General features: G+C 40.3%; 1 protein-coding gene across 7 annotated transcripts; it reads left to right on the forward strand.

Moving 5' to 3' along the window:
• The first annotated feature begins 55955 nt into the window (after positions 1–55955).
• chl1b (cell adhesion molecule L1-like b) lies at positions 55956–119383 on the forward strand. 7 transcript variants are annotated; one of them, XM_051947948.1, is made up of 29 exons: positions 55956–56363; positions 86560–86751; positions 89160–89177; positions 90109–90217; positions 90427–90617; positions 91231–91353; positions 92470–92640; positions 92939–92962; positions 93082–93193; positions 93387–93568; positions 94912–95043; positions 96904–97044; positions 97977–98088; positions 98371–98537; positions 98619–98784; positions 98915–99039; positions 99408–99509; positions 99823–100020; positions 100243–100313; positions 101101–101323; positions 102905–103020; positions 103276–103480; positions 103613–103735; positions 107302–107481; positions 108716–108745; positions 109597–109668; positions 112832–112963; positions 113857–113929; positions 114071–115013. In XM_051947948.1, the coding sequence occupies exons 2-29, from the start codon at positions 86652–86654 to the stop codon at positions 114129–114131; spliced, it is 3459 nt and encodes a 1152-aa protein (XP_051803908.1). In that variant the 5' UTR covers positions 55956–56363; positions 86560–86651; the 3' UTR covers positions 114132–115013. The 7 variants fall into 7 exon arrangements, with proteins under 7 accessions (XP_051803908.1, XP_022077987.1, XP_022078117.1 ...); XM_022222295.2 differs by lacking the exon at positions 114071–115013 and adding an exon at positions 117251–119383 and having other exon boundaries at positions 55960–56363; XM_022222356.2 differs by lacking the exons at positions 55956–56363; positions 114071–115013 and adding exons at positions 79320–79704; positions 117251–119383.
• The last annotated feature ends 2513 nt before the right edge of the window (positions 119384–121896 follow it).

Raw genomic sequence — 121896 nt, forward strand, 5'->3', positions numbered from 1 at the left:
AACAGGAAATTAACTTAAGATATGCTCCTTTTTCACACTGGTGCAACTCCGAAAATAAGTGATGTTCTGAACAGATTTGAATGACACTTTTGTTGCCTCTGTTATATCATTATCCCCCCCAGCTCAGTCTCATAGGCTACAGAGTGATATTCTTTTACCAACTGCTTGTAGAACAATGTGTTGAATCCTCCAGACTGCAGTTACAGAGCACAGGGGGAGACTGGGAGGCTTTATTTTTATACCAAAAAGTCAGGACAGTGAACTATCGCATGGCAACTACAGGAAGGTAAAAAGCTGCTATAAATAGTTATTTTATATGAACAGTGAATCAAATGTGGATGTGAAAAAGTCTCTCTTACAGTGAAGAATCAACATCTACTATAGGAATAATCACCTGACTCTAGTTCTTCTTCTGATTTAGGCCTTTTTAACCAGTTCTTTTGGTTTTATGACTCAAATCTTCAATGCTGCCTCTAATGCACTTAGCTCTATCATAAATATTAAATATTTATTCATCAGCTATCCAGTATACTAAGTGTATTATGTATTTCTGGAGGTATGCATAGCTGTTTACCAACACAGTCACCATTTCAATGTAAAAGTTGGGGGGTTTTTTTTCGGTGTTTTACTGCACCAGTGGTCATAAAATCAAAAGCAGCTTTAACATATCCCAGCATTCTTTGTGTTAGCTGGCTCAACAAATCCTAAAACCCCAATTGTTAACTTTCCTTGTTAACCCGAGTTTTCTTCACAGGTTTTGTGAATATTTCCATTAAAAGGGCGTTTAATGTGTCTTGTCACTATTCTTCTGAATAAAATGGATGTTTCTTACTTTAGTCAAGGGGAGAAAGTTGTTATAGAATAAACTAGAATAGAAAAGAATGTATTTATTGTTGCCGCAATTTGCAGTTAAGTTGATACATAAATAAATACAAAGTGTACAGATCATTAAAAGGTAATTAGAGAACTATGAAGGATATGCAAATTAATATTTATAATAAGTGCTGTTATTGCAAATGGTGCAAAAGAGGAATACTTGTAGAAACATACTGTTGTGTAAGTAAAGATATATATCAGTGCACTCAGCTGCACATTAAAGCTGCTGAACTTCAAGCTTTATACATTTAAACATAATGATCTATAAATGCATTCAGGTCTGACACTGTCCTGAAATAAAGGCAAGATAGAAATGAAAGAACAGTGAAAGTTTGAAGTACAATCAAAGCAAATACAAAAAATGTGTTTCCACTTTCAATTAAAGAACTGAATATGTGTGGTGGCACTGAAGGCTCCCACTGATTTTCAGTAATGCCTCATAGAATTCTCCATTTTGAATTCTTATGTATACACAGCTGTAGAAATGTCCTAAAGGAGCAGTAATGTATGATAATGTTAACTACCTTAATAATAATATTGCTTGAGGGTTGATTTGTTGATCTGAACAAGGTGTTTTAGTGGCTCATTGAGCAAATGTCAGGATGTTGCCGGTTTGACATTTTGAAAGGGAAGAGCATTTTTGTCTTTAAGCAGGAAGTGCGTTTTTAAGACCTGACTCCTCAGCACCTGTCAAACGAATCATTTATTCACCAGGATAGATGAACAGTCCGGCAGAGTGAGCTCTGAAACAAATACTGGTCAGTTTGCGCAGCGACGCAGCGGAAACGTATTATTGCAGCTTCGAGGCGAAAACATCAAATTGTTTTAAATGAACGCTTTAACTGTCAACTCGAACACAAACGTAATTTCAGTTTGGAGCATCACTACAAAAAACACCACAACAACTGCTGCTTTTTGTGTGTGTGTGTGTGTGTGTGTGTGTGTGTGTATTTGAAGACACTGCACATCTTTGTAATTATGGTAAGTAGGCCACAGTTTGCCAAGACATGGATGAAGAAAAGCTAATTAACAAAATCAAAAAATGCCCAGAGGCGCCAGAGTGTGGCTCAGTGGTTTGAACTGTTCCCCTCCAGCATGAAGGGCCTGGGCTCAACTCCCAGCACCCAGCCTCACCCACTGCATGCTGGGAGAGACCTCAGCCTCAGAGAACCCTGCAGACGAAGTAACTGGCAATATCTCTCTTCAATATAGAGAAAAAAGGAGCTGGCAGTATCTGTCTCCAGTGTACTGCATGTGGGTAGTGCACTAAAAAGCAAATCTTAGATATGGGGAAATAGTCAAATTGCTCTACTGGCTTGACTTTAAACCTAACAATCAACCTGCTGAGGACATTACTGACACGAAAATATGAAACAGTTACACAACTCATTGTAAAAGCCCAGGAGTCCGCTGCTGCTCATCATAGCAAAAGCGTCGAGTGGCACATCAATAACTTCACCGGTGCATTCATATAAAAGATCAAATACACTCCCCTGTCTGAGATTTTAATGGATATATGGGTTCTGTTTTGCAAAACATCATTTATTTTAGAGTTCATGTGGAAATGTGCTTGCAAGTTTGTGCTGAATTTGTTCCTATTCTTTTGACAGAAGAAACCCTCTCCCATTCAGCCCTATGGCGCACTGTCAGGTGAAGACAACCACAGTATCAATCAATATCATATTTCACTTTGAGACATAAAGTGTTTTGTTGTACACTGCCATGCATTGCTTCTGTGGAGCCCCTTTGTATAATACATCAACCTTTCGCTGACAGCAGAAACCGAGAGCAAAACCAGCAAAATAAATATTTTACCTGCTATATGACAGTGTGCAATGCATCAAATTCTCCTGTGTGCCTAAAGGATAATAAGTCAAGGGAGAATTATTAGCGAGTGGCCACACCGTGCTGGAAGTGGGAGGGGCTTGGGAATGCTGGGTTATGATCATCTGGCGTCGCAGTCAGCGGCCACATGGGCCACTGGCCAGATCTGCAAGCACAAACTTGGGCTTGTCTGGGACATTAGGCTCTCTGCATGTGCAAACTTAATTGATGAGCATAATGGGCTTTTCTCGCTGCACACATTTTTGTCTTGTCATAGGAAAAGCTCAGGTGCAGTTAATAAGATAAAAGATTGCCCGGTTCCTTCAAGTGTCCCAGTTAGCCACCGTGAGCCAGCGTGTACGACATCAGGTCTGAAATCGCTCCCTGGTTCATTCGCTCACAGCTTATGGACACTGAATAGTTTTATCAGTAGCAAGCAGTAAATATGGCCACTTCTTCACAATTTTGCATCGTCACTGGCTCATTGCATTGTGGGATTTGCTGGGTTTCTCAGTTCCATTGTGAAATTTTAGAGGTTTATAGTGCATAAACGTTCACTGTCTTTCAGTACTGTGATTTGAGACACAGCTCAGGAAATTAGTTTTTTTTTTTTTTTGACAGATTAAGTGATTGTAGCGTCTTTTTGCCATTCTTGCCACATGGGTTCATCATCAGTCATCGCTTGACATCTTTCATAACTCACGTGATATCATTGGGGTGAGGGGCCAGGGGCAAACTAGCAGAAAAAACGTGAACAAACAATGGCATCCAAACTGGCGCGTATCATGCTGGTTGATTTAGAAAAGCAGAAAAGAAGAAGCTTTTCACTTTGCCATATTGTGAGTGGGAAAGTTCCTTTTTTCTTCCTTTGGGTCAGTGTCAGGGACGCATATGAAGGGGGAGAATTCAAAAGAAATTAGATGAGATAGTCTTTCAGGATGCGGGTTTTCATGTTGACAACACTACACAGGATTCACTTCAGTTGTCAATTATTGTCATATTTGGTTTAGCGGTTTTATGTCGACATCATGCAGTCTGAACCCTGCGTTAGTTACAGTAACTGTCAAGCTCTGTGTTTTCACATGACTACAGGCGCAAATTTACCATCCAAATTTGTAATTTTTGAAACAGTGCATTTCTTGATTTCTTATTTTTGTCTCATTTTTACCATCTGAACTGTCATTTAGCAGATTTTCCCAGCTGTAGATAGCTAGTTAAGCAAGCTTCATGACAATACTGTCTCCTGCTGACTTTTCATTCTGAAACCATTTGAAAACAAGACTCCTCTAATAGGGTCTAATAGGCTCTTGATGACAACATAAGCTGCATTTCCACAGCAAAATGTCTGAGCTAAGTAATCCTTGCATTAAAAGTACAATACCAAATCTGTAAGAACTGTATTTAATTTTAATAATATGCAGTTTTGGCTGCATAGTCTTGAACTGCTCACAACAGAAAAAACTCCATGCTGTGGGTTGTATTAGAAATGAATCTAACCTCCAGAAACTAGTTCGTAATAATGTACTTCTCAGCTGGCATTATTAGTTGTCAGTCAGAAAGTGGTGGATGAGTCATAACCAAAGCAATCCTTTCAGAATAACTAATTTCATCAGGAATCAGTTTTTTGAAAAGAACAAAAAAAAGCAAAATATCAGCTTCAATAACTGACCATGACAGTGAATGGCCAATCTTTAGCTTACATTAGAGCAGTTGCTTACATCTTTATTAGGACATACATTTCAGAGAGCTGCTGTAATTCCCACAAAATCTCCAGCAACGTGGGCAGAAGTCTAAGTAGCCGCAGTAACAGAAAACACCCGCGTGGGTGTTCAAGGCCTTTAATTAATGATAAACCCTGTCAAATCTTTCTTAAGCGGCATTTTTGTTGCACTGGAACTGACGATAACCTTATAATTAAGAGGTGTGTGGCAACTCCTACAGATCTTCCTTTAAAAATGTGAAAATATTGATGCTTCTTCTCTTAGTTTTTTTTTTTTTTTGAAATTCACGCTGGTCAACATTATATTTCAAAGGTCGTGTGATGTTTGATTTCTATAAACTGCTTCATCTAGCTCACTCTGGGGTTGTGGGTGGTCTTTAATTGAGGCGAAATCTGCGTGCTGCGGTACATTTTTTGTGATGACCTGCTGCTCATTGTCACATCGTGTTTTAAATCAGGCTTTCACAAATCTTGATTTAGTTGCATATCACAGGCATAGTTCCACATGACAGCACAATGCACGTCGCCGTAAGAGCTGTGAGATTGCGGCACAAAAACTCACACCCTCCTACTTTGTAAAAGTTGTGAAGCACACGCATGTTAAATTCTTTTTCCCCCACCAGTTCTGCGGCGAATGTGGAAACATATTCGCACCCAGGTGCACAGATGGTTTGCTGCAGAGTCCAATTCCATTGTGTTTGTGGGGTGTTTTGCTCCACTAACACCTTTAATCACTGGTTAAAGATGTTCTCAGAGGAGTAGGGAATGAAATGTGGCATGTTGAGAATATTACACTTCAGCTTCTGTAAAACTTGTTTTAGGATGCCACATTCATAGCACATAGTTCAGCCATAACATTAAAACCACCTGCCTAGGGTGGTGTTGATTCAGCTCAGCGCGCCAACGTGGAAATGTGAGGCTATCATGCCCTTTTGGCATGGCTCAGTGGGTAGAATGGCCGTCTTGTAACTGGAAGGTTGCCGGTTCAATCCTCAGCCCATCGAGCTCATGTCGAGGTGTCCCTGAGCAAGACACCGAACCCCTAATTGCTCCTGGTGGGTCGTGGTTAGCGCCTTGCATGGCAGCTTCTGCCATCAGTGTGTGAATGTGTGAATGTGACGTATCACGTAAAGCGCTTTGGATAAAAGTGCTACATAAATACAACCATCTACCATTTACCATTTGTAGCCCAGGTCTGAGAATGACACCCTTCAAGTCCCCTTTAAAATAGTAGAATACACCAAATAAATCATTTTATTTCAAAGTAGATAAATAATCCTCTGAAGTTCATTTCTGTGCAGTAAAACTATTAAGTTATTTTAAGAAAGTGTTAAAATGATGAATATAGAAAGGATCGAAAGTGTGCTTAAGATGTGTATTGCCCAGCACGGAGTTATCATCTGACCAATCAGTGAGCTGCGTGAGCACCAGGTGGTCAGCTCTGCTATCTTATACCATCTTCTGGATTGTGCACATGAACATGGCTGCTGCCTCGTGTTTGTTCAGCATATAAAACTGCTGCAATTGCTGGGTAAGATACTAGAAAAAAACCAATTTAAATGAAGCTATGTTAATAACGGATAGTATTTCACTGTTGTTTGTTATGTTGTATCGTTCCAACCTAATAGAGCAGCGCGAGAGGTTGTCTTGACTTTTTCCGACCTGACGAGGTGAAACGTGTTCATCTTAGGCTTACGTCGACTCAGCGGTGAGTTAACTCAACTCTTAACGTGTTGTTTTTGTTTTAGGGCAGCTGATATTTATGTTCAACTGTTAGTGTTATAAATGCAGCTGGTATTCATCTTTATTGATGCACTAGTCACAGGAAATGTGCTAATGTTGCTAGTCATCGGAGCTGGTGCTTTGCGATGCTAAGTGCCTGTTGGCCTTGGCCTAGTCAGTTAGCTGGCGTTTATTTAATTATTGTAGTGACTGAACAGGGTAATTTTTAGTGCATTCTCTCACTGTAACCGGTGCAAGGGGAGATAATTAAGCACATTAAGCCTTAATACCTCAAAGCAGTATGATAATTTACTGCCTTTAATGTATTTTTTTTTACCAATTTAAATAGTATTTGATATGTATGTTACTTCTGAAAAACGTTTGCTGTTGTTTACTACCATGATTAGAAGAAGCACTTGTATTTATGGTTTCAAACACTGTAAATGGACACTTGATAGAGATATGTTTGTTGTATAACTGAATCTTTTGAGACATGATTTAACCAGTTAATGCAAGTTTGTAATATTAATTGGTAGTAATCTGTGAGAAAATGAACGTGATTTACACAGACATAGTGTGACTGTAACTTTTTGGATTTTATTTGACCTGCTTATAGGTCAGGGTTTTTTTTTTATGGGATGACATCATTCCCAAAAGAGGGTTCATTGGAGTCCATCACCAGTTGGAGAGCTTCCGCTGGGTTCGTGGGAGGCTTCCGAAGATTTTCCAGGAACCTGAAATCCAAAGATTCCCAGTTTTGAACTGGGTGGCGAGCTACCTCGAACTTAGAGAACTGATTTCCTGATTTCACCTTCCTGCTCGGCCTGTGGTAGGACAGACACTTACACTGACATACTGACACTATTTGGACAAAGTGGAAGAAAGGGCCCCAACGTTGCCTCTTGGTCAAAGTTTTATTTTGCCGGCTTATTTATTTTAGTTTGTTATTTTCCATTTATGTTTTTGCAACTGATTGTTGTAATTTCCTTGTATTACTAATACATACTAATAAGTGCACGACGCTCAAGTCAGAGTTCTCGAGTCTTTATGGTATTTCAAATCAAGATATAACCGGCACTTCCGAATTTAGTCTTCTGTTACTGGTCCAGATCCATACTCACCTGTGCTCTGTTATTACCACATAACAAAGGGTTACATTTTGGTTTTTGGCATTTGGAAGTGTTGAGTGTGTTTGGTTTTTTTGAGACAGAAGACAAGCAACTTCTCTCAGTTAAAGCTGTTTATTCTGCAATGCCAAGTAGCTTCAGGGACCATAACTGTTCAGAGGACTGTTGTTAAAAGATATGACTCTATAGCCATGTTCCCAGGAATGGATGAAGTTTACAGGATATAGAATCTTTTTATGGAATGTGCAACAGTCTCAATGGTCGAAAACTGTTGGAGAGAAGCTGTGTTTACCTCAGTCCTGCCTTTGTTGGTGCACAGGCATGTCCATAGCCTCTTGGCACATGATCCTCCAATCGGATGGTTCCCGATACTGTAAAATAATCTCTCCCTATTATGATCCATATGTTTCTTCGTGTATTGTCCCTTCACCATTAACTGCTGACTTCTGGCTCAGTCAAATGATATTATCACAGCTTCTAGCTGACACACCAACTCCAGTCATGACTATTTTATCAGTTCACAGCAGATTTTGTTCTCACAAGAAGTTTTAATGACATGGAGTGGCCTTCAGTACTGAGTGTGTGAGAATGTGCAGTGTGTGTGCATGTATGTATGTGTGTCAGCAATGAGTGTTGGCGTGTAGTGAATGTAAGCTGCTGCAGTTTGCTCTCTATTGAATTGGCTCTTGATGTCTTTGGTTTACCCCAATTCACTTAGTGTTGGAAAACGCCCGTGACCTTCTTTATCTTCATAGGTCAACACAGTTCTTTTTATTCGCTCTTAACCAATGCGTAAATCAGTATACTGCCAGCAACATATTTAATAAAAAGATAAATCCTAAAAGAAGTTTTGGTCTTGTTGGTTGGAGTCACAGTGGATCTGTTTTGTTCTGATGAATCCCATAGATGTTCAATGGGATTGGAATCTGGATGGTTTGGAAGCCTGGTCAATGCTTTGATCTTTGAGTTGAAATTTTGGAGGAATTCTTCTGGTGTGATGGGACACACTGCCCTGCTTGGAGAGGACCGGTTGACATTAAACATTGCATTGTAACAAGATAATCAATTTCATTCGTTTCATCTGTCAGTAGTTTTCATGTTTTGCCTGATTGGTGTATATCCAGTACAGTGGAAACATTTTAGGTGCTAAAATCAAACAAGGAGGCTTTCAGAACTAATTCAATTTATCCATTCAGTGTGCAGTAAACAGACAAAAACAAAAAATACTTTACAGTATTTTATAAAATTCCCTTTTTCAGTGAGCAAGGACGGGCTCTAGTCAATGCAATAGTCTGATATAATTACTCAAATCCTTCATTTTTTTTTGTTCCAGCGACCCTCGGAGATGAAAAATTAAAAAAACCCACTGCTGTTAGGTTTTATTTTGCAAGTACAACTCACTCCTTTGGATAAGCAGGTGTTCAGAGAAGTTAACTGATGTGGATATGATTAAACTTTTCTAACTTTGCTTTCAAGGTTTTAGCCCATACAATGCCTAACTCCAGTCTAAATGGTAGAAACAGACACAGGATCAAAATGAAATGATCAAAAGGGTTTAAAATAATGAGGCTGGTTTCAGTTTCGTCTCATCACAAACGTCTGCTTTCTCAGGAACCCTGAGAAATTTTCCCCACACTGGATAAATCCTCCTGTTGCAATTTTTCTGCTGCACATAAATACACATTTTATGCTTTAGCTGAAAAAACAACATAAATCAAAAGTCTATAATGATTGTTGAAAAATAATCAGAAGAGCTGAGCTAAACCAAACATCCCAGCAGGAATAAAAAGAGTTAAACAGTTCTGTTGTGTATATGTGACAGTTATTATTCTGACATGGATGATACTATTTATTCAGTTCAAAAGGTACCCATGCCGTCTTCTCTTTTAGACATTAGATATTGCTGCAAAAAAGCTAAAAATTCTAAAACATGGACCAGAGTTCTCCACCCAAGATTAGTGTCACCAATTCATTTCCTGATCAAATGTGAAATATGGTCACAATCTGTCCTTCTGTTCCCGAGTTATAATGTTAAATAATGGACAGCGAAGTGTTTTTTACAGAGCATCTTGTGCAGCTGAAGTTGACCTTTTGGTTATAAAATGTCAGCGCTTCATCATTTTATCTTGTTAGACATTTGTGTGAAACTTTGTCATAATTAGTCCATGAATCCTTGAGAAAACATGTTTTGTGAGGTTGCAGTGACCACAAATTTGTACTTACTTCATGCTGAGTACAAGAAAATGACCAAACACATGGACAGACAACGCGACAGCCTCATAACTCCTGACATGCATGTCGCATTCGTAGTGGCATGACAGAAATAGCTTCACAGCTTTTATTATTTTGAGCGTAAAAATGAAACGGCTGTTTGAGAATCAGATTTTTCCTGGTGTAAAAAGTGAATTATTGCAGGGGGGGGTTCATTTTTTCTGCTTAAAAGCAATCATATATACAGTAATGGAATTATTGCAAAAATGGAACTTATAAAATCCCTCCAATAGACAGCCTAATAATAAAAACTCTGCATGTTATTCTCAATCTATAAGCTACTGCAAATGCTGCCAAGAGCGATCAGGGAAAGGCTCGAGTGCAGATACAGCAGACGGATGGTGGTTTTAAAAAAAGTAAATAAAACTTAAACAAGAAAACTCACTGCATGGCAGGGGAGCCACAAGATGGCTGGAGATCGAGGGAATTCCAAACTAAAAGTCCAACTGACACAGAAATAAACCATTCCAGAGCAAACAGAAAACAAAAAAACAAAAGTTCACCAAAGTACAAAAATAAAAACCAGATTAGAACAGGGGAGACTTCAGGAAGGCACATGAGACTAGGTGAAACTAATGCAGGGAATCACAAAAGGAGGGAAAAAGGACAAAGGAAGGATGAAAAACAACTACAGATACAAGGACAGGGAACTTTTCAAAATAAAACAATGAACCAAACCAAAGACCGTGACAGATGCTTTAGTTAGGACTGTACACGTTTTGCTGTGTCGGTTTTTCCTGAATCATCGATTTAATGCAAACATTCATCAAGATATTTCAAACAAGCAAAAAATAATAATAAATGAAAAGTAGTAATGTGTCACTGTAGTGTATCTGCCGTGAATATTTGGGATATTATTATCTTTGGATCTTCACAGAGCTGCGCAGAGGTGTTTTTCCCCCTCAAATTCATTTCAAATGTTGAGTCCTTCAAATTACCAAAAGGCACATACAGTACATGAATAACGTATAACAGAGATGTGGCTCTTAGTGTCGCTATTTGGACAGACACATCAGACTGACATCAGTGAAATTTTTCCAGGACAATGGAGGTGAATGCAGTTTTGTTACTTTTGTAAAGCGTGCTTTTCTAAAAATTCAGCTGTACATCTGATTCAAGCAGCAGTTCCATTGTTAATGTGGACAATCAATGTCCATTTAACACAATATTTACAATTTCCACTGGAAATACTCGCAACAGAAGAAATAGTTTTTATTTGTACCAACCCCACCTCACTTCACAAAGCCTCTCAATCGTATTTCAAAAACATAAAGCAGTAACTTCGAGAACATTTTAACAGACCTCTTTTCTACCTTATCTGAGTAAATTACACAAGCATTGTTACTTTTACGTTAACTTTCGTAACATTCTACACGAGGACCATTTTTTCAGTACTTCCAACCACTCGTCTCAAATTGGGAAAGTTGATTTTGTGGAGTTTTTTTTTTGTTGTTGTTGTGGTTTGTTTTTGTAAAGTGATATTAAAGGGATATTGGCATTTTGATTATTAGGCTTCTTTGTTTTCTTGCCAAGAGGTTAATGAGAAGTCTGACATCTATACTGTAAATATGCAGCCACAGCTTATTTTCACATTAAACAAGGGAGAAACAGCCAGCCTCGCTCTATCCAGCAGTAACACAACCTGCCCACAAAACTTCCAATTAACATGTTACATCGTGTTTAATCTTTAATCAGTACGAACATTGCTTCTTGTTGTTGTTTTTTTTTTTTTTACACTATTTCTTGCCTGGGAGCAGTAACTTCCTACAGTAGCAAACATAATCCATGCACATTGCTCACATACTGGATACCTGCAGTCTGCACCTACGCTGACATTCACTCCACCGCCCTCCATCCAGATGTTACGCTGTGAGAGGTAATTTGCAACAACCTGAAGGTTTCAGACGCACTTTCTTTTCATTCAGACTTTCATCCTGCATTTGGTGAAATGATTGCCTCAGTGCTGTTTACAGCCAGAACAATGAAGACGTTGCTCCTTTGGTTTTAAATAAATGTGAGATATCATACATTATGCAGCAGGAATCTGGATCTCTACAGCTGTTCGACATCACCCTGGACACTGCGACCGCCACCAAATTAATATGAAATCTCCCCTCCATTATGAATGAAGGCCAGGTGTGCCTCATTAAATCTGAGCCCTCCATCGCCAAAAACACACTCACACACCCACATAGAGACACATAGCACGGCATGGTGTGAAGTGCGTGTTGCCCTTGACTGACTGGTGACAGGTACTGAGAGAGGCAGGCAGGCAGGCAGGGAGAGGACTCGATGGAATTCATAACATCAGGACTGTCACTGCACTCTCACTATTAAAATGTGAAGCGGAGGATTCATTTATGGGCATTAATTATGGCTGTTCTCTAACTGCACACTTTAAGAGGTCAGTTTGATCCTGGTGCGACTGCAGTAAGACATTTGAGGAAGCGCTGTCAAATAAATTATGCTGTTCGCGCTGACACCTTAGAGTAAAGTAATTACAGCGCATTAGATGCCAAGACTGTTAAAGGGGGCTCCACTCACTGTTCCGTATCTGCAGCCTTGAGCTTCGTTCATGGCCGGCACGGGTCTGTCAAACGGAGTGCACCGGGACATATTGTGCATTGTCTGTCTTTCCATCTGGAAGACCAAGTTTTGAATACACTAGTGGGACCCGCAGCGACAGGAGCCAGATGATTTCTGATGATTCAAAGCCCAGCTGGTTGTTTCCTCTGGAGCAGGCCGACCGAGCCGTGGGAGCACGTCTACAGCTCGCATAGTCCTCCATCTGCTGTCCTGGAGGGAGCACTTCAGAGAGCTGGCCGAGGCCCAGTACAAGCCGAGTGCCCTGCCCGGCCCGTCCCTCCCGCCCCGGGGCCTCATCTGAAGTTGTCAGGCCAACCCCTCCGTGGCGCGACGCCAGCCGCACTGCTGGGATCACAGCTGAAAATAGCCCACCAATTCATCACGACAGCTTGCCAGCAGCATTTTTTTGCAGCGTAGGCACTTCTCTTAATTTTGGGATCTGTTTCAGTGTGACCCAGAGAGACCATTGACAACCCCAGTAATACCATTATTTGAAGCCACGGCTGCATACCTCCATTAGGATGCTTAAAAGTTGCAGCATCAGTAGATGCCGGTGGTCTTAACTAACAGATCTATCACTATAGAGCTGTTTGCAGCCTGGCTGATGACTGCACCTGAGCTGGGTCAGATGTTTAGCTCAGGACTGCAGCAGCCCGAACCACAATAGCTTTATTCCGAACTCTCGGACGTCATCAGCTTGACCCCGGTCAGCAGTTGCTCCTTCTGCTCCTCTTAGCCGCTAGCCAGAGACTGCAGGCATCATCAGTGGCTCATCAGGGTTTTGTGGAACCCTGATTAGAGCTCTGCCTTGCCCAGACTTCTCCTCACCAAGCCCCAGTTTTAGCACAGAAGGTAATCAAGCAGCTCACATCGAAGGTACCAGATAAAAAACTGAGAAATATCAAAGACAAAGTGTTTCCTCGGGGCGTAGCCGAATGTGGCACCAAATGTGTCATTTTTAGATTTCATTACTGACTTTTTTTAGTATCCTTAATGACTGTATTTAAAAACTTGTTGCAATTAAATACTTGAGAAGCATGCTGGGCCACCAAACTCAATGTAGCCATATTTAGAGCATTTCAGTAATAATTCATTTTCACTGATTAGACACTGTAAAAATGCACACTTTCTTGTAGTATCAATTCAAACTTATTCCTGGATTAAAACTGATCAGGGACTCGTAGATATATAAATTACATCCACAGCAATGTAAATGTTCAGTATACATCCCATTGCCAGCTTTAGAGCCTTTTATTCGAGACAGGAAATGTGCTGTTAGCCTCCCTCCACCCTGCCAGTGGACAGGTTCCTGCCCCAGCACTTCACTCATCTTGATGAGCTGTCTGCCTTGAAACAGCAGCCAGCCTACTGAGGTTACCTGCGTCTGGAAGGAAGATGAAGGGGGAAGTAGATGGAGAACAGTTCCTTGCTCTCTGACTGGTGCTGTGTTCATGTCCTTGTGTTGATGCTGCCTTAAAAGCTGCAGTGCGCTACCACTGTTTGGGTACAGCCACAGTCAAATGACACACAGAAAAATGTTCCCACTGAAAAGCCAGAGACTGTCATGATGTACCGAATATCGTCATTATGAGCACTGCACTTCCATGCTACAGTATCTGACCTTTAGGGTCACCACTTTAAATTGGACCCTTGTATTAAATTACATCAAGGTGTGAGAGTAAAGAAACTGCATTAGATTAATCATATATGATGAAGATTGAGTTTGTACACACTGATTTAATCTTAACTTGAGCAGGCAAGCACAGTGAGGTCAATATATAATTGAGGGACTTTTGAAGTCCCTCAATTATATATTGACCATTATATATCAGTTATATAATGTATCTTGCATACATTTTCATTAAAAGAAAAAAAACTCATTTTTATGTTCTATATGATCGTGTCTTTACAAAATCCATAATTATTTATTGTGAAAACAATCACTTATCAATAAAAAATGACTGGATGCCACTAAAATGTCAACTAAATAACCATCCAAATTTAATAACAACCACCTTTTAAGTAGCTAAACAATAATACAATGGGCTTATTCAAAAATAATTTTTGATTGTGTTCTTTTTGTTAAGTTGAGATAATCATGACAGATATTTCTTTTTTGGCAATATATCAAATTTCTTATGGAAAATTACAAATTGTATCTGTGTCTATAAGTTACCCATTACAAAAACACCTCAAGGAAGTGTGTTAGTTCTAGATCACATGACCTGCTCCACATGATGTCATTTCCTGCTGAGGAAAAGACGGGAAAGACTCCAAGGCTTTCTTAGTTATTTCATATAAAGTAGTGTGTGATTCAAGTGTGGATTTATTGCATGTGAACAGGTTTACTACAATATATTTTATTCAATTGCACATATAATATTTAGAAGAATCTTTCTCTACAAATGCCATGTGGTGTTTAGTTGAAGGCGGCCATGTTGATTTTATTCCTGAAAACAGCAAAAATGTCAACTATGATACCTGTCAACTATCTTCCTAAAAGTCCCGCAATTATATATTGACCCAGTGATTATTCTTTAAAACAATAATAATTTGCAGAATATATCACTGCATTACTAAGTAGCTAACATTTTAGCAGGATACTGAGGTAAATGCAGTCAAATACATTACACAGGAATATATTATCAAAATAAAAGCTGCTGTGGTCACAAGAGACTTCGCACTACAATCACCATTAATAAATAAAAAACTGAATAAATTACATTTATGTGTTAGTGGTGGTTAGTGATATTAATCTAAAGATTCTCTTCAAGGGAAATCTGTTTTTTCTATATCTAATTTCACCATTAAAGTGAAATTCTAATTTATTGACGAACACAGGCCACAATTCTCCACATAGGTTCACTAATAATGAATGCTCCCAATTGAATATATACTTGAATTATTTTAAATCTGTTCTCTTTATTGTCTACGGGAGTACGGCAAAATGAAGGTAAAGGCGTGTTTCCTTTGTAAATCCCACCTGTGCCACGTTTACGCCTGCTTTTCCGAAGCAAAGTATTTTCCACAAATTGTATCACATGAGCAAAATCCACTGCAGCAAAATCAAATTCATGGCTCCTGTTAAATGCATATGGAATAAGGAATGAGATGGATTGTGCAAACTCTCGTGGAAATTACACACACGGTTCTGTTTGAGAAATACGCCTGCATACTGTGTGTCTGGAGAGAACATGTGAGATCTGCAGATAAGGTGCACGAGCCGGAGTAAATGTGGCTCTGAGTGTATTAATGATGCATGGAAGGGCCTAAAGCTGTGCGTTTGTAATGAATGTTGTATGATGTGTTAACTCACACTACATGTTTTAATCGGCCTTTTCTTTTTTCCTTTTTGTTACGGCTTTTATACTCACACTTCAGAAATCCGGTGATGGCTGCAACGTGGATCCTCACATTGAATAACAATAGGCAACTCCACGGAAGTTTATTCAAAGAAGAAAGCCAAAAAAGCAGCATTGCTTATATATAATATGGCCTGTCAAGTCCAGTTTTGTATTACAGCAGCCTCTAGTTTATCATTTTAGCCACAACATGCTACTCCAGTAATATTAAAACAAGCTCACCGCAGCTCATAATGTGTCTTCAGACAGCAGCCATGAGGGAAATCATGGAATCATGGAACTGCTCACACAAGCACGACATCCGCCCCAAAATTTCTGACCTGCCAGAAGTCCATCTGATCATCCGTGAGCCAGATTAATCCCGAAATAATCAGGCATGCGAGTCTGCGAGTCAAACGTCAGCTGATGTGGCAGGAATTTGGCCTGTTTCTAAAATTAGTCAGGGATGACCAATTAAGTCCGAAGATCAGGTCTAATCCTCACAGTGTCATCGCCATATGTCATGGAGTGTCTCTCTCTCTGTAGTCAGACAGACAACCTCAGATTTCCCCAGATAATTCAGAGGAGAAATAACTGAAAACAAAACTAAACATTTAAAGGACTGCTAAGTTATTTGTAAGTCTGGAAGAACCAGAGCAGTTCAATAATGGAAGATTATTATTATACTGTAGCGAAGGCTGCAGCAGACAAACAGGGAAAGAAATTAAGCTATAAACCTTGGAGAGCAACAACAGCACCAGTGAATGGTGTGAAAACCTTTACAGATGGAGAGCTTTGAAGAAAAAGCGACCAGGCATTGATGTAGAAGCTGCTTTGTCCCAGTATCACTATAAAAGTCTTTCACGTTTTGAAAAAGGAATTCGTGCGATTCTACTGTCATCATTGCCAAGGAAAAAATGTAGCATCTTTTTTGAATCACATGTTGCTGCATTGAATAGTTTTCATGCATGTTTTGCATAGTTTTTCAGTAAAATGTGTAGTTTTAAATCACATGTAGGTGAGCTAATGCACATTCCTATTTTTTTCTAATATCATCCCAGCTGCCTTTGAAGGGAGGGAGGGGGGGGGCAAAACACTGATACTATTGTTCAGAGCCCGAAGAAATTCTCATAAATCATTTTAAAAATGATGATCAGGCTTTTGTTATTGCCCGCCTCTGACAGACACAGACACACACACCATAATGCACACTGATTGCTTTTTAAAAGGTATGCTTCGATATTGTGCCGTGTGCTGCTTGATTGCGCTTGAAGCTTTCAACTTGATTTTGAGTGCAGGCAATCTTTTATGATGAGAGAAATAAAGGGTGGCAGTGATATATTTTGGCCTCCTGAATGCAGTCACTTATGTGTAAACAACAATTCAAGCACTATTATGAATTCAATAACGGGGGATTTCATCAAAGAAACTCCGATATTACTTCACATCGAGCTCAACCCGAGCCTATTGAAAACCACTGAGTTCGATCATGTGTTCATCTAACTCAAAGGTGCATCAAACGTCTGCATTAAAAGCGGACGTCTTGTTTATTTCTCTATATTACATGTCTTTGCTGCACAGTGTCGTAAAGTGAACTAAACTCATTGTGTATGTAGATTACCCCTAGCTGTAAAGATGCATGTGAAAGTAAACAAAAAAGCTACAGTGACCTTGACCTTTTCTTTTCCACAGCGTAAAGTTGGAGCGAAAAATCAATAAACAAAGATGAACCTGCTTAGCAAGCTGCACTCACAACGGGCTGAGCTGCAGTCAGCCAGGAATTCATGGCTTCGTAAGTAAGAAGTTTGATCCAGCAAGAGTTTACCCTTAGCCAGACAAAAACAAAACTTACCTCAAGGTGTTTCTTCAAGTTACAGATGGAGTCTTTGGCGTGCAGAGCAGCAGAGGATGCACTGCATAATATGACTGCAGTATCCTTTGCCCACTATGAATGTGAACGGACCCATGAATTTCCAGGACAGAAATGAATTCCTGCTCTGTTTGTGTATCGATCTCCATCCTTTTATGTCCTGCAGTGGACAGGTGGAGAACACTGCAGTGGTGACTATGGTGCAGATGCAGATGGTTTTGTTTTGACTCAGGGCCTTATAGAAAATTAGTGATGCCTTTTAAATTTCATAGCAAATATTGCAAACTTTGAAAAAAAAAATAATGTGACTGTTTTCTGATTGCCACCTGTTTATGTTGTGATTGTTGTGATGACCATCTGGACAGGTTTATCTATAGGAATCCACTAGATTTGAAGTCAACAAGGTACTTCCCCACTCTCACCCCAACCAGTCCAAGCAGATGGCCACCTTCCCTGAGCCTGGTTCTGTCTGAGTTTTTTTTCCTCCCGTTAAAGACAGATACATTTCTCTGTTCTCTGTTCTTTGTTCTATATTTAAAATATGTGGAATGCTCCTCAGCAGGTTTTGTTCAAGTTCAGAGATCAGCACATATAAAAGCACCTCCTACAGATCAATTAGCTCTGCTGGAAAATGTCATCAGCATTAGAAGATCCAGAGGAGCTTGTTGCATAGATAGTCAGAGGGAAAGATGTGAATTTTTCAAGTGATTTTCAAGCAAATTTCATTGTTCTGTTTGTCCTTGTAGAGTGATATAATCCTAAAAGAAGAAGCTGATCAGAAAACACTAAAGCCTCAAAGCCTGACTGTCGACCTTAGAAGGTTTACAATAAGCCTACTTGAATTATCTTGGTACATTCATTCTTTACTTGCTCCCAAAACCATTTAATGCCAACAAACAGCTTGGAGAATTAGACCAAAAGTGTCAAACAGCCATAAGAATGAGACTTAATGTGAGATTACTGACTTTATCCAACACATCACCATGGAAAGAATTAAATTTTTATTACTGGATTATTTCGTTTTTAAATAATATGTCTTTTTGTTTGCAGCATTAAAGGCCAGAATCTGTCATTTTGCTACACAATCTTGTTATGCATGGTGATAATTATATCAGATCTTGAATCTGGGAAAGGAAACTTACATCTGAGCAGCTTAACACAAAAGAACAGTGATACTGATGAGCATATTTATTCTGTTGTCACATAGTCTGCAGTTTTTCTTTTTTTTTACAGCTTTCTCCTCTGATTTAGCTACTGCAGCTGTGATATTTTTAGTTATGTGTTTAAAATGTTTTTATTTCTCTAATATTACTGTCTGATCTTTGTATGTAAAATTTGTTCCTCTGGTGCCTGTAGACCTGTCCATGTTTGTGATTGGTCATCTGCTAACTATCTACTGTGATGTCCAGATGCAGGAAGCTGAAACTGTCTTATCAAGTTGATAGCCAGCTTTCTAAGACCAGTTATTCCTGCTGCGGTTGTCAGGCTAAGTGACGGCAGATAGTAAAAAGATTCCCTGTGTATGTTCAACCTGCTTTGTAGTACAGGCCCCTGGTTTGCCTCTGCTGTACAAGCAGTTGACTATCAGCCAGTGTCGCTCTGTTCTTTGGCTTCCACCTTGTTTGATTGGGTTTTGTTCGTATATGAGTTGATTTACTTTGTAGTTCTGTGTGATAAACTTATTTTTAGTTGGGACTCATATGTACTCTCCCCTCGTTTATGCAGCCTTAACTTGGGTTGTGACAATTCAGGGCTTCTTCAGGATCAAATTATCCACTTTGGTAAGATGAAGTTCTGTCTCTGCAGTAATGTGGCCAGGTTTGTTTTGTGTTGCTCTGATATTGCTAATTGCTTCAAAGAACTCACTTGATGAGCTTGCTGCCCCAATTATAGTCATCTGCATAACATCTAAGTTTAACTTTTGAGTTTGAACTGGTACAATTCCCTTTTACATATAGGCAATGGAACATCTCATCTCAGTGATTTTCGGCCTATCTCTAATTTGTCACACCTTGTAAAACCCCCAGAATTTGTAAAAAAAAAAAAAAACAATCAGCTCGAATCATTTCTTTCAGTGCACTTTGTTTTAAGCAGACATCAGTCAGGTTTCAGAGAAAAGCTCAGCACTGTTACTGCTGCCGCACTTGTTTTCAATGATACTATCACAGCTCTGGATTGATGGAGATGCTGCGCAGCTCTTATTGATCATTCAGAGGCATTGGATTCAGTTGCTTATGACTTACATGAACAATGGTAAGGATGGATGTCATCAGCAGTCAGGGCTGGTTTCATTCATAGCTCGTCAGACATTTACTGCATGCTATTCCCCTGCTCCTACATTTTCTGTCAAATGCTACTACTCCCATTAAAGCAAAGTCAAAATGTCAACAAGGCCATCTTGAATATGATGAAAATTCTTAAAAATCACGTCAGGGTTGCATGATGCACAGATGACAGTGTGTGGCTACTGGAAATGTTAAATCAGAATTTTTGGAATCACAGAAGGTGTCCCTCAAGGCTCAATCCTTGGGCCTGTTCTGTTCACTGTTTATATAGATGATATTGTTTCTTCTATGCTGATGATACCATTTTGTACTGTAGTTTAGATTCTGTACATTCTGCTGTTTAACCACTTCAGTATGACTGTGCTGAGTTACAAATTGCATTAAATAACAATAAATGACTCCCCAATGCAGATAAAAATTAAATACATACCTTTCAACAGAGTCAAAATTTTGATTATGATCATCTTTCTGGAAAATATATACAAATACTGAAAGACTTGGGGAGTACAGGTATCCTAAATACCACATGACTAGAGTGGTGAGTGGTTGTCCATCAGTCTTTGGATTATAATAATATTCTGTACATGCATGCCTCAGCTACGACTGTCAAGCTCTGTTCATGACTGTGGTGAAAATTACAACCATCAGAATAATCACATCTACTAAACTTTGTAAGTCCAGTTTTATTCACTGTTTAATGACAACTTGGAAAAACATATCACAGTCTAAAGTATTTCAAAATGTTTCACTTCATATTTCAGGTGCCCTTGTTTTATTCTGTTCCTGTTATAGTAGATCTCATTTGATCTATTTATTCTAAATGATTTTAGCATTTTGCCAGTGTGCCATGGTAATATCTTCATTGCCAATTTTTGTTACAATATTAGGTATCTTATTTGAATGCCTACATCCTCTGTGTATTTATATCTCTAGCAGTCTATTTTGTATTATATGTAAATATGATCACTGCCTCAGTGTTATCCCAAGATTAAATCAATGTTTAGTGACTGATTAATAATTGCTTTAATGCTGAAGAAAACTGAGAAATTATTTTATAATCCACTGAATTCAGGCAAGTTCCAGAGTTTAGAAAAAAAAAGAGGAGTTTTCCTATGAATACTAAGCAGGTTTATTGGGTGGAAAACTGTCCAAACTGGCATCACTGGCTCCAGTGAGTATTACTGGCAGCAGGAAGGAAGGCGTGAGTGGGATTGAGTCAGCCTTCAGTGCCTGTGTTCACTGTAATGAATGAGCATATGACCAAGTAGCCAGCATTCTTCTATGTACATATTATATATTGTGCTTAATTACTCATTTGGCAGGGCTATCTTGTCCTCACACTTCAGATCAGGAGCGCAATCTGATCTATTATTAATCTATAACAGTGGCTAAAATTAGCATACCAGGGTTTCTAACTGCAAACCTAAATATACTGTCAGAAACTGAAACCCCTTTAAATATACAGATTAAACTGATATGTGGCTAGACAGCACGCCTCTGAGTTGTGCATGCATGTCAAAACAGGCTAATATATTTGCTCTGTTCCCTGGTTTTGCTGCCCAATCTGAGAAAAATAAAGGATCCCCATCACAATACAGACAGTGGACCAAAACACCGCGTGGTCAGCTGGGTAGCACCCAGATGATACATTCTGCACTGCAAGGGAAAGGTCATCTCGCCTTTATTAAGATGTCATCCAGACTTTATCAGGATGGAGAGCACTGAAGGCAGGTGCGCGCACACACACACACACACACACACACACACACACACACACACACACACACACAAAAAAAAAGACTGAGTTGGTTGGTGGGGAGGCCATCAGTAGGCGAGCTGAGTGAAAAATTGCACAATGGGCACATGTTGTGAAAAGGATGGTGATGGTCAAGGCTGCAGTAAGCACGCCTTCTCATTTGATGTTCTGTAATTAAAAAAAAGATTCAATAATCAAGGCTTGATTACAACATAACACTCATTTATGGGGCTTTTGTTGAAATTGACAGCCAATAGAATATTAACACAAAATTTAGTGTTGCTATTCCTGCTTTAGTAAATTTTTCTGGTCTCATCTGATCGAGGACAATCACCGTCCTGAGATTTAAAGCTGCTCTGCCAAGTTGGTTCAGCTAAAAAGATGGCAGCACTTATTCCTCTATGTAAACCTCAGACAGCACTAAAGGAAGCAGATGCCAGAGAATCTGTCATCTACAGCACGAAGCCACAATTTAAACAATGAGAGAAAGTGAGATCTGACTCCAAAACAAACCACACTGATAGAATTAACTCACATGGGCTTTGTCTAATGTAAATTCTATGGTCATATATATAATATATAACATTATATAATTACAGTAAGTCACCATGAAGGCTGAATTTTATTGTAGACCGGAGAGAGCTCTACAGCTGCGGCTTTTTCATGTTATAATGGCATGTTTTTTGCATGACTGAGACAGATGAAGTGTTTCATCATAAAAGAAGTGCTTCTTTATAAAATGACAAAAGCAGCTTTTGATGTTTTTTTCTTATTGGTAAAGATGTAAGGTAGCTGTCGTCCCTGTAAGGATGTTTTATATGTGGTTTTAACAAGAAAAAAACTGTTTAACATGGACATCAGAAAAGGTGGAAAAGAACTTATGCACAGATTATGATTTGCAATAACTTGTAATTTAATAGTTAAGACAAGCTTTTGTGAATGTAGAAAGCAAATATAGGCAAAAAAAAAAAAAACAATTAACAAAGCAGTTTTCCACCTCTCAGATATCGTTGTAGGAGAAATCTGATGCTAAAGTTCCAGATTTTTTGTTGTTTAAATTTTAAACATTACATTTTCGTTTTTAGGAAAGTGAGAACTGATGATGATTTCTGTATTTGTACCCAAAATGTCTGAACCATTAAACAGAACAACCAAGGGTTAATATGCAGGGTTGATTGCTTATGTAGCCACTTAACAGTATACATCTTGAATACTAATACTAATACATACTAATACATCACACTTTTTTTTTTTTTTATAATTTGTCACTTTTTTATTTAAAAAGTGAGGTCAGTTTATTTGTACTATATTGCGTTTTATGTGTGCAGCAATGTTCATTCACAATGAATATCCCAAAGACGGTTCTTCTCCTCTGAAAAACAGTCATTGTAGTGTGATTTTATTTTAGAACTGCTCGTTCAATTTGGATTTTGGACATTTTGCATACTGTATAGATGATAAAGAGAACGAGCGAGAGAGTTAAAGGTGTTGGCCTTCACATTTTCAAGGTCTCGATTCACTCCAATAAAAAATATAATTTTTTGAGCTGTTTTTCTTTCTTTTTTGTTTATGGAATGTTGGATATAAAAATGGGGGAAAAAAAATAAAAAAATGGGAGTGTTTTGATTTCTCTTGTTGTTCAGGGTTGCCAGAAGGGCAGACTCTAAGAATCCAACTCAACATGTGTTTGAATGGCTTGAAAGGAGGATGGCATGAATATGTAAAAACCATTAAACTGCACTGTGGACTGTAGATATTACTTGAATCATTCAGCATGCACTTGAACAATTTTTATTAATTCATTAATTATATTTTACGTATTTAGATTTTTTTGTGAAATTGCAAAATGTGACCCAAGATATTACTGTGAAGCAGCAATATTTATTTTTACTGCACACACGAGAAAGTCACTGCACTAACTTGTCTTTGTCTTTTCTTCTTTTCTTGGTAGGTTCACAGGTTGAAGTCTGAACTCTTCAAAATAAGCTTTCTCCTGAACAAATTAGACAGAGATCAATTTTATTTATTTCTTTTTATTGTGTTGGGCTGATGTGTCACTACAGTACAAACAGAACTTGATATTGTCAGTTCTGTCACAGTCTCTTCCATGTTCCTTTTTTCTTACCTTGTGTTTCACATGTTTTCTTGTTTCTGTTGTGTCTCTGCTACCTCCATATCTGTGGCAATATTTAAACATTTTCATTTCACTTTAATCTCATACTGCTGCTGCCTATATGCAGCATATATATTATTGTGGGGAGGATGTATAAAATATCCAGCACTACTTCATTATAATATTGTGCATTACGCTTTGAGCATCTTGCTCATACAGTCAATTAGTCCCTGTGTATTTATAGTACAGTGCCTCTTATCAATTGTCAGTTTGTCTCTGCTTATCCTATGTTCCTCATGGCATGCTTTCAGCTATCCTCATTCATGCCTTGTTCAGTTTTTCTTTTTTTTTGTTTGTTTGTTTGTATTTTGTGTCCTGCTTTAGTTTTTTTCTCTGTGCTTTTTGTTTCCAACCTGTTTTTCTTTTGCAAGTCTTCTCCCTGTGCTTTCCCACAAATGTGTCCTACAGGGCTCAATCCAACACGGTCTCACGGGGATTCGTGAAACTGTTACGTAAATTTTTTGTTTCTTTTTCGTGCGCACCAACACGATTTCGTCATGTTTTTCGTGCCGCTCACCACGAAATGTTTTTCGTGTTGCTCACAACGAAACCCGCTGTGGTAATCACAGCTGAAAGTGGTTTATACCAGCGGATTCATGACGATCTAAGCTGTCCATCGGCGTATACTGCTTGTGTGATCGCGTTTGCGGCCGCCGGCCGCCGGACATTCTTGAAATTCCTATGCAAATTGGTAAGTGTACCACCGGGTTATGGTTAGGTTATGGTTAGGTTATGGTTATGGTTATGGTTAGGGTTATGGTTAGGGACGATGTCATGCAAAATATAGCGTTGGATTCGCCATGGTTTTACATTAAAAATATAATACACACATTCGTTTGAAATACGTTCTGGGTGGCACGAAAAGTCCGCCGTTTAAAATACATTGGTGCGCATTTCGTGGTGAGCGGCACGAAAAACATGACGAAATCGTGTTGGTGCGCACGAAACCGAAACTAAAACTTACGTGACAGTTTCACGAATCCTCGTGAGATCGGGCTGCTCAATCATGGGGCCTGTTCTATTTGCTTTTTATGTAGATGATATTGTTTCTTATGTGTCTCAGTTAAAAGCACATATTTGTTTTTGCTAATTACATCATTTTTGTACATTTCTTACATACATTTTCCTGTTCAATCATTTCAGTAATGCTTTGCAGAGGTACAAGTTGCACTGCATAACCATACACTAGTCCTTATTACAGATAAAACTACATGCTAAATACATAACTTTCATTGACTTCTCTCTGTGTTTTCGTTTACCCGTTTGGACTTGAGTTATTTGGTGTCATCTTCAGTTTATAAAGCACCCTTGGTTTATTTTTTTTTAAAACCTGCCTCCTGTAATCCTGACACCACACGTTCACAGTGTGTGAATGTTGTAAGCAAGACTCCTTTATACAAAGGATCTGAGTCAACAGGATGTTAGCTAACACAACATAAAACACTTCCCAGTATCCATTGGTACAAAACCACATTGTTACCTACAGCTGTATACAGTGCAAGCCAACAAAAGTCAGAATTTTCAAGGTGAAATCTCTCCATGTAATCTTTACTTTTGATGTCCAGGAGACATCTTTGTCCACCTAATTAGCCACAACATGAAAACCACTGGCAGGTGAAGTGAAAAACACTGATTATCTCATTATAATGGCTTCTGTCAATGGGTGGGATATATTAGACAGTAAGTGAACAGTCAGTTCTTTAAGTTGACGCGTTGGAGGCAGGAAAAATGAGCCGGTGTAAAGATCTGAATGACTATGACTTCGGGTCAGAGCATCTCTAGAACAGTAGGCCATGTATGCAGTGTTTGATAGCTACTAGAAGTAGCCCAAGGCAGGACAACTAGTGAGCTGATGGGAGAGTCATGGGCATCAAAGGCTCATAGAAAGATGTCAGAATAGGCAGTGAAATGCAGTTTGCTATGTATGAGACGGTATAGCAGAAAGCCTGTGGCCGAAAGCACCTACAATAGACATGTGAGCGTCATCACTGGACCATGGAGCAGTAGGAGAAGATGACCTAGTCTGATGAATCACATTTTCTTTCACATCACGTGGACATCCAGGTGTCTGCGCGTTGTTTACCTTAGGAAGGTGCACTATAAGAAGAAGGCAAACCGGTGGAGGCGGTGTGATCCTCTGAACGCTGTTCTTCTGGGAAACCCTGGATCCTGGCATTGATATGGGTGTTATTTTTTGATACCCACATACATCAAATGGCTTGGTGAACACAGGAAGAGTTCAAGGTGTGGACCTGGCCTCCAAATTCCCCAGATCTCAATCTAATCTAATATATATAAAAGGATTTTTGAGTGTTTATTTTCTTCTTTTTTTAATTTATGGAATGTTGGATATATTGTATATATTGTAATTGCTGAATGAGTACATTCTCTCCATATATGTATTAGTATTGTAGTTGCTTTTGTTCTGTATTGTTTTTTCTTTGTTTGTGGACCCTCTCGAAAACGAGATGCTACATCTCAAGGGGCTTTCCACTAATAAACTAAACTAATATAACATTGGATTAAAAATAGAAGAAATGGGAGTGGTTTTAGTTTTACTGATGCCCACAGTTGCCAGAGAGGGCACGATTTAAGCACCCAAGTCAACATTATTGGATGGAAGCCTGTATTCAAGGATTAAATCCAGGCATGGCTGTGCAGTCAGTCTGTGAGCCATTTAATGCTTTTATGACAAAATAATAAAATTTTAGAAACTTCGATCAAATTTTTCCATCTTCTGATATGTATTTTATTTATTGAAAGCTGAACTGGTCACCCTTTTACAAAGCAAAAGGATAGCAAAAAGAAGACACTGTCTTCACAATTTTACCTTTGTGTTTTTACTGTACACATGTGACACAGCTTTCCATAAGGAGCCATTTTTGTTTGTTTTAAAACATTTTAGTGTTACTTAAATATAAGACTTCTTACATTGCAAAGACATTTTCAGTGATAATAGTAGATTAGAGGAGTGAAAGTATAGCAGTTACAGCATGACTATATGCTAACATGAACCCAAATACTGCACACTACTGATTTTCATTAAACACACCTCATACATTTGATGACCTATGGCACTAGAGATTTCACATTTGAAATTTGCAAGTTAGCACTCACACCTGAGAGGAGCACTGAGCAACAATTTCACCTTTTCAAAAACACACGACTCCACTACATATTTGTGAGTGACATGATGTCCCAAGCCTTAATTGTGCACATAAAGCACTTTATGATGTAATTTATATTGAATATACAAGCTTTCACCCCGAAGCAGCTGCAACTGGAACAATGAGGATGCATGAGCAATAATGTCTTTGGTAGCATTTACATGATTACAATATGCATCACCCATTAGCGCCTGTTAGCCCTCATAAACCACATGTTTCTGCAAATGCAAGCTTCATAAATGCCATTTACCGACTGTGTGCAGGCTGCTGTGGAGGCACCTTGTGTATTTGAGCTCCGTTAGGGAAGCACCAAGCTACCACGAAGTTTATGCCCAGGAACAAAGCACTGAAAGAGATGTGATCTGACCTCATGGCTCCAGATTGATCTGTGGTAAAAGGACTTTCATAGTGATCTCAAATTTGACTGAGTCAGACCTCGGCGCTGTCAGTATCATATTTTCAGAATGACATTGCTCTACCTCACGTTAATACATATTCTGTTGCCGTTTTATTTCATTATTTCAACATCGTATTGACTGGCTGATATTTAAGGCTTGTGAGTGGCTCAGCCATCGACATATGCCAAGAAAGGACTCAATCACAGATTTCAGAAGGGATATCAGGTTTGTCTTCTATCTCTTTCCTTCTCTACTGTCATCACTCCGTTTCAAGATGTCCCCTTCTCCTCAGTTACACTTGGATGCTCAGGTCACAAAAGGTGGATGGAGGTTTGACCGCTTCCTTGAATTTATTGAAATATTTTTCAAACCCCTTATGTCCAGTTTTAGAAAACCAAAAATAATAATCCATACGGGAAAATCCAGCCAGAAATCCAATGAGCCACCAAAGTAAGCATGTGAAATGATGATGCTTCTTTGCATCACACTCAGACAGGTCTGGGGAGTATTTTATAATCATGCCAGGAGACTGTGGCCCTACAATAAATGAAATGTGTTGCCCAGTAATTATTGTCTCTGCTCTCGGAGGGTTCGGGGGATTTCGCTCGTGAACTTTCTCTCATTGGGCTTTTGGAGCACCAGCCCCTTAGCTTGTGTGTTTTGAAAGACAAGTGAGCAGAAAACCGAATGTCAGTTTAATTGGTGTGTTTGCGGTTCCCGCTGCACGCTTCTCACCAGCTGCAAATTAGTTCCACGGTGCAACTCAAGGACAAAGGGCTTGACACATTGATATGTGCACACAACCATGATCAGTTACTGTGCGAGCAACGTCTGAAGAACGTTGAGTGCTGCTGTGAGAGACAACGGCTGCCTGATGATATTCTGTTCGGATAATACGCTTTTTATGATCCTGAGGTGCATGTTTTCACATTTCAGTGCGACTCTGCTGTACAATGTGTACACCAGCGTTCATTATAGGGATTCTTTTGGCCTGGGTTTTAGTAAGACTACATAGTAATAACGCTAATAATTCTTTTTGCATCAATAGTAAATCATGAGACCCTTGCTAAGGATCATGAGATGCTGCTATTGCGCCAGAGCAATATCCCTGTTGAGTGTAGCTTGTGCAGCAAGTCTCATACCTTAGTCTCTTTGTTCACTGCAGTGCAGTGCGATGATGTAGGTGCACTTTCAGGTACCAGGCTTTTCCTTGGACAGGCATAGCTGGAAACCCTGGTTCAAACTTCAATGTGCTGTATCAAGTCTCCAGGAGCCCCCTACTTCCTCCCATCTTTGTCTATTCTCTTTGTGTTCCTGGACGTGCGAAACACAGAGAGATGGAAGGTGCTGCCAGACAGGGACAGACTGAAGCCAAAAGCGCACATCCAATGGAAATGTCAGTGAAATTCTGATATACAGGATTTACTGTGACTTTTTACATTATTTTTTTTAACTTAACTCCAAATGCATGTAAGCAGCATGTCCTTTCATTTTCAGCAGGATGGGAGAGTACAGCAGGACTTCTACTGCTGCCGGCTTTCAAGGAAACGCAAGATTCTTTTTTGAGCACAGAGAGTACGTCAAAATCAAAGCTACATCATTATGCCAATGTACTGGGCTAATATTGACCATTATTGAACACGAGATGCAATGCCATCACTCGCCCTGTACAGTGTGTACGGTTTTTACATTTTAAAATATTGCTAGTGTTGGATAGGTTAAGGAAGATAAAAAAAAAAACCTAATAAAATCAATCGTAGTTGGCTATCCTGCCTTATTATATCCCACTCAGGAGTTTCTTTTATCATTAAACAACAGTGTTGTGTGATTCTGCCATGAAGGATCACCAATGGGTGCTCCACAGATGTCTCAGTGGTCATCTTTGGGAGTATTTGGCATGCCTTATGTATAGTATGTCTGTATTTCTTTCTCTTGGAGGCAGTTGACGTGGCATATTGTCCCTTTGTATAGCTACATGTTAATTTACCGCTGACTGCTTATTAATCATCCAGAAGACATTTTTGTCTACCTGATTGGCTGTCTTTTGGTTGGTCTTTACTCCCAAGGGTATAATCCAGCATTTTACCTGCTAAATTTTGCCCTGTTTTTACTGCATTGTGCAACATTCCTCAACAGGGAGAATTTTTATTTACATTTTTCAAACCAATCATAAACATCATGGATGGTGCTAAGCCCAAGATGCAGTGACGTGTCGATGCAAAATTTTAAAAAAAAAAAAACAACAACTGGGAATTGTCTTAGTAGAACATTTGCATGCAGAAAGGTGAGCGCTATCTCTTATATTGCTTCATGACATACCAAAACAAACATAAATTTTCAGCATGTTTGTTGCTGCAAGGAGGTTGTTTCCAGTTGCGAAGAAGGTTAATACGCAAATAGTAGAACGATAGGAGAAAGCTGCATGAAATGTGTGGAGAAAATGAAACAGGTGTGTAGACTGTCCAGTTGAAAATGTCTGAACTGTATAAATTCATTGAACTGACCAAATAAGGTAGTATCAATGCATGTACAGTACAGTACATTGTGCAAAGAATCAAACAATGCAATCCAAGATTAAAAAAAACCATAGCTGTGCAAAATTATGTCTGACAGGGATTACTCAAATTTTTGAAAACACACTGATGAGCTGTCTATAAACTACTAAGTGTCAATTACATGGGGATATTACAGCAAAATGATACATTAAAAATGGCTAAAAACTTAGTAGAGTGAGGAGGCCTGGAAATTTGTGTTACATTAAGTGATTTATTTCATGTTACGAAGCCATTTCAGCCAGTGAAAAGCAATGATTTGTGCAGCTTTAAAGATATCTAGATGTTTGTACAAATTTAGGGCTGCACAGCAGTCTTTCTGCATGGAGTTTGCATGTTCTCCCTGTGCATGCGTGGGTTTTGTCCGGGCACTTCGGCTTCCTCCCACAGTCCAAAAATATGGTGAGGTTAATTGATTATGCTAAATTGCCGGTGAGTGTGATTGTTTGTCTGTATATGTAGCCCTGCGACAGACTGGTGACCTGTCCAGGGTGTCCCCTGCCTTCGCCCGAGTCAGCTGGGATGGGCTCCAGCACCCCCCCCCCCCCCCCCCCTCCCCCTGCGCGACCCTAATGACAATAAAGCGGTGTATAGATAATTGATGGATGGATGTACAAATGTTGTTGTCCCCACCTTTAGCAAAATAATACAAGAACTCATAAGTGAAACTCAATTACAGGAACCCTGTAACAGAAAATGTGCCATACCTTACTGCTTTATATTTACAACTCCATGCATGTAGAACTCGATAAATACAAATACATATTTTCACTGTTTTTTTAAATTTATATATGTTATACTGTATATTTCAAGCATTTCTCACATGCTTTTATAGACGACACAATGGAGTCATTCAGCAAGTACGTTTTAGTGTCTGGACAAGGTTTATAGTCATGCTTGTGCTAAAACATACTTCATATTATGATCCCGACTGGAGTTCATTGTTTTTACTCACCTCTACATCACTGTTCGTGCAGCAGTGAGGAGGCTGTGGAGAGCAGTTTGCAGTAACTGCCACGCTGCCTCTGCATGTTGCCCTGCTCCGATAATTGCGCCTTGCATTGCAATCACTTTGGCCCCAGATCCCATCGGCGAGTGACACAGGTTGTTTTTCAGGCTGCTTCTTGGGACAGAGCAGGGCTGTAAATAGTGCAATGTTTCTCTCTCCAGGGAGTGTTGAAGCATTGTTGTATTCACTTTTGCAATCTGGGAGCATCACAACACTATTTTTCACTTGGGGGGGGAAAAGAATAAAAAATCACAAAACAAAACAAATGTCTCGCTCTTGTCGCTTTATACTACTTTCATCCTGCAACAGGTTATTCACCGGTGATGCGTCTTCTCTCAGGTAAAACAGCATTCATTTGTTCTGCTGCAGTTAAACTGAGGATATCAGGTAGGCATGGCTGATTCCAACCCATTTTATTGGAGCCTGCTGTAAATAAGTACCCAGGTGCCACTTTCACCGCCCCGTCTGCTTCTCTGGATATACCCCACTCCCATCGCAGCCGTTTAGGGAGGGTAGAGCTGTTATTGCTCTGTCAGTTTTATCTGACATTACTTGAGCTGCAGGATGTCACCGGTGCTGCAGAGTCTCGCCACAGTTCAGGGACAGTGGAGCCTGGCCGGAGTTGTTCAGTACAGCTGCTAACAGCTTCTTTGTTCGGACGCATTCATTTTTCTTAAACCATTGTCTCCATCTGCATTGCCCACTAGCAGGATCCGCATTTTCCTGATGACAACTCTGCCGCATTATATGGTGTAAACACTTTCTGACATATGATGAACACAACTCTACAAGCCAAAGACAAGGGAGGATTTCCTATATGGACACAAACATAGCGCCTATGCAGGAATCGTGCCAAAGAACATTTTCAGAGTCACATCAGAAATTAGACACTACTACAGAGCAAGTTCTCAATAGCTGGCCATGAGCTCCAGCCTGCAGGCTGTGGGGGGATAATTAATGTCAAAACAGTGCAGTGGTACAAACAGACTTTGGCTCTGCTCTCGGTTTGACATGGCTACAACGCACCAGCAGGCTTCAGAGCCCTTCCAGTGTTTCGGTGGAAGCACATTCCAGCAGACTGCACTGCAACAAGCCACCTCTGACTATGTCCTCTAATGAGGTTGGGGACTGTCAACAGCCTTCCCCAGTGCTTCTTCAGCCGGCCGGGGATCGTGCTCCCTACCCGCTGTCCTGCTCCCTCTGGGCCTGCCACACACTTTACACTGGCTGCACCGATTAATCAAATAAGGCCTTCTGCTGCTTGCATTTTATTTTTCAAAAAAGATTGTAGCCCTTGAGAAGTGGGCTTGACACTGTAATAATTGGGAACTCTGCTGGCCTTGTTAGCAAGGCTAAACTAGGGTGGCGATTGTGTTTCCATGCTGTAATTAAATATTTGCAGGAGCAGCAGCAGCAGCAGTGCTCCTGCACATTATGGGAACATGTTATTGCATCAACATGCCAGATACTTTTTACAAGGTGGACTGAGCCGTCTTTTATGATGTCCAAATCCCGCAACCGACAGTTTCATATGTGCTACTCCAGACGGCTTTATGCGCCTTTTATTATTCTTACATAGTCGTCTTTTGATTAAGAGTGAGCCATTCTGGCAATAAATCACATTTAGTGCAATTTTTTGTAAGAATGCAGTTAATCTTACCCAAGTCTAAGAGCAGCATTTCGCTCATCTCTTCCCTAAAGTGTCAGCTGAGTAACAACCTGTGCAATTTTTCAAATAATTTCAAGAATGGGATTACAGCACAACACGCATTTTAGCTGCCAGTCACCACAGATTTTACACGTAACCTTCCAGCCAAACAAGCTGTTGTCAATTAGTCCAAACAAGCAGATGCTCCAATTCTCACACGGCCCGCAAGCAAGAGAAGTCAGTCTACTAAAGCTAGAGTATAATACAATTTTTTTTTGTTCAAAGTCAACAACTGATTCACCACAAATGAGATTCAGTCCAGTTTATGAAAAGTTTTCTATTTGCTTTTTTTATACCTTGTAGCTTTCAAGGGAAGGGTCAGGTCGAACCATAAAATTATATTTTTCTGTTTTTTACAGCTGCGACGGTGGTTTATTTGTAAAAGGCACCAAGGACAAAGACATTAGAGTGTTTACAGTTGATGCGCAAACATTGATTCACACTTGATTCCAAATGAATAAGTGCTTCACAACTTTTTGCAAGCACATTCACACCAAAAAAATCAGCCGAAAAGGTGATGATATGATGTCAGTGTTGTTCAAAATTATAAATCTACATAATCAGCTGGGCTCAGCATAATGAATAGTTTTAGAAATCCCTATGTAGCATTAGGAGTCTGTGGCTGTGGCTATAAGGGTTGCCAGTGAATAACTGGTCAATTTTGTTTACACTGTACGTATATTACTAATGCATTTATTGTTCATTAAACTCCATTAACTGGAAAGGCCCCCCTATGTACTAGTGTATTGTGAAAGAGTAAACAGAGTAAAACACATATACAAGGCGTCTGATGCGTTATTTGTCCAAGGAAACTATTAGGTGTTTTGTTGAAAACCTACAATTAAGATAAACGTTTGACAGAATTAGTCAAAATGTAACAAAAATATCACATTTTATTCAGTGTTTCAACATGCCAAGGCAGTGGTTAAAGTTCCATCAGGCATCTGTCTGGTTGCTAATGGATAATGCAAACCTATCTTACAGCTCTCAACTCCTCCCTTGCTTTTGCATTCGGTAATAATACGGTTATCCGGCGACAATCATCCTCTCTGCAAGTGCAAATTAATCCTTTCTAAAGGGTTGTGAACGCAAAAGAATACCCTAATGATTTCTTTGAAGATTTTACTGCACCACATCAATTTAAGTTAGATATTTAATGTAGAGGTAGCAAAGGCCAGTGTTGTGCTTTCAGAGTTTCTGAAATTTCTCCATCTGCCCATGTCCACTTGAGTCTTTCACACATATCTGTGCGCGGGCCACAAGTTGTGTCGACGCAGACCGTTAGTGAGCGATAGTGCATGTGCTCGGCACTTGTGTGCATGTGCTGAATATGTAGATACAACCTACGATGCCTCATCTTCCAATCGGACTTCCATGTGCTAGTAAAATTGTGCAACAATTCAAGCAGTAAATATTTCACTGCTTGTGTGCGAGGGTCAAGGGCATGAGGTGAATTTTGTCATCTCCCCAGCTCCATGAGAGCCCACAACAGTCCACACACACTCATGTGCAGCCCAGAATTTCTGTCCGTCCACTACAGCAGCAATAGCGAGGATGCTCAGCATATTAAAAACCCACTGCACATGTATGCAATAGAGTCTTCCATGCAGACTCTCGTGGGCTTGTCAAGTAGTAAAAAACAGTAGGTATGCATCACTGGGTGTCCATGTGGTGTTATACCTTCCTCATCTGTAGGAGCACACACGATGTACATTTTTGTCATCTTTCCATGTCTGCAGATGCTTCCACGGATGTCTGCTTGCAGTCCAAAATTTGTGTCCACACAGCAACAAGAGCAATACTGTGCATGTTTGTCAGCTTTTTGCATTCAAAGAATACATAGATGCCATGTTCTGTGCATGTATGCAACAGATTCTTCCAAGTGGACTCCCACAGAAAATTGTTTGTGAGATAATAACCACAGATGTGTGTCCACGTATGCATCTGCCAGGGGAGTTAGTCAAGGCTAAAGTCTGTAGCTAGCTACCTTACTGCTATTGTCTGGCACATTGTATAGGATGTTACACAGCTCTGGAATAGCTTACATACAAAAAACAGCTGCAGTCTTCATAGATTAGTAACACAATTTTAATGATATTTATTCATGCATTTGTTATAACTGAAAAAAAAAAGTTGCTGCCACTGCAAACTGGGTTTGAGCTACGCTAACTTAGAGACTATAGCGCAATCGAAAACAGGGCAAATGCTTAAGTAGCAAGATCACAAGAATGGAACAATGTCAGCCACTGCAACGCGTTTTGAATGACACTTCATTTTCCTAATGGTCAACCTATGTAACTGAATTTCTAAAGAAAAAAAGCCAGTTGACTTGATCAATGAGGGCTTGTTATCAGCCATAAGTATTAAGTCCTTCACTGGAAAACCACTTCAGAATGTTTTTCTCCTTAATGATGAACCTTGTAGGCCATTTCATCTTGTTTTTTATTTATTCATCATAAAAAAAAAATGCACTTATATGCTTTGACATGTGGAACATCATTAATTTTTGTTCACTAAAAGGACACCCATTACTGCATTTACTTTTACATTTGGTCCACAAATATGCTTTCACTTTAAAACTGCTGCAGTTACGCTGCATCCACACTACTCTGGCATTTCAAGACAAAAAGTAGACTCTGAAACAATGCTTCAGTCTAAACACGTGAAATTGCACATAAGTCTGGATGGGCAGTCTTTGGTAAATGATGTGTCATTACATGCCCTTCCTTGATTTTCCTGGAAAAGACATTAGCCTTAACTACCATTGGTTGATTCACCATGGATAACCAATTACAGGCGTTGCTGACCTTGCTGTCTATGATAGCAGCTGTAGTACAGTTAATTCCTGAATTTGATCATGCTAATGCTGCCTAAATGCCTATTATTTGTACGATTTGCAACAGTTCACATTTTCAGTATTGTTGTTAGCTCTTCATGTCACTCAACTTAATTAGTTCAATCTGCATATTGTTAAGAACAGATTGTTTCTGAAACGGTGATAGAACACTGGTATGGACAAACGTTTTCATTTTAAAACACGGTTTTAAAAAGAAAAGTTATTTATGGGAATGTAGCCTGAGCAGCACCCTAAATGCCACTTTTTCCATTATACATACTGCTGTCGTTTAGCAGGTAGAGGGTAGAATTGGCTATTTATACAAAATATCAGCAAGACAAAATATAAGCTTTGTCGCGAAAAGCGCAGCACCATGGATGGTTCATAAACACAGTGTGGGAGTGAGGACAGCACTGTCTGTTGGTCTGTTCAAAGCACTTTGGCAACAAGGGGTGTAAAGAGCAGCACAGTCTTTGGAGCTGATACTGCAGTCACTGTGTTTCTTCATTTTGAGGAGGCACTACAACAAATAGACAGAAAAGAGCAACTTAATCTGCAAAAGCTGCTGAACAAAGGCACTATAGCCGCCTTCCTACGTAGTCAGAATGAACACATGTAAGGCCATACAGGCAAATTATCACCTGATTCAGGTTCACATTATGGGATGGGAGAGCCGCCTTTGTCTTGGTTGAGAACCTCCATGCTCCGGCCAGCATCTATAAAAGTGGTCAATATGTGCAGAGGCGTGAATTGCATGTTCGGTCTCCCCCTGCAGAGAGACGAATGCCAAATTGGGGGGCTGGCGGCAGATGGTGTGGGGTGTGAGATTAGACTAGGCATTGACACATGGCAGGAGGCTGTGCTGGTGTGAAGCTGCTGTGGGTGAGAGTGGAGTTCAGAGATCTCCTCCATGGGAATTGGCACTGGCGTTGAGGAGGAGTAGATTTACATACATGTCTGCATCGCAAGCTTCGGCTTCAGACGCTGTTTCTCCGGCACCTCAGGAAAAGAATGCTAAATGCAACATTTTTTTTTTCCTCTTAAAATAACCCAAACAGTCAGTAGAGAGTATTGTATGCTTTTTATGCTCCATTCCTCCCTCTGGACCAAAGTGTGTGCCAGAAGTTTATATATAACAGGATGAATTACTAAGTAATCACTGACCAGCCCTACTTTGCATACGGCTGCGCTAGGAAAAATAGACTTCTTTATGTTATTGCTGCCATAAAGCAGGATGATGCTGCTGCTGGAGTTCATTAATAACAATCTAAGCCTGTAACTCTTTAAGAAATATGATGTGTTTTATACATGCAGGAACAACTGTATTTTTACCAGTGCAATTAAGGACAAGAACCTTGCTCAAGGGCATAAATATGAGTGACTCTTTGGATTCATCTCCCTGGTGTTAAATCACTAGGCTATTGACCCTGTGTAATACCCCCTGCTGACACAGTAGAAAAAGGACTTTAATTATATATTCAATAGAAAATGATGGGGGAAATAATGGGATACCCCAGTGGCAAGGGGAGCTCAAAGTCAAGAGAAGCTTGAAAAGAATACTGAATTAAAAAACACCCACTTTTTTTTGCGTTTTTTTGATGGTTAAAGTCCCCTTGTTCCCTCAGCAGGTAGGTGTTAATAAATTATCATGCTTGATCATTTTCAGGCATTTGACCACGTTGACATAAGGAGATATGATTTCGCTCCAGGAGATCTGGATGTTATGAAAGAAATTGTACAAACAGCCATGTCGACACTAGTATGGATGAATTTAAATGTGCAAAGGATGTTGTGTTTGGAAGAGGACTGGATTCAAATGTGTAGAAATATATACAACCAGAGGAGGGTGATAGAGACAACAAAACATAAAAGGAAACGTTTATGTGCATAGAATTTGTAATTCTGAGATTTACCAACAGAGGGTGGCAGAGGACAGTTTTTACAAGCAGGTTTCTGGACGGTGGGAAATGATTCTGCACTTTGAAGTCTGTGACAGTTTCAGTGGACCTCAGTCCATGAATCAATTTGTGTCACTGACCAAATGAGAAGACGTCTGAGGTTATCTCGCCAAGACAATTCACCTTGAAATTCCCATTATCTTTAAGGATTAAGATGATGATTGACGCTAAACAATAATCTCTCATCACATCACTGATCTTACCGCTGCAAGGTCACTTTGTGTCGCAAATTATTAGCATAGGGCAAATGCAAATCTGCTTTTCAAAGCTGCTTGTTAGAGAATCAACCAATCAGCTCTTCAGCACAAAATGTCAAAGTAGATGACCACTATAACGCACCGCCATGGTAGCGTAACAGTGAAAGGAGAAATATATTAAGAAACTCTAAAAATTAAATGGATGGTGTTTTCAATGATTGAGTTTCTATCTTTGTTTTAGTGGTTTTTTTCCCAAAAAATGTATATATTATTTTATGTCACATTTTGTTTTGTTTCAGTTTTTCAACAGCGATGTCATTATAATTATCTTTGATGAAATTTAGCCAGCTAGCTCCTCTTAGCAGCAATGCTAAAATAAACAAGCTGTAAATAATACTGCATTCAGTATACTTTATAAAGGGGAACTCAGAATCTTTGGTATCTGCTTTCAAGATTAGACTTCAAACTTCCCTCTTTGATAAAAAATACCGTTATGGTTTCTCAGGTGACCCTGAACCACCCCTAGTTATACTGCTGTAGGTTCAGGCTGCTTTTAGCAACCCCACGATGCACTAAGCACATCTCCACTACTCTCTTTCACTCTAGATGCATTTATATGGCACTATTGCATGTTACTAACCTTGTATCTTCTATAGTTTATGCTTTTTCTGCCCTGTCCTTTCTCTCTCTGTACTATTCTGCGGGAATCTTTGCCTCCGAGGCTGTATGTTTTTCTGATCTGCAGTTTTTGGCCTCGCCAACCTGCCAAGTGATGATTGTTGTTTGTTGTTTCTCACTGCTCATCGTTTTTCTCTCCTCTCTCCTCTCACCCCAACTGGTCGAGGCAGATGGCCACTCACCCTGAGCCTGAATCTGCTGGAGGTTTTCTTCCTGTCAAAAGGGAGTTTTTTTCCTGCCCAGTGTTGCCAAGGGCTACTCCAGGGAGAAATTGTCGGGTTTCTCTTGCTATCAGTGTGAGGTCTTGACTATATCACTGTGTGTACAGTGTTCTGAGAGGATACATACTGTAATTTCCAATTATAAACCAATTTAAATTAAACTATGAATAAAACTGAATCAAATTTAAATGGTACAATTTTCACAAAAAAACAGCCAACGAACAAGTCGACAGATATGTAGTTCCAAAGGTGCGTATGTAATGTGATGCATTTTAAAGTAAAGCTAATGGACCATCATACAGTTCACCTCATTTCAAAAAGAGAAGCTTATGCACTCTGTTCATGTTAGTCTGACTCACCAGATGTAGACTTTTGGTGTAAACCTGCCTTCTTCTCTGTACATTTTATACAGCTTTCTTCTTCCCTTCTGCAATCTGCCAATTATAATTTTCAAAATCCACTTCACTTTGGAAAGAACAACTAAAGGCAGCCTCATTTGTCTTTTTTGGGATGAGTTAGTCATTTTGTGACTGTTCTCATCTCCTCTCACGCAAATAGTTCCACTAAAACAATTCTTCAGTCACTATTTTGCAAGGGGAACCCTTACTGCACCCTGGGCTTAGCTCCACCCAACATGACTGTTTTTGGATTAAAGACATGCAAACAAGCCAGAGCAGAAATTCTGAGTTTTTAGTTGCCTTCGAATGCAACATAAGCACAGCATATCGATTAATAACCTGCCCTGAAGTCTAGTTTTCCAGGCAATATCATCAGGGAGATGCACAAGGCCAGAAAATGAACCATAATGCCTGAGAGCTTTTTTGTTTTCACTAAGCAACACAAATTGCAAAAGTAATGAGTGGAAATGTTCATTATCCCGAGAAGGATACCTGCCTTTTAGCTCACAGTGAATAATTGGCTGTTAGCTCCTGTGATCAGACCATAGTCAGAGCCTGAATGAACGTTATGAAAGACTGTGGATGGCGTTGCGTCAAAGAAATAAACACAACTTTTAAACGTCAGGTTGCTCTTGTTGGCATTGAGTGGCTGTTTAATGAATGCCAGACAGGTTCTGTGTTTAACATGTGCTTGGAGTTCTCATGTAGGATTCAGTCACATCTGATAGAGAAGCAGACTGATTGATCTGTATTGAAAATGCAGCAAATCACAAATTCAAATTGTACTTTTTATTTATTAGTAAATTAAATTAACATCCTCGTAATTAATTATTCAAAATGCCTTGACAGGAAAACTCGTCCAGCTAACTGACAAGTTGTGTGATAAATATTCATTAAGTGTATTGAAGAGAGAAATAAGAAGACACAAACATGGTTGGGGGGGTGGTATTCTGTACGGAGCAGGGGGAAGAGGTTTTGGTGGAGGGGTGACTTCATCAGAGCTTCATCTGAACACAAAGAGGCGAGACAGAAACTCGATTACTGGGAAATGAAAGTCTGCTGTCGTGTGACTGTGACAGTGCGGGGGGCCATGACTCCGAGATGATACCATCAAAGTCCTCCGTTATTTTGCCTGATGAGGAAGAGATGCCGCCTCCCTGGAGCTGCCCGAGGCCATGCTGATGTCATCTGCCTGTCAGACACAATGAGAGGAAGCCTGGCTGCTGGCGGGAGCCGCACGTAAACGAATGAATGAATGAATGGCCTCTGCTGGTGGATTCATCAGGCCTTACAATGAAACTGGTCAAGGCAGCGATAATAGACAGAGAGCGCATTAGCATTTTTCCAGCTACTTGTGACCCGATATACACTATGATATATCCTGTGCCCATGATAAGCCGTGCGCTGCCTTTGATGAATTCATTTTGCTTTTCATTAATGCTGGAGTGATGCTGCTTGGAATTCACTGCAATATCAGGAAGCTGCTCTTCGGTGCGTCTGGGGGTTGCTTTGGTGGTGGTGTTGCTCGCTGCTTATGCTCCACCCTTGATCCTCAGAGACACAATAGAGCTGCAAGACAGAAAAGCAAGCAACTTCTTCGGAGTATTTTTAGAGGCTCATGCAAATCATTGCAGGCTACGTGTGTGTGTGTGAGGACTTTGTTGCACAGACAGATTTATCAGCAGGGCCCTTTGTGACCGTCCCTGGCTTCCAGCACCTTTGGCTCCAGCGTAGGGAGCGTAGACAAACACATGTGGCCTATCCAGATTATACCTCATTTGAGATCTACAATAGCCGCATTAGAGCATTTAAATGGAGCCGTGAGTCTTCAACCTTCACAGCGGTGATGGGACACAGATGCACGGATTGTTAACTGACCGCCGCCTGTTGATTGAAGGAAGCGGCGGGGTAAGTCACCCATGAATGCTTTATAAGAGCAATTCTCCCTGATATAAAATAAATCCCAACCCTCAACTACTCACCACTGCCAGACAACATTTAATGAGATGCAGCCAGATTGCTAATTGACTTCCTGAATTCCACGTAGCCTATATCTCCATGGCAACTAAACCAGCCATTTTCGTAGGACAAGGGGGAAAGTTTCCTTAAGGCCTCCATGCACTCCCGTCTGTCTTCTCCCTCTCTTTCTTTCCTGAATAATACATTGATGATTAGATTCAAACTCATTCCAAACTGTTAACCGCTAATGTCGTTAAAGGAATAATGAGGCTTAATCAATGCACCACGCGATTACACAGATTATATCTTTTTAGGAGCTTTGAAGGGTGAATGAGTCAGATGTACAAGGCAGAGTTAGAAAAGGAAGGCAATGTGAGGTGAGGCCGCTGAAACAGACAGTGTAATGGAGGGGGAAGGAGGAGGAGCAGGGCTTGTCTGAGTGTCTGGCTCCCCGCTGACACCAACATGGCCCTCTCTGTTCTCTGTCAAAGTGACATAAACCAGCCCTGAATCCCTGTTGCCGGTCCCCTGACGGCAAATCTGCGAATCCCTCTCCCTCTCTGACATGCTGACCCCCCATAGATCAGATCATGTGTCCACATCAGACGGGTAACAAGATCCAGGATGTCCTATCGTGCCAGAGGGACGCACAGGCAACAATCTGCACAGGAACATGCTGTAAATTGAGCAAGAACACACAACAGACACCAGGTCCTTTAAACAAACTCTCGGTTTGGTTTTGGTTTTGCTAAGCTGGGCTGTTTATACCGTGCTTCTCATTTCCTCTGCTCATGTTAGATTTCAACATCGCTGTAGCACAGACTGTGAACTTATGTGTCTCATCCTGGTTGTCTAGACTCAAATTAAGGTCAACAGCTGAGGTTGTGGGTGATTTTAAAGACTCATATATTCATAGTTTTTATAATAAAAGGACCTTCTGTGATTTAGTACTGTACTTTGATCCTGCTGAAACAGATTAAATGGGGAATAATAAAAACAGGGAGAACATAAATTAAGATATTGTGATTTTTAGGCCTTAATCTGAGCCAGCCTATATAAATTTCCTTTTGCTCAACTAATAGTATTTTTTTAAATGCTGTTGCCTTTTTCTTTCAAATTCTGCTCCATAAATTGATTTGGGTCTTTTTTTTCTACTCTGTATTAGCAGCATTAAAAGATAAATTATATAAAGCAATATTAAACACAGATTAAAAATATATACAACAGAGCAAATATGGACAGGAGATATAAACATTCTATACAACCATAAACATTGCAAATAATATTGCACTTGACCACAAATATTGCACTTGTAGGCATGTGACTTTCATCATTTGGGGAGAGTGAGAAGACATTTGACAGCATGTGGATAGAAGCAGGGTTTTTTTTGAGTCTGTTGGTTTAAGTGTGCTGTAATGTGTACCTGAAGGGAGGGGGCAGAAGAAAGAGTGGTCCTGGGTGTTAGGGCTCTCTGGTGATTCCCCTGGTTTTCCTCTGGAGTCCACCAGTGTAAATGTCTCTGAGGGAGGGTAGTGTGGTCCCAATCACCCGCTCTGCTGCTCTCACCACCTATTGCAGGTCCTTCCTGTCTTCTGCAGTGCAACAGCTGAACCCCACTGTACAGCAGTAGTTCAGTAGGCTCTCAGTGGTGGAGCAGTAAAGGTTTGTCAGAAGTTTTTGGGGGAGATGAGACTGACGCAGCTTCCTGAGGAAGTACAGTCTCTGTTAGGACCACGCCACCTGGTGTGAGATATGGGCGGACCATGTGAAGTCCACAGAGATGTGGACCCTGAGGAACCTGAAGCTGTCCACCGTCTCTACCTCCTCTCCATCAGTGTAGAGGGCTGAGTGCTCCGTTCACTTCCACGTTCATCTCCTTGGTTTTTCCAGTGCTAAGGTTCAGGATGTTGTTTTAGTGACACCATCACCGCAGATGCTGGACCCTCCCTGTAGGCTCATTCATCGTTGTCTCTAATTATTTGATGATGGTGTTGCAGAAGTGAACAAGAGAACAGTCACATGCAAACAGAGAGTAGAGCAGGGGGCGTGGAGGCGATGTAATCTCTAATCCTGACACTTTGGGGTCTGTTGCTCAGGAAGCCCAATATAGGAGCACAGTGAACTGCAGAGCCCAAGGTTTTAATGATGCATAATATTAGTAACATAAATATGAAAGATGCTAAAGTGAATAAATTACTGTTTTTATCTGCAGATCAACAATATGCTCTGATTGGCCAAAGATGTTCTGCAACCCATAACATTGTTAGCGGCCATGTTAAAAGCTGAGAAAGACCAAGTGCATCCACAGTTCCTCTGAAAAACAAAGAAGTCTGCCAAAGCGAAAGCACAAATTTATATTTTAAAAAAACTTTACTTATTCTATCAAAGCATATATATGTGTGAAAAAAGTTCAATTGTGGACTGTTAGCTTGTCATTTATTATCCATTTTATGTACATTGTTCAAAAGTTTGGGGTCACCTAGAAATGTCCTTATTTTTGAAAGAAAAGCATTTTTTTTCAGTGAAGATAACATTAAATTAATCAGAAGTGCAGTCTAGACATTGTTAATGTGGTAAATGACTATTCTAGCTGGAAACGGCTGATTTTTAATGGAATATCTACATAAGTGTACAGAGGTTCATTTACAGCAGCATCACTCCTGTGTTCTAATGCTACATTGTGTTAGCTAATGGTGTTGAAAGGCTAGTTGATGATAAGAAATTAATTTGGCAATAATGTTAGCACATGAATAAAAGTGTGAGTTTTCACGGAAAACATGATATTGCCTGGGTGATCCCAAACTTTTGAACGGTAGTATACATGTACCTTGTTGATGAAGAACTATTTACTTCTTCTGTGAGTGTACCTGCCATTGTTGTATGTGTGGATATTTCTGGAACCGAAAAACTCTGAGTAAGAATGATCAGAAAGAGGATACATGAGCTGTCTGGTGTATGAGATGTATGACCAAATGAAATCACCAAGGAGATGTATCCTACAGTGTTGACAATTTCAAGCTAGCAAACTAAGGCTACATATTACAGCACAACATCATTAGCTTAATATTAGGTGGATGGACCTAGGACAAAAGTTGTAACTTTACTCTGACTTTATTATCATTGACATTAAAATTCTTGACATAAAAAATATCACCAAATCAAATCACCAGGGAAACTACAGTGGTGGAGAATTCAAACTAGCTACCCAGGGCTACAGCAAGCTAATACAGCATAACGTTTTGAGCTTAATTTTAGGTAAACTAGTTAGCCTGACAAATATGCATGCATTTATTATTGCTAGCACTATTGTGTTATTCTAATTTGTTGAGGCATCTAAGCATTAGCAACTGCAGTTTTAAAAAACAAACATAAATAATTCACTGTGTGCAACACCTCGTCTTTCTCACAAACCAAACATTAAACGGGTTTATCACGTATCACCGTGAAATGTATGACCTTTTACATGTGCAGGGCTAAAGGTTAAGAAGATTTAAGGATTCTGGGTTACACAAGCCCTGAAGCAGTGTCTTTTATCTGCTACATTATCATTAGCCAGCTGTATTGTGTCATTAGCTGAAAATATCACTTGTCACACTATAAAATGTCACTGCAACAAAGTAATCATTGCATCATGTCATGTGCAATATATGGCATGAATGTCTTGAGTGTCATGTGCCATATGTTGCTCCAGATTACAAACGTCAAATATCAATATCAAATATCAAGTGCATCAATGTGTGTTTATACCAAGATGTTCTGTTTTTTTCTTTTTTTAATTATTGTAAGTGCTTGTGTGAATTTTCATTCTGGCGAATGTTTCACATATTAAAGACAAAGTGTGAAGACAATGAAGCAAATGTTAAAGATTATTTATATTGATTTCCATTGTTCTTTTTAAATTAGCCCCAGGGTTTGAGACGTGATTAGATGGGGGTTGTAGATCTAAAGTTATCGATTTGTTGGCAGACTCCTCTAAAGCCACTCTGCTGGTTATTACCTGTCCCTCCAGCTCCCCTGTGGGCAGCGTTTGCCCTGCTACCATACATGCGGTCGCCTCCCTCAGATGACTCCCCAAGACATTTAATTGAAACAGACAAAATAACACCCCTGTTATCCCGTGGGCCCAATTCTATTAGCTTCTTATGCACCTCCCCTGAGAGGGGTGTTGAGCCGCACACCGAGCGTAACACCGGTGCATCGTTCACACCTTCAAATCTCATCTCGCAGTGATCCCACTGCCTGCAGGGTCCGGTCAGGGGCTGCAGACATGTTTTCCTGTAATAATAAAGCCGCTGAATGACGTCTTCCTTATCAGAGAGCCACTGATGTTTATCCAGAGCATCTATTCACACGATAATGAATTAATATACAAACATTGCTGTGTGTAAATGTGTGTTCCCGCCTGTGTTCCTGGAGATCTGATATTGCCATGCCCGTCAACCTATCTGCCCGAGTACAAGCGGAAAGGCAATTATTTGCATGATCACACTGTCATTGTGTTGCATCCAAGCACAGAGAAATTTAATTATCTAATGGTAAATTCTTTCACAGGAGAAGAGCAGGGCCCATCTTTTCTTGCTGCAGTGGTTCACGTCACACATTCATCGCCCAGCACAGTCTGTTGCATTTTCAAGTCTTGTGTTTAAAGGTAATCTGCATTACACTCACCTCTTTATTTGCTCTGGTAATATGTGTTAAGTGCTCATCTTCTCCTTTGCTGATTTGTCTGCAAAGATAATAGATTTGATAATGGATTTGGAGTATGGATCTTGCACTGCGGTTGAATCAATTGTCTCAGTTCAGTGGTCACTAAAATGCGAAGCTGCAACAGACAGCCATGCTCATGCATACTCGTAAGAAGCACACATGCTCCCATCTGATGATAACACTCCATCTTTATCAAGTGGCCCGGCAGTTATATTACTGCAGGAAGGGAGAAGAAGCTTATTCCCCATTTCCTCCTTTGTTAAATGATTGACGGCCGTTTGGCACCAGTCTCCCATCTCAACTCAGATTTTGTTGCTGCAATATTTGGATTGCTATGGTAACAGCTTTTATACTCTGAGCACCCCCCCCCCACACACACCCTCCCACCCTTCCTGCTGCCTTCATCCAGACACCACGGTATCTCCCAGCCTTTATTGGGTGAGAGGATGCTCCTTGTCGCTCTCATAAAGAGCAAATGGTTCCGCGGAGGCATATGATGAAGCTCTACCAGCGGAGCAGTGCGTGGTCTCTGGGGAGAGCGCCTACGCACAGAGCAATCTGCCACAGGAAAACGCCCTCTCCCAACCTGATGCTGATTTTAATTACGAATCGAGAGGCTTTGGCTGTGCCTCCAGCGCTTCCTGTGTGAGGCTAGGAGGGGCTACGAGGAACCACAGGGAAGCTACAGATGTTGTTCGCACATTCTCATAGAGGAAAAAGGGAGAGGCTCTTTCCTTTATTCTCATCTCTTTGCTGCAGGTGGACTGGTACAGTAAGAACTCTGAGCACAAAGCCTTCATACAATAAATCACAGCAGCCCTCAATGATAATAAAGCATGTACTCCCATGATGTATCCCTGCAATATAGCCTTCAGCATACAGTAAATAAAAAAAATTTGCCCAGAACCCTCATTGGTGGTACAGCTGATTCTTGTAGGAGGAACGTTGTGTATGAATAGTACTATTTCATTCAAAAACCAATTGCATACAATGTTAAAAATGATAAAGCACTACTGTGTATCTGCAATGCTAACCTCACTAAAGCCCTGTACTCCCTTTTGTACTTGGACGTGGACCAACCTGGTTTTCACAAAGTGACATTTTTATACAAGTAAACTGCATTTACATACAAAAGTGTATTCATATCTGTGCTGTAGGAGGAAAGGCTTCCAGTTTGAAAGAGCCTCAAAATCAGCATAATGCTGGGGTCAGCGAGTGGATCTTTAACCTAAAAACCTTGGGTTCATTTCCACTTTTCTTTACTTTCGGCTGCTACTTTTGGTTTAGGTACCAAAGATACATGGTTAGGTTTTGGAAAATGTCACGCTTTAGTTGACACTTTCACAGCAGTAAATACTTTTTTAAAGCTTGGTTTAGTTTCAACACTAAATCTGCAGGGCTAGGTTCAGGAAAATATAATAATTTAAGTAAAAATATGACTTTTTCTTGATACATCTGCAGATTCTCCTTCTTTCGTGGGGTTATCTCACCCCAGCTAAATATTTGTCAAATACAATTTATGATAAGTATTTAGGAGTCATCACAAACAGTTTGGTTGTATAATATTGTTTGTTTTGGGAGACTGGGTTGCACAGACAGCTGTGGAGAACTGTGACACATAGCTGATCTCATTCTACTACTTTCTTGAGGTTCTGCGCAGTGGAAACATTTTCGACATGCACAGTAGGGGGACATCTATATATTCTGTGCATATGCACTATGAATAAAATCAAGTCAGACTGGTTGGTATGAGCACTTGGGTTGAGTACTCAGCTGTCCATATAGAATCCTGTCTATACCCTCTGATGACAAAATTTACATTCTTATTTCTACAACCTTGCAAAATATTGAATGCAGAACATAACACCAGCCTAGAAGGTATTGCTGTGTGATTTTTTTTTATGTTTAATAGAGCCAGGCAAGCAATAGCTTAACAATAGCTCATTTCAGTTCAAGTGCCCTAATAAGCCATGACATTGTGACAGTGTGCCAGCATGCACAATACCTGGACCCTGAAACTGGAGCAACTAAATATTATTCAGGCATCGTTATTTTTATTATTCATACCTGTACTTTTCCTGCAGTGACATGTCAAAATGCCTTTTATGAAAAATATTGTACAGTATAGCGGTGCTTAGCATGGCCAAAAGACATGTTTTGAAATTTTAAAAAAGTGCTGTTTCCATGGTGGTTATTGCTGCTTAAACTCTGACCAGAAATAGTCGAGACATGAACGATAATTTGCTAAATTTGACATTAAAAATAAATTAATAAACGACAACCCATTTTGATTCAGGAGGAGCAAAACCAGCCCATAATGAATCTCTGTCGAACCTTGCGAAGGCAGAGGAAAATCACATCATCTAATTAACCTTTAGAAAACCCTTATTCTTGTGTAATTTGTCTGTGGGTCCATTTGTGACTGAACAGCTACATTTTCTGCATGTTCTCATCAGGGATATATTTGTGGACCTGCGGCTGAGGGGTGAACCACTTGCGGCACGTCTGATAAAGCACTCTTTCAGAAGGAGATTTTCTCTCCGGTGGCTCCGGAGCTGACATTCTAATCCACCCTGACAACACGTTGTCTGTTTACATCTGCAGCGTGTGAGTTTTTCCCTGTGCAGCGCTGTTCATTTTTATGGAAAAAGCATTTAGCATTTATGTTGTGTTTGGAGTCTGCAGTCTTTTCATAACCCTCTGACTTGATGATATTCATGAATATTTCAAGTGGAGGGCCTGGAGTTACATTTTCTGTATATTTTTCCTTTTGCGATGCCTCCTTGAGAGAAACTGCTGACTTAAGTGATGACTTAAAAAGTGCCTGTGTGGCCTGTATTGCTTATAATGAAGCCACCAACAGAGCCACAAGAGACTGGGGGAGGAGCAACTAAAGCAGTTGGTGGGCCCCCAAAGAGGGTTCAAGGATATAAAACACATGTTAGCTGTTAGTTTGTGTAAGCATGATATGACGGTGCAAATATAATTCGTCATACTAGATCATCAGCTTGATATTCATTTAAAATAAATATCAGCAACGAGGATGAAGCGTAAAAACACAATTCTCCAAATTGGATCGAAGGAACATGTTAAATCATTTGAAATGGCCTCCGCTTTAGATAAATAAAACACTGCGCGGCATTGTTATGGACTTTTGGCAACACGATCCATCTTAATTTTTGATGAAAGCCTATGGGCTGTCTGGTATAGAGCGGCAAAGCAGCACACAGCCGGCATATTTACTTCCAGCTCATTTATTCTCATTATGCAGCCCTGCAGACGTCAATGAGGGGATTTCTGCCCCACGGTGATGTTCTGTGATACACAAGGAGAACGCAGGAGAGAGAGAGAGAGTGAGAGATGTGTGTGTGTGGGGGGGACACATGAGGAAAAACAAGACGGAAGCGAGGCGATGGGGGGTGCGTTCATTCTTGCTCTGCCCGTGAACTTTGACACCTTTGACAGAGGTACCCTCTGTTTTCAGACCCTACGTTGACGGCACCAGCTCATTCTTTTCCCCTTCGCTCAGTCTCCGTTGGAAATTTCACATTCACTGTCACGTAATGAGGCCCTGCCCTGTCTAGCTGGGGAGGGGCCATGATTTCATATCTTGGTTCTACCTCCCTGCAGTAATTATGGTTTATTATGCCAACAATATCCCACCTGAGAGATGGTGTACTCGGAACATTATTTCTACAGGAAAGGCTGTGTCTTTACTGGGTATTTCATGCTACATATTTTAAAACTAGCCAACAATGTGTGCATAGAAACTAATTTATGATGCTGATGGTGATCATGTCTTTCTTGGTAAAGGAAATTATGTTGCTTTTTTCAAAGTACAGACTACAGATTTCATCAGAAACGCATCAGAATCATGACTGGCACGTCTGTTTTCAGGGCAAAGGAACTCACATCGTGTTAATGAAAAAAATCTGTCACTAACGATGCGAGTCGTTTCCCCAGATGACAGCAAGGAGCAGTAAATTTGGCTTCCTCGCTGAGGACTTTAAAGTGTGCAGTCTGTTACCTGTAAGTCACCCAACAGGCTCCCTGGAAAAAAATTAACAACAATCCAATGGCAAATAAAATTGTGAAAATGCATTTTTAATGAACGGTTGCAGCCTCTGCTAACCTCTGTGGCAAATACACTGAACTTCTCACCAGCTGAAGGGATTTAACGGTAGTTTAAAACAGCTCTGATATGACTGCAGAGACTCTGTGTTAAACTGTGAGATCAAACAATGCTGCTTGCTTTGCTCCATGTTAATCATCTGTGTATTGGAGGCAACTGGACTCAGCCACTAATAATAGAATCTACAATGTACACGGGTAATTTCAGAGTGTACATACACAGTGTGGCTAATGATGGAAATACAGACCATAAACAGTGTAGTTTGATTACTTGTGTTGTGGTTTCATTAAATCTGACAGACATCAGCAAACAGCTCACAAGTGTTATAACGCTTGCATTCAAATACTGCTAAATATTTGCAAATTGAAGGATGTGACACTAGCTTCGTTTTTCCAGTTGAGACACCTCAAACCAGTTAGTACAGTAAAGAATTATATGAAAATAACCAAAAAGGTGACTGGGAAATGGGTTTATTGGACCTTTAAGAAAGAATTTTTAGAACGCTAGCATCTGAAAAACAGCAACATAGTGTATCACCTTCATTTCCAGCTTTTAACCTGGACCTCCCGAAGGTCGGGGCTTTAATCTACTGAATCACAGATGAGCCAGTTCCTGTTGGAAAAAAAGAAGCAGATGTTCCACCAAATCTAATTTGATTTGGTAAGAGCACTCACTGTAACGCGGAGCACCTCAGAAAGGTATCTAGTTACATTTATAGCTCAGTCAAGCCATTGTGTAATCCATTCAGTGTGATTATGATACCCTAAATCAGGTTATTTGCATTCAAGTCAATCTGTTCATTTCCCTTCTTTGTGTAACGGAGAGGTTTCAACCTTTCCTTTTTGGTGCCAGTTGGATGAAGATGAATCCACTGTGGACGAGGTGGCAGGGAGACGGCCTGGCTAAGATCCCTGCGACTTTGTTACCTCTAGTCCTATTGTGACCCTTCCCTGGTCAGGTGTCCTGCATATTTGAAGCAGGTAGCCAGGGGAAAGTCCCGGCACCGGTGTTTACTCCTAGTTCAAGCCACGGTGAGCCGACTGTGTGGAGGTGGGAAAGTAAGGAGAGTTTGAGTGTCTCACACTTTAACACAAGTCTTTCAGTCACATCTACTGTGAAAAATTGTGTGTCAAATGTCTTCCATTAGAGAAATTCGGAAAATGTTCACCATTATTCCCATACTTAAACATTTTTTAGTCTTCTTGCTCACTGTAGCAGCTAGCTTTTCGTTGCACCTGAATGCAGCAATTTGGAGCAACTATAAATATTTAGGTCTTTTAATGTAGTCAAATAACACCCCCCCCCTCCCCATAACAACCCAGCTCATTTGATTTATATATTTCTTAACCCTTACATACTGTTCATATTTCATGCCTTCACAGTTTCCAAATTTTAGACTACTGATCGATTTATAATATCTAAATAGCCTATGTCACATTAATAAATGCATGGTTAGTCCTTAATAAATGTTTCAGAGAGCAGGGAGAGTGTATTGTTTAAGTTTTACAACACTCTATTTTGGAGAAAAACATCTACTATTCCAAAGTATCATGTCCTGTTTTACATAAGACATAAAATCATACAAGCCATCATGATTTAAATATATTTTGAAAATGGCATGAACATTTTGGAACTGTTGGAATTTATAATATAACCATGTTTAATCACTGCAACCATTAAATTCTGTCTCCGCTGCTATATCATAAGAAATCCTAATTAATATTAATTCAGCATTTACCACTTAGAAAACAAAAAAAATAACTAATAAAATGCTTATTTCACAGTTTCAAGATTCCCTAAAACCACCATTTTCTCTGATCTGACTCACACAAAAATGCATTTCAATAGTCAAAACAACCTCAGTGTCTAAAGATTTGCATAAAAAAGTATGAAATGCAATATTTTTTTTCATTTTTGTTTATTTTGCTTTTATTTTTAAAGAAAAGTCACCAGATTTCAGGCTAAAAGAATCATATTTATGACCCCAACAATATGTAAGGGTTAAGTTTACTTAGATTTTTAAGACAAATGGAATAAAAACTCGAGTAATGGATAAAAGAAGATATCACCAGAACAGTTGAATAAATTCTAATCGATAAAGCCTGGGTCCTCATGACAACCATGCTAGTCTGGGGGCCCTGGACGGATAAACAAGGCTGGACAGGGTGTAGATGTTTCTGCAACTCATCACGGACTACATCACAAGAGGCAGGTGTATCCTGACACTGACACTCAGTCATAAAAATGAGTGGTGAAGATAAATGTCAGGGGGAAGGAGGCGTTCCCTGGAGATCAGTGGAATATTATACGTTTTCCCTCTTTAACTCACAATTCCTGCATCCTTTCATGGCATAAAAATCACATTTTTGACCCTGTATGCTTTTAAAGAAGCTCATGCTGTCTTGAAACAAACAGATGTAAATCTCTCACTGACCATCCCACTGAGTCAGAGACGACTGGAAGTGATCTTCTAAACATTGCCGGCACTGGCAAGAGGCTCTTCCCACTCTGTCATTTCCAGGTTAGAAATCCACTCCTTTCCTGTCTTGGGGTCTGAGGTTATTGGCTAAATTGATTTCTAGCTGACCTTTACTGCCCGCTCCACTGATGCAAAGAGTTCTTAATGATCTTGTGCTGTCAGAGGTGCCCAAATCACAGATCCCCACAGACACTATTAGTCCACAACACACGGTCTGGCATTATGATGAAAGGAGTGAATGCGGTTGATATGCAGCAGGTTGACACAACAATATGAAAACCTGTTAATGTAATTGTAATTCAATACAAAAGCCAGGCAGCGAATGCAACATTTGTGAAGCATGAAATGAGACTTCAGAAGGGTGTTGATTCAAGCTTAAGGTAATTTTTGAAGCTTTGGCGATTCTTTGAATTGTGACAAAATGTATTTTATTCAGAATTTTCCACAATTTCCGCTTCACATAAATAAATTGGCTCATTTATGATGAGTAACAAAATGCTGCAGCACACAGGCACACATTACTTTTAGGGTTTAGAGTGCTTTTTAGAGTTTTATAGGCTACATTTCAATATGTATATACACCATACTTTCATGAATTGAACTTTTGCTATTATTCCTTGTATTTGTGCTGGGTTCACTGATATTAACATTGCTCACAGTGCAGCTTGTTGTTTGTAATCGGTCTCACTTGCTCTTAGTGTGAGTTGAATTTTGCCAAGCAAGCAATACATATCAATATATCGACGCTTAGATTCTCACATTCAAGAAATCCTTATAAAGCTATTCAGTATTCACCTTTAGATATGTTTTGAAAAATATTTTAATAGCTTCTTTGTTTTGCAATTCAATGTATTTCCCCTTTATTCACAAATTTGTCAAATCTGTCCTTCACTGAAAAATCTTGAATCTATGAATATGCAGATATTGATTTGAAAGTTTGACTAGTGGAAATGAGGTGTCTCATGCATCACTGAAAAGTGTATCTGAACTGTATTCAAGTTGCAACACTTTAGAGGAACTCTTGATGAAGAGGGGCTTCCAGACGATCCGTCACAAGATTATGCTTTGAAACAGTTTTCCAACTTAGATTAAAACCAAGCACAGAGAAACTTTCTGCAATTCTAAACTCCTGCACATATGTCATTCTGGATATTGAAAGTCATGACACTGCCATCACAAAAACGACATATGAAAATGCTATCAGTCTTAAAACTTCGTACTCTTAGGGCCATATTATAAAATTGAATTAAGATCTCTGTTTCAACCTCTCTATACATTCACGAAAAAATATAGAAGGCATGTAGCAGTGGCTAAGACTGCTCAGGGGAAAAATGATGGGCAAAATGAATGAGGAATAAGAGCTGCCACCCCTATCTGTTATCACTGCATTATTCAGGTGCCCTTGAGCAAGGCACAGCATCCAACTAGGAAAGAGGAAACAGTTGAATGGCCAAAGGGCAGCTTCCAGCAGACAGTGGCAAAACATGCTACTTTTTTGTTTTTTAAATTAAAAGCATGACAAACAACAGGTAATAAAACAGGAAGGGCCATGACATATGGAACAGACAATGCCATGAGCATTCCCAAGACTCAGACAAACAGAGAGAATGAGGGGCACAGAGGTGTGATAAATATGAGTTAGTGGAGTGCTAGAGTATTAACTGTAATTCCTTTATGTACCTGAATAGTAAAATAGAAGTGAAATAAAGATTTAAACAAATTTAAAATTGATTTAAACAGTTATTAGATTAAAAAACAACTATAAAATGAAACAGAGTAAATAAAAAAATCTATAAAAATATTTAACAGCTGAAATAATTGTTCACCTAGTTGTCAGCTATTAAAGTATTCACTGCTATAGAGATCATTGTTGATTTTGCACTGCAGGAAATATTCCAGTCACAGAAAAACAATGATGCACTTAGATCTTCTGGAAATATGACAGAATCTACTGGTAGACATATATATGAAGAGCAGCTTGAATCATCAGTTTTGGTGATGTTGAAAGCTGCGTTAATTAGTTTTTCCCCCATAAGTCTTGACTTCTTGTGAGTGATTTTGATTGATTACAGCTGGTGACTCCTCTGAGCCCATTTGTTACATGCATTAGACTCAGTCAGCCAAGTCTGTATGAAGATAGATATCCAAAACTTATATACAAATTAAAAACCAATTTCTGTAGCAATAATTACAAAATTTACACCACAGAATATATTCAAGTTCACTACTGAGAATACTGGAATACCTGCAAGAACTTTGTCATAAAAAACAATCATGAATTTTGATTAATTCAAAGATGTATTATGGAAATCTACATCCATCATCCATTATCTATACACCACTTAATCCCTTATTAGGGTCGTGGGGGGTCTGGAGCCTATCCCAACAGACTTAAGGCAAAGGCAGGAGACACCCTGGACAGGTCACCAGTCCATCACAGGGGCACACATAGAGACAAACAAGTACACTTGCATTCACACCTATGAGCAATTTAGAATCACCAATTACCCTCAGCATGTTTTTGGACTGTGGAAGAAAGCTGGAGTACCCAGAGAAAACCCACGCATGCACATGGAGAACATGGAAACTCCAATAGCTTGACACTTTACTTATGTGTTAAATTTTTACTGGAAAATTAATCCAAACACACACAAAAAACCCTAACAATCAGCTATTTATCTTCTCCTGAGTGATTTTGTCTAATTGACTACAGCTGGTGACTACTCCTCTGAGCCAGTTTATATAAGCCCCATTTGATACACTCATTAGACTCAGTCAGAAGCAATGTAATGTTGAACACACACATATTCACAATTTCTTTTTACTATTTTAGAAGAAGAAGTTTTATTGTCATTATACAGTGTACAACAAAATTGCATACTGTTGGGGGAAGCTGCCATGCAAGGTAGCTAACCATGGTTTATCATCTCATCACGAGCTCGACAGGTCAAGGATTGAACCAGCAACCCTCCGGTTACAAGACAGCCACTCTACCCATTGAGCCATGCCACTGATGTGGAGAAGTTGAAACTTGATCCTCAGTGGTATCAAGTTTTAACTTCTTGTAGTGATTGCCACTGATTGACTACAGCTGGTGACTCCTCTGAGCCAACTTAAAGGCATTATGGAGGATGTTTTTTTTTTTTTTTGTTTAATTTGTCTGATTCACATAAAATGAATATACTGACCCTTAGTGGACTCGTATGTATGGTCTATAAAAGAATAAAAATTTTTAAAAAATAACTGTGGACATGGCAGGACCTGAAAAACATCAGCCAATCAACGCGCTCGGACCGAGGCGTTTGGTTTGTTCCCTTTCCTGTCAATCAAAAATCTTCCGGCTCAGGCCTTGTTACGTAGATTACGTACGCCTTGGACTTACGTGTTTTGTGTATGTGTTGCTTTGGTATAGCTTCGTAGTTAGCTGGCGACTTGTTTTGCTCATCTTTTTTTACATAATGGCAGATAAAGATCCAGGGGGACCCAGCCGTAAAAGACAACTTCACGAGTCCTACGCAAGTTTCTGGAGGGGGGCGTTTCTTCGTAAATGTTAAAAGGGGGAGGTTAGAGGGGGGTGAGGGAGAGGTTGTATGTGGGCATGCGCATGCTACGTTCACAGTCATAGGAAATTAAATCTCCTCTAATGCCTTTAAAACAGTCAGAAATGTACCATAACATGCATGTTAACATATCATATATATATATATATATATATATATATATATATATATATACACAAAATACAAGATATGTAGTTGGAAAAAAATAACAAAGCTACCAATCCAGAACTTGCAAATACTTAATCAACAAACGAATTGCTTCTGTCAGGATGGTTAAAGAATTGACACCACCAGAAAATATTCAGGCTCACTACAATGAACACTGGAACACGTGCATATGACGAGATAAACACAAAATTTCCATGTTTTCCCCCGTGTCTGAGCGGCATCCTTCTCCCTCAGCCTCCTCCCAGTAAAACCTGCTCACTCCGGGAATAATGTCTGTCACTGTTCGGGGGCTGGGGGCAGCTTCACCCCGGTCACAACGCGGGGAAGTTGCGCACGATTTTTCTGCGTTGCCATGGGGTTTTGTGGAACCTATTGACTGCGATAGGGTCTTTTCTTTCGGTCTGTCTTTGTGGAGGAGAAGGAAAGAAACCGCTATTACTTTTTTCCCCCTCCTTACAGAGGCGCAGGAGGAGGAGGAGGGAGCGATAGTAGCATCCAATTGAGGAGGAAGAGGAGGAGGAGGAGGAGGAAGAGGGGAGGCTCTCCGGTTCAGACCAACTGTGAGGCGAAGCGGCGTTACGTTCCCAGTCAAACCTCCCTTTGCCCCTCTTCTTCCAGCGGTGGAGGAGAAAAAAAAATCAACTTTTGTGAACGGCTGCCCACGGCATGAGTTGCACCTGAGGGGGTGAGTTTTTACCGCATTTTCTGCGTTTCTGACAGGAGAAAAGGAAAACATTTCCCTCTTCGTTGTTAGTTGTTGCACTTGTTAGAAATGTTAGCGAGCTTTTGGACGCTGATGATAAGAGCAGACACCTGCGAGGAGTCCAAGGCAGGTGGGTTGGGGATTTTAAATTTAAAAATAACAATAATTTAAAAATATGTGAGGAAACAGGTGGAAATTCGGTGCTGGGAGACTGTTGTCACGACTGCTCCTGTAATATTTCCAGGTGTTCATGAGTGGAATAGTAAATAGAGTGAGAGTTTGGGTTTAACCAGGGCTAGCCTAGCAGAAAAAACTACATTTTATTTAAAAACACATGAATTCAGCTTTTAAAAAATAATCTTTTTTTTTTTAGTTTTTAATATTAAAGCCATTCTGAGATTAAAAGCTATTTTTTTCCTGTTCATGTCTGCCTGACTGGGCATCACACTGTGCTACCTTTCATTTTTACCACTATTCAGCCCAAACCACAGCAATGATCTCAGCCTGGCTCTCATGCTGGATACTGAACCGCAGAACTGAATCATACCTCATCATTCAGTGTGCTGAACTGTATTATCTCACTCTCCAATAAATCCATGCACTTTGTTTTGCATGTGATGTGACAGCTGTGAAGAGACGTGGGGGGAAAAAAGCTTGTTTAAAAGCCCAGTACTATATACTGTGCAAATTCTCTGTAGAGGAACTACATGTGCCTTCTCAGCAGATTTATTCTGGTACTGTGAAAAGGTAAGGGCTATCACGTGGCACTGGAGGCAATCTTGAAAGTCTATGAAAGGTTGTAACAGGGAAAAAAAAAAAGAATGTTTTCACAGACAAAATGCCCACGGTTGCTTTAATCCGTTTCCACGCTTAAGGAAATTGCTCCTCATTACGTGCATTGATGATTAAGCATGTCACAACATTAGAATGACTGATGATACTTAAATCTGTGTGATTAAAATCGCATTACGGTGGCATTGAAATCAGAAGATAGGTGTTGTTGTCTGTTTCCTAATTGATGGGGATGTGGATGGAACATTTGTTGCTTATGTGCTTGATGTGTTTGTTGCATTTATAAACCGGCTTCATCTCACATGGTTGACACAGTGATTCCCTCAATATGAATATTTACGAGCTATGCTAATTCATCGCACACTGTGTGGAGGTGCTGCAAATTCAAATGTTGGTTTCCTCAGTGTTGTTTTGTGGTGTCTCTTTACAGATGATGCCTTTGAGGGAATCCCAGGAAACACAGAAATGCTCCACAGTTTATCCATAATTTGATATTTGTATTCCTTTTGATGCTTTTCTTGTATTGTTCGCAACACAATCAGCTTGCCCTATATTGTTTGCAACACAGTTTGTGGCACATTTTACATAAAAAGGAAGTAATATAGCTCTGTTGCAGTAAACATACTGCCCCTACCACTTTTGCTTGGTCTTGTGATAGTACAAGTAGCACTGCTGCCGCTTGGTGTGAAACAAAAAGACCTTGTGAAGGTCAGACTCCCATCAGTGAGTTTAATCATCGCGTGCTGCTGATCCTATTTATGTTGTCCCCTGTTCATCCCAGCAGGCTGTGTTAAAAGCAAGGTTCAACAGTGTTCATAGTCAGAATTATCACACATCAGGTAAGTTGCCCAAATTTAATTTCTAGGCCAAAGACAAGAGCCTCTAATGGCACTTGTCATCACACGTGGTCTCCAGCCTCTCTGTATTCAGGGCAGTGGTGCTTTGTGTCCAGAAGTAGGTCGAATGCTTCTCACCAAACAATTTGAACGAGAGCCAGTAATTGGACAAGCAAAGTGTCGACCATCTCCCAGCCGGTCCATGTCGGCCAACCCTCCCACCACTTAATATGCAGCTCCAACCTGGCGCATTTCATGGACCTTTTTCATCCTTTTAATCATTTAGATTACAAAATGCAGCAAACAGGACATCCTTTGTGGCTGGAGACGGACTCATTCTTAATACATCAGTGGCTCACATACTCAGCTGACTGTGAGTTTACTACAAATGTCTGCTCATATGGCGAGAACCAGCCACTTACTGCTCTGTAGCTGCTTGGATCAAGCTTGCACATCAGTGACGCTTTACGCAGTATGGTGTCTGGCTCGCTCTGTTGCGCACAGACTGAATGAATGACAAAAACACCTGAGCTTACACCTTGCTGCGCTGTTTTCATCTTTTTGCTCGCGCACCGCAAACTGGCAGCATTTTCAGCGGCAGGAAGTGCGTTGAAGATGTGAAAGACAGAGGCAGGTTGTGATTTTGTCTTTACCTGTTCATACAGGTGTGTGTTTGTTCTGGCAGCAGAGAGGTTTGGGCTTATGGCTGTATTGTCCCATGTGCAGCATGAGAGAAAGGGCGGGGGGCTGAGAGTGAAAAAGAGAAAGAAACAGAGGGCCTTTTCTTTGTGGCCTCCCAGTGTACACCTGGCACTTACCAGAGCAGACTGAGAGACGTATGTGTCAAGAGCCACAGTGATACATGGGCGCAAGTTGAGCCAGGGAACATAAGAATCTAGAAGGTTTAGTATCTGGTACACGCTGTCTGTTAATTCGTTCATAAAACCACTCTAAAATGTTTTCCCCTCCCTTGTCTGAGCATAGATTGTGTTAGATGCATCTCTTATCAGTATCAGAAATATAATTCGAGGTTATAATTCAGCCTGTAGGATGGAATCTGGAGTATCAGATGGCTGCTAGAGATTAGCGAAAGCAGCCTGACAGCAGAGAGCAGAAGTGAATTGCTGCGTCAGACTAATTGTCCATTTAAGCTGCCCTGTTATCACCTCATCTACAAAAAAAAACCACACACACAAAGGCAGAGTCACAGTTACAACAGGCGGATCTGTGGATGTAACGTGTAAACCTAAACTGTGATAATGGCAAACATTGCAGTGATACCTGGTGGTGTTGAGATGTTCAAGTATGTTTTCCAGAGTGGCTGGCAGATGTGTTGAGAGGGTGTGGAGCCTAGCAAGTACCCAGTCCCTAATTGAGGTTCAGCTCAGGCTCCAGCACTACAAGCAATTACAGTGACGACTGGTGCTCCCTGTGCTGCAGGCAGAGTTGAGATCGCTGCAGCATAACCGTACCTGAGCCCTCCTCTTTCATGTTTGTCGCCGATGACAGCCGGAAAGGCACATTTCAGCCACTATGCTCTGGAAATGTGTTTGGCTACATGAAATATTCATTTCCTCGCCTGCTCTCTGGCAATGTGCGTATTTATTGACCAGATTTTTTTATGATACCTGTGACGGGTTCCGAGAAAAGATAGAGAGGCGAGCGATATGATTTCCTGCATGCAGCTTCTGACAGGGAATGAAGGGGTAGCGGGGGAGATAAGGGGTGCTGATCATCAGAATCAAGGTTTATTTGTTTTGGAACAGGCCTCTGCATCATTAACACCACTGGGTGAACATGATCAATGCTTTCTTGCACTGCACGGACAATTAATCAGTAAAGTTAATACTGAAGGACAAACCCATAGTGAGGTCAGTGTTATCTCGTATGTTCAGCGCTCCTCTTCTAGAAGGAGGGGAAAAGAGGTCAGCAGCCAACGCCAGTGATGTGCTCGTCCCTGTCTGAAGGTAGTTTGGCTTGTCATTGTCCTTTTTCTCTGGCCCCGAGGCTGTTTTCTCAGATATGGGAACATTTTATCCAGACATATTGTTATTTCTTGCCAGCTACAGAGCTCACAAGCCTTTCATGTCTTTCACAATGTTTTGTGTATACATGTCATCACTCAGAAAAATAAGAATGTCTCGTTATTGTTGTGTCCAAGCGACAATGTTTCCGCGCATCTTCCACTTGTTGTGTTGTTATCCGTCCCTCCAGGCTGTTTGTGGACATGTTTTCATGGGAGATTTGCCTCCTCTTCTGAATTCAGTGCAAAGACAGTGATATGTGAGGTTATTCTCCCTTGTCTGGATTTAGAATTATGATTTTTATGTTTAATTAATCAACTTGGATTAGGCTCACACGAAAACCATACCCAATAATGAGAACCAATAAGGGGATGTTTTATGAGAGGAATTCTAATCCCACCGCGCACTGCTGTCAGCTTCAGACTCATTTTCCAGTCATATTGTCCCGGTTTGTGCGTGTCTGCTCCGATGTATAACCCCACTATGACATCAGCGGGTACATATCCTCTAAATTCAGTGTTTATGTTAAAAAGCCTGGTGAAAAGGGCAACACAACCATAAGATCCTCCAAGGAACAACAAACATGACGGATATGTCTCAAAGAGTAAGAAGTTATCGCCCTTAAGTCACCGGGACACAGGGATGATTTCCATTTCAATTGCAGGCTCAATTTGGGATAACTCATGCATACAGAGGTAAGACGAACAAAGAGCATAGAAATAAAAGTGACAAATGTAGAGAATGGAACAGAGGAGCCTGGTATCATTGGCTTTGTGTCCCATGAAGGGTATTGTGTGCGGCTGCATGGATAAGGTTGCAAGGGGACCCTTGGGACATGAAAGTGAAGGGCACCAAGGATGAGGGAGGAGACATTTGACAGGCAGAGGACACAGAGGATGTGCCAGGACAGGAAGGAACCAAACCTCGCGCTAACATTCTGTGATGTTTCACAGTAAATTTGTTCAAATTGCTTTTCCCACCTTCCCACAAATCAAATTGCTTGTTTGGTCCAAACAACAGCCCAATAAACCTCCTCCTGTTCACAGCAGCGGCCTCGTGTTTGAGAGGCTGAAACCAATGTAGGTTTTGCATTTTGACTCAATAAATTATGTAGATTGTAATGTAGACTCAAAGTTTTCTGGCAGTTCCTCAGTTGAGCATATATTTTTATTTCCTCGAATGTAATTTGGACATACAAATATTAAATTGCGCTTGCCTTCAAAAATAGCTGTCCCTTTCTTTGTTAGCTTTACGCCATGCTCACTAATCAACTTTGTCAAAAGATAACTTCAAATATTCAGATATTCCCTAATAGTAAAACAAAAATATGTAATTGCTTTGCTTATTTTCTGAATTATATTTTCTGAATACATTTGAGAAATTAGGCTTATTTTGTAATGTTAACAAAAGCATTCTATAGGAAAAACAAGAACACAGCCAGAGTTTACGACGATGCTGGTGGCTTATTTAGACACAGCAGTGCTTTGAGCTACTCAGTGACAATTCTAGCATGCTGGTTTACTGTTATTACCCTAATTTGTTGTGCTAGCATGCTAACAGTTGCTAATTAACATTAACCACGTGGAAGTAAAGAAGCTGAAGAGAATGTTATTTATTTTGCATGCATTTACCAACACCAAGTTAAACAGTTTAAATGATGGCAGCAAGTTAAAAGTTATTCCCACAGTTATACATAAGGACAGGTACCTCATTTTGCTCTGTTTTGAAAAGCCTTATCACAAGTTACCTTTTCACCATGTACAAAGTTCAGCACAATAACATATTCAGGTCCAGTTTTTCATGCTCTGCCCCACATTCAGAAACAATCGCAGTCACAATTTTGATGCGGTGCTGCACAAGTCTGCAGTTTGATCGCTTGTTTGAGATAATGTGTCCCTTAAATGCTGTAGGAGTCTCTCTAGAAGTAGGTGAGTAATATGTGTCTGTGTGACAGGGTCTGCTGGGAGGGCAGCAGTCCTGTATGTCCACAGGCTTCCCGTGGGACCTCATTACATCGTGCCGGGCTCTGTTGGGTACTGTAAGTGGACTGTTGGGAGTCCCAAGCCAGTGCAGCTCTAGGTATGTTGATTTGGTGTGAACATGAGAGTCCTGTGTCTGCTCTGCATATTAAGAGCCTGTTTACTGGCCCATTGAGACCTCGAGTCAAGCACAGCAGTGGCCAAATGAGTGATTAGAGAGCAGATGAAGCATGATTAGAATCATGAAACAAAAAGGTTGAGCTGAGTTGTCAATTTGCTAAGTGGACTAACGCATGAGGAAAAACTGTTAAATCCCATTTTTTTTCTACCCATAATCCATTTGTCCTATATCGTCATTGAGGTTTGAGAAGGCACAGATAAAAAAACAAACCTAATCGTTTCATCCTAATGGGGATACAAGGTTTTCTAAACTTTTTCAACATGTAACATTTTAAATATAGATTGGCTAGTCCTGCAGCATTGCTCTGTTATTGGCTGCCGTGCTCACAATTGCAGTATTTTGTTCCCAGTGCACAGCAGGCCTTTTTATTTTAACATTTTCAACAGTTTTCGAAAGTATGATAGTTTCGAAAACTCGTTGCATTGTCTTTTAGGATTCTCAACAAAGAGCCAGAGCTCAGCATGTTTATTTTTTAATGCACTCACCCCTAGACAGAGCAAATGTTGAGTGAAAGAATCTTGCCAAACTGGTATGAATCCAAATTAATTCATCAGCTTGGGGGAGCTCCGATTTCCATTTTTACAAGTGTGACCCGCCGACCACCAGCTATGAACCACAGACCTTCTTGACCTCATTATTTTTATAGCTCCAAATTTTTTTGGGTAGAAACCAGGACTTCTTGCAGAGCACGCTTTTATTGGCTCATATCGGATTGCAAACGATCTCACCTTGTAACACTTTCTGTGGTTTACAGTCGAGTTGTAATGAGTATCAGGGGATAATTTGCAAGCAAAATGAGACCAGTGCCGAGGTCTCATTCTGGTTAGGTAGAGCTATTAGGATGCTGGGACTTAAAGAAAACAGCTTGGTGCTAAATTACTAAACATTTTAGTCATGAATTGACTCATTCTGGAACACAAGAGGACAGTGGTAGGGGTGAATACAGTTTAATTGCATTAGCTAATGAGTGTGATGCAAACTTTCCTCTACACAACTACTGGAGTGTAGTGCTCATTATGAAATGCCAACCAGATTAGCATCTACTATAATTGGAATAATTTTCCTTTTAGAAAGTAGGCAGCAAACAGTGTAATGTTAGAAGCTTTGATTCCCTGGAAGACAGTGGAGTTGGTAATCACAGTGTGGATATACTTCGTGAAAGTTGTACATGGCTTTGTTTTTTTGAACCTCGGCAGCATAACAGAAACTATAAAACAGATCAAACAGTGAGTAGAAAGTAAACAGATGACAACTTCAACAGTTAGTTTTTACCAAAAGCTCTTCTTACAAAAGCTTTCAATGTTTTTCTTGAAATAGCATCCATGCTTTGTTCCTTTACAGAAATACAGCCGTAGGGTCTTTCTTTTGGCCACGATCCCACGAGGGAGAAGATATTGTATTTTTGTGCATTGACTGCGGTGCGAAGTGTGAATTTCTTCAGCACAGAAAGAAAAATACGGACTATCTATAATTAACTAGTATAGTAAACTTGACAAAATGCACAACCAAAGAAGGGAAATAATGTTGGCATTGTTCTGTCACAGAGGCATTGCATGATGAACAGATACACGCTGATTTGCTACGATGGAAAACTGCAGATACTTTTGGAAAGAAACAGATGTTTGTTTCAGATTAATCATGCTGATGTTAATAGAAACAAATACTTTATAGATAAAAATAGTGCCCTGCAGCTCAGTAATTAGTTGTTTTGGCTTCTCTGCCTACATTCGTCATTGTGGAATCCTCTTATCTGGGGTTGCACTTGTGTTACGCTACCTAATAAATTGTTTGAGGTTTAGGACTTTAAACCTTACTTTGCTTAGAAGAGATTAATGAATAGCTGATGAAAATGTCAAAACAGCACCAGCAATCTGTCTGGCTAAATCTGGTTTGTGTTTATTATGTTCTGTCGGCTCAGGTCAGGTTAAAACAGAATCCACATTGGTCTGAGCCAGAATTTTTCAGCTCTGTCAAAATTCTGCAGTCTGTGTATGAGCAAACGCTGCACCGTTTCAGTACGAGAGCTTTGCCAATTTGAAAAGGCTTAAAGGCTTCAAGCAATGGCTTTGAGAAACAAAAACAGATCAATAGAGGTGATCCGAGAGAAATCCGACTTTGATACCCTGGGCTTCAGCTTGGAAATGCTCCCATCAGTCTTTGTGTGACATGAAACATGGGCTTTTTTTTTTTGTCTGGATGAATGCTCTTTTCTCTGTGGCTTTCTGCTGACCCTTCCGGTTTCCTGTGGTGTGTCATAAGCCAGAAGCAGTGTGTCATCTTCCCCAGCAAGAACATCTGGGTGGCCCTCAGTTGTGCGATTCACCTTCAGCACCACAACTCCTTCAAACACGCTGCTCTCTTCAGTGTTGTCTTAAACACTGACATTTGCATTTAAATTGACTTCATGCTGTCGTGATTTATTTTCTTGAGAGAGTGACAGAGTTTTGTCGACGGCTTTGCCTCTAATTCTCTTGCATCTGCCACAAGTGTGATAACCGCAGCAGGATTATTATTCAGTGACAACGGGGTCTTAACTTTGTTTCATAGAGCACTGTAGCCGCACACCAGCCACAGACCACTTGTTTCTCACAAATTCTCATGAAACTGGGTTTTAAATTCTAGTCAGTCATGCGTGATGGCTTTTCTCATGAATTAATTGTAGAAATGGAAAAAAAAATCTGTCTTCACATTAGGAAGAATATTGAACTCTGAATGTTCTATGAATTTGTTCAGTTTCTTAAACAGAGTCAAACCTCTGCTGGATGGAGTTTTCACACTATCCGGGACTTGTTCAATATTTCAGATTCACTTGTACAGCAGACTGACATGTTGTTGTACATTTTTTGCATTTGTTATTGTGCTAAAACAGGTTTGTTATCCCCAGTAGCTCCACTGTCACTAAAAGGCAATAGCACCTGTTTAGTGTTTGCTTTTAGCAAAAAACATACATGTATTAATCTGAAGCTCTTTGAAGTCATGTTAGTGTCACCTCTCTGATTTATCCACCTTACAAAAATAGTCAAACAGACTGCCAGCTCTGCAGGGGTCATGATAATTTAGGGGGCCATGGTGTTCATGGGATGACAGTTTGACACAGGATGTTCGCAGAGATCACCACGGAAAGGGAATATAATTGACACTATTAGCCTTCAGGTCTGTCAGTTTTCTGACAGTTGACGAGTTCACGAGTGTCTTGCAGACAATAAATTCACACCTCCTGTTTTTAAACCATTTTATACTTCAGTAATCCCCTTCTAAACACCTACTTGCCCCAGCTGAGCCACAGTTTGAACCCTGTGTAATGGATTCGTGATAAGCTTTTTCAGAATGCGAATCACAGGCCTGCACGCTATCATGAAAGACAGTCTACAGGTCTGATTCCCCCAGAGTGCGTATTCTTGCCGTCTCGTTGAACTGGTGCCGTATAGGCCCCTTGGCATTGCTATGTGGTGTAACTCACCTGCTGTTGAAACATTTGGATCATATCCCTGAGCAGTGAGCAGCCCCAGGTTCCCCATTTGCAGTTAGACTAAAGTTACAGATGGCTTTGCTTCTTCCTGGGGTTCGGCATTGGAAGAGGTGCCGAGAGTTTGAAGGTTAAAGGCAGGTCTTCTTCTGTTGTCCCGTGTCGAATGTCATTACTAACACACTGAGGCCTCTTTAATACTTGAGCTGCTCTTTCTTCACCACCTGCAGTGCAATGGGGTTTTGGCTGGGGTCGAAAGTGTGCCAGAAACACTGCTATTAACCCTGTGTATTGTGTCTTTCTATGAAGGGCAGTCCACTGGCAGACTCTTCCCCTGTTCATAATGGAACAGGCTGCATTCCTTCCAGTGAGCACCGACATAGTTTTCTGGCTCTCAAAGAACCTTCATGCAGATTTTGCAGCAGTGGACGCTCTTTTCTTCCCCATTTACCCAACCCTCATTTTTCAACCCTGTTTAGACCGAAGCTGCTCCTCCTTGTATTGTTTCAGCTATCTCAGTCATGAAGTAAACAACATCCTTCCTCTCACTCGCTATACAACCAGAGTGTAAAGAACTGTTCAAATAGAACGATAAACAATGAGTCTTCTCGAGGGTGCGTAGGAGTGTGTCTTAACTTCACAAAGACAGACTGATGCCTTGCTTGTAAGTTGACAGTGGCATGTTAGCATCACAGTGAAGAGAGGAGGATTTTCCAGCAATCACAGCAGTCTTATTTTGATCCACTGAATCGCAGAGATGTAAAGTACCACAGAGACACTGTTGAACTCCATGTGTGATAGCATAGATGTAATACTGTTAGTGATAGCAACCCTTGTGGGGAAAATCTGTGCTCTTCAGATACACCGTTTACAGTAAATATGTTACTATGTTACTTGTGCCTCTCAAAAATGTTACAGATACATTTTCTTTTTGTCAACTTGAGCTATGTTAATTAATTATCTCACAATATTTGCCTGTAAATTGTACACATTGATCGTAGCTAGTAGTGGAGTTGTAATCTAAATTCTCCATGTGATACCGTAACACAGATGGGGGAGCAGCTGTTGTTGAATGAATTAGTCCTAAAAATGTTAAAATAATCAACCAGGCCTGGACCCTTTTACATTATTTGGTGACTGCATGCTTACTAGCCCAGACAGATGGAAAAAAACACTGAATATGTGGCGTGAGTAATGGATATTCATCGTCTGTGTGGAGACCGTCTGTGTGGTGATTCATGTTGTATGTAGCTGGAGGAGCATGCAGTTACTGAGAGTGTGTGTGTATTGACAGTGGAGTCACGTCAGTCTGTCTTTTTTTTTTTTTTAATGAATCGTAAAATGGAGGCAAATACTGATCAAGCCAACCGTAAGCATTGCTCTAGGTGTGGGATTCCATTACGATGCTCCGACCTCACACTGGCTCTAAAAGGAACAAGAGGGGGGATTTGTTTTGCTCAGTACGTGGTGAAAATGGTTCAAAATGCTTCCCACACCCCATACAGTGACTGATTTATAAGACTGCATCTCCCCCTTTTCCTGCTGCTGTTAAAGCAGGAGGTGGAGCTATTAAACTGATGGTGCTGCTTTGCTTCTCTGTCACTGTCAGTAAACAGCACTCAGATTGAAAGCTGGAGTTGACCACTGGAGTCTACTGCTTTGATTTGCCTAATTTGTAGATTTGCTTTTTCCTCACAGACTGCTTTCTTTCTTAACAGGAGCTTTTAGCCTGAGCAGCAGTGTAAACAATTTACATGAAAGAAAGAGAGAAATAGAAAATCGGGTTTTTATCAAAGCTTCATGTGCTTCAGTGCATCAAAGGGATATCATTGTGAGCCATCTGGTTCCTGTCTTGACCCAGTAAATGCAGAAGAACCACTATCTGCTCAAGAGCATGTTGGACAATCCTTCCCAGTCTGACCAGAGCCGGGAGCTCTGGTGCCCAGAATGCAGAGCACAGCAAGTCCACAGCCATCATCATTAGAGCTGCACTGCTGTGGACACTAATGGCTGTCCCCGTTCTGCTGCCGCTGCACATTCAGAAGGCTCATCTGAGACCCGACAGTGTGAACACATGAATTAATTCAGTGGGCTGAATTCACTGTTCTTGTTCCTGCCTTTAAAACAGGGTGCAAGACGTAGAAACCTTTGTAGGCAAGAGCCGCCACAAGTGCATTAGTGGTGATGCCTACAAGCCCTTGAATCATCTAAGGAGGCTAATTGGGAAGCTCGTCCTCATTTATCTTCATTTAAAGGCTGGAAAAGATGGCGTTGTTTACTTGTTTCAATATTGAGAAGGGGGAGGCGGAGAGTAGAGACAAACAGTGGTGGCAGTGTTAAACTGGGGGATGGGGTTGGTAAAATTGATGTGCTGTGGATGTGCTCTCCCTGGACTCACTCTAATTGTGTTTTAAGATTTCAAATAGCCAAATAAGCACCTTCAAATTGAAAGTGCTCGAGCATCAGGAGGTGATGTTATAAATCTGCTTGCATATTTCGATGGAATGAGGATTTATTACTCGTATTTCCCCATAAAGTGTTAAATGCAGTATTTGCAAATCAATACAGGGTCATGACAAGGCACATTCATCAAGTTTGTTTATTTCTTCAGTCATGGTGAAAAGCTTTACATGGCCATCGTTTTCCAATTGCATACAAAGGCGGATATAGTGGAACCCCCTTTCTCTTGTTTTTGTAGTGGCGGTATAGATTTTCAGCCATCCGAACTAGCCTGCAGTCATCGCGCTTGGCCTGTTCCCTGGTTTTTGCCACAATCGTTCCCTTCTCCAAATACACCCTTTTACAAATCATTAGGCTTTCACTGTAGTGTGACTTGGTGTGTGTCTGAGAGCTTGCAGTAAATTCACTGTTTGTCATAGGTAGAATTAAATCAGCTCGGTTCCCTGTTGTCACTGCCACTTAAGAGGCTTTTCTGTTACAGCCTTATATATTTTATTACGTCAAAGCCCAATAAGATGCAGATAGATCGTGCAGGAATTCATCCTACATAGCTTGTGATTTATTTTTGACTTCTGACTTCAATTTGATTCTGGCAAATAGGGCATTACTGAATCTGCTTAGTTCAATAGCAGCACTCTGTCTTCACCTGATGACAATCAATACTTACTTTTCATGAAATCAATTTCTCATATGGAGCAGAGGCTGGGGACTCCCATGCTGCTTTGGGGCAGGTTCATGCCAAAAACTGGGCTTCTGAAGCCAATTCTGCTAATGACTGTCAGGTGGAAAATACTCTAACGATAGTATATCAGCTGATTTTGCTGTAGTGTTAGCTTTCAGAGTAGTGACATTGACAGGAGAACGGACTGTGTTACACCTGAAAAATGAATATATTCTCACTATTCTTATCAGGGATATGCCGCTCTGTGTTCTATGATGTACTCTGATACCAAACTGTCTTTGTTAAGCCAATATCCCCCTCTAATGTCAGTCTGGCTCTAATATTTAGTTCTAATCATGTTATTGGGATTCCTGGCCAATAGGGTAATCACATTAGCCTTCCAGATATATTGGTGGTTGGCAATGGCAAAACCAAAAACACATAATTAGGTTTCATGGCAAAAGGTTACAGTCACTCATCCAAGGTAGTTTAAGTGTACAAACCATGTATAGTTTTTCGCAAAAACATTTTTAGACATGCTTACATTTGTTATTCGGGTATACTGTAGAGTAACCTCGTCTTTTGGTGACACTTTTGGTTTTACATTTGCCAGTTTGTGCAATATACTGAATCTAGTTCACTTGGATTTTGATCAATTCTGTTTTTCAATAACGTTGTTCTGGATTAGCAACCGAGTGCTCAGGCACCATGGACAACTGGTGGTAGAAAATCAAAGCCATCTGCTGAAAGGTGTACTCGCGTTGCTAAGATGCAGTGTACTGGCCATTGTTCATCATCAGGCACAGCTGAGGAGTATGCATTATGGATGAGCTTGTCATTCCACATGTAACACACAAACTGTTGAAGGTTTGGAGATGAAAGCTGGGATGTCAGACAGCGAAGAGCCTGCCTCACACTGACCACAGATCCTGCTGTGACCACAGTACGAGATAGAATCAGAGATCAATCAAAGCCTTCGTTAATGGAGCCAACTGTGACGACGAATTCTTCTTGGTCTATTACCAGCTTCCTAAAAAGCAACACGGTGGAATCCATTAGGCACTTGTCTTCATGACATCTTACATCTGTGGGTATGTGAAAAGAAGATGGAGTGCCAAATGAAGTGTAAATATGAACTTTTGGAATCTGTTAAGGGCATGAACATGAGGTTGAGTTTGTCCTGTGTCACTGATAGAAAAGGTCGTAAATGAAGCAGAGTCTCTCTTATTGACTTGTGTTTGATCTAAATCCCCCTCAATCACACATGAGCCTGATAGTAGGACAAGCAATATTGAGCATACAGTATTTGTATTTTATGTTTCCAGTATTTATTGATACAGGTACTGGCAGATATGTAACAACTGTGAAGATTTTATATAAATTTGGATATATGTATAGTGATATAATTTTAGCATTGACTTTATTTTGCATATTACTGAATAAAAACAAAATGTTTTCTGGTCGAGAATCTACTGTCAAATGTTCTCTCCATGCTGTCCCAACTTCAAAATGTCCAAAACAGAGCAATTCCTAAACCTCCCTTTAATAGAGTCTTTCAGGGAGGCACAGGAAGAGGAACAAATGCCTCTATTCAGTAGCGTCCAAAATGCTAATGCCTCCGGCTCTTAACACGTTTATAAGGGTTCCCATGTCACGACATGGCATAGTCCAGCCCTAATGGTGGCTGTGGCTGGGGACTGCATGAAAAAGACAGGCACATTACAGAACATGAAAAATATGATAACAGGGCTGCTGGTTTCCTGGGAAACAGGGCATCTGAATCCCCCTTTATCCTCATGGAAGATGCATGCTAACATGTTATGTCACACGGAAGTTTGAAGTTTCCTTTTTCTTGGAATCTTGAATCACTGAAAGTTCTGTTAGGAACAGAGCATTCACACTGACATTTAAAACATCTATAAAAAGTAACTGGCATTCTATAGTTTGTTACTGTGTAACAGCACAGCTCAGAACAGTGTAATAACAGGCTTTGTTGACTTGTTTAAAAGAAGAAAAGGGGCAATAAAGTGACCGATAAGCACAAGTGCTGTCACTGAACTTTTGGCCGTTTCTCTGGGTTATACTGAATTCCAGTAACTGTGCTTCCACGTGTAAATGATGGCAACACAAGTTTCTCTATTGGAGAAACTTTCTGCAAGCATATAATGAAGATTAGGCAGGGTTTAGTGATTGCCTGTGAAAGCAATTATTCCTTATCTGCATGGGTGCTGGAAGGCAGTCTGCAGAGCAGCCAGCTCCAGTCTATAGTCCTTTTTTGGATTGATATTATGTCAACTGCTCAAAAGGTAATTCTCAAATGACATTCCGGCCAACTTGCGGAGCAGGTCCAGTGCTGTATTGACCAGCTGGAATGATTAGACAACAGAGTAAATCAAACCTCCCTCTCAACCTTTAATTCCATTTTCAATATGTCATTTCATGATACGATGCATACTGCTGTTTGAAACAGATCTGTTGACAAGACAAACATTGGGTGTTATTGAACTGTTGAGGTGATAAGGTGGAATCTGGCAGAACTGCACTCTCAGTAGTGCTATTGATGTTTAGAAAAAAATACTGGATGAACACTGGTGTAAAGGGAGTGTGAAATGCTGGGACAACAAATTGGCGAACTGCCATCAATGCGACTTTTAAATGGATTGAATTACTTTACAAGTGGTTTCTGTCCTTATGCCCATTTCCATGCAGCTGTTTATTTGCATATTTTTAATTTCCAGTTTTACTTCAAAATTTTTGAACTTGCGAGAAGCTTAATGGATCATTTTTAGGTAAATGCTACGAAGTGCAATAGTGAAATTGCTTGACTTACATTCAGGCTTCCACTTTTACCTGAACTCTTTCAAGAGAACATGACCATCATGTTTGTTGTTCAAAGCTTTCCATTGTCCTGCGTGCTCTCCATTGCCAAGTTTCCCATCGTGATAAGTCATTAATGCTTTGCCTTTCTTTGTTTGACTGGTGCTCTCTTCTTACTGCTTATTTCAGTTAACCAACTTTAGAGTTGGTACAACAGTACAACCACTGTACAAAATTCTGTGTTATTATTTTAATTATATTTGGCTGGTCAGGAGTGGTTATGCATAGAAAATGAAGAGAAAAGTGGTGAGGGAAAAAAATCACAAATATACTCTATGTGCATTTGTGATATAGATATTTAAAATGAATTCCTCTACTTGTTTCATTAATTCAAGGATAAGGAGTTTTAAGTATTTCCCACCATGTCTAAAGGCTGCTACACAGACAGACTTTGTTTGGTCAAATATGTGTGTATTGTGTCATGAACAAATAGCCTGACAAAAAAACAACCAAAAAAAAAAAATCACTTTTATCCTACTGTTGCTCAGACAGCGACACATCCTTTTTGACGCACCACCTTTGTTGTCATTGTTCCACAGTTCTTTTCTCTGGTTGTTTGAGTGTACACTGCACCTTTACCACTGCAGCTTTTAATCTGTTGACATTATCAAAAGCATCAAAAGAAACATTGAGACTGGTGCCTTTTAAACAACAATAGATCTTCACTTTTGTGCTGTTTGCCTTTCGATGCTCAGTCTTGGAGTGCACAGTTTTGTGTGTTCAATCATCAGTTAAACTAATTCTAAGCCACCAAACAAAGCTACTGGGAGATCAGCTGCATGCCGGTTCTCCATCAGCCAACCTGTTACTGGGATCTACTCCAAACCACAAAACAAATCTATATTGCGCCAGGGTATGTAGTAGCATGCATGATAATACACCTCTTGCTTCAGTGGATGAGTCTATAGATACAGATAGCATGCCAACAGTAATGATTTTTAGCTCCATTTCGTTCTTTAAACCTGTCCCGTTGTGGGTTCGATTTTACGATTAAACAAATTGGATTTTATCCCACTCAGTGCAGATGCTAGACCACAGCATAGCAGCTAAATGCTGCTGCTCCATCAGCACTTGAACATACACTCACAACCTGAGGAAGCCGGTCTCCTTTTGCTCTAACTACCTGATACCACTTGAGACCTGAGCGAATCCCCTCTTTGCTCATTTGAAATCTAGAGCTTTCTACTTCTATTACCTCTCAACCTCCCACAGCTTAAAGCTTAACACAGCAGGTAGCAATGAAAACTAAATGCATATCCTGCAAGACATTCAGTAATAGGACTTAATAGTTTCATTTTTGTTATATGTGATTTCTCAAAACCAGCATGTTGTGTAAAAAACAAAACAAAGGAAATGCAGCTTGAACAAAATGAAAAATTTTGGCAACTGGGAACATGAGAGCTGCAGTCAAGGTCAACACACATGACACAAATAAGTATTGATTGACCTACAGAGGGTGCTATAATTGTCTCCTAACTCTGGATCATTGTGCTTTATTTATGGAACCATTGCAGCATGCTATACCTGGAACAGTTGATTGTGTGTGTTTGTTAGATTCAAGTGTTCACTTATTGATATTTTTTAAAATTTTTCAAAAAATTTTTGTTATGACAATAGACTAAGAAATTTTTGTTCCCCCAAGTACTGTTCTGGTCTCTCTCATGTTGAGTAGATGAAATTAATGTGCTTGTGTTTTATTTTGCAAAAATCGTAATAGTGTGAATATTGAATACTAATAAAGCAGGGAAAGCTATCACAAAAATGATCTGTATTTCAACTTTTTTTTTAATTTGCTTTGGATTTGTGGGATTGTTGTTTCCTTACATATGTGGAGACTTCAAATCTAGATGAAAATCAGTTTTTATCTTTATACTGAGTAATACTGACAGGAAGCTTAATTTCCATAATAGGCGTCAAACTAAGTTACCAATTGGCATAATAATAAACCCCTCTGTGAGAAAAAAATAGCGCTTAGTTCTCCTCTATATGACTTTTGCTACAACAAACAGCAGACCTCCACCCACTTGCAGAAAACACAAAGCGATATTCTGTCTTCAGGCAGAGCTTTTGATGTTGGCCTGACAAAGGCACCAACTCCAAAAGCCCCTTTCACTGGATTTTTTTAATGCCCCATGTGTCCTTTCAAGTTGTGAAAAGATAACTTTCAGGGTGTGCCTTGTGTTTCAGTTTGAAACAGGCATTTGTTTCATTTGTTTGGATATCCTTTCAAGTGGCAGCAGCTTGAGAGCTTAAAGCTCATGATTTGGTATCGCTGTCACTGTGGTTTGATGTCGACTAGATGTTCCGGCATGCACACAATTTCCTGTGGTTATATTTCCTGCTATATGATTTGTTCCACAGTTATACCGTTCGGCTTTACCATTGGCGTGCATAAATAGTAAAATAAAGAAGCAAACCTGCCATTTTCTCCCCCAGGAACAGAGGAATTTTGCCCTGAGTCACCAGGTGCTGCTTTATGTACATCCATAAATTTCTCAGGTACCCTGTAATTTATGAAGCCCTCCATGTCATGTATGGGGTTATAGGCAAATGTCAGATTCTTGCACTTCCTCAACAGGCCCCTCCAGACACAGTGAATAATTTATATTGATTTTAAGTTTTATAAGTCACTGCTACACCGAGTCCCAGGTATCCTGAACTATGCCTAATTCTCCTGGAACATATGTAGCATAAAAAATACAACCAGACACAGTTGAGTAGAATCCATCAAATGAAGCCAGGAGGGTTATTTGCATGGTAGTACAGTTCCCGGTGTACTTTATAGAATATTGCCCGTGGGCTACTACACCTGACGCTGGCTAATTGGCTATCAGGAGAGGCTCTGAGAAGAATAGGGATACTGGTTTCCCACCAGTGCATGCTTCCCATGGTCAAAAGTAAAGACAAGCAAGAAATATGTGGTACTGCTGTGTGGTGGGTTGTCTTAAAGTGACATATTTTTAGGTAAATATTGGACAGTCAAGGATTCCCCCGCTGTTTCTTAGCAAAGCAGCATCTAGACAGATTTGTCAGACTCCTCCACACTGAGGTGATGTTCTTTTAATGTGCCATGAGGACAAGGATTGAAAAGTGGTGCAGCCAGCCTATTGACAAGCATGTCTGTGTAAAAACATACACAGACGAGGCCTCGCCCTCAAAAGCCCCAACACCCCCGTCACACAGACAGACATCTTTAATTCGTCTCAAATGTTGGTCCTGCCTCCTCAACTCCGGCTGTGCGTCCATGTGAGACGGAGCCCACCAACATTTTCCATTGCAGGATTAGCTTTGTAGCGCGACAGGCTGCTCTGCCTCAGTGGGCCTAAAGGGCTGACCCGAAGTGTATGTATGAAGAGGTAGCCAGCAGGACTCTCCTTAAAAGGCTATTAGGTTCTTGCTGCTTATTATGAGTGGGCGTGTGACTAAATTATCTGTCCTGTTTTCCCTTGTCATAGGACTATAGGTGGAAAAAAGCCTATTTTCCGGAAATAATTAATCCTCCTTGTTGGCATAATAATATTTTGGAGAGCACGTTGCTAGTGACTTGTGTGTCTCTCGATGAAGCTTTTCTCTGACAGGTGGGGCTGCTGCTGCTGGAGATGATCATCTTCTCATTTTGCTTCCTGCCTCTAGGACCTTTCCATTAAATTACAGCTGAGCCGCCCTCTCTGGAGAAGAGGATTGGATTCAGGCTTGTGTGTGCACTTGTGTGAGCAGGTCTCAGCATATGTGAGTGCAGTATACATGTGCGTATGTTTGCACACACACTGCCAGTGTGTCTCTGCTGATCCCTCCAACCATTTGGACGGCTCTGTGTCCAGGGTGTATCTCAAAGCAGAGCCAAGCCCGGTTACCATGCCTACACATTTCGAAGAGAGACACCGCATTTATCTTAATGAATTCATTTTCAAGCTTATGTTTGCCGCCGTATTCTCTGTCAGCTGTGTACACACTCTAAATAGTTGTGGAGTAGAGGCCTTTTCCTTTGCTAAAAGTGACCTGGGGCAAATAGCTTATTGATTCTTGGGGGAAACATGATTAAATTGAGTTCGTAGTGGACACTTCATCTGAACTTGTCTACACGAGAGAAATAGAAAAGAAAGAAGAAAATATAAGAGTCAGCCTGCTTTTGTCCTGATTCTGGTCTACTATTAACCCTTAGATGTTGTTAAATTAATTCTTCTGCTCTATTTTTTTGGAAATAGGTCCACACGTTCATGTTAACTTTACCGTTTTAATTTTAAAAGCTGACTATTCAATTTTGGTCATTTTCAACCTCTTCTCACACTGAATAATTACTATTAAAATTAATTCACTGAACTTTTAATGGCATAACTTTTCTGCTGTGCAAATGTTCTATAAATTATACTACTCTTTTTGTGATGTTTTGTGCAGTTTATTAGAGAGAAAGTGTTCAGTGTTTGTTAAAGTCCTGTGTTCTTGCCTTACTGTAGGTGTTGTGCGGCCAGAAATGGAACAGACGTTGTTGTGCACATTGTGTTCAGTAGGTGTGCTAATCAGTAGTAGAGGTTCCCTGATCACTGCCATGATCGCAGAGTGCACCATCTGTGATGCTCTGATGGCCGGCAGTCTGGCTGAGAGAGCTGGATAACAGTCTGGTACAGTCTCTCTAGGTCCTCACTGTGCTGCTGTCAGCTCTGTCTTCACAATCTCTTATGAGTGTACTGTTTAACTTAACTTGAAAGACCTGGAACTACTTAGCACTTCCTTGCAGACGCTTCTTAAGCTACAGGCATTACAATATTAAACATTTAATATAGTTCAGATAAACCACAAACCACATAATACATTCAGCCCGCCTCACATGGTTCCCTTTTTTTGATTTATCAATTTTAAGATACCTGTTGTTTGATCAGTATCTTTGCAGTGTACCGCGCTGAATATATCAGCTGTCAACACAAATCTGGGAATAATTGAAGGGACTATTAAAGTGTCACAGATAGTGGAGAATTGCACATAAATGTGGGTAATTTCATTGCTGGAATTTCACCTGTTTTTCATTTGCAGGTCATAAACGCAAGACGTCACATCTTTGGCAAGAATGCACGAGTTCTTGCTGAGTTCAGAGAGAGTTGCAGCATGTTTGTGATGGCATTCCCGAACTGTGACCTGAAATAAATATAGTGGGATGCTCATGTAGCCGGCTGCAGTAAGCAGCTCCACAATGCATCAACCCAGGAAAACTTTCAATGTTTAAATGATCGGTATGAAGACTGGGGCGCCTGTTACCATGACAACTATACGCATAAATGCATGGGTTGTCATCTTGATTCAGAGTGCAGAGATTATAGCCCTTGGTATCAGCCAAAGGCAGGTTGCCCTGTTTCTATCTGCGAGTGCCAGGTTAGAGGCTTATTGACCGTTTTTGACAGACTGACTAACAGACGACTTTTTGGTGAAATGGGCCATGCGCCCAAAGTTCAATTAAAAGCTTGACTCTGTGTGCAGCCAGCATATTTGCCAAATCGTGAGAAAAGTGTATATCAGTCAACCAGATTGCTTTCTCAGCAATCTGGTTGTCCTTCAGGAATATTGATGGCTCTGCCTAAACTCATTTTTTAAACTGCCTTTAATGCTACAGCGTTTATCTTATCCTGACGGGCTGAAGGAGATTTTTAGGTATCGCATGAACGTATGCTCTAGGAACACATAGCTAGATTTCGAGGTTTTAGTGGGGCCATGAACTGCGGGTGTAACCACCTGCATTTTTCTTTCTCTGCTTTCAAAGCAGTCGGTGGGGGAGCAATGTGGCTTCAGCTCTCAAAGGGCCTGGTGTGGTTTTTACTTTCTTCTCATTCAACCTTGTCCTGCCCAACGGGGGCAGCAGGTCAAGAGAGCATTATTTTAATTCCACCGACACGATACGGCTGCAGACCTCCATCTTGTAGCGGTCAGATAGCGTTTAGCGATTGCTGCTTGAGTGAGATAAGAGATGTGTCGTAAATTAGAGCTGCTGTCGCATCTTATTTAAAATACAGTGAATTTCTGAACGAGTCCTACCCATGTGGAACCAGAGCGTATGATAAATGATACATCAGGTACTGATGAGTCATGGTGACAGCAGAAAATAAGCCAGTTACATTTCTGAGATTTGCATGATCTGCTTCCACTTCCTCCTTGGCTCTCTTTACAGCATTGGTTCAAAGTGTGAATAAATGTTTGCCTTCTTGCCTCTGTAAGTCATGTCTAAATCAGTGAATCAACTGGGCTGGAAGTGTGAATGAGCTGGAGTGGCTGAGAGAAAGGGGAAGAGGCTTTCCCCGGGGCAGTGCCCAGGACAATGTCAGGTTTGTCTGCCCCGAGTCCATGAACACTAAGCTTTTCGGAACTGGCAGCACGCCCCGGTACCAACCCATCTCACCCGGCTTCCAGAGCTGTCCAGCCCCGGAGCACTAAGCATTTGTGCAAAGTTCATAAGGCTTCCCTCTGTTTGTGTGGTCATAATGGAAGCTCCATCCTGTTGTAGCTCAAAGAGTGCTTATGGGCTCTGAGGGCCTGGCGCTGGCGTTGCAAAGGCGTGTGAGTGTTCTCAGTTACTGACTTTGGCTGACTGCACTCATTATGAAAAGACCAGTGTCCTAGTGTCCCCCCCACTCACACACACAGCTCAGACTATCAGCATTTCCTTCATCATGTTCATCATCTGCCAATCTGCTTAATGAAAACTTCAAGACAGATATAATGAAAAATCATTCTGGTCACTTCACAAACAAAAAACAAACAAAAAAAGCCCCAATAAAGTTCAGTTAAGATACTTTGTATTTAATAATAGAAGAGTAAGTACTTTAAATGTTTTTTGTCGTAAAAGGTTGAAATCCAGCAAAAGTTAATATATTTAAATATCCAATCCGAAGCTGCTAAATTACTAAATGTCGAGTCCCATAAAGGTATACAGTCTCACCATTTTCTAAGTGTCAGCAGTTGCGAGGACTGAGTGATAACAACCTTGTCATTTGTGGCTGTGACTTCCGTAGAAGCAGCCATGCCTTTGGTTGGTGTTTTTCACCGCAGTTACGACCCACATCAGCATAATTCAAGCATGACCCTCCTCCCCCCTTTCATTTTCTGCCTTTCTCCCCGTTAAAACCCACGTCTGACTAGGGTCCACACCATACATCATCCTGACTGGGGGTTGCTTTCTCCCTTCCCCCTCGTGTGTCGTGGGAGAGGGACTGACTGCCTTTTTTTTTCTTGGGCTGGTGGAAGGCTCTTATCGACAGTTTCAGCACTCTCTGCGCACTGAGCTTTCCCCTGACGTGTCCCCCCCACCCTCCACTCCAGGCCATCTTTATGCTCGTGGAGAGACAGGTTCCTGCTCACCAGCATGGAACAATCAGGTCTTCTTGAATCTGGAAAGAAACGAGATAAAAAAAAGGAAATCATTGGTTTTTTGACCATTATCTGAATACATTAGGGAGCTACAACAGAGGAGCATTCCTCAAAGGCTCAAACAATGCCAGACTAATGCTGGGCGACAATCTTCAGCAGTATTAGCAATTAAGTAGATTGTCACTGGCTGACAGAAGAAGATTGCAGCAGGAGCAAAGCTCAACAGATTTTCACACAGCAGGCGATCTGTACTCCCACCCAGGATACTGTTCATGTTTTTTCTTCAGCTGATCATTACAAATACACACTTTTCATTAAACCTTCAGGTGCAGCAGACATCTTTCATGACGCTGAAGTGGGGGGGGCGCTGAGATGGAACTTGCATTCCTCCACTCTCCTTTGTACACTCCCGGTGAATAGCCTTTAGATCGGGCTTTGTGGGAATGATTGTCAGTGGCTTAATGAGCGTCTTTGCCAAGCTAAAGGCTTTGGCAACATATGTGACTACAGTGCTTCTTTTCGTCTGTCTCCAGCCTGTATGACACAACATAGAACAGGCTCAGACCTCTCCAGTTTTTTTGCAGAAATAAGAGTTTTTCCAAACCCATGGTTCCCTTTTTTATTCCGGATGTTATTACCTGGAAAGGAATTGTTACTGCTCTCATGGGGACCAGAACTGAGAATGAAGTAATATCTTGTAAGTACCCTGCAGCATGTGAGGATGTCTGTAAGGAGTCACAGAACATTTTGGGTCATGTTTTGGTTTTTCTGTATGCAGGGGGAGACGTTCAGTTGTTGTCTGCAAATGCAAAGAGGAGAATGTTATGATTCACAATTTGAAATGTCTGTAGAAATAAAAGGAAGCTGCTTCATTATCTTGCTTTGTTTGTGTAAATGTAATACTCTTATGTGTGGATAGTTTACTATTGAAGTGTTTGATTATTAATTGCCACATGCCATTTCTTTTGAACTGCCAAGCCAGAGTTGTATTTTTTTTAAATACTCTCAAAATTGTTGTCTCAGAAAAAAAAAAAAAATTAGTTGTAATAATGGCAATAAGATATTTGTGTGCCCTTTACTGAGATGTCTGATAACCTCTAAATAGGCTGATATGGTGGAATGTAAACACCCGCGCACACGTGTTTGGAGAAGCAGTATTGGAACTATGTATGTGGATGGCTGCCAGTGTATGAAGATTTTAGTGTAAAAAATGTTTAAAACATGCTTAAATATTTACCTCAGTTAGATTTTTGATAGAAATGGACTTTTTGATTAAACTCGGAAATGTAGAGATTAATAAGATTACATGTAAAGTATACTTGTAATGATGTCGTAATTATATTCAATATATTTTAGCCATGTTTTCAGACCTCACAGTGCACTATTTTAACTTCATGAAGTCCTCACATTCATTATGGAAGGTTAAAAGGCAGCAGACTAGGGCTATAATACATGTTGGTGGGATGATTCCAGGGCATTTACTAAACAAACACAGACTGTATCCACATTCGCTTAAGCTCAGTCTGTCCTTTGCTTCTTGCCAAGGCAAATTTACATGAAGCTGGCATTGAACAATTCCAGTAATGACTTTTAAACTGACCTCCAGGTACATCACTGTGGATCTCTGGTTAGTTTTATTTACCAAGCCATTCATTCATTCATTCATTCATTCAGAAAAAAACGTTGTTCTTGCTTTCATTACTTTAGTTCCTTAAAAGAACTGTGTCACTGGCAGGTCCTAATGAAGCTGCAGAGCATGCTAGATCCAGTTATTACTGCTGATAAATGACAGAAACATCACACTTGTTTAAACTTATCTGCAGATAAAATGACTTATTTAAAGTTTGTACCTTGTTACATTTATAGTTGATGTGCAGCCAATGTAAGTACTGAGATTTTGACCAGTCATATCTCAAAATCTTAAATCTTGAGTGTCTGGTCTGGAGCTCATTCCATTCGATTTGTCTCAACACAACCTTGGCTTGACCCTATTAAGCGATGGAGAGGCGCATCAACTGGGCCACATATCCGACAGCTGTGTCAAACAGCTTACCCAGAGTAACACTGTCCAGATGCTGCGCTCCGGCACGAAACAGGAAATTCAAATGCTCAATTTCAGTGAGCAGAAAACCTCTCATTTCACAGGCTGAAATTATCACTTTGACTGTATGTATATGAGACACCTGAAGGGATTAAAAAACGGATGAAGCAGCAAAGGTGTTTCTATAAAAATGTAGTTTTCCTGCCACTGTAGGGACATCAGAAATTCCTAGTTGTTGGCAGAAATAAATTGCTTCGGGGTCTGGTGGAGGTAAGGATTTGGGATATAAGAGCCATCGATCATGTCTGGCTTTGGCACAGTTTCATCTGGGGAAATTGCCAGCATCAGTCAGAAGAAGTGAATGAATGTGGAGAGGACCATGCTGTGTTAGTTCACACAAAATAATATTCCAGTCCAACTTGTGAATTCATCTCTCTGCTGGCTACTCAGCGAGGATCACACGCTAATGTGATTATTGTCCTGGGCAAGGGCCACTCTCTTCAAAGAGAGCAGATCAGAGGGAAAATGTTTAAAAAAAAAAAAAAAAGCTGTAAGCTGTGATGCAGACAGGTGCAACCCTTTTTTATTTGCTTTAAACATATTAACAGGTCAGAGTAAGGACTATGACAGCATCTGCTGTATAGTTTTAACATGCATAGCACATACATTCTGCATGATTTATTACCATGTCATGTGACATGCTCTGGTGATCAGTTTAAGTGTTTTCATTAAAAATATAATTTATGCATCAGACCATAATTAAAAGTCATAATCCGAAGCAGGAATAATGGTAAGCTTCTGCTATATGTGAAGATATTAGTGAAGGTTTTGGTTAGTACGTTTTTATTTCCGTTTTGTTTGAATCTTAAAAGCAGACCTTCATATTTTACTGAGACAAACTGCTTTCAGGCACACATAAGAGCAGCTAATTAGCTAAAAAAAAAAAAGGCTGGAGAAAGTCTTGATGCTCTTTAATTCATCAAAAAGAAGAGAAGACTTGTAAAAAAAAAAAAAAAAAAAAAACGTGCATCACTGACAAGATATAAACCTCGAGAGGTTTAAAAAATCTTCAGGTATTTTTAGAATTAGATGCTTGCACTGTATGCAGCTGCTTAATGCTCTACAGGGTCACTTCAGGCTCGATGTAGTAGATATATAGTATATCCCCCCCTCACCCTGAGGTAATGCGAGTTCATGCAGGGTCGCAAGGGTCATTGTTCATTAGTTGACGCAGAACACAGAGGTCAAAAACCCCACAGTTCATCAGTGCAGCCACTTCATGCCTGTCTCCAACTGATCCTCATTCCTCTACACCTGACCACCTCTCCTCATCCCTCCACCCCAAGCCTCCTCCATCCTCGTCCTCCACTGCTTTGCCCAGCTCCACTCCCAGTTCTCTCGGATTGTGAACGCTGTGGACCCCAATATTAATGGTTTCATAATTGAACTGTCATGCTTTCTGAAGTGCGGTAAAATTGAACCAAATCTCAATTAGACAAGCATATCATCTTATATTTCTTCCACTTCCTGATCTCATTTAGTGTCATGTTTCTGTTTTTTGTCCCACCGCTAATGTTTCAATAATAGATGAATTGCATGTCCGAGCTTCTAGAAGAATACTGATGATGTTTGTCATTGCCAAAGGTTAGAATATGATCCATTTCAAATTCAGACGAGCAGGGAGAGAAAACCAAAATCCCTAAACACAGTGGAATTTCTCTAAAAAAAAAAAAGTTTTACCATTTATTCAAGCTTAGTTTTACACTGAGATCTAAACAGTGTGTGAGATTTGCAAGCCAAATGAGCTACTCGGTGGACAAAAAGAACAAAACGACTGCTCACTCATTACACACATCAGAAGCAACGCGAGTCAATTGCTGCTTAGTGTTAATCAGCTCGGCCGTTGTTTTAATTGTTCTTGAATGATCAAATGGGAATCTGTGTGGAGGCATTATCAGGACCGTAAGAGGGGAGTTTGGAGCTGCCGTCTTGCCGTCGCAGGTCTTTAGCGGAGAGGATATTTTAATCCAGCCTGACAAGACGAGGATCTGCTTAATCCTATTACAGGCGTGCACATTAAACTACAGTAGACCCACACTTCTGTGCCTGTTGTCTTTGTGTGAGAAAGGAGCAGATGGTGCCAACTCAACAGCCTACTGTAGTGAACTTTGAATGGCTGAGCTTGGACCCACCCCGTTACTAAACAACATATTCACAAGTGTGGAGAATGTGCCAGGAAACAACTTGCTGCTGTGGTATTTTTCCTCAAAACACTTGTACGTTTCCAACAATGTGTGATAGTTTTCTTTTTATATTCTGTGTACTGTGTTTGTACATTTGTGTGTGGCTCAAAGTAGAGGTGTAAAGCTAGTCCAGATGGCTGAGCTATAGGAGTCAAGAAACGGACAGAGCTTGCCAGTTGTACCGTGGAGGTGTGCCAGCACAGTTTCTTTAAGTAAAAGTCATTAAAGCTGCACTGTGATAGAGTGCACAATACTGTAGTGTGGAGAAAAGCTGAGAGACTCTTGGAATTAACGCTCTAGCAAGAGAATTAAGGTGCAGCAGCGCTTCAGTGCTATAAACATTGGTTGCCATGGAGAATTTTCTCAATAAGAAAATTAGAAGTATTCTGTAGATGGCAACACATGAACAGACACTCATATCACAGAAATTGTGAAATTTTCTCAGTAAGTACAGTGAGGTTGGTTTAGTCGAATGAACACATTCTATTGTTTTTTGTCTTCAAAATCCTGAGGAAGGAGAGACGGATACTTCTCTGGAGGAAACTTTTTTCCTTTTAATCTGACAGTTTAACAGTTAGCCTAAAAGTAATGAGCTGTCGTGGATAAATGAAATAACCAGATCTTAGTTGTGTAGCTTAAGTGAGCACTGGCAGTCTCAGACACCAGATATGAGACAATTTGTGGGTTTTGGACAGTTGGTCAGGCCAAACAAGCAATTTGAAAACTCATTTTGCTGATATATGTATTACGGTAAATGATTCATCAAGACAGAAAAATTCCATTGATCTACGGAAAGAAACATTTTGATACCATAGTGTCCTGGAGCAGCTTTTAACTCAAAGTGTAACTCAGAGCAAGAATTGGGGAAACTGAATGTTTGTAAAACCAGCTGGGTAGTTTTTTGTGACAAAGGCAATCATGATGATTAGACGAATTAGGTTGCAATGCTCTGTGTCAGATTGGTCTACACTGGAAAGTGCTTTGGTCTTGTTTACAAGAGAAAGTTTGCCAGACAGTGCTCCACATCTGTCACTTTAAAGTGCTTTAAAGTACAGAGGCAGATTTCACTTGGCCCACATTGCTTCATTTCCCTCCATGTGCTCCCTCCACTGCAGAGCTTCTGTCCCCTCTGAGCTTTGGCTAAGTCAGGTTAGGGTTCATGCCGGCCTTCCCACAGTGAGCAGCTTTTAACCTCCTGCCAGCTTCATCAATCTCAGGCTGGTGTGATCGCTCTTGAAAGGGGCGGGGATTAAGAACAGCCTGCGGCCTGTAAATCAGGCAGGCCTGAGGGTAGGGCCCCCTCTCTTGTGCATCATATAGGGCCAATAGGCACCATACCCTGCAAGTTCAATGTAGACATCATCACTCCCAGCAGTTAAGCTCTGAGTGGACCTCCCTCAGCCAGATGGCCGAGTTGGTTCTCAATAAATGTTTAACGAGGGGAGAACAAATTAAATCAGAAGGCACAGTTTGAACAGTGTAATCCATCTAAGGTGGTTTTTAGGTTGGTAAAGGATTTTGGCCGGCACAATAAGACAATGAGAGCACATTCTCTTCTGGGGATTGTAACCCCTCCCTTCCCTCTTAACCAGGCCAATCTTACCAACAAAGCACAAGCCAATTAGCGCAAAGCCTTTACCTTTTGATTTTAATCTGCATTTAGCAACATAAATCATCATGTCTGGGAAAGAATAAAACAAAGAAAAGCCTCGGGCATTTCTCTCGATGACTTAGAACTTCGACACACAAATCTGCAGATGGTATCAAAGTCAGTGGGAATGAACTGTGATTGAGTGAGGTGGCTGTATATTGTGTATAGTTCACTTAGCGAACCTGATGCTGTAGGTGGGCTGGGCAAAGGTCACAAGTTGGTTCAGAAAGGCCAGTATTAGGTCACAGTCAGAGTTAATACCATTACTTCTCAACCATTGAGGCCTGGCTGAAAAGTTCAGAGTGCACGTTCATCTGAGAACAGGCTCACATCGAATGAATGAAATCGAGTCCTTTGTTCTGCGGTCAATTATTCAATTACATCTCGTGAACAGGCATTTGACCTCAGAGTTCCCTATTGAATTTGTTAAAAGTCTCTTGCAAGCACCATTGTAAAGAACATGCTCTTTTGAAGCCATTGCACAGCTGGTTAAGCGTGTGCTACTGACTGTACTGCTCATATCTTGATTAACTCTGCTTAACAACACACACATGCCTTCTTTGACATTAATTAGCCTGTTGCTGCTACTGGACATTATCCTTGAGATGTTCCTTGCATGTTAAACCATTTTTGTTTCACATGAATGCCACAAAGTTTCCCTGTAGAACCGTATGATTTCACATTTCGCTAAAACTTAAATGCTTTGCTGTTATTTCTCTGTTTTGATTGTTATGGGTTCTGTTAGCTGTGGAGCTAATTACTCCAGCATGACCTGCTGAGCTGGGTCACAGCCAACATGAGGAAGACTAATGAACTGACACCCCAGAGAGTTTACAGAGCACTGCTGTAAGACATATGAATTCCCATACACATTCCTTTATGCTCTTTTCCATCCTCCTCTGGCTCTACACTCTGGACCGATCATGTGCTCATTATGGGCCAGACTCTGGTCTGTTTGCTGGACAATGATCCAGTGCTCTGTACTCTGCAGTCTGTCAGTATGTGAGTGCAGACAGCTTACTATGTCTGACTGTTAACTATGTATGCTTTTTTTATGTGTCTCACCCCTCCGGCAGCAGCATTTGCTGCAGTAATAGATAAAATTGTAGCTGCGCTTATAATCTCTTTGAGTCATTGTTATCAGAAACATGCAGGCACAGATCAAAACTACACAGCGATTAAATTGGTCTAACTTTGATGGCAATTTTGATGTTGATTTCAGTCTTGGCTTGGCTTTAGGAGAAATGCCTTTTTTCCTACAGTAATGTTGAACATCTGCCATGCATTAATAAATCCACAGGCTCCCTCATTTGTTTATTTATTTCCATTGTGGCATGAAAAATACACTTTCTGCAGCACACTTCCACAGACTACAAAACAATCCAAGTCCCAGGGGATAGGGATGATAAGAGACTTTAATGTGAATATTTCTTTGTCACAGCAAAATTTGAACTAGTGCACAGTCCCTGTTGATGCAAATGAAAATGTGCGGCACGCCTGGTTATGCCTGGCTGAGCAGGGAGCAGTGGGGCTCCGGCTCACGAGGGATTTGCTGTGTTTGGGGTTTGCCTTTCTGTCTGGATTCACAGGCCTTTTCTGTCTGTGCTGCTTTGACAGGTACCGCATCTTCGGTGCACCAGAGAAATGAACTGAGGACGTGAAGGAGAGCACTATTGTGTTGAGAACGTCTGAGACCTTACACTGAAGCCATGTGGTTGCAGAGGAGCCCAGAACTGGCCGCCGTGCTGGCCGTGGTCGTCTCTATTTGTGCCTTTCATGCGACTACAGCCATTGACATCCCACTAGAAGGTAGAGCCTGATTGCATTGTTGTACAGCACCAATTCACACATTTACACTGAGAATACAGGGTGGTCCCCGGTTCTTTCAGTGACTATTATTGTTGAAGAGACAGGTAACACAATTTTGTGAATTATCTGCATAAACAGCTTTGCTACTGAATTTTAATAAGTGAATTTTAATGCGGTAAAATACTAAAACCATGTTTTTTTTTCACATAGTTTATTTAACGTACCCTGTGAGCTTGTTCAACTAATACAGCTGACTTTCCCTGTTACTGTAGATATAAGTTAACTTCAGTAAACTTGAATCATTAGAAGCTTTAAAATTATATGTGTGAGCTACAATGTAAAACTAGCATAGCTACTTTCATCATCCTGAAAAACAAGTTCTGTTAACCTAAAGCAGTTGTAAATGATATTTTTCTAATAACAGTGTCACACGTCATTGTGAAATACTGCAACAATGAGACAAGTAGTGATTTTTTCACAGAGCTGAAGCTTTATAGTGAGATTCAGCTCACTGTTCATCTATCCAGCTACAATTTCACTGTTTTAGGTTACTCACCGCTCTTTCATATGCTACTGTTGTGAGTGAAGAAGCTTTCAACGCTGACTGCACACGATAAGCTCAGGACCAACAGATTTGAACGCTTAGCAGCCAAATATAGCTGTGAAAATACAATTTAGACAATTTAATTGACTTGATATTATTAAAATGTATGTATTTGCATTGCTTTTCCTCCCTGGTTCTTGGTTTAGCCCAGGGGTCACTAACTGGTGGACGGCGGTCCGGATTCGGACCCAGACGCCGTCTTATACGGACCTGGACCTACTCTGTAAATTATAATGGGATTTTAAATTTGACGGGTCTTCTATTTTACCGGCTAAAGTTTTCAGCTCAGGAAACACACAGACCAATTAGGTACGAGGTCAGCCATCCCATGTGACGCTACTCAGCCAGTGAAGTCTCTGCATTGCTGTCACTAAACATTGCAACTCAGAAAACATCTGAGAGGCTAGGGACAGATGAGAGGAGGACTGACAGAAAAGAAACGTCAATAAAGTGACACTGAGAGGAAGACAAGAGGAGGAAGCTTTCTCATCTATGACCAAAATAAAAACTGAAGTTAGATTCAAATTTTTCAGTCATTATGTCCAAAGTTATTTATTAATAAATGTTGTCAAAATATTTTTAAACTGTGCTGAATTTATTGAATTTGACGGTCAGTTATTGCTTACATGCAGACGCTAATAAAACTACTAGGTTACATCAACAGATCATATCACACTAAGTCAAGTTAGACATTATGATGTTCCAGGCCTTTGCTTTAGTACATTTTCTCTGACTGGACCTCTTTGAATTTTAGTTGAATACCCGTGGTTTGGCCCCTTAAGACTCATCTTTGTGGGTCATTTACATTTTTAGAGATTTTTTTTTCACAAGAATAATCCCTTCATGCCTTCAGTTGGCTTGGATGGATCTCAACCTTGCCTATAACTCTGCTAAAATATTGCAAAACCTCTCTGGCAATAATTCAGCCATCCGTGTTCCTGACTTCACAAGCTGACTGGATTGATTCCTTAGATTTGTTATATATGAAACCCTCAAAGTCTAAATCCCTGTTTTTGTGGCTGGTTTCAGTACACTCCAGTTTCAAGATGGAAACGCTCATCCGTGATGTTGACTGCTTATTTCACTCATGATGTGCCTTTCAGCATCTAAACAACAACATATGGGCATTTTAATAAAGCTGACACTTGATTGTCACTGGAGGGTGTCTTAAAGTTAATGATGACAGCTTTGTTCATTCTCCTAAATTGCTGTATCATGGATTGCAGTTTAATACACTGACACTAAACTGTACTTGTAAGCACGCATTATTATGAAGAAAGGAAAGGTTAAATGCGAAAATGGCCATTTATTGTCGACACTCATCCACTGAGAACTAGTCCTTGAAGTGCTTTTATCAGAAAAAAAAACCCCTGTGTTGAATAATTTAGAGGGAAATAACACCTTAGAGAACTGTTACAATCGTCAAGCATTCTGTGAATTGAATATATTTACAGCTATTATCTTGTTTGAATCAGGGTTTTTTTGCCTCTTTTTGTGGCAGATCTGCGTGTATCCCAGTTTCCTTGGAAACACATCAAACCTCTCTCTGAATTATTCAGAAATATCTCTTAAGGGCTTGATAAAGAACAGTTCAAACTGATTTTTTTAAAAAAAAAAGGCAAATGCGTTTTTTTCAGCTCTGTGTCAGAAAATCTTTTTATTTAAGTCTTCTGTTTTGCATTACTCGTGTGTGTGCTTAAAAGGGGTTGTGTATAGAGAATACTTGTGACAAGAAAGGATTATTCCCAAACTGCTGACTGTTTTTGTTTTGTTTATTTTCCCCCTGCTGCCATGGATTATATAGTTTTAGGTCACGTAAACAGTAAGTTCACTTTGCCATACTGTAGCTGGTATTAGTGACATCTTACTGACTCGCTGTTGAGATTAGCAGCCACTTTACTTAGCTAAACGTGTTGGATCTAAATCTCATGTGTTGTGACTCCATTATTCTGACATGTTGGCGTCTTGAACCCACGGCTTTGCCTTTATATCTAATCATAATAATGCTGTGTTGTGCGTTTTCCATCATCACCACAGGTGACAGCTTTGTCATCGAGACCATTTGAGACTAAATAAAACCAAAATCATACTAACAAAATAACTAACTCATTTCATTATGATATTATCAACTGTGTGGATATAACTGTACGTGTTGTAAATGTATTTTGAGTGAAGTTATTGTCAACATTTCATGTACCGTACCATAACAAACATCATAGCACAGTGGTTCCCAACCTGGGGTTCAGTCGAACATTTTGGGCTTTTTTAAATGAAATGCAAGAGACTGTTTTATTTTTATATTTCTTAAGTCTCTTAAATATATGCTGAAAGTACGTTTGTGGTTGTTTAAATAGAGCCACAGTTTGTATAGTTTCTGTGCCACTCAAGTCATGGTTCTCTGAGCTTCAATGAAAAGAAGCTTCACTTCTCTTTTTGTTTATTGAAGATGCTTCACCTCTCATCCAAGAGGCTTTTTCAGTTCCCAAGAGAGTTGCCATTACACAGTTTTCAGTATAGGTGGTTGTGCATTAAATTCCTTAAAATTAGCATGTCTGAGGAGTACAAATGCCTTTAAAGTGGCCCACTCTACGGCCATAAAAGCTTTAATGAGGGTTGGTCACAAGCCAAAAAGGTTGGGAGCCACAGCTGTAGTATCATGCTGGATATGACTTACTTCTGACAAGCTTTCTGTATTGAGGCCAGTGTTGCACATCACATTTTCATGCTTGCTTGTTTTTTTTGTTGTTGCCCAGTTGAGCAGCTGCCCACCATCACGGCTCAGTCGCCCAGCTCTCTCATTGCCTTCCCTTTTGATGAGAGTTTCCCCATGACGTGTGAAGCCAAAGGGAATCCCGAGCCAGAGTGAGTATCGATAGTTGCATCACTTCACATGAGAGGGCCAGAGGATGGAGAGCTTGTCCGCAGCCAAACAGACATCATTAATAAACAACAACAACACTTTACTATCAACATGTTGCATTTGGGTGCTTTGATTTGGGACTTTGAAAAATGAGCTGGCTACAGTCGTAGCTGAGGGACTTGACATTTCAATACTGACTTTCTTTATGTAGATTCAGATGGACGAAGAATGGCCAGGAATTCGACCCCTCTCTAGACCCCCGCCTGATGAAAGAAGAGAATTCTGGGACCTTTGTGATACCTAATAATGGGAACCTTACAGAGTACCAGGGAACCTATCGCTGTTTCGCCTCAAACAAACTGGGGACTGCCATATCGACGGAGATTGAGTTCATTGTGCCCAGTGAGTTACCTGCATCTGTGACTGTGTGTGTGCGTATGTGTGTGTGGGGTGCTCTGTTACATTGCTTTCAAAGTGATTCAGGACCTGCAGCCCCTCGTAATGACTGAACCTCTCCATTGTGAGCTTTTCATTGTATTGGACGTGGCAGAATGTCATTGAGGCTCCCGAGCGCTCCACCCCTCGCAGCATCTCATCTGTAGCGCTGTGGTAGAAAAAGCATGAATGTGATCTAACCTGTCCATCATTTCCTTTGCTACATTTTTCATTATGTTCTCCAGCACAGTACATACATTCTCAAAGAAAATACACTCCATAGGAGACTGACGAAGTTTGGCTGGGCTTCAGCTGCACAGCAGTTGTGACGGGGCCATGCACAATAGTAGTGGTGATGTCTGTTTTGTTTCTGCAAGCCAAGAACTGAAAAAAAACATTCAGAATTCAATCTACTGAATGATACACTCCTCCACAGAAAACACATGCTCCACACAGGATTCAAGAAGAATATTACTGCCATCTTCTGGAAGAGAGAAGAACTGCAAATCTTGTTTTACTCATCCATGTCTGACATCACTTACTCACTGTGGATGTATATATATTTATTTATTTTTGCTAGATGTTCCAAAATTCCCTAAAGAGACGCTTGATCCTGTCGTTGTGGAGGAGGGCCAGCCTTTTACTTTGAAATGTGACCCACCTAATGGTATACCTCCGCTGCAGATCTACTGGATGACTATCAGTAAGTAATAACTCACATCTGGAATGAAATAAGAATGATACAAATTCAACTTAGTATTTTACTGTAGCAATTTTTTCACACTCATGATTTGCTGAATTTAGGATTATTTAGACAGTTATTATTAAACTTTAAGTAAAATTTTTGTTATTTTATTGAGCTTTAGTAAGGATTTCATTCTCACTTGATGAACCTCTTGAACATCATTGATATGAAGTGGTGGTTTTAATTATTCCATTCTCACATGTAGATTCAGTGAAGAGCTAAAACAACCTGGTACAGATTTTTTTTAAAAAAAATCATTTTCATCAAAGACTGCTGACAAATCTTAGAGACAAATACGTTTCTTTCACAAACACAGTTATAAACTAGTACAAATATCAAGAAAAACTATTTGTGTATTCATTTGTGGAGTAAAACTGGTCTGCTAGCAAGAACAACTTGTTACCTTACATGAACTTAGTCTAGTATCTGATGTATTAACAAAGGATACTGTCAGCAGCATTTTGGGCTTTCTTGTTTGTTGTTTTTTTGTGTGACTGTAACACTACTAAGCTCTTTTTATGTCACATATAGTTTGGAAGTTCGGACCAGTGATTCCCAATCCTGTAAGATGAAGCTGAGCTCATTAATGATGTACAAAAGATCAAAAAACTAAATTATGCTTCATAGATTTTTGTATTTGTTTGGACTTTTTCACTTCTGTGCTTTATTTTTGCACAGTATCGGATAATTCAGCCTCTTCATGCCTCAGTGATTCAACCTATTGACTGAATATGAAGCTGAGAATTCTTTGATGTACAGTGTAGCTACTAGCATTTCATGGACTTGTGAATCCTGTAACAAGGAGAAAGCAGACACTGCCGTTGCTGCGAAAGTTTGGGGAATCCCTGTTAAATGTGCAATGCATTTTATAAGCTTAGCCATCATTATTATTGCATGTAATAGCTTAATCAGCAAATAAACAATAACTATAGCTATAAAATAGAGAAAATTGTCCTTGAGTAATGTTTGTGGTTACACTTCTACCACTGCTTAACAAGGGAGAACTGTACGGTTGTTCAAATAAAGGTTGTTTATATCTACGTGAAATCCTCACCGTCGTCTTCCTGTGCTCAGACCTCCAGCACATCGAACAGGATGAGAGAGTGTCTATGGGCTTGAATGGAGACCTTTACTTTTCTCACGCCGTGGAGAAGGACAGCAGGCGAGACTACTGCTGCTTCGCCGCCTTCCCAAGAATACGAACCATCGTTCAGAAGAACGCCATGTCTGTCATAGTCAAGACAAGTGGGTGTTGCTTCAGCTTCTTTGTCTTCACCTGAGCGCCGTTTGCCTCTCAAACCAGCATGATGCAAACTTTGATTTGTTTTCCCAGAGCTGATCGTTTCCAGCGTGTTCACTGATCTCCACAGTCACAGCAACACTTCAAAAGCCATCCCAGTGTCATGCTGTCTCGTTTATGTGCACGTTGTTGTTTTTATGTTGTGATTTTGATCTTGGTGATGTTTGTCATGATGCATCTACATTGTCCTCATGTTCATTGTCTTTTTTTTTTGTTGTTTGGTCTCATTCATCTCCATTTCAGGAAACGGTGACAGTCCTGAAAGTGGTAAGTTTCAAGATTTTAGAGAGTATTTCGGTGCATGTATTAAAAACTGTGTGTGTAAGGCAGGTGTGCGAATTTAATGTACACCACTGATTTCTGAATTCTCTAATATACTTTCTCAGCTAATGCAATTCTGGAGAGAAGACCCTCTCTTCTGATGCCCTCTGGTGGAAAATCAGAGAAACAGCTGGTCAAAGGAGAGGATTTGAAACTGGAGTGCATTGCTGAAGGATAGTGAGTAATACAGACTAATTAAAAACCTCATTTTCTCACAGAACTACAAATACACAGCCATTTTTAATCGTCTTGATTGTAAATCTGATTTTAGAATATTGTGTAAGCCATTTGCTTTTAATGTAAATTTTATAAAATTGTGGCATATAGTGTGAATATTTCTGAGACTCACTATTTCTTCTGCACCCGTCAGTCCAACTCCACAGGTGGAGTGGGTGAAGGTGGGCCACCAACTTCCTGTTAAAGCAACACTGGAGAGTCATGGGAAATTGCTGATTGTGCCGAGAGTAGAGCAGGAGGACAGTGGGAAGTACATGTGCAAGGCAAAGAACCCGCTTGGAGAAATTTTCCATTACTTCACAGTAACAGTCGAAGGTAACAACAGCATGTAGGGATGCACATACTGGTGTTATTACATCTAATTTATTTGAAATTATTTACTAGTTGCCATTTAGCAAAAAAATTGAAACAACTCTTTTTATATATACTGATCTAAAGAAGCTCTAATAATTCAGTAATCAGTCCTTTAAAAGTTAAAAGAACTCCTCAGATCTTGTATCTAAGTAAATGAGTTTCAGTTACTTCCTTACTAGTAAACGTTTTGTTTTTAAGAAATGCTCTCAGGGAAGTGCACAAGAATGTTATAATTATTATGGGCCTGTGACTAGCATATTTTCGATGGCTTTATTACGCAGTTGTTAGTGTGTAGCTAGTTATAACAACTTTATATGTTGCTGAGTGGAGTTGTTTCCAACACAAGGATTATAGCGCTTCTAAAGGATGACCAACAGTGCAGACAAGATACAGAGACAAAGGCTGGAAACACAAATTTGTCTTCATATGTTTGGCTTTTCTGTAATCTTTTCTCTTCTTCATGAAATATTGGATACTTTTACTTCTTTGGATTTAAAACATAAAATGAAACCCACTTGAATGTTCAATGTTTAGTCAAAGTTTATCTGATATCCAACTCAACGCTGGTTTCCAGCCAAAAAATGTTGGAGAACACAGGTTTGTCCTTTAACAGTTTGTTGAATTTCTTTGCACATCATTTGTGTGTAAAATTCTAACCTGAAAACAGTAATCATACTGTGGGTGTCAGACAAATGTAGTGAAGTGAAACAATATTTCCTCCTGAACTGTACCTATGAATAGTGATGTAAAGTACACCACACCTCAGAACTTTACTTAAGTACAATACTTTAGTCCATGTATTTACTTTTATTGTAATTATATGAACATTATTTTATTTTGAATGCAAAAATATTTAAAATCACCATTTCATGAAAAATACCTTTACCACACTATACGTGTCATTTTGTGCAGGCGTTGTGTTTTCATCAGAAAATATGTGGAGAACCTCAGCGTCTCCTCCTTTGTAATGCTCTGTTCTGTGTTGAACATTATGTCATCTTTGATTATGGAGTTGTTTGTGAAAGACAGAACATTTGAAAAGCAATGTATAGTAAAAAAAATAGAAAATATACCTGTATTATGTTGAGACTGATCCCGGTGTGACAGTCGGCAGCTGAAGTGCCTCTGTAGAGATCATGTCTGTATGTTGTGGGCACCATTCACTTGCACTGAATACCATATAATAACATCCATTTCGTAACTGCGCCTGTGATTGTGTTCTCCTTGTGTAAGCAGTTGGTGTCTTCATTACACTGACTGCGTCTGGTCGGTTTGATAACATCATGCTGACTGTGCGTTTCCAGAACCTCCAGAGTGGATGTTTGAGCCGGAGAGTCAGCTCAGTATGATTGGCTCCGATGTGCTCATCAAGTGCTCCGCCAGCGGGACTCCTCGGCCGACGACTACATGGAGGGTGAACGGCGTACCCCTGCAGGGTCAGTCCTTCAACTCACTTCACTGTGTTAAACTAGTCGTGATGACTGGACAGTTTTAAACTGAAAAAAATCCAGATTTTCTTTTTCTTTTCCTTTTTGATGCAACATTTAACCTGAGGAAAAACTGTAGAAAAAAGTAAAGTTCTTAACACAAGATGAAGGTAAAATACTGTTGTTGATTGAATTCTACCTACTAGGATGTCACAGTGGTGTCTAAGAAAAATGTTTTCAATCATGACAATAATTGCAAAAGGGCGGAAGCCAAGATGTAAAATTATATTCATATTAATTTACTGTTAAAACAGTTAAAACTACTGTACGTACCATCAAATAGTCAGTAAAACATGGTTTTCAAAAAGCCAGAAAGATTCCGGTCATGCTGTGAGAGATCCTCGGGAGAGCAAATTTACCGTTGGATACCAAAAGTGATCAATAAGGTGTTTAAATATATTTCTTTAATGAAAAATAATGAAAGGAAAACTATTTTTAGCCTGTTTTATTTGCCACGGATCCCTGGTGCAGTGTAAAGCCTTTTGTGGTTCGAGCAAAATCTGATGGATTTCTCCAAGTGATGTCACTTGAGTCAGTGCCGGCTGGAGCTGAAGACTACTAGATTGAAATAGAAAAAGAAGAGCTCAAGGCTCAAGGTTGCCTTAGCTGTGCCTAGCACAACACACTTGAAAATCCAGTTGAACTATGTGTGCTCGAGCTGCGATGTATGCCCAGTTCAGCCTTCAGAGACAGTAGAGATGGACTTTTTCAAGCGCTGACAGCAATAACACACTCTTGTAAACATAATTTAACCAGTAATGAAATGAATCGCAGTCTAACAGCAGCCCCAACAGTTTTTCTTTGTATTTTAAGGCTAAAATGTATGCAAGATGCAAAGTTTAGATCACAGTTCTGTAAACAGTCAGCAGAGGATGATGTGTATGTCAGTAGGGAGAACAGTCAGGAGGCAGAGTGGATCTTGATGTAGTTTAAAGATGACAGTAAAGTGGCAATAAGAAGTAGGAATGGATGGAAAACTTGAGAAAATTTAGGCTGATTTTGAACCTGGACTGTTTTGATAGTGGCGATATAAAACAAGTCAAACATAAGGCCAGCGGGCCCAAACTGGCTTGCCTGAGAGGCCAGGTCGGTCCGCGGGATGACTTGGCAAAGTGTGAAAGTTAAACGGGTGAAAACGAATACTTACTATGAAAATATTTAAAGACATTGAACATTGTGCAATGTAATGTGAGTCAGCAGCTTCATTATGAAAGAGGTCGGTTTGTTCTTGATGCACTGCCACAACTTTCATGTTATCTGTTTATGGACAAATTTTATACATTTACAAGGCAGGGGGACAACTTAACCTTTTCCTAAAATTGTTCCTCTTTTAGTTTGTATGGTGAGTCAGTTCAGGTGGGCTACTACACAGATGTGGAAATGAATGTAAATTTAAAATAATTTCCAGATCTTGACAAATTGTAAGACACTATATTGTTCACTTCCAGACACCTGTGACAAAATCTTTTATACCTTTGTGGGTACACAAAGATCTGTAAGTTGTAACCTCAAATGATAAATTAAGGCATAATATTGTTAATATTTCACTTATTTTTCGTAAGAAATTTCAGGTAGTTCATAATGTTTTGCAAAAAGACAATTCATTAAATGTATACATTTTCAGAACGTATTTTTTTGCACTAAAACAAAGGAAACATTTGGAGTAGTTGTTATTTATCAGTTATTACATCATGATTTTACTGATCCATCCTACTAGAGGTCAAATTGGGCTGAATGTGGCCCCTGACCTAAAATGAGTTTGACACCTCTGATCTAAAGCTTTTGACTTGTATCTCTTGTCTTTTACAGAATCTCCAGCAGCCAACAGGAAGGCATTTGACGATACCATAGTTTTGCATCACGCCAAACCGTCTGACAGCGCAGTCTATCAGTGTGAAGCCTCAAACAGGCATGGAACCCTTCTGTCCAATGCAAACATCATGATAATGAGTGAGTCAGACAGCTTTCATCTCTGTTAGCTGGTGTTCCCATCACTTCTGTCTTGCCATCAGGATTTTCTCGAGTACATGAACATGCAGTTCATGCAAAGTATTTGTTTTACAGTGTTTGTGAGTAAGTGTCAGACTTTGCAGTGAGTCATTGTGAGACTGCTGACTGATGTGTCAAGCTTGAGAGCTGGCGCTGATGCTGGCATATGCCCATAAAGCAGTGAGAGCCCAGGGAACGAGAGCTGTCTACAAGCTGTACTCTTTCATTCAGGCTAGCAGTTCTCCCTGTGGAGCAACAAGCCCTGTTCCCTGCCATTTATATGCTAACACGTTCCCCCTCAATTCCATGCTGGTTTCGGTGCCATAAGATGAACATGTGCTGCTTTACAAGCGCAGATAAAAAAACGAAATGCACAATGTTGCTGACCGTCACTCTGTGCAAATGTGGGGAGTTTGTTCTTGGTGACACAGGAGTTAATAAAGCTGGACAGTCTCTGAATGTGAAGTCCCAGTTGCTGCCTTTGTAAACAATTAGGAGAGACAGACCATTTTAATGGGAGGCTTTGGCTACAACTGATAAGGTGCGCTCGCTCCGCTAACTCATTATTCCATTGTTTTCTGCTTTGATTTCATTTTCATATTTGCACATTTCTGACAACCTGACAGCTGCATCATTTTCTTTACACAAAGGAGTCTGCAATTAACACACAGGTATGACAACAGTGTGGTCACCTCATTTAACCCACAATTATCCTCCTCATTCCATTTCACTTTTATCAGGGTTTAAAACTGCAAACCAAATCCGGTGCTGTGCTGTGTTTGCCTAGCAGACAGTCAAAAGCCACACCTAGTTCTCCCTCACGGTGAAATACACATTGTGCTTTTCTAACAACTCTTAGATTGATGATTAGTCTCTGCTGCTGGCTTTTGCAGATCTGCTCCCTATGATTTTGACCAACGAGGGGGAGGATTACTCTGCCGTGGAGGGAAAGGGGGTCATGATGCACTGCAAGGTTTTCAGCTCTCCTCCTTCCATGATCTCTTGGTAAGCGTACATTTTCCTCCTGGCTCTGATACACCAGCAGAGAGCAGTAGATCTCAACCGGTCGATGCACACAGCCCCTTTCTTTGCAGCGTCTTTCTGTGTCTGTTTTCTTCAAAACAAACCAAAGTGGCCCTGTCACTCAATTCTAATGTTCCACTCAGCAACTTTTTTTTATTTCTTCAGTGCTCCCACAGTGTAGTGTGTATTCATTTGGGTTTGTTTATATTTAATTTGACCTGTGGCAACCTTTGATGGATGTTTTTTTTTCTGAATGTTTTCCAGGAGCAAAGACGACTCCTCTGAATCCGTGGAGGGACCCAGGTTTACCATTCATGACAACGGGTCACTAGAGATCTACAACGTAGAGAAAGGCGACAAGGGGCAGTACACATGTTTGGCCAAAAACATAGAGGGATCATCTGGCATCGACGCCATGCTGTATGTAAAAGGTGAACAGTTTTACCTGTTAGAAAAGTTTTCAGTCGCTCACAGTCCTTAAAATGTAACTAACACGGCCCTGGCTGTTGAAGATCCCACTAGAATAGTGGTGGCACCGGAGGACCGGCAGATCTTAATAGGTACCATGGCCCAGCTCTCATGCCTGGCAGAGTACGACAAGTCCTTCAGCAACGACTTTGAGCTCCTGTGGGAAAAAGACGATATGGAGATAACCCTCAACTACACCGAGAATTCAAGGTAGGAAAGAGAATTTGGTTTATTTATTTATTTGCTTGTTTACAGCATTGCAGCCCTAATCCCCGCTGGAAAGTCGTTTTCCTTTCCAGGTTTGTCAATCAATATTGTGTCTCCATGTTTCTGTCAACAGATACTTTGTGGAGGATGGTATTCTTCACATTGTCAACGTGAGCCACAGAGACCAGGGTGTGTACACATGTGTGGCAAAGACTCCAGTGGACCATGACACGGCCTCAGCTCTGATCATGGTGTTAGGTGAGTCAACATATGAGCGCTATTCGTGCTCCAGGCCAAAGGATCAGAGACCCCTGCTGCTACATTAATGTGTGGCACATTCATGAAGGGATCCAAATGTCAGGAAGCCAAAGCAGAGCAAGAAAAATGCAGACCATGACTTTATTAGTGCAGTGCAGTGTCTGACAGTCGCCCTTTTGAGATATTGTTGACATCTTCCATTCTAAGAGAAAGTGTGGCAGTCAATGCAGCGATGGAGCTCGTTCCACATCCTCTGAATCCTGGGTGATTTGATTGAACAGTTGTTCCCTTGGCCTTTTCTTGCTGCAGAGATTGATGTGTCTGTGATTTATTTTTTTCCAAAGCCATGCTGTTGTGATGATTTTCAGATGTCCCAGATGCACCTGAGAACTTGGTACTGTCTGAACACCAGAGCAAAAGTGTGAAACTGAAATGGATCCCTGGGGACGATCACAACAGCTCAACCACAGGTAAAACGGAATATCCATGTGAGCGGGTGTCGGCACATACAGTACATACTAAATGAGTGCACACTGCAGTGAATGGCATTAGTATGTCTTACACATTCTGCATGCTAATAGATTTGTTTGATACCATCTTGTACAATCCAAACCTATTATTGATTCATCCAAGCATGAGTTATGATTAGTCTCCCTGGGGAATCTACAAGCCTAGAGCAGGGTTTGAGGAGTTTTCTGCACAGCTGGTGGTTAGATAAGCAATCCTTTGGCAAGAACCATAGCGGTGAGGGGTTGCTCTGATTGTCGTTATACCTGTCATCAGAGTTTATTATCGATTACGAGGAAAGCAAGTGGGAGCCAGGCAACTGGAAAGAGCTGCTCCGAGTACCAGGCAACCACAACTCGGCCGTCCTCAAGCTCCACGGCCACGTCGACTATCGCTTCCGTGTGTCTGCTGTGAACGATGTAGGAAAGGGTCCTCCCAGCCAACCAACGGAGAGATACAAAACTCCCCCGGCAGGTGTGTGAGGTCTTCTCCTTTCATTGTTTATTATACTTTTTGATAAGGTCCTCCAGGCTACTTGAGCTGCCAACACTGCTGCTCTGTGAACTTTAAAACACTCAGACGTGCTACATAATTGATTCCACCCTTGTTGAAAATCTGCTCTCTTGTGTGTCTATTTCACTGGAGGTTTCTTTTGCTAACAATGCAGACAAAATCCATATTCCTTCTTTTCTACAGCCCCTGACAAGAACCCTGAAAATATCAAAATCGAAGGTCATTTGCCAGATGAAATGGATATCAACTGGGAGGTAAGAAACAGAGTGGCGTCTTTGTTATCCTCTTGCTGCAGTGTCGCCTACCTTTACATAGTGAAGTATTTACTTCCACTCCAGTTTTTGGCAGTCAAAGAATTTCTCTAAGACAACAGGAACGAAGTTTTATCAATGTTTCATAGACAATTACCAATAGGAATTTAAGAAACAGAAATAACCCACTTCTAATATTTTATTCTGCCGTTCAGATCTTTAGAAAACCCATTTTCTGGGATCATGAATGAGTTTCCATTGAAAATATTCCTTTTCTTTGATTAGAAAGAGGAAGGAAGGCTATGAAAAGGAAAATTTTCTTTTAGTGCTCACAGTAATATATTTGGCTGTATTGTAAAAAGATGAATCTCTCCTTCACTTATTATCTGGTTGCCCTGTCATGGTAACGTAGCTCCTGAATCCAGGATTCATGAGCTCTCCCACTGTTAATGATTTGCTTTTGTGGATAATGGTATCTCATTCTATTTCTCACGGTCTGACTTCTGTGAGGAAATGAATCTTTTCATCTGCAATGTCTTAGCAAGCCCTGTATCAAAGAAAAGCCTCACTAGACCAGGTCAATTGTTCCATTGTTTTTTAGATAGCGGGAAAAAAGCTGCAAGCGCTCCAAGCACAGTTCACTGGGCTAGCTTGTCATTTTAATCCCACGGTGGCAGTGACATTGAGCAGGGAAATACAAGAAACATCTTATGCAACTGTGAAAGTCTCAATGAAACCTTTCACACCATTGTTCTTTTTACTTTTGCTTTCTTTTCCTTTCATTATTCAGCCCCTGTTACCCATTGAGCACAATGGTCCCGGTCTAGAGTATAAGGTGAGTTACAGACGGCAGGATGTGGAGGAGGACTGGAAGGAGCACACAGTGAAGAGACACTCGTTTGCGGTCAGGAACACTCCCACCTTTGTGCCCTACGAAATCAAGATCCAAGCCAAGAACCATCAGGGCTGGGGCCCCGAACCCAGGATAGTGACCGGCTACTCAGGAGAGGACTGTGAGTAGTGGTATCTTAGTGACCTGACATTTGTTTTTATTTAAGGCAGCACATTTTGTATTAGTAATGTATCAAATAAAATGACCACGAAGAGGTCATTTGTAGTGGCACAAAGTGCAAAGACATCTCGCCCACCTTTGAAGTTGCCTTAATATCTGTCCTTTAGCATTTTCTTTTTTTGATCAGTTTTGCTTTTGTCACTGTAGAAACTCTACTAAATTTGCTGTAGACCATCTATCCAGTGTGAGCATTCTCAGCCTAATTGTGAAAACATACCATATAAAACACACAGAACAACTTCATGTTCAGTTATGAAGCTTGATCTGGTATGTCTGCCCCCAAATCATTGTAATATTATCTAATGCAGCTTTACGTTTGAACATATAGATAAAAAACTGCTTGTAAGAGCGAAACAGACTCATTGTATGCATTTATTTTTGTTTTTTGCCACTGTTTTAATCAAAGGACATTGCAGATAGCTCTAGTGGACTGAGGTGATTAAACTGTGCAGTTCATTGACATAAACTTACACAGTTTCTGGGTGTTACAAAATGTAAGTTCTCAAACTTTCCTCTCGCCTTTTGCAGCCATTTGGAGCTCCCAGAGTGCAATTAGCAACTGTAGTGTTCAGACTTTATATTTGAAAGGGGAAGCTGTAGTTTAATTAAATTATTTTTAATTAATTCAGTTTCTAATTCTGGTATTTTTAACTGCAGTATTGAAGTGAAGATATGTGTTTATACCCTTGCTGAAATGTTTTGGACTGCAGATTTGACTCTACAGAAATGCACTGTATCTCCTTTGTTTAGCTTTCTTCTGGACTTGTCCTCAGGAGGTCACCTCAGGTCATGATACTTACTCTTGTGTTCTCACCCAAATGTGGTGACAGGAAAGGCAGTGTTTGCCCTCTTTAGCTGAACTATTTTACCATTTTACCTTAGTTTTTGTGACTATAGATAGAGTCCCTCCCTCATAGGTCCTGTAAATAGTTGACCACTAACTTGAATAGAATGTTTTTGTGCTTTTGCCTCATTGTTTTTAGAGAAGGGTGCAACGAATAATCGACATCCATGACCACATTAGTTCTTGTGCACCTGCAAGTGTTATTACATAAAAACACAGACCCATCTTCGCACTGAATGGGGACATACACTGTGGATGGACCAATTTCACTGCTGATCTCAGCACAGGAAAGCTGTAGGAACCTCGGATGAACCAAAAATAACAACCTCAGTCTTTATTCATAACATAATAAAGCTGCGTTTCGGAATTTGCAATGTTGTAGCGGCCGTTCACATAAATCACAAAGACACTTGTATTACAAAAGTACCAAACAAGCATCTTTATTATCTTTATTGTCACTTTGCATATGTCTAATTTCAAGCTTTAAAACTGATACATAAATAAGAGCCACTGAGTCTTTGTGCAATCCATAGTCTAAATAGTCGATTATTCGTTTCAATACATTATTCAACTATCAAGATAATAGTTAGTTTGAAGCCCTATTTTCCCAAAAACTCACTGCTCTGTTTTTCCCTTAATTACCTTACTGTGGAATGTAATGTGTATTTGCCTTTGCAGTTCCCTCTGCTGCACCTGATGATGTAGCTGTGGAGGTGATGAACAGCTCAGTGGTCAAGGTTAGCTGGACACGAGTACACAAGGACAAGTTACATGGACATCTGGGAGGCTACAGGGTAATACCTCAAAAACAGACCTTTGCCTTTAGACACAGTTTAAAAGGAATGGTCCTGACCTTGCTCTAAACGTTTGCTTCTCTCACCCTGCTCCTCTCTGGGCCAGCTCAATGTTTTCTTGCTCCCACCACCAGAAAAAAAACAACAGCACAATAACTTATTAGCATTCTCCCACCATATCCATATGTATGATGTACGAGTTTGATGTCTTGAAGCCGCTGCTGAGGGTGCTCCTGTGTCTCTTTTTCATTATAGATAAACTGGTGGCGTCTGCGCAGTCTGGTGGACTCAAAGAAAGGCCACGGAGACAAACACACGCTGATGTTCCCCGGGGATCGCAGCCACGCCATGGTGCCTGGACTAACGCCCTTCTCTGAGTACAGCCTCATTGTCATGACCTTCAACGGGCGGGGCAACGGCCCAGGCAGCCATCCCGTCAACTTCAAAACCCCAGAGGGAGGTAGGATTGTGGAAAAACAGCATGGAGTGTATTGATTCACAACTACTGAAGAGAAAATCTAATAATAGCCAAGGAAACTGGGTTGCAGAATTCGACAGTTCACTGTGCGTATTACCTTCTTTGCACTTACAGTCCCGGAGAAAAATCCTGTTTTCAGGGTCACAGATGTACAGAGACACACTGTTTCTTTGGTCTGGGACCCGCCGATGGAACCTAATGGAATTCTCACTGGGTATCTTCTTGAGTACCAGCTCAGTACGTATCCTTGTGTGTTATCCTTACACGTAATCACTGCTGATATAATGGTGTACCCTCTGTATTGCTATGAGGGGATCATATTTTTTCTCTTTAACAGTGTTTACATCCCGCTGTTTCTTTTCAGCTTGCACTCACTAAAAACAACTGAAATAGTGTGAAGAAAAACACACAGTCTATATATTTCAATTAGGAAACAGTGAGTCCATGTGAGAGGCTCTTCTTCTACTGTATTGTAGTGATCCAGACAAGTATGTCCAGTACTTCAAGAGTGTCATGGGAAAGAAAGAAGGTGTGTTTTTGGCTCACTGGTGATTGTCTAACCCATGATCCTCAGCAAGGAAAGAAAAAATCATTGTGCTGCTCTAATAAGACCAGGGTCAGAGTGTGTGTATAGGAAACATGTCAGGGTGATGTCTGCCGGCCTGCATGTCACGATCAAGGCTCGGCTAGTGCTGACCAAGGCTGCTGTGTCACAGTCTGTTAAGGTCCGGTTATACTGACCCCATCCTGTCTGCAGGGGACATCTTCAGCATAGCTCACAGTCTCAGGGGATATCATCACTGAACACATCCCACGTGAGCACACACTTTGATGTCCTTAAATAAAAGTCTTAACGGAGCTAATGACTAACTTCCAACAACGTCTCAGTGCCGCATTTCTCGGCTAATTGAGTTTGATTTGGCGGCTGCACAAGAGGGCCAAGCGTCATACTGTATTTCAGGAGAGGACGTTTTCATTGTGCCACAGCAATAAAGCTGATGGACTCTTTGAAGTGTGACTTTTTTTGAAGTCCCCTTGAAGGAAGTCATGTGCGAAATGTTGAGGATAATGCAGCCAGCTGTCAGCGTATCATCAGTGACACAAGTGGCATCTGAAGCTACAGCGCAGCTGTTTGAGGTCTACGCCCATCTCCACAGCAGCCTTTAATAGCTTCACATCTCGCAGGTTTCACAGGAAGTCCTGTTGTAACATGTTGTTTAACACACTGAGCGCGAAGGATTACCTGGGGTTTAAACAGCTAAACTAACCTTCTTTGAAATATCACTGTTTCTGTGTAAAACCCTGAAATAATTGGATCAAGCTGTCACCAAAGGAGATCAGTGGTTTTATCAGCACACTAAAAATAAACATATAATATAAACATAACAGCAGATATGGGCATTATGATGTGTTTCCTCTACTAGTACACTTTGTAATGGTAATAATATTGCTCTACTAAACTCACACATACCAACAGAAGTTTCTGTCAGTATACTTTTCTGAATACTGAATGTAAAGGTTGAATATATCTTAAAGTTGCCCTCACTACTGAGTGGGTGGCACAGTCACACTGCCTTAAAGAGCTCTTAACCTGGGGCACGGTATGCAAGTACAGACTAAACAACAAGCCTGACTGCCTCTCAGGGAGCTTGACAAGACATAGATAAGTGTGACATAAAAGAAGATGAGGACTTGCTCGTAATCTATTCTATCATTTAAAAATATTTTCCTATTTCTTCATTGCAGGTTACTTTAAACACTTGTCGTAGAACACTTTGTTGCATGACATAGTAGCTGCATTTATTGAGTTTACCATAAAACTTAAGAGAATTTATAATGTATTCACTTTATTTGCAATTGTATGTTTATGCAGATTGATCTAGGCATATTTTGTGAACACTTCAGACCATTCTAGAGAAGTTTTCACTGCACTGAAATGAAATATGGGCACAAGTGGGAGTTAAAACCGACCTTGGCTTCAGTTCATTCTGTTTTTCTCCCATTTGAGCTAAACTCACACTTGCTGTCGGGTCATACTCGGATTTCAATGTTGAAGAATTTTTATCTGTTTCACACTGCACAAGGCCAGTCGTATTAGACCCACTAGACTGGAGTATATTTGGAAATATTGTTGTCTGTAGTCAGCGGAAGAGCCAAAGTCTGCAGCCTTCAGCCAGTGCACTCCATAAGATCATGTGCGCCAGCTGTCAAGCCCGAGCGTCTCCAAAAAAGTGAGAAAGTAATTCCTCCACAGGGTAGAAACGTGACACTTGTGGCCTCTTCTCTGTACCAGCCTGGATTTCATAATGCACCAAAATTGAGTGTTTTTGTCCCTAGAAACAAAACAAAACCAAATATAACCCATCATAACTTCTGATATCAGTGGGTGGTGTCCAGGCAAAAAGAGAGGCAGACCAATACGTTCTTGTCATTGTCCCTGTTGCCTCCTACCAGAGAGACGTAGCACCTCTTTCACAGCAAAGGTCACCTCAACACCTGCTGTGTTTGTTTTTATTACAAAGAACATAAATGCCACCTCCCTACCTACTGGGCTGCTTTACGTAGTGAAAAATGAGATCCCATCACAATGTAGACAGAGTGCAGATACCAAGAACACAAATAAACTCTCGCTGAAAACGTGGAGGGCATAATTAGCTTGTTTGTTAATTGCAAACAACATTTTAAAGGGTTATTAAGAAGAAAAAAACAAAGCAATTACAAGTTGTCTTTTCTAAAGCCCAAGAAGGGAATGTGCAGGCCAAAATAACAAGTGACATTTGCTTTCTTTGGCATAGCTGAAATGTCTTGTGGTTGTCAGTTGGAAGTATTTGAAAAGCTAATTGCTGGAGAATTCTCTGCCCTAAACAAGACGCATTCAAACATTTCAATGTGTGGTGAAGTACAGGAGTCATTCTGTCAATAATGGAATGCACTTAGGGTATCTGTACAAATACATAGCAGGTAGGCATACCAGCACGGTACTTGGTTTAACAAGTTTCAGGGGAAAGGAACATTTTGGTTTTATTTATGGCCACATTTCTGGATTAACCTTGTACGAAGTTCAGTTAACATTGAGTACTAATTGATTAATTATCAAGTATAGAATTATCATTACTAAAAATTAGGATAGGCCAGAAAGAAGGGTATACTCCGACTACAAAATGCTTTCATATTTTTCTACAAGTGCAAAAACCTAACATTAAAACTTACTTTTCATGTCATGTTGTATCATTGTATCAAAAAAGTAAAGCCACTGACTGCCACTCACACCAAAAATTTCTTCAGCTTTGTTGGACAATACACAGCATAAAGAAGCACAAAGACAAAGATAGACACTCATCACTCACAAAATCATGTTTTATGTATGGTTTTGTTGTCCTTTCTTTTGAAAAGCATGAATAAATAATTCCAGTTGAGCTAATGGCCGCTACCCTTTTGAGACAAAGAAAAAATGAAAATATCTGTGTACAGTAAAAAATAGAAGAGATGTACGCTGTAAAATATACCATTCACTTGCTCACATCTTTTTAACTGCAATACCACACTGGTTGGAGGACATCATATAAGTTTCCTATAGGTGATAATACAGAAACATGAGGAAAATTAATTGGCAATGTGTAAAAACGCTTTCTACTTGTAGTATATGTGCTCATTATGTGGAGCACCAAGTGAGATGTTCACCCTTGGTACATCTTTGTGTCCCAGTTGTTCAGTAAATTCCCCCACAGCTACTTTGAATGGTACAAACAACATTTTTACACTGTTCATGGACCAATTTTTTTGCTTGTTTTTTTAATATCAAGTCAACGACACAGAGGAAGTGGGGCCCCTGCAAACAGTAGACATCAGCAACCCCGACACCACCAAGTGGATCCTGCGTGATCTGGAGCCTGTTAGCAAATACAAGTTCTACCTGCGTTCCTGCACCACAGTGGGCTGCGGGCCTGTTGTCAGCGAAGAGTGCACCACCACCCTAGAAACAAGTAAGTGATGGAGCGTCCAGAAAGCCAGTTGACGAGTCGTGTGTCTGGTTAAGGTTGTGGAGGTGTGTGTGGGTGAGCGTGTCGCTTTCTGAGACAGTGAGCACACAGATGAGCTCTGAGCAGCAGATTTGGTTTGGCTGAATTGAAGCTAAGCAAAGCAGGTGACAAAGTCATTTCACTCTTCCAAAATGGCACTGAACTAACGCAATATGATATATGCCTGAGCAACCAAGCTTTTCATATCTCCATGTAAGTCATTTTTGTGGATAAACAATTTCATACGGCTGCAGTGGAGGTTTTCATTTGTCACTGTCATGAGAGAGCAAGTGCTTATTGATTGGACGGAGAGCGTGAGCTATGAAACAATCAACCAAGAAAAAAAATTGCTTTGAGCAGGAGGGAAACTGAAGGTTTTGATACTGAATTGTGTAGTCATGAAAGAGTTGGTGGGTAAGTAATCCTAATGAGCCAGCTCATAACATGTAATCTTTTATTTTCAATTACATATCATTTGCTGAGGACTGGGCGCCGTGCTTTAGCTGGCTCAAACTCAAGTCGAGCCTCCGTGATAGAGGGCGGTGGCGTTAACGATCGGACGGGAAATGAAACCGGAAACTGGTTCACCTGAGTGTCAGTGAAGGAACTGCAGCAGCCACAGATACTGTCGACATAAATAACCGGGTCTTAATACAAATGCAAACCCCAAAGGAATTTTTTGTAACAGAGTTTCTTTATGTAAAAAGTTAACATCGAAACAGGCTGCAGGTGCTGAATATGCAAGCGATTACTTACTGTTTGCTGAAGGAATCCTTACAATCACAGAAAGAAACTTAATTGGCTCTTAGGGGTTGGGTATTTGCATGCTGAAAAGCCAGGAAAAAATGATTACAGCGAGAATGACTCTTTATGTATTGCAATTTTGTGGAGCTATTACATGCATGTGGAGAAGTGACTCAAGATTTGAGCATGAAAGCTATTTGTGGTAACTCTACCGTCACCGTGTGTGTGTGTGTGTGTGTGTGCGTGTGTGTGTGTGCGTGTGCACTGGATGTTACTGTTGTTCTTCTTAATGGTCTTCTGCCTGCTTTCACATACGCCACTAAAAAGTGCATTGCTTTCAGAATTTGCTCTGATCATACAGTGTGTGCTACGAGTCTGTCTGTGGATGTGTACGTCTGCTTAGCAATGCAATTCTTGTCCCTTCTGTCTTTTTCTGTCTTTTTGTTTCCTGCAGCTTCCATTTTGGCTTCCACTGTCGGTCTCAGTATGTAGATTTGTGTTTGTGCAGATACTGTGGCATGTCATACCTACACATACACAACTAAACTGCTCTGAAATACTGACAGCGTTAATATGTCATTTTTTTCACAGTGATATTTTGCTTTGTGTTAGTATAACATGCTCCACAGTCATGAGCTCTATTTTAGATAGCGGTTGCATGCTTTAGACGTAGAAATGCATTCATGTGTGGATGCCGTAGGCGTGATTAAATGATCAAGATCTGAGTCTCAAACAGTTGGACACTTTTTATTTGTCCTGTACAGAATTTAACAGCCCTAAACATCCAGCTCCTCTGCACATAATTGACCTTGTCTGCTGTTTGCCCTTGCCATCAGCAGAGAGCACTCTGATGCCTCCTTTCATTAGAAAAATGTCAACTTCTGCTTAGATAAAGTTTGTGTCTTCCCCTCTAATAGCAATGGTAATGAGTAACCTAATTATAAATTCATATTAATCTTGGCTCATTAGCGACTGTAAACGAACATTGACTTTTATCCTAGCAACGGCAGACTCTGAGCAACATGTCTAACTCAAGCTGAGGTAGTAAATGATGCTTAAAGAGCGAAAGCCAGGAAGAGCATCAGACATGCCACACCTACCTTTCCTATCCCTTTGTCTTTTAATGATGTGTAAAAAATATCAGAATTTTAAGTCAAATTAAAACCCCATCACCTCACATTGTGTTTTTAAGTTGCAGATCATGTTTTACTGTCGACATGTAGTTACTAATTTTAGAGTTTAGCAGTAAATAGCATGTGTGCTAACAGTAGAACGTAGCCTCCTCGCCGAGCTCTTATCCCATTTGATAACCACAAGGTCTGTCTTTCTTTTCAGGCAAGTCAGCTCCCCCCTCACCTCCAAGCACTCGAAAGTCCCCAGTGACCAAACCCACTCGTTCCACTATAGGTAGCGCTCCAGCACATTCTGACACAACGAGCATCTCGCCACAAAGAGAAACCGATGCTGTGAATGCACGCGGAATAATACATGTTTCATGTGAATGTTTTCTGATTTGATTTTGATTGGCTGTTTGCTCAAAGTAGATTAACAGCACAAAAACCAAAAATACTTCCGCAGGTGGTTTTCTTTGAGAGTTTGTATTGTCTTCAGTAGCCGGAATATAAGATAACGGCTGTATTTTACTGCTAGCTGGGTTTAATTTCTCTGCTGCACCACAGGGAAATCTAGGATACTAGATCTATATCCTGATCCGACAGTGTGGCTGTGGAGTGCAGTCCCTTGCACAGGACAAATATGTCTAATTGTAAGTGATTGATTTGTTGGGCCCCGGTCCTCGTTGCACGTGGCAGTGTATTGACCCAACAGTCACCTGACATTACCATGTAATCTTCAACTGGGTAAACAGTAACGCAGCTCTGGGACAAGAAGGGGCAGCATCTGAGCTGAGAGGAAACGGCGAGGAGAAACGTCCTCCTGGGCCACGCCGGGGAGGTGTGAGCTCATACTGGGAGGATGATATTTACAGGACACTGAGATAAGTGGATAAGTGGAGGCTCTTGAAATCCCTTATATCAGAATATTTTCTGGCCGCTCCTTATAAAAAAAAAAGCCTCCTGACTTTGAAGGGGCGTCTTCCAGGGCATCAGCTCCCTGCTGTGTGAGCAGCTGCTTTCTGCAGCATTTAATAGCAAGCTGAGGGACGTGGTGACAAAGCACGGCAGCCAGCCTTGGGATATTTTTAACTCATGAGCCTATGTCACTCGAAGTCATCACGCAGTTCCAATGTCTGAAATTATAGTTGCAGACTAATCCATCAACATTAGTCAGAGAGTGTCATTTGCAGTGGTTGGGATGGACAGCACAGACGCAGGTGTCCTTGTGAACTGAATTATCACCTGAGCAAATAATGCACCTGAGCTGGAGACACAGCAGAAGATTTGCATGTTTGCTGTGGTGAAATGAAGTGGATTGCACTTTGTTGACTAGCTTAGACAGCTGCTATCAAAGCACACGATTCCCATACTAATGATGCATAGGACCAACAAAATGTGAGAATTTTTTTCATCCCGTTTGAGTATCAGAAGGAAAGCTTTCTTGATATGTATGTGTAGGTAGATAAAGCTTTGAACAAATAAAACTTATTGCTCTCAAAACAAATGAAGAGTTCATTTGCAAAAACAGATAACTCTGTTTTCAGAAAACTTATTTTTTTGTTTACTTGAGATAATAATAATAATAATAATAATTATAACACTAATAATTTATTTTTTCTATATTTTGTCATGTATTTTTTTATTGAGTCAAATCCACTCAACTTCAGTTTGATTGATATTATCTCAAGTAAACAATTAAAAAAAACTTTCCTGAAAATTTATCAAAACGGAGTTATCTGTTTTAGCAAATGAAGTCTTCAAATACCAAATACGAAAAAATGATTGAAGCCCCATAATAATTTGAAAACATTGTTTAAAAATAGAGCACAAGCAGGACCATAGTTACTGTTGAAGACACAGGCTTACAGTCTGTGTTGTTTCTAAGAATGAATTCTGTTTTATATTAGAGATTAAATAGTTATCAGATTAGTTGAGTTTAAATGGACAGAAGCAGTGCTGATAATCATTCAATAATTAATCTAGAAATATTTAACATTAGCCTTACATCATCAAGGTCCAGCTGACCACATTTGCGTTTAAGACTGTTAGTTGGACAAAATGATAACTTGACAACAGGATCTGCTGCTGCTGTACTAAACCTCATTAAACTAAACAGAGTGTCAGAAAGTTTATTTCCAGAGTGGCAACATGGAGAAGACATTTAGAGAGCTTTCAGAGAACATAACAGAACAACAAAATGGATAAATAAAATGACCTTATTACTGTATTTCATTCATATAACAGACAATTTCTGAAGAAGTGTCAGCATGTGAAATGTCCATCATCAAAGGTTTTTGAGGTTAAATCTCCCTTAAGGACTTAGTAGATGTTCATTTAGCTTTGCAGGCTCCACCTGTGGTTCCATTTCCATCTCCACATTACTCTTGTCATGTGTGTTGTTGTGAGAGTGACCCACCGTCCCCTTCTGTCAGACATAATTGATGCCTCCTTACAACAGCGTTAGGAAAGAGCACCCTTGCCTCTTTAGTATAAAGCGGTGAGCAGCATCCTTCATCGCATAATGACAACACTCCTAAACACTCCACGACGGCTTTCATCTGCTTTGTCCTTTACTAACCCCTGTTTGACTTTTCTCCCCTTTTCCCTCTTCTTGTCTCATTTTTTTCCCATCAGTTTCGGCCCTGTTGAATGTTAGCTCAGCTGTTAGCGACAGCTCTGCAAATATCAGCTGGATATCTGGAGGAGAGCACACACAGTTTTACATTGCATACATGAACCACCGTAAGCTCAAATGACGTTTCTCTTAGTTGGTGGTAGAGTAGAGAGAGTAGAGAGTGAAACATCCATCGTCTTGTGTCTTTTTCATCATTTCTGCATTGGATCAAACTTCGTTTTGTGTTTTCGTAAGTACTGACACATTCCTGATCATTCACCCCTCTGCACAGGTGAGGGTCACTGGAAGATGTCAGAGGCCTTAGACACCTCTAAGACTTTCCACATCATTGACGGACTTGAACCTGAGACCAAGTACACTGTGCGACTTGTTCCTAACAGCTGGGTTGATAATTCTAGCATATTTGAAGATGTTATCACGACCGGGTCTACAGGTGAGAAGGGAAACCAAAGTAGCTCAAACTGAAACAAGAAAAGAGAAAAAGAAAGTAGAACTAATTGACCTCTCATTGAAAAGAGTAGAGTTGCACCCGTCGCGTCCTTGAGCAGTGACTCAAGCCGCGGCGTGTGGTCCTCCGCGGTGTCACTAGGATTTAATTTGGCTCACTAAGAGGAATTACATTTGTACAGCGTTCCTTACTTGATTAATTAGACAAGCAGGATTAGCTGTTTAATATTAATATTGGACCGTTTCCATCAGCGGCTCGCCCTGCCACCTTCCGCCTTTGCATCAGATAGGCTTTGTCGATGTAAACATTCAATCAAGTGTCCTGATGAAAAGGCCAAGGCGAGTCAAAGTCACCGGGCATTGTTCTCTGCAGGTCTGGCCAGCATCCACGGAGGAATATCAACCCAGGGCTGGTTCATCGGCCTGATGTGTGCCATCGCTCTCCTCACTCTCATTGTGTTGATCGCCTGCTTTGTCAACAGAAATAAAGGAGGGAAGTATTCTGGTAGGTGCTCACTTACAAGCGCACACGCATCACCTTGTTTGAAGACTAATTGCCTCTTGGAGCGTCATTATTGTTCCATTTTGCTGTTTGTTGCTATGGAAGAAACGATCAATCTTCCCAGAAGCCGCTACCAGAACACATTTTGTTTTTTCTTCTCTTTTGCCAGGCCACAAAAAAATATTTTAATGCAAATTTATACATAAAATAGGCTGCTGCATTGATAGTAAAATGAGCATTTCTACTTTATGTCCAGCATTTGAATTTTGCATTATTTCGAGAGGCAGCCTTTTTTTCCCCGGCAAACAATCTAAACAAATTGCAGCCCACAGCGAGACAAAATGCAAATGCTGCACATGAGGTGACTGCGCAGGGGAATGATGACATAAGCTCTGTGGTATCTCAATGTTATTCCTGCTATTGGGGACGTGAGAGTCCTTATCAGCTTTATTATTCACGGCTAATGGCCATCAGGTTGTCGTCTGGGCAGCAATCGCTTCACTTGTCAGCAGAAAAAAGAGCGAGATGCAGCTCTGTCCTTTGTTTCCTCATTAAGTTCTCATTATCGCCTCTGGTTCCAACAACCTTTTCTTTCATTTGCTGGAGTCATGTACTTCTTTTTTTGTTCCACCACATATAGGACTATATATTAAATTTGTAGTGTTTAACATGTTTATAATGAACCCAACATTTAGGTACAAGACAAAGCTTTATTTGTTCATGAAACTTTGTATTTTTTTCTACGGCTTGCATTGAATTTTCATTCATTAAGTAAGTGAAGGGAATCTGCGACTGTCACTCTTCAGACAGCGTTAGCAGTCAGGGGACACAGTGATCTTCACTGGCAGCCATCTCTTGAGGAAATCACTAATATCTTCTCTTCATTTTGTGAGCAGTAAAAGAAAAAGAAGACCTTCACCCAGACGTGGAGTCCCAGGGCATGAATGACGACACATTTTGTGAATACAGGTAAGCGTCACCCTCAAAGCGCTATTTCACCACCCCAGTGCAATTCATGCGCAACAGCATATGAATGTTCTCCTCTGCTAGCGGTCTTTTCCATCTTCTCCTCTCAGTAATTCTCTTTGCATTTCTCTTCACGCTGAAAAGACAACCCAGCATGCACGAGGCTCACGTGGAGCCTCACACTTTTTCTACTGAAGACATTTGATGGACTGAGTAATGGGAAAGTATGAGATAAACAGCAGTAGCATCACCAAGCTGTTTACACATCAGTGTTGTTAGAGTAGAAGTATTCCTTGTGATCTTAGAAACGGTGTCGTGTTTTTGTGTTGTGAAAGACATTGGATCACAAAGGGAGCCGCAGGGCCGATCAGATGTTGTCATTTTCTGTCCGGATGGTGCTAAATGCAGACCGGCCAGCACACAGCAGGAGGTCAAAACCAATCAGTGTAATTGAAAGCAGCTCATCTCCGGGGCAGTAATATCTGGGCACGTTTCATTAGTCCTTTAGTGGTCCAATTCATAACAGTCTAGCGCTGTAGGAGTCCCGGTGTAATTCTCCAATCAGTTGGATTTGCACAGCACAACAAACGCTGATGTGATGAAGTCAAATGTGGCTCAGTGTGACAGCATTTATACTTCATCTTGCTCACCTCAGGAGCCAGTTTGCTCCAGCTTTTTGTAAATAAATTGCTGTTAACGACTACCTAGTTTCAAACCAGTGATTTAATCCGTTTGGCTGCAGAATTAATAACATAACTAGGATAACTTCAAAAATGTTAAAAAAAAAAAAAACTCAATTAGCCCAACTCCAGCATTTTGGTTTGTCTGCTAATGTCCTTTCTAGCGAGGCGTTAGATGAGAAGAATGCTAGACTTTTTTGTCTGCTATGAAAATGTTATGGTGTTGCCATGAGCCAGTTAGTTTAGCTGAGCACAGAGTCTGGAAACGGGTAGAAGCAACAACACAATGACCACCAAATTCTAGGAAGTCACTGCTTGTAGCCAAGAAATAAGTCACCAAAGTATGAAACCAACGTGGATTTCATAACGAGATATAGCTTGTTAATTAAAGGATTCTTTTAGATATTCTTTGTTAACCTTTGGACTAAGCCAAACCAGCTGTTTTAACTTTTATCTCATTTTGTGCTAAGCTATGCTAACGAGCTGCAGATGGCAGCTTTAAACTTTCCATACAGACACATAGAGGTATTATTAAGAAAACATTATCCATATTTGTGTATAATTGGGCTGTAGCTGTGACCAAAAACACAAAAATATTAGCTTTTCAGTAAGGCTCGTTAAAAACTGAGATGCTAGTCTTAGCTATGCTTGCTCATTTAAACCACTATCATAAGTAGCTCAAAATCACTGACAGGTTTCACAGCACTGGATGGTTTACTAACATTGGGAAAAGTAGTAGTAGGACTGAAGACAGCCCTTCTTATCTGTCAATACTGACATATGACATATGACATACTGACATGAGTATTTTGTCTTTCGCGATATATATATATATATATATATATATATATATATATATATATATGTTTGATCGATTATATTGAAAATACAGGCCCCACAGTAAAAACTCAATGCAACCAAAGTGTACACAGCTGTGCTCGTGGACATATAAGCTGGAAAGCTTAAACAAAATTAAGTATGCCTGTGATTTCCAATCCTCCTGACTAGAGCAACATGGTTATAAAATGAGCAGTGAGCAGCAGAATCTTCTCAGTTTCGGACCTATGGATTGTGTTTATCTGCATGTCTTCATTAAGGCGAAGCATGAAAAAGAATTACCAAGGGAATTTAACATCTGATAGATAGAAAAGGATGCCAAGAAGATCAGTAACCACCTAAAAAGCATGCAAAGCACAGTTGCAGCAGTAATTGAGACATAAAAAGCTAAAGTACCTCCAGTTAGAGCTGGCATGGTCATCTTCTAAAATAACGGCAGTGACTTTGCAGCTTTCACGATCTACGAGGAAAAAAACACAGGCAAGTACTTCAGACGTGGCACAGGGGTTATCAATGGAAATTGGAGTTTCTGTGACAGCTCAGAGAGTGTGAAGGACACTGCATATTGTGAAGCACTAAAGACGAAAAACTGACTTGGCCAAGTGTGTCTCCTGACCTGAGCCCAATTGAACACTTTTATTTTTTTAAGGGTAAGGCAGACAACCCTTCCAGCAAAGAGCAACTTGAAAAAATACTGGAACATCTCTCTACACCGGTATGCCATCAAACATAACGGTGTACATACAAAGTATTAAAAAATTAGAAGATTAGAATCTCTGTAATTAAAAATCATGGCATTTAGGTGATACAACTCAGGGGTGTACTTACTTCTGCTGTATACTGCGACGGTACTTCTGTAAAACGCCATCATACCAGTTTGTTTTCGGGGTAAACATTTTCTACTTATATACTGATAATCTGTGCAATATTAGTATGTGACATGTGCAATACTGCTATTACTACAACTAGTACTTCTGTTTATTTTGGTTCATTTTTATTTTTGTATGACATTCTCAAAATGGTTGCGCCATCTTTTCCCCACTATGGGATTAAGAAAGATTTATCTTTTCTTGTCTCATTTTATATTCAAAAACTATTTAAATCCAATTTAACTAACATGGTTTGGTCTGTTACTTTGGTCAAAAGTTTAATTGAGTTATCTAAAAATCTTGCCTGTTCACATTCAGCATCTCTTTTCTGTTTAAATAGGTCACATGCTACAGTATCGCCTAACATAACTTCAGTTGGTCTAGATAGCTTGTTAGTTAGATGCCCTAGCTGTGGGGTAAATATTTTGCAGTCACTAATTTATACGTTTTATGTGGTGCAGCCCATTTAAATTTAACACTACAACTGTGGCAAGTTTTCATTATTGAACGGCTAGCTGGTGCAGCTGACTCCTGAGCAACAGGCAATTCATGTCAACCTGTAATGTCAACAGGAATCGTCTACCAACATTACATAGTACATCCTATGCAATAATCTCACAGTTAAAATGCATTACACGTTCACAGCATGTACAGCCTCAACATCAGCACCACTTTAACATCGCCGTCGGCATCGCATTTGTCTTACAGTTGTGCCTTTGTCAAAAGCATTGATGCACGTGCGCTCCAACTATTAACGTGTACATTTGTGTGATTACTTCCTATTGGTCAGCCGGAGGTAAAAGCTAACGTCAGTCACAGAGGCTGACTGTAGAAGCAGCGATAGCTCCAGCCTGCACCCCTGTTCTCTCCAATAAGCCACAGAGTGAAGCCATGGGTGAAATGAGGTGATTCTAAATCCGCTGTGCCTCCTCTCGCAGTGACAACGACGAGAAGCCACTGAAGGGCAGCCAGCACTCGCTGAGCAGGGAGATCAAAGCCGGGGACAGCGGGGACAGCCTGGTGGACTACGGCGACGAGGACGCTCAGTTCAACGAAGACGGCTCCTTTATTGGCGAGTACGCAGGGCGAAAGGAGAAGAGGGCGTCCACCGAGATCAAAGCCAACGTTCAGACCTCGGCATGAGGAGCAGAAACGCCATCCATCTTCCCCCGGATGCCGTTTTCATTAAACCTGCTGGGAGGAACAAATGAAGGAGGAAACAGACATTATCCACACAAGTTTTGTGTCAAATGTAATGCGTCATTGCCAACTGCACACTGCCATTCTCATTTTATAAAGCTCTGTTTTGTCAAGTTGCAACAGAATGACCATTACTAAATACTTTGTATATATAGTGTATATTGTATGTGCGGAGTGTCTTTTTTTTATAATTATTATTGCATAAAAATTTAGACGGTTTGAATTTTCTTTCTTTTTTTTCTTTCCATTACTTCAGCTGCAGTCCTGTTTGTACAAATGTCAGGAATATTTCACTCCCCATTGCACATCATTGAATGCAGCTTCGCCTCTGATGTCACCTTGTAGCAGGCCACAGAAATGTGGGGATAGCAAGTTGATATTTTTCAATTGGAGCATATATTACTGACCTTTTATATTTGAAATGGATTCATTAAATATGATGTAAGATGTGTATAAAGGTTTGTTTATTAACTTATTTTTTTTCCAGTGGTTTTATACCTGACAAAAGAAAACTAGCAAATTCACATATCACTGCATATTATCACGAACACTGATTCTTAAGTCATCTTCCTGTGATGTTAGAAGGAAAATATTATTTTGTTTATTTTTCCTGTAGCATGAGAATTTATATCCATTAGACGGCCTAAATTAGCCCAACACACATTACTGCCGAGTTTAAAAACAAAACAATGTAATCCATTACAGGTTAATGTTTACCAGATCAAGAAATTTGCTAATTGAATTTTTCATTAAAATGTATAAATGATTTTGATTTATAACTGGAGCATTTATGAGTGAAAACAGGTTTTTAGATAAATATTTTATAGTGCTATGGATGCTAATAGCTAGCATAGCAGATGGGGGGGGGGGGGGGGGGGGGTATTAGTTTTGCAAGTAATCACCTGGTGTTCAAAGAAACCGTTTGGCATTCTTTCAGTGGAGTTAAATGAACAGATTGATACATATTTCATAATTGTATGCTTAATATCAATTGCTATGAAGGTAAATATGAAGCAAAAAGTAGCAGCCTAGCTTAGCTTAGCACAAAGTCTGAAAATGGGGCAACAGCTCGCTTTGTTCCAAAAACAAAAGTGCCACATTAAAATGCACAAATAGGACTTAAGGTTTTAATTGTTCTTTTTAGGTGAATTTCGCTACCTGCAGTTTTCTTCCATTTCCTGTTAAGCTAAACTGACCAGCTAACCTGCTGCTCGCTGGAGTACACGAGAGCAGTATTGATCTTTTCATTTAACTCTTTTTACATAAATGCATATGCCTACTTCTGAAAACGCAAACTACTTCTACGTATTATTACATTTCCAAAGTTTTGAAGGACTTTCACAGAGAACTATTTCATATTTTCAACTAAAATGAAAGCAGCAGAAGTTTACACAGATTTTTTGTATGAGTCCAAGTCCCAAAATATAGGATCCTACATTTCCATTAATGCATTTTTATGTCCAGTTCTTTCAAGCTTTATGTTATGCATTTGTAATCTCCAAGTCAAAGCTGACATAATCCTGAAGACATCACTACAACATCATCAGGGTTATTTTCTCAGTCTTGACAAAGCTGAAGATGAGCACCTGTAATGATTTAGCCTTTTACTGTAATCCGATTAATTCATCTGGTTGCGTGATATGCGACATCTACCCACCCTGCTGATTCAATATGCTGTAGTGAAGTGTTACATCAGTCTTAACAAGCCTTACTTTCAAGCCTTACCATCCAAAACACTCTGTCCATTGTTCCATGTTAACATTTAGCAACATGATCAGAAAAATTGCAATGTTTTGTAAAAAATTCAGCCATTGCATGTTACAAATGTTAATTGGTGTTTTTCGATGTCATTAAATTGCTTTACTTTCCTACATCCTGGTAAGGGTCTGACTGTCAACTCAGTGCCATAGCTGACGAAAGATTAATAAGGTCCTTGATAACTGCAGTACTCTTTGTGTGTCCCAACAGATGAATATGTAGCTGAATAAATGTCTGCACTTCCTTTTAGTCGACACTAAAACATGAGAAAGCAGTGCCTTGTGAAATGTCCTCATTCACTCAGAGTAAAACAGAAGATGTTCGCCAAATTGTTCCCATTTGGCATATGAGTCTAACAAATGTCGCGCCAGGATGGAGTCTTAAGTCTGAGTTGAGCATCTTGTTTGATTACTTTGGTTGCAGCAGTTAATCACGAGAAATCAAAGAAGTGCACTCAGACAGGCTCTGGACTGAGGAGCGATGCTGTAATCACGTCTGATGGTTCCAGTAAGGCTAGTGGGGAGAAGAGAGTGTCATTGTGAGGGTTCTCAAATACTCCCTCATCACTCAACTGGGTTCGCCTTCGCTGCAACCCTGAGAGACTTCAGCTTCATATGCCCGACCTTCAGATGTTGATAACAGAGCCTCTGGTAGCCACAGTGAAAGTCCTCATCTTTCCGGCAACAATGCGTACAGCTGGACGTGATTCTACGCCTGCAATCAGTGTTGGGGGAAGCTATTTACAGAGCTTAATTGTGCAACATAACAATTACTGCTCTCTAGAGAGAAAATGAATTACATCACAGCAAGAGATAAACAGTCTGGACGACTCAAGCCTCTTTGAGGAAATGCTTAGAAAACATCAGTACAAATAAAAGCATGACACAATATAGAAGGATTTGTTCGGATTTTTTGAAGTCTATGCAACACTCAAGCGTCCATATATAATAGTACCTGGAAAGGGTTGTTAGCTGGTTCTGCCCACTTGCTGTGAAGCCACGAATTCTTGAGCTGACAAAATCTGGTATTTGTACTGAACTGAATCTAGTATGAGGTCACAGGTATCATCCTTTTTTGTAGTGTTTGTCAAAATGACCAGTTTAACATTCATATGGGAATCAATGTACAGATGGAGACACGCCAAAAGGAATTCAAACTTGCTATGCTCCATCCATTAATCCATTAGCTATACTCACATTATCCTGTAGGGATAGGAGTGCTAGAAGACATGCTAACACTCCTGTTAAATAACCTTTAACCAACAAGAGTTCCCTCAAAAAAGCACAAGGAGACCATGTAAACTCCACACAGAATGGCCCCTGCTGACCAACAATCCTCTTGCAATTTTGCTGTGATTCCATATTGCTAATCACTGCTCCACCATGCAACACTAAATTACTACTATTTATATTTTGGATATGGTACAAGACTAGGCACAAATTGAATTTTAAAGTATATGGAAAAACATTATGAGAAATCTGTTAAAAAATGTTCAAAGTTGAGGTAAAATTTTGCATTCCTCTTTAGACTTTATGAATCTGCTCTACAAGTGATGACAGAGGAAGGGACACTGAAAGGAAATGATGGAGAGAATTCAGTTAAAACATAGAACACTTGTCTGTTCCTAGTTAATTATAAAATGAGAAAATATACATTGTGTACATTAGCTCCAAGCTGTATATAACAAAAAGTGCTATAAAGCCTCTGAATATGAAGATGAAAGCAGATGCAGGAGTGTCCAGCAGACCAAATGTCCAGCAGGGGGCAACTCTTCTGGTTGCAAAAAGAAGTCGGAGTCTATAAAATTAGCTTACTTCTCTCTTAATTTGTTACTTCAGTGGACATTTTCTTAATGAGTTCATGGTCTCAAGTGCTAGTTTCAGAACATTTGAAACAGCATGATGTTCATTTTGTAAATTATGGTTGAATTTAGAGTAAAATAAATGATTAAGCAGGCTATTTAAAGGGTCAGGTCAATCCTTGTGGTTCACAGGTCACAACAGGATCATTCAGATTTAAAAATACTCCATAAACCAATGGGTGATATCATGGTCACTTCGTCCATCTTTTATTTACATAGTCTATATGCTGGACACAGTTCAATGAACTATGTGTAGCAATAAAAAAATCAAATTAGTAGCAATAAAAAAAGTCCAGATTCAGCACAAGAAATTCAATATCAGACTGCTGTTCTTGAAATGAAAATGTTGATGGAATGTTTGACAACAGAACTATGAAAATATTTCCATTGGAATTGCTGTGATTTGGCAGGTTGAGACATCATTCACACCAGAGGCGAGACAGTACTTGTCCACAAGCACCAACCTTCATTCCCACATTTGATTGAACTCTGTAAATGTCAAGTAACAGTTTAGATGTCTGCCCTCATGAGATACTCCATCTGTTAAATCAACAACATCCTGCTTTAGTATTCAGCATTCATGCTCCCGAGGATAACTGAGCTAAACCTAACCAGGTTGGTTTTGGTGGCTAAAACCAATCCGAAGTCAAAAATACTTGCTGTATTTTTGATAGAGGAGCCATTCCTTTATATCATAGACAAAGTAGAGACCCACAACCTACAGCCAGAGCTTGGAGTACTTTTTACAGTTAACCGATATCACCT

This window comes from Acanthochromis polyacanthus, chromosome 5 (genome assembly GCF_021347895.1).
Source record: "Acanthochromis polyacanthus isolate Apoly-LR-REF ecotype Palm Island chromosome 5, KAUST_Apoly_ChrSc, whole genome shotgun sequence".
Lineage (NCBI taxonomy): Eukaryota > Metazoa > Chordata > Actinopteri > Pomacentridae > Acanthochromis > Acanthochromis polyacanthus.

Excerpts from the sequence above, each read along its gene's own strand:
- chl1b (XM_022222295.2), top strand. The coding sequence starts at position 86,652 with ATGTGGTTGCAGAGGAGCCCAGAACTGGCCGCCGTGCTGGCCGTGGTC. Across the intron at positions 98,538-98,618 it reads CGCCATGCTGTATGTAAAAG|ATCCCACTAGAATAGTGGTG; the intron begins GTGAACAGTTTT and ends TGGCTGTTGAAG. Across the intron at positions 108,746-109,596 it reads GGCTTCCACTGTCGGTCTCA|GCAAGTCAGCTCCCCCCTCA; the intron begins GTATGTAGATTT and ends CTTTCTTTTCAG.